This window comes from Hemicordylus capensis, chromosome 1 (assembly GCF_027244095.1).
Source record: "Hemicordylus capensis ecotype Gifberg chromosome 1, rHemCap1.1.pri, whole genome shotgun sequence".
NCBI lineage: Eukaryota > Metazoa > Chordata > Lepidosauria > Squamata > Cordylidae > Hemicordylus > Hemicordylus capensis.
This window is the reverse complement of record NC_069657.1, coordinates 70405372-70510854: the sequence shown is the minus strand read 5'-3', so window position 1 is coordinate 70510854 and position 105483 is coordinate 70405372. Positions and strand designations below refer to the sequence as shown.

The window sequence follows — 105483 nt, the reverse complement described above, 5'->3', positions numbered from 1 at the left end:
ACCACTGCTGCTCCTGTGGGGAGGAGCAGGAGTGGGGCTTGGGTGAGGGTGGGAAGGTCTCTGGGGATGGGGACTACAGCTTGGCCAATAGGCGCCAGCAATGCTGCAGCTGCAACCAAAAGGGGTGAGGAGTGAAGTAAAGGGATGGAGGAGTGACGGGGATGGAAGCAATGGGATGGAGGAGGAGCAGCAGGAGTGCAGCTCAGGTGAGGGTGGGGAGATCTCTGAGGTGAGGGGGGCTGTGGCAGGGGGTAAGGGGAGCAATCAAGTACTAGCTGGCAGATACTCTGTGCAGGTTAAGCTAGTAATATCTATTTCATTTTATTTATTTATTTATTTATTTATTTCTATACCACCCTTCCAAAAATGGCTCAGGGCGGTTTACATGGAGAAATAACAAACAAATAAGATGGAACCCTGTCCCCGAAGGGCTCACAATCTAAAAAAAATTGTTTCATTTGTTTTTAATGTGTTCTTTTATTGTAAACTGCCCAGAAACATGAGTTTTGGGTGGTATACAAATATGCTAAATAAATAAATTTAAAATGTTATATGGATTGCTAAAGCTCTACACCCACATTAGCTCTTGATGAACATCTCCTGAACCAGGTCAAGTGACCAGCCAGCTACCAGCTGAGCTCTGTAATTCTTGGCTTGGATTGATCCCTCATCCATGTGCTTTGACTTGTATGTCATCTGTTATTCTGTTACATTTTGTACATGGAATGCCATCCCCAGAGAAACTCACCTGGCCATGCCATCAGTGACACCTTCATGGTGCCAGGCAAAGACTTTTTAAATTTGCTTCAGCATTCCAGCACATCCTGTGGCAGGTTTTAATCCTGCTACTTGCTTTTATTAATAACGTGGCCACTGCTTCTGCGACTGCCTTTTATTGGGTTTTTAAAAAGTATTTTATTGTCATATATATACCAGGTATGGAGCCTTGTCCTGGAGGTTGGCTTATAAGTCCACTAAATAGATAAATGTGGCTGTTTGAAATGTGTATGTCGTGTGTGTGTATGATAAAAAAGGATATATATATATATATATATATATATATATATATATATATATATAATCATACACATTATTCGTACATTCTGTATTTTTGGCTTGTTATCTCTAGTGGTTCACTCCTTCTGTTTCATTTGGTGTAACCTCCTTTTGTGTTTGTCCAGACTTTCAAGTTTGGCAGTTTTATGGGATCTGAATTTATTATTACAAGACAAAAAGTCTAGCAGTGTGCTGAGGCATCAGTGAAGTCATGTGCAAGTATGTGTATAATCAGCCCCTGCCACATAAAAGCGATAGTTATTTCAAAACATCAAATTTTATTAAAACTTTGTGCACATCAAAAGTAATTACATTTCCTTCTAGTATTCTTCTTAATTATTTAAGATGACCTTAGTCTGGAACACTACCTTGTCACAGCTTACCTCCTTTGATCCTGCTCCATGGAATGAAGTCATGGATTTGTTTTTATGGTTGAACAATGGTTTTCATTTTGATGTCATGAGAAAAGAATTAAGGATCTTTCCTGTTAGCATGAAGAAATAAAACCTAAAATAAGTAACGTCTGGGATCTAAGTAGAATATTGGGTGAAAGTACTGAAAATTCTAATGTATCATTATATATTAATCCAATTACTAACATCAGATTAAATGCTGACAATTCTGCCCACACCAGGAGTTTTTAATCTCTAACAGTTATTACTTTGGCTTAACTACCAAGGGAAGACTGGATACAATTTTCCAGTCATAATACTGGGTATTTGGTTCTATCTTCTTCCATATGAATCTGCCCAAATCTTGAGATCTGCAGTGAGGGCGGGCGGCAGCGGCTTTGGGTCCCACGGCTGTCAAAGGCACATTTACCTGGTCCTGAGGCAGGGTCTTCTCCATGCTGGCAACTAGATTACGGAACTCCCTCCCCCTGGAGGCTTGACAGGTTCGCACTATTGTTTATTTCTATTCTCAAGTAAAAATCTTTCTCTTTGGCAGCTGTGAATTATTGTTCCTTGGGATCTCATTGGATCTTGACTGTATTTTTGGTTTGCTGTTTGCATGTTTTGCTGTGTGATGTTTTTCTGCATTAATATGACAAATATTTATATACCACTTTTCAACAAAAGTTCCCAAAGCGGTTTACATAGATATAAATGAATGAATGAATGAATGAATGAAATGGCTCCCCCAAAGGGCTCACAGTGTAAAAAAAGAAACATAAGATAGGCACCAGCAACAGCCACTGGAGGAATGCTATGCTGGGGATGGGAAACATTTAAGTTGTTTTTTAAATGTTTTGCACATTGCTTTTATGCTGGCCTTGGGCCGAAATAAACAACAACAACAACAACAACACATTGATTTAAATACTTTTAGTACTTTTTTTTTACTAGCTCTTGATTGGTTCTTCTGTCATGGAGCTCTCACGCAATGACTGCCCTGATTGGCAGTCTCTCCAGGATTTGTAGCAGAAGTCTTTCCCTGCCCCCTGCTCGCTGAGCTCTTTTCCATCAAAGATGTCAGGAACTGAGTGGAGGCCTGTTCGTCTCCTGAGCTGTTAGATATCCCTTAGAGGTCATAGTTCTTTAGCTGGTGCCCACCCTTTTCTTTTCTTAGTACTTATTTGCCAATATTGAGGGGCATGGTGATGGGGGAGAGGCCAGCTCTACGGCTGGTTTGGATCCCTCTTTTCAGAGGCTCTTGAATGAATGAAGGTTGACTCAGCCTTCCATCCTTCCGAGGTCGGTAAAATGAGTACCCAGAATGTTGGGGGCAATATGCTACATCATTGTAAACCGCTTAGAGAGCTCCGGCTATAGAGCGATATATAAATGTAAGTGCTATTGACACTGAGGGGACTTCTCGAGGGATTCCAGTCCCAGGGCTTCCTCAGCTGTCGAGTCAGTGGTGCAGCCTAAGGCCAGTGCTCGACACACAATGGCCCCACCCACTCAGTATCTGAATTGGAGTCACTACTGGGAGAAGGGGTGGCAACAGGCCAAGCCATGTCATTGGCTTAAGGAGAAGAGGCTGCTCGCTGGCAGGTGCCTCTCATCCCCATGCCATGGCTCCCTTGTACACCTTGGATGGTATCCAAAGGGACAAGAAGAGGTTACCAGGAAGCAGCCTCCTTACCTCAACCCATTTAAATGGTTAAGGAGATGGGGCTGAGGCGGCGGGGGCGGGGAGTTGAGGCAGCATTGTCCTCCCCTCACCAGGCACCCAAATGCCTCGGCTGCCCCTGCTCACTTTCCTTAGGAATGTTCACCCATGAAACAAATAACAAAAGAGAGGCTCAGATATAATGTCAGGAGAAGCCAAGGTTAAACATTGGCTGAGGTTCCAAGGTTGGCAAGCAGCCCACCCCGCTAACATTCTGAGAGCCAAACTAGATGAGATGCAGGGAATCTGTGAACAGTCTTGTTTACTGAAATCCAGCCACAGAAGTTGCACATGTGATTAGAACAGCGGGAAGGGAATGAGATGCTTAACACTTTCTCTAAAGTTTGCTTTTAATCAAATCTTTCTCACCCACTAGGGTGGGGTGGGGTGGGGTGGGGTGGGCAAAAGTTGAAACACCATTCACCCTGACACGCCAATAAAATTCACAGCTGTCCATGCCTGCATTTCAGGATTTTTTAAAAAAAGCCTTTAGATGTTTATGCACCTTCTGAGTCTCATCTAGTTTGCCCTTAATTTACACACACCACTCAAAAATATCAGAGGCAGTAAAAGAGGGTTCTCAGTTTGCATGCCCCGAATCGTCCAGGTAAAGGGGATCCATTGTGGGTATCCTGTCCAAAAAGCTGCAACATCCTGGATCCAGAACTTGACTGCAGTCCTATGCATTCACAGTTATTTAATTTTATTTATTTATCCTGTTTTTTATTTTATTTTATTTATCCTTTATTTAATTTTATTTATTTATCCTTTATTTATTTTATTTATTTATCCTAAATAATTTTATTTATTTATCCTGTCCAAAAAGCTGCAACATCCTGGATCCAGAACTTGACTGCAGTCCTATGCATTCACAGTTATTTTATTTTATTTATTTATTGACTTAAACATTTATTTGTTTGCTTGCTTTTACATATATTCCACTCTTCTTCTACAGAGGCCAGAGCAGTGTACATAGTTATGTTTACCCAGTGAGTATCGTGGCTGAATGGGGATTTGAACGTGGGTCTCCCAGTCATATTCCAACACTCTAATCACTGCACCATGTTAGTGTGACTTATGTGTAAATATGGATAAGAACAGGTTTCATGTGTCTTGTGTGACAATGCTGAGGATGTTGATAATGAATGTGGCAGAGTTACTTTAGGGGGATTACTCTGAAATAAACAATCTGGATATGGTGGTCATGGTGGGTTTATTTTAAGGAGAACGCTTTGATAGTGCATCCATAAAGCCTGATGTTCCAAAGGCCCAGTCCAAGCTATGATTCGCAATATTGTACAGATAGGATCTTTAATATCCGTAAAGACCTAATTTCAAACTCCCACTGCCTTCAGCCTCTATTATTCTTTCACTGACAACAAAAGGACAGCAAATAATAACTTGAAGCCTTGCAGCAACACAGTTTCCTCTTTCCATGCAGCCTTGGAGATTTATCAAATGCAATCTCTTCCATGTTTCCCCCCATCAGATGTTCCTACGTCAGCAAGGCAGCCTGACAGGCCAAGAGCAGATTTCTAACAGCGTTAGAGAGCTGGAACAGTCAGAGCCACAAGGAACTGTCTTACCTCATGATCTGATATTATCTAAGTGAGATGCAAAGCCAAATATTGTTTTCTGGAAGGAGCAGAAGTTCAGTGACTAGCAAGTGTAACACCTAGAAGTTTACATATATACCAATGGGTGTAGATAGGCTGAGTAATCTTGCTTCAGGGTGCTTAATACTGTGCAGAACATAAAAACTATGCATGGTAATCCCTTCCTATCCAAAGGCATTGCAATCGTTAGATGAGACAGGAATGGAGACTTTATGATGGCTTCTGCAAGGGTAAGTTCTGCCTTAACAACCTTAATGTCAACAAGTATGGAGATAGGCATGGAATAGACATTCCAATCAGAACAAAGACAGGATGCCTCTGAGAACCAGTTGCGGGGAGTAACAGCAGGAGAGAGGGCATGCCCTCAACTCCTGCTGTAGGCTTCCAGCGGCATCTGGTGGGCCACTGTGTGAAACAGGATGCTGGACTAGATGAGCCTTGGGCCCGATCCAGCAGGGATGTTCTTATGTTCTTAATTAGGTAGCCATTCTGTTATGGGAGACTGGGATAAAGGTCTAACAGTGGTCCTTTGCACAGTTTTGTTTGGAATTATTTGGCTTAGGAAGCTGGAAAGCAACCAACATGTTTAATGCATGAAATGTCACTTTCAGGCATGTTTTAGATGGACAATATGTTTGTACACATATAGTGAAACAATTATTCTTATGCAGATCACTTCTAAAAAAGAAAGGTATATTGCCATAAAGGATGGAAAATTGTCATACATAATTGTGATCTGGACAGGGTGACACACTACCCCTGGGAGACCTCATCAAATCCCATCACTTTCAGTTCCACCTATAGGTTGATGGCACACCTAGTTCTACTTTCTTAACCCAGAACATTCTCCCTCCATCCAATCCTGTCTGACATTCAGCCGCCTGACATCTCAGCTTGGATACTTCATTGACATCTCAAGCTCAATATGTCCAATATCTAATTTCTAATCTTTTCCTCCAAGCTCCCTTCTCCTCATACTCTCTTTTTATCCACTGGCAGTGTCACTAGCCACGTTGTTGGAAAAACAACATGAAGGCTTGGCTTTAAGGGGCTTAGACAAATTCATGGAGGACAGGCCTATCCTACTAGTCTGGTGGCTGTGAGCCACCTCAAGTCTCAGAGGCATGATGGGTCTTAATACTAGCTGTAGGGGAGAAACAGCAGGAGAGAGGGCATGCCCTCACCTCTTGCCTGTAGACTTCCCAGAGGCATCTGGTGGGCCACGGTGTGAAACAGGATGCTGGACTAGATACGCCTTGGGCCTGATCCAGAAGGGCTGTTTTTATCTTTGACTCCTCTCTCTCTCCTTTATTCCCCATATTCAGTCAGTCGCTAAATCACGTCACTTCCCCCATGCAAGAATATGGCCCTTTCTCTCTGCCCCCTTGGAAAAATCTATAGTTCCTGCCCATCTCCTGCCTTGACTACTGAAACCTTCTTCTCTCTGGTCTACCACTGGCTCGCATCAGTCCCTTCATCTCTATCCAGGACTCTGCTACCAAAATCACTTACCTCTCTTGACATACTGACATGTCATAAAGTAAAGTGTGCTGTCAAGTCTATTTTGACTCCTGGCACCCACAGAGCCCTGTGGTTTTCTTTGGTAGAATATAGGAGGGGTTTACCATTGCCTCCTCCTGTGCAGTATGAGATGATGCCTTTCAGCATCTCCTATATCGCTGCTGCCCGATATAATAGCAGCCGGTATTCGAATTGGCAACCTACTGCTTGTTAGTTAAGCATTTCCCCACTGTGCCACTTGACTATCATAACCCTCCTTAAATTCCTTCACTGCTTTCCTGTCTGCTCCTGAGTCTAGCCCAAGCTCCTTGTTTTTACCTTCAAAGCCTTCCATTGCTTTGCCCCTCCCTATCTCATTACACTTCTGCTCCTCCAGCTCCCAACATCCTCAAGTGTTCAAATGTATCCTGTTCCATCAAACAACCTCACCATTTCTCCCTTACTGCCCCTTGTCCTTGGAACTGCCTCGCAGAACACTTGTGTGATTCCTCCTCTCTTATGTCTTTCAAATTCCATCTTAAAACTGACCTTTTCTGTGAAGCCTTTGGCACAAATCCTTAGTCCCCCATACATACTATCCTTCTTGTGTTAACCTTGCCTCTGTGCTCTTTCCCTTTGTCTCCCTTGTGTCAAGATCTAGATGGTAAGCCCCTTAGGGCAAGGACCTGTCCTCTCCTTCTATGAACATGGATGGTGCTAATAAATAAAATAAAATAATATTCCTCATACAAAGCTCAGAAGTCCTTAGAGGAAGCTCCTGATGGTCTCCTATTCAAGCCCTGACTCAGCTCATGCCCAGTTAGTTTCAAGAACGCCCCACAGCATGCTCCCAGACCAACCACCAGGCCCTTCAATGCTTGCTCAGTTCAGAGTTAAAATGTATTTCCCACAGCTTTTCTGTCCATAGGCTATGGAGCATTCAAAGAGCACATCTGTGGTGCAGCCACATTTGGAATACTGTGAACAGTTTTGATCACATCATCTCAAAGAAGATATGATAGAAAAGGTCAACTACATCAATGTGTGTGGGGGGGGAGAGCTGGAACATCTTCCCTATTAGGAAAGGCAAAAGTGTTAGGGTCCTTTTAGTTTTGGAAAAAAAATTAGTTTAGTAAAAAGGAGACTGGTGTTACAGACCAGGCCTGATTTATATACTAAATATGCTCATTGGCTAGTATACAAAATAGGTCTGGCTCAAGTTCTTTTATATTAGTGACCATGTATGATCTGGACGCATGGAAGAAGGAGATCAAACCAGTTCTCAAAGAGGTTCAATGGGCTTTATTGAGTATAAAAAGAACAACAACATAATCTAGCAAAGCAGAAAGCAGAGCACTCTATCAATATTAGCAACAGTATTTCCTAACCAGCACCAATATTCATCCTACAGTTAATTGCTATCTGGAAATAATCAGTTACAAAATGGATGGAGAAGCTGGGAGAGAGAGAGAGAGGAGAGCCACAGCACCTTACTGTGAAGGGACACCTCTCTGAAGCACTAAAATACAAATAGCTGGGCCAGACGCAGAGCATCTATGCCTCTAGTTTGGCCCAGCCATTTTCTCCTGCTCGCTGCCTCCGTTTTCTCGCTGGCCGCCCGCTGGCACCTAACTTCCCACCCACCTGCCTGCCAGCCACCTCCAGCTGGCCCTCCACCACCTCCTCCAGTCAGCCGGCTGCCTCCTCTGCTCCTCCCGCTGATGTGGCTCCAGTGACCGGCCTCCTCCTCCTGCCAGCGTGGCTCCAACGGCCGGCTGCCTCCTCCCACCGGTGCAGCTCCACCAGCAGGTGTGGCTCCACCAGCCACCATGGTTGTTTTCTCCCCCCGTTGCTTATCCCCTGGCAGCTGCACTTTCACTGTAGGACAGCTTACAACATAAGAACAGCCCTGCTGGATCAGGCCCAAGGCCCATCTAGTTCAGCATCATGTTCCACATACTGGCCCAAGCCTGAAACCAGCCTCAAAAATTTTTTGGGCGGGATTGCAGAAGTCAGGGGAGGCAAGTTACAAAATATTCAGTAAAAACAGTCAGTGAGGCTGGGGAGGAAAGAGAATTTTTTGGTGTGGCAGGTACACATGATGCCACCAGCTGGCTATGGGCCTGCAGTGGCCCACCAGATGCTGCTGGAAGGAAGCCTACAGGCAGGAGCTGAGGGCATGCCCTCTCTCCTGCTCAGAGGCGTAACTATAGGGGGGGCAGGGGGGGCACGTGCCCCGGGCGCCATCTTTTCTGGTCACGTGAGGGGCGCCGCCATGACAAAAAATATTTATTTTTTTATTTTTATTTTTTGTTAATACAAATGTTTCCTGCTCAGTGCAGCAGCGCTGCAGCAGTCAAGGGAGCGCGTCGGTGCCCCCTCCCCCATGAGCGGTCCCTTCCGCGCCTCCCACGCCCCCCCCCCCATTGCTTTGCTGGCGCCTGGCGGCCAGTCAGTGGCCTGGCTTGGCGGCGGGCGCTTGTGAGGAAAAACCTAAGTATAATGTAGTATGTTGGGGGGCGGGGGGGGGCATGGGGGGCGCCATTTCAGTGCTTGCCCCGGGCGCCGTTTTCCCTAGTTACGCCTCTGCTCCTGCTGTTACTCCCCTGAAACTGGTACTCAGAGGCATCCTGTCTCTGAGGCTGGAGAAGGCCTATAGTCCTCCAACTAGTAGACCTCTCCTCCATGAGGTTATCCAAATCCCTCTTAAAGCCATCCAGGTTTTGACTGTCACACATCTTGTGGAATAGAATTCTACAAGTTGATTACGCATTGTGTGAAAAAGTACTTCTGTTTTTTGGCCCTAAATTTCCTGGCAATCAATTTCATAGGATGATCCCCGGTTCTAGTGTTATGTGTGAGAGAGAAAAATTTAACTCTGTCCACTTTCTCCGCACCATGCATGATTTTATAGACCTCTATCATGTCTCCCTGCAGTCATCTTTTTTCTAAACTAAATAGCCCCAGTTGTTGTAGCTTTGCCTCATAAGAAAGGTACTCTAGGCCCCTGGTCATCTTGGTTGCCCTCTTCTGCACCTTTTCCAGTTCTACAATGTCCTTATTTAGATGTGGTGACCAGAACTGTACAGCATACTCCAGGAGTGGCCACACCATCGTTTTGTATAAGGGCATTAGAATATTAGCAATTTTATTTTCAGTCCCTGATGATCCCTAGCATGGAATTGGCCTTTTTCACAGCTGCCACACATTGAGTCAACACTTTCAACGACCTGTCCACCACAACCCCAAGATCCCTCTTCTGGCCAGTCACCCAGGTCTCAGCATACATGTGAAGCTGGGGTTTCCCATCCCAATGTGCATCACTTTACACTTGCCAACATTGAACCACATTTGCCATTTTGTTGCCCACTCACCCAGTTTGGAGAGATCCTTTTGGAGCTCCTCACAATCTGTTTTGGATTTCCCTACTGCTTATCCCAGCTTCTAAACCATTTATGAATAAATTAAAAAGCCCCAGCCCCAGTATAGAGCCCTGGGGAACCCCACTTCTTAATTTCCTCCATTGCAAAAACTCTCCATTTGTTCCTACCCTCTGTTTCCTGTCCTTCAACCAGCTACTAATCCACACATGTACTTGTCCCATTATCCTATGATTGCTAAGTTTCCTCAAATGTCTTTGATGAGGAACTCTGTCTAAAGCTTTTTGGAAGTCCAAGTATACTATGTCAACCAGATCACCTTTATCCACACACCTGCTGACACTCTCAAAGAACGCCAAAAGGTTTTTGAGGCAAGATTTACCTTTGCAGAAGCCATGCTGCAAACCAATAAATTGCTGCAAAACAATATAAAACAAACAGGATTCTGGAAATAATGGGCCCAGGGTCTAATCCAGTAGTGCTCTTCCGAGATCCTTAACAGGCAGAAGTTATTCTACACTCCTTTATTCCAATCAAAAACCCCGCCCCCCTCCCCAAGTCCCTCGTCTCCTCCTTGCTCAATGCTCATTGGCCCCTTAAGAGAGAACTAAGCTAAGGCGTGGTTTCCCTCTCTTGCGTCAATTTCTTGCGTCATTTTTCAGGGGCGGGGGGGAGCAAGAGCGGTGCAGCTGGTGAACGAAGAGAGGAGCAAAAGGGCGGGGCCAGCGCGGCATCCATCATCTCTATGCGCTCACGGGAGGCCCCCTCTGCTGCAGGGTAAGGCTAATAAGCGGGTGGACGGTGGCCGCACGAGGACAGACCTGACGGGGTGCGTGCCACTGAATTAACAGGTGGAAGTGTAGTAAATAGTCGCGGGCCCTTTTTCTCCGTAGAGGCGCTTTCAGGTTTCTTCCGGTCTTCGGCAGCGGCTTGTATAGAGACCAGCCAGCCGCTGAGTGAAGGGAGTCGGCGCTCGGCTTTCGTGCCGCTACCACCACCGCCACTTGCCTTCAGTTTCCTCTTCTCTCGGAAGCGTGCCCACTCCTGGTTTTGAGCAGGGAAGGGGGCAGCCTTATCTCGCTTTTCTCTTAGGGATATTTGCGAACGATCAGCCTGCCCGCACAGACACACAGTCTTGCGACTCTATAAGGGCTCGGAGTCGGAGGTGTATTGGAGCATAAGCAAAATCGGTTCGACTTCTAGGTGCCACAGGTCTCCTTTTTTGTGTGCCATTGCTTTAATAGACTAACGCGCCCCGCCCCCATCGCCGCAGACAGACTTTAGAACTCGTTTGCCCCACGCGTGCGCGTAGAGTGGCTGTGGGACACCCCGCCGACACACACACACACACACACACAAGGGGGCGTGCCTCCATGCTGTGGTTCGTCCGTCCCTGTTTTCTCCGAGCGCTCCCTGAGGGCGGCTCTGCTCCAGTCCTGGGTGGCCTCTTCCCTCCCGCTTAAGGGGTGTGGTGGCATTGCAGGTCAGCCTCTTTGCAAGTGACTTGGCCCGGTTTTCGAATCCGCTGAGGTGGTGTGAGGGGCAGGATTGAAACTTTCTTTCAAACTTGCTTGGTGACGTTGGACAGGTCACAGTCTCCCAGGCTTGAGTGAGTCCTCTCCTCTCCCCTGAGGGTGGTGGTAATGGTGCTGCTGTGTCACACAGGGTTGCATTCAGGACAAACCGTAATAAAGGCTAACTGAGATAATTTACATGTAAATGGATCTAGGCACTTTGATTGCAGTATAAGTGATCCTTGTCATAGTTGAAGTTTTCAATAGCTGCTGTTGCTGATAAGAGTCTGCATCCTGTTTTGAAATTGGACTGTCAGGGAATCTGCTTGGCTGGTTATCGCTGGCATCCTAACCTTTGTCTAAGGATCTTGGAAGTGGCATATGTATATGACTTCTATAAGACTTGCATCACCCAGCCTAAACTTATGTTTCTTCAGACTATTCTGTGGGCTAAGATTTCATTTTTAACACTTACATGGTGGTGATAATGGTTGATAATTTCTCAGAATGCAATCCTGATTCAAAGTGCCTACTACATGGTGGTGATAATGGTTGATAATTTCTCAGAATGCAATCCTGATTCTACTGAAATGGAGCAAGACTTTGCCATTGAGATCAACAAAACCAGGATTCTTTCCTATATGGACAGTGTGTCATTGTTTAGTTTTACATATTTCTAGAACCAATTTGCTGTCCATCAGTCATGGTGAGAAGTGAAAACGTGTTGCTGTGTGCTACTTCCAAAAATATTTGGGACACTTGTCAGTGCTTTAGAGTCACATGTTGTTTATAAAATATGACTTGGTTCTCCTTCATGTGGTGCTTGTTCAGTAAATGAAAATGGCCTATTGGATTTCTTCCAGATGCGTTATGTCCAAACTGGAGGCTACCCGTGTGGGACTTGGAGTGGTCTTGGGAGCAGCTGCAGGAATAGGTCTCTTCTACCACTTCTACAAACGAAGCAGGAAAAAACCCTGGTGGTTAGAGAGTTCCAGACCCCAAAACATACCAGTTCTGCAGAATGCTCTGAACCCTCAGGAACACACAGAAACCCTACAGCCTTATAATCAGGGTATGGTGATAATTTCTTTCTGTGTGTGCATGTATGCTGTTTTTTCTCCAAGACCATAGTTACCCTGACATGCAAGAGGTGATGAGATTTGTTGTCTTTCCTCATTGAACTTGGAATTCTCATGCTTGGAATAGGTAGCTAGCTTGGAGAACCCAGAGGCTTCCCAGGAGAAGGGCTCAAATCCCACTTGTAGGAACAATGCCTCTGTGCAGATGGTTCCCATAACACTGCACACAGCATGTTTGTATTGCTGCCTTGCTAAGTACAAGCAGCATTTTGCAAATAAGAGGAGTGATGACCTCCATAAAGGTAAAGTGTGCCGTCGAGTCGGTGTCAACTCATAGCGACCACAGAGCCCTGCTGTTGTCTTTGGTAGAATCCTGGAGGGGTTTACCTTTGCCATCTCCCATACAGTATAAGATGATGCCTTTCAGCATCTTTCCTATATCACAGCTGCCCAGTATAGGTGTCTCCCATAGTCTGAGAAACATACCAGCGTAGATTCGAACTGGCAACCTTTGGCTTGCTAATTAAGTCATTTCCCCGCTGCACAATTAGGTGGCTACAGGGACCTCCAGCTTAATATGCTCCTAGATCCTGCATATGTACAATTACTTTTCTATGATAGTTCCCAAGCATACAAAAAAGCCTATACATAAACAGTTGTATTCGTGTAGGATTTATGTACATGTTAAGCATGGAGTTCAGGAACAGCAGTGGCACATGTGATACCACTTCCTCTTCCATATAATATGCAAAAGGTGTTGTAAAGTAGTGAGGCGGGTGAGGTCAGGTCTATAAATCAATAGTGTTGATAATTGTGATTTATTCCAATATTCTGCACATCGATATGTTCTTATTTGATAAAGTTGAGAACAGGATTGTTTTTCTGTGTACAAGTGTGCCCATTATCTAAGCAGCATACTTAAAATAATTTATGTATTCCATGTACAGAGACATAATGCACAGTTATTTCATCTCAATTCCAGGTACAGAGACATAATTTGCAGTTGCTTCAGACCACAAATTAAGTAAACAAGAAGAATACGGGACTGTTTTATGTAGTGGAGCTTAACAGAGCAGAAACGGAGGCTTGTTAAGTTTATTGAACAGTGTTACGAAGGTTTATTGCTTAACTGTTACCAAATTATAAATAACAAGATCATCCTAACAGAAAAATAAGTCTCAAACATTCAGTAAGAACTACAGACTGACAAATCAGTGTACAGAACTGAGGATTGACACAAACATTCTAAATTTGACCACAAGCCTATACACAGATATACATATATCAGTGGCAAGAACAAAGACAATGTATACACACATAACCCAATCTTTTATGTATGTTGTGTCAACATAGCTGACTTCCAGAAATGAATATCTAGCAACAAACTTGTGCAGGGAAGATGAAGCCAACTTGTTCTAACAGTTCCATTCCTCCCCAACCCTTAGGTCCATGGATGAGACAAGGACCGGTGGAGGGAGGTGACAGTATAACACACTCAACTTTTCTAACACATGAAGAACAGACTGAAGTACTGAACCGTTTGGATTTTGTGCTCAAAAGCATTATAGAGCTGCGAAGTGAAGTAGAAGAGTTGCGGAACAGCCTGCAGGGTTTAGCTGGAGAGATTGCTGTAGAAATTAGGTTGGTACAAAACTGCTTTCTGTGAACTGCAGGCTGCTGAAAAAAATTCACCTCTTATTTTATATTATTATAAAAGAGCCCCTGGTGGCGCAGTGGTAAAACTGCCGCCCTGTAACCAGAAGGTTACAAGTTCAACCCTGACCAGGGGCTCAAGGTTGACTCAGCCTTCCATCCTTCCGAGGTCGGTAAAATGAGTACCCAGAATGTTGGGGGCAATATGCTAAATCATTGTAAACCGCTTAGAGAGCTCCGGCTATAGAGCGGTATATAAATGTAAGTGCTATTGCTATTGCTATATTAGCAAAGACTATGGATCAAGTCTGGGTGAATTGACATTTGTGCTTTCTACTTTTACTGCTATCTGCAAAACAGTAATTCTTACAGAGTAATTTTGCCGAAGCCTGACTCAAATATGTAGTATTGTCTTTTTAGGACAAGGCAGTCTTTATCTAGCAAAATGATTTACTGGTGACCTTCTGAATGTTGAGGCGTGTGTATGTGTGCCAAATATGTAGCCATCATCAAGTTCCATAGCTGTTTAATAAATGGCAGGTGATTTTATCTGAAATTGGAGGAGGAAATGGGGGGGTGTCTTCTGTTCAGACAGTTTTATTTTAAAGTTGGGTATAACTTTTTGATCTTAAGCCTTATTTTCTCAAATGCTTGCTTTGTCTTAATAAGCACTTGACTTGCTGTCATGCATGTTTATTTCATTATGATAAAAAAAATTACAGTGAACAAGAAATAAGAGTATGATGGTATATTTCAAAGAAGAAAATGTATTGGTCTTCCTGAATTGTTTGTTTAATAGGATGTTGATGAACTAGACCCTTTTCTATTTCTTCTCATATTTCCTGTTTCTTATAAAGAAGGCGACAGAAGCAACATTCTGGAGTGGTTGTTTGCAGTGTGTGAAAATAATACAGTTAGTGAGGGCAAAGTTTTTTGTTTTAGTTCAGCAGAGGAGAATTCTGAGATAAATCAAATGACTATTTTGAACTCTGCCTTCATTACTGAAGGAAGGGTGAGAGATGGGGTGCATACTTTCATACCTACATACATCATCAAAATTAAATCCTCCTGAAAAAGCCTGTATGGAAGTATCTAACTTGGGTTGTCAGCAGCATACATTTTATTTGTAGTTGACAACACGGCCTGCCTCATGGTATACTGGTTTTTGTAAATGCAAAAAGGCATTCAGCTCATAACAGGTGTGCTCCTTTAAAGAAGTAGGCTGGTGAATTCTTCCTTCATGTATTGAAACAATGAAAGGTGTGGAAATGTTCCATACCCTTTCTGCACAAAGGAGGCATGGACTGTAAGTACTTTCATACCTTCTTGCTGAATATTGTTTCTGTGATTGAGAAATAGTTGATTTTTTAACCTTTTTTTCCCCTGGGGTAGAAGATATGCAGTGTAGTAAAGACACATTCTCAGTTCAGGCAAAATTGCCAAACCATGATGATTTGGCCTTGATGATTTGGTTTGCATGTTGCCTCCTCTGCTTCCTGGTTTGCAGTCACCCATAGCTTGCTGTAACATCCAAACTGGGCAAAACTGTGGTTATGGTGTAAAACAAAAAAGTTGTAACTAACTACAGTTTCTCCAGTATCCCTCCAAACCAGAATCCAGAGCTACAGGTTGAAATACATTTTGGATTTTGGTTTGGAGGCAAACTGTGGTTAGTGCAACTATAGCTTTGTTCAGTTTGGGCATTGTGGCAAATTCTAACTATGAACTAGGGAGATCATAGCCCTGTTCAGTCATTCTTTAAACAGACCTGCTGTACACACTTACAGCTAGCTGAGCAAGTTGGAAATCCCACCCTGTTACATTCGTCTGAAGAGGCGAATGCCCTAAATGTGATTGCTGTCATTTCCGTGATCAGCAAGCTGGGGTGTCCCTTGGGGCATTTGCCTTTTCAAACAAATATTCTCATTGTTGAATTGAATTGTCAGTCTCTCTACTTAGTTTTTGACTTTTCGTAGTACAGCAAAATAAAAGGTTGCAAATATCTGTTCTATAACTTTTGTGTATCAATGACTAAATAAGGTCTGATTTATTTTTTTAGTAGATTCATTTCTGAATTATATTGAGCATAATGGAATGACTATTTTGGTGGTTCATAGGTGTACTGGGAGTAGCAGAGAGGAGGAGGAAACAAAGGATAAAATGGTATCTCATCACATTAATCTTTTATCTCTTAGGTCCCAACTAGAAGAAAGCCAGAAAGCTACTCGGCGAAGGCGTTTTGTCTTTTCTAGAGAGAGGAGTGATTCCACAGGATCCAGCTCCATATATTTCACAACAAGCTCAGGAACAGTCAATGCTGATGATGGTGAAAGTGAGGGAGGGTAAGCGAGCAGCTCAGAGTTGTTTGTTAAAGTTATTTTACTTAAAATAATTCATTTAGTATGTTTGGATAGAGCTCATCCATAGGTTTCCTTAACTTGTGGCCAAAGCGGTCTGTTCAGGAGAACTGACCAGCAGTAAAACATACAGGTGGACCCCGCTATCTGTGGGGGTTCCGATCCCACAGATATCCACAGGTGACGAAATCATGGATAACGGGGCATTAAGACTATGGCTTAGTAGCGGCTGGTGTGGGCATTGGCAAGCAGCAGTGAGAGGCACCTTTTAAGCATCAATTAGAAGTTACTTACCTCCACTTTGGCAGCACCCGCAAGCTGCTCTGAGCTGCAGCGTGCCGCCCAGCACTCCCTGTGGCGGGGTATCAGCTCCGCCACTCACCTGGCTTCTGTGGTGCTGATCCCCTGCTGGTGGCCATGTGCATAGTGGAACTGATCCCCGCCACAGGGAGTGGTGGGCTGCACACTGCAGCTCAGAGCAGCTTGCGGGTGCTGCCGAAGTGGAGGTAAGTAACTTCTAATTAATGCTTAAAGGTGCCTCTCGCCGCCCTCTGGTGGCACCTGCACCAGCTGCTGCTGCTATGGCAATTAGGGGGTTAGGTTCCTGCAGGGCAAAAACTGGTAAGAAAACTAACAAAAGGTGGAAGTAAGTTCAGTAAAGTCCCATACCATGCTCTGCAGGTCTTCTGCTGTCCAGCAGTGCCCCCCAGAAGCCACAATTCCACCATTTCCCGACCGAGAATTACGATGGTAAAATTTTATTTTTTAAGGAAATGAGCCACAAAATGGCTCTTTTTTCCATCCACCAAAATGGTGGATGGAAATGATCTCCAAAGTCATTTAACCTGCAGAATTTAACTCTCTCCCCACCACCCGCATATTCCAAGGTCGGGTGTCAATTAACTGACTGCAGATACGCAGAACCGCGGATGTTGAGTGTGTGAATGGTGAGGTTTGCCTGTAGAATTTACAGTAAGCCTTCAAAGAGAAAAAATTAGAGAAAAATTATGTTTGCCTTTCAAGACAATGATGCCACATTTTTTAATATGCTTATTCTGTAACTTCTGGTATTTTTCTTATAGGATCATATTGTGTAAATTATGGTGGAGCTGCAAATTGTAATATAATAATGTTCTGGTGGTGGGTGTATCGAAACCTGGCAGCTGTTTCTTATAACTGTTGTTGTGGGGGGGAAGCAAAAGCTAGGGGATGCCTTTGTTTTGAAGTTTTTGCCCAACATCTTCCAACCTCTTCAGTGGGGTCCCACTCAGCAGCAGGATCCCAGAATCTGTGAGAGTGTTTATCATTCTTCATTTGAAAGATGCACTCCTTTTGGCCCAAGGAAATATCATCCTAAAGTTAAATCTGCAGAATGACACTCCCACAAAAATCCATTGAAATTTAATTCGCTAGATTGTGGCTTAAGATTCAGTCCTTGATCTTATGTTCTCTGTAAAGCAGCCAATCTTTTAAAAGGTTAAAGTGACCTTGTATAGAGCGGAAATTCTGATGCTGTCTTTTCCTTACCAACATTTATTCCTGTGCTAACAGCTGTGTTTGTATTTTCAGTATATGTATCCAAATAAAATGCTAAAAAAAGTTAAGATTTCTGCAAATATAAGTATGTTTAATATAGTAATCTGTTACTTGTTTGCTTAATACAGCAAACATCCTTAAAATATAAAACAGAAATGACAAATAGCTACTTAAGAAGTAAAACAGTTTTTCTTCTGCAGACCATTGTCCCAGTCTGACTCTGCAGGCTGTCAGATAAGGGGCCATCTTCCCAATTGGCATTTGGGCGAGGAGGAGCAGCTGGTGGTAGTGATAAAATCCAGCTTCTCTCCCAGAAGGCACTTTAACTGATTAGCTGAAAGGGGCTGTGTACCCAGCCCTGGCGAGTAGAGTAGATTAGGCTGAGACATGCCACATCTAGGATCCAGTTGCACATGCAGAAATTCAGCTGTGGATGTGTGTGTAGAAGCCAAAAATGGCTCAGAGCGGTTTACACAGAGAAATAATAAATGAATAAGAAGGATCCCTGTCCTCAAAGGGCTCACAATCTAAAAAGAAACATAAGATAGACGTCAGCAACAGTCACTGGAGACTGTGCTGGGGGTGGATAGGGCCAGTTAGAGGTGTGTGTGTATTGTAATTGGTAAAGTTATTTTTCTCTTGATGCCTTGTAGAGAGGATAGTTCCATGCATGCATTCCAGTGCAGCCAGGGCCCGTGTGAACATGAATGCAGGCTATGAATGTGCATTCATATACACTAGCCAAATGAACATATGAACAAGGGTTGCATGTGCATAGTAGGGATGTGCACGAAACCCCGGAGCTGCGGTCCGGCACTGGTGTGTGGGGCTCTTTAAGGGCGGGGGAGGGTGTACTTACCCCGCCCCCCCCGCTGCGTTTCCCTGCTGGTGTGTTCGTTTGGTAAAGCTTTTGGGGTGGCAGGATACCTCCCTGCTGCCCCTTCCCCCAGTCGTTGGCAAAAGGCTTCAAAAAGCCTTTTGCGCGTGTGCACGTCGCGTCTCTGTGACGCGCACATGACACGGAGACGCGACGTGCGCACGCGCAAAAGGCTTTTTGAAGCCTTTTGCCTACGACTGGGGGAAGGGGCAGCAGGGAGGTAACCTGCCGCCCCCAAAGCTTTACCAAACGAACGCGCTGGCGGGGGAAACGCGGCTAGGGGGGGTAAGTACACCCTCCCCCGCCCTTAAAGAGCCCCGCACACCAGTGCCGGACCGCCCTCATGTCCGGACCGGTTCGGAGGCCTTCAGAATGGCCTCCGGACTGGTCCGGGCTCACCCCTAGTGCATAGTACTTAATTCCCACCCACCCCAGAAATTAAAGGAACTAAAAGGAAGCAGGGCATTTCTAGGAAGCAGGGGATTGGATTCATTGGGCAGCATCCAGACTGAGATAATCATGACGAATTTATTTCATTCATTTCAGTGGTTGTAGTCGTGACTGACTTAGTTTAGTTTCTGTCCATTGTCCCTGTACTCCATATTCCCTGCTAAATAGCTGACTTGCTGAGATTTCAGTTCCTTTTAAAGGGCTGTGTGCACACAGATGTAATAAATTGGTGTACAATGTTTTATACTTTGGCTGAGGGGTATATTCTGTCTTGAAGAAAGATTTTGCACCAGTAGTGTCTCCCCTGACTAAAAAGTAAGCAGTTGCAGCCCTTGAAATTTCATTCAGTTGTCAGCTGTTGTCTCTCTTGATAACTACACACTGTTCAATGGCAGGATGTTTTCAACAAACCTGAATTGTAGACTTCAGTGCTTAAACGTTTTTCTCAGAACACAGAGCATGTTAATACTAATTATTAAAGGTCATGCTGATTATATTGATGGAAGCCTTTCAAGGAAGCTTTCCATCAGTTCTCCTAGAAAGCAGCACTTACTTAGAAAACTCAAGCTCTGAAACTCCTTTTTGAAGGGCTGTAGTGTTTCCTGAAAAATAAGGAAGGAAAGCTTCTTGGTGGAGCCTCAAGGTCAGAGGACCCTCAGGGAAGAGGTTTGCTCCCTGCCATGTTTCCCAGGCTGCACCCCTTTAAAAGAAACCCCTTTGCGAAGCAGTGGAGAATTGCTGCTTAACTCCAAAGTCTCTTTGAAGAATTTCCTCCTATAAAATGGGAGGGAAAAGAAAGCCAGCCCCCCTGGTGGTGACCCTTATGACTGGCCTTTGCCCTCCTTCCTCTGTCTTCTAAAAGAATACAGCTATGTTTATAAAGGCTTGTTTATGTGCAGTGAATCTATCTACTTGTTATAGAAGAGGTATGAGAAAACAAAAGCCTCTAGCAGAGGAGACTAGTATTGGATGCATTTATTCTCTCTCTAGTTTATATTGGCACTTTTCCACAGTATCTGTCCTAATGCTGATGTATTAAGTCTCAGTTGATTCTTCTTAGAGAAAAATGCTGCTGCTCTAATAAGAAAAGAAAAGGATTCTGTACTTAATGTTTAACTTTGTCTTATGAGTGGAAAAAGAAAAACTTGTTCAGGTAGCAGCAGTAGGAATTCCTTGTACAGGAAGGCTACAGGAAGGACAAACCTCTCATTGTTACACTTGAAATGCAGTCTGTTATCATAATGATCTTTCATCCTCTTGGGGATGTTTTCAATTCTTTTAAAATTTGTTTTAGTTTGATTTCAATTATCTCATTTAATTCCATGTTTTAAAAGTCATCAGGTGGATTGGGCACGTGCAACTCAAGCCTTATCTATGTTCCCTTGAAATAAGAGGGGGACATTCTTGGATACAAATGTCCAAGGGATTGCAACCCTGATTATTCAGGGAGCTAATGAAGATATTACATATGGAAGGGGTAGGCTGGGCAAGGGAATTGTTGCAGTGTTGAATGCTAACTGAGCATTAACCCCTGCTAATTAAAGTGGCGGTTCTCTTTATTTAGCAGGGGGAGTGCAACTGGCCCTATCCAACCCCAGCACAGCATCCCTCCAGTGGCTGTTGCTGGTGTCAACTTTGTTTCTTTTTTGATTGTGAGCTCTTTGGGGACAGGGGACCATCTTATTTATGTATTTTCTATGTAAACTGCTTTGAGAACTGTAGTTGAAGGGTGGTATATAAATATCCATATCTTATTTATGTATTTTTCTATGTAAACCGCTTTGAGAACTGTGGTTGAAGGACAGTATATAAATATCCATATCTTATTTATATATTTTTCTATGTAAACCACTTTGAGAACTGTGGTTGAAGGACAGTATATAAACATCCGTAGTAGTAGAATGAAGGGCTGCCTCCTGTGCAAACCCATGGAGTAGTCTTACAGCCAGCTGCTCTTTTTTGCTTTCCTTGGGGGGGGGGCATTTTTGAGAGAGAGAGAGATCTAGGGTTCCTAGTAGACTCTCATTCAGATAGCCAGATGGGTTAATATTTGCTGCAACATCTCATGTTCCCAGACCATTAACTTGAGCTTTTTCCTGCATAGGTTCTGCCCTGATTGCTTGCCTTTATTTGGACTGCTATGGAGTGTAAATGACTCACTTGCAATATGCATTAAGCAAAAGGCTCAGTGGAATACAAGTACCTTTTTATAGTTGGTGTGTACAGTCACCTGGTAGCTTCATGAATCATGCACGATGTTCTCCAACATTCAGCCCATACATTCACCCAAAACTTACTTTATTTAGATAGACAGGTAGAAAGCTGTTTTGCAGAAAGGTATGCTAGAGATGTCGGAGTGGAGAGAGAGAGAGAAAGATACTTCGCAAAAACATTTGTGTACTGGGAATGTTTGTTTAATGTTGTCATCTCTTTCATGTAACTTAAGGCAGCAGGCCCAATCCAGAGAACTGTGAACTCAGCAAAAGGCATACACCCACTTCTGCACTCTAGATCTCCCTCTCTTCTCCCCCTTGCCCCAATATAAGAGTGGCCCCCTTTTTGTTTCTAGACACAATTCAAACTGCTGGTGTAGACCTTTCTAAAGTCCTAAATGGGTTGGGACCTTGAAGATTGCCTCTTTAGAGTGGGACTCTTTAGTGTGGACTTTGTCTTGTGTGGCATCATTAGCACCATAGCTATAATATCTTAGGATGGGCAGGTGGTCTAAAAGTATGACTGGTGTTTTACAATGTAGCTTTATACATACGTTTTGTTTTAAACAAGTGGAATGACTAAAATCACTTGGCTGCTATTTTTCCACCTCTTTCCAGCCTTGACAACAAATGTTTCACATTTAGTGCCTCGACACTCGGGGAAGTGGGGGGTGGGAGGGAGAAAACCTAGTCACCTTTTGCTAAGGAAACTATTGTGCGTCTGGAATCGATTTTGGAAATCTAATATGTATCCTGTCCAGATGAATCTTTTAAACTCCATAGTGATGTCTACTGTATGCTGGCCAGGCAATCTTTGTCTGCTCGTTCTGTTGCATTGTGTGCTTCTCTTGAGTACCATAAATTACTCTTGTGCTATGGCTAAAGTAGGTGTGGGTTGGAAATCCATTGTTCTGAACCTCATGCATTTGTGAATTTTGAATGTATAGAACAGCGGGGAGCCTCTGTGATGATCCTGAGTTTGTTTGACGTGGTTATTGCCACTTCACACTGCCCAAAACTCCACTGCCTGCAAAGCTTGTAAAGCAGCCAGTCCTAACTGGAATGTACATATGTTTAATTTCCTTTGTTTAGTCCTGTCTGTCACATACAGGGAAGAAGTTTATGTATTGTCTATCTGCTTGCTCTCCTGGGATTTCCAATTGTATATGTAAATAAAATGTGTTACTATCCAGAGGTGTGGCTAATTAGCTCTGTTGCATGATTTTGTCCATGCTTTGCTTCCCTTAGTCTGATTAATCAAGGGACCAGGAGGTGGCAAGGAATGACTTTTAGGCAGGACTGGTAGCATGGACTTGCACTAGGATCAGATAAAGGGCAAGGGATGTGTGGCTTGGCTGGTTCTGCTTCATGTTGGGGGTGTCCTTGAAGCCACATGGTCAGTCCCATATGGGACTTCATAAAATCACACCACAAAGGGTTTTTGAAATGTGTGTGTTTGGGCTCTCTTTCGTACTCCCATCTCAGCCAAGCGGTGAAGAAAGCTTTCTACCCAAGTAATCTTTTGTATTGTCATTGTTTGCTGATTTTCTATAATAAGCTACTGTTATTTGAATAGCCATCATGAGCTTTTCTCAGAAATGGAAAGGCAAGATATAAATTTGCAAAGAGGTGCCCAAAGAGTATTAAGGCTGCACTTATATTTTATGCAAGGAACTCCCTAGCCTGCTTGATTACTCCCTTTCTTGAAAGAGACTTCATGGGAAAACGTACAAGCAAATGCAATTTTTCTGATGGTTTGTATTTGTTTTGGGGAGTCTAGATTGCCTTTAGTCCTTGGAGAGAGATCACTTGCTAATAGAACTGATTGCTGAACAAGCCTGGAATTGAGTTTTTATACCTGTGCAGACAGGAGTTTAAAGTTGGTAGCAAAGTGAAACAAAACACCATAACGCAGGGGTGGCCAATCAGAGGCACCCCAGTCGTTGATGGACTACAACACTCATCATCCCCACCCACAATAAATTATGGCTGGGGGTTATGGGAATTCTAAACCACCAGCAGCTGGAGAGCCTCAGGCTGACCACCCTTGCAACCTAGCATCTATTCTGGAGCCTCTTCACAAGATGGAAATAATACATGCTCTCTTATCACTAAGAGATTAGGACATGAAATAAAGATATGAATTTGTGAACTAGCCATCATAGGTAGTCAGAACCTTCATATAGCCTGATGCTTTTTCTAATGCATATTATGTTGCCAGCAAATATGCAACATTAGACAGTGTGTGTGCTCTTGAGGCACTGCAAGTAATTTAACATATTCCAGGGGACACACTTTGTCCTACTCTGCAGGTAGTAGTCTAAAATGACTTGAAAAACTTTGTGCAAAAAGGAAATAGAAAAGTAACATGTAGAAGCAACATATAGAAGCAACTGGCCCTAGCCATCCCCAGCACAGCATCTCTCCAGTGGCTGTTGCTGGTGTCTATCTTGTGTTTCTTTTTTAGACTGTGAGCCCTTTGGGGACAGGGAGCTATTTTGTTTGTTATATCTATGTAAACTGTTCTGGGAACTTTAGTTGAAAAGTGGTAAGTAAATATTCATTGTATTCATAGAATGATTATGGCAAAGAGTTTTTCTGTGCACTTGCAGTTGTCTGTGGAGGAGTGATGTAGAAGAATGTTATGGTTATGCATACACACATTTTTTCCCCAAGACAAAAAAATCTGTATGCATTATTGCCATGACTTTAAAAAAAAAGATTTGGAGTGGGTGGGGAGATCTGATACTAAAATGGGACGCATCTGCTATAAGCATAACAATATTGTCAAGTGTTGTGAAGTGCAAGCACAACAGGATTTATCTAAACTTTATACATTGTTAGTTTTTTATTATTTAAAATTACTTAGATTGGCTTAAAAATTCCTTACTTCCTGATGGAATCGGGTCACACCTTCAGCTAGGAATCACTGAGTAGTGACAGCACGTTTGCCATGGCTGTAACGAATAGGTCAAAGCAATTTGTCTTCTGGGAATTCCAGTCCAGACTTGGAAGCAAAACCCCTCTAGCCCTTGTGCTGCATCATCAGCTGTACCTTCTGCTCATAGGAAGTTATTTATTTATTTATTTATTTTAGGATGTGCATGCTGTGACTTCTTAAAATTCATTCTTGGCATCATGTTAATGTAAATGATGTTTGTTTTTGTATCTATGCTTAAAGCTATACTACAGCAAATGCTGAATCTGATTATGATCGTGAGTCTGAGAAAGAAAGTGAAGAAGGGGAAGATGAAATCAGTTGCGAGACAGTGAGGACTGCGAGGAGGGACTCCCTGGACCTTGTCAATGAGGACGAAACTACATTGACCTTTGACTCTGCTGTGGACGAAGAACTTGCTCAGTTGCTGCAGCAAGCAGATCACTTGCACAGGGGGAGTGACCAGGAGAAGAAAGAAGGATTCCAACTGTTGCTGAACAATAAGCTAATGGTAAAGTTCATTGTAGCTATTTCCCAGGGGAAGACTGTGAGTTGATCTAACCAGCTGGGGAGAGCAGAGTACAGGATATTGTGCAAGGCCCTGTCTACACCACAATTATAAGTGAAACCAGGCATCTAACTGCAATATTATGCTCCCTCTTAGAAAGTTTAAAACCCTCAAAGCTCATGAGGCTTGGCCAATTGTAAAAGGATTCAATTATGTGTTGTTGTTTTTGTTTGGAACATGGAAAAGCACAGCAACCCAATCACCTACTGTGGTTAAAAAGTGAAATTGCAGCTTCTCTAAAGTTGATAGCTTTCTTCAGACTTATTACAGTGGTTGTTTAAGCAGAATTGTTGAATGAAATGCATGTACAAACATGTTTTATATTAATGGGTGGGATCCAGAGTTGCATGAGCTGGCCTCTGCTTGTGCAGCAGAATTTCCCACTCCCTTCAGCAGCATCCTGCTCCCCCTACAAAGGGCAGAGGACCCTCTGGGTGGGGTTGGGTAGTAGGGGGAGGGCTGAAGGAGGGGGAATTGTCAAAAATTGCAGAGAAGAATTGGATGGGAAAGCCCTATTAGGTGGGTGCAGCAATCAAATGTTTACAACATTGATTCCCAAGCCTGTTGCAGAGCAGGAGGGGGCATCACCACCTAATTTTTGTCTCTGCATTTACAATTCATCTTTCCTTTCACTGATAAGAAATTTCTTCCTTAGCCCTTGTGGTCCTATACTATCTCAACAGCCTCCCTGTGCAATTCAACTGCTGAAATCTACTGGAATCAGATCCACTAATTATTGAATATCAGTTATAATCATTCTAAATATTCAAAATTCAAGAGTCAAATTTTCCCCGTCCCACCCCCATGGCAAAATTAGGTTAGAAAGCACTATATTAAAGTATGCTTTGTGTCAGCAGCTTGATTTTCATTTGTATGATTCTTTTATGGTCCACCTACGTTAATTTTGCAGCCAATCTCTTCCAGGTGGTTGATTCTAGGTAACCCCTTTTGGAGCAAAAGAAAGCAGAATCTTTAAATATAAGGTTAATAAGGATCTACAATATGGGACTTAGACCCATCTATACTATGTTTGATGTCCATTGTGCAAATTTACATGACTCTGTGGTGACTGAGATGCCTTTATTTTATTTGTTTGTTTTTTATATTTGTACACTGCCCCAACCCTCCGTCTCTGGGCAATTTACAGCAATTAAAACAGAAATCAAAACCTTAAAACAATTTAAAACCACAAGTCTAGTTAAAAAGGTTAGGTGACTAAATGTGTCTTTAGAGACTTTTAAAAAGTTGTCAGAGATGAGGAGCCTCTTATTTCAGCAGGGAGTGCACTCCAGAGTCTCAGTGCAGCAAGAGAGAAGGCCTGTCCCTGTGTAGCCACTAGACAGGCAACTGCAGGCACACTTCTCTGGAGGGGAATCATAGTGAAGGGGCTCATAGTGAAGAAAAATACCCTGGGCCTAAGCTGTTTAGGCCAGCACTTTCTATTTTGCCTGGAAACTTATTGGTAGCCAATGTAGTTCTTTTAATATAGGAGTAATATGAGCCCTTTGAGATGACCCAGAGATCAACCTGGCTGCCACATTCTGTACCAACTGCAGTTTCCGGAGTACGTACAAAGGCAGCCTCAGATTGCAGTAGTCAAGTCTGGAGGTCACCAGCATACGTGCTACTGTTCTGAGGTCATTTATCTCAAGGAACGGATGCAACTGGCATATCAGCCAAAGTTGATAGAAAGCACATCTGGCCACCGCCTCAACCTGAGGCACTAGGGAGAGGTTTGGGTCCAGAAGCACTCCCAGACTGCATACCATAATTTCTGGGGAAGTGTGACCCATCCTGAACAGACAGGTCAAAATTGTCTCCTGAGTTCCAACTCCACAAATTAGTATCTCCGTCTTATTTGGATTCTGTTTGTTATCTTTCATCCAGCCCATCACTGCTTCTAGGCAGGCATTTAGGGAAGTTATGCCTTCAGCTGATGTGGTGAAATAGATTTGGGTGCCATCAGCATACTGATAACACCCTGCATCACTGATATATACTGTGACGCAGCATAGATAAGTAGTCTCCTTCTGGGGACTCTATCCATTTTGTGTATTCACAGTGTCGATATATCAGAGCAGGCAGAGCTGGCTGTTGCTGGCATAACCTCTACAACTAGTGCTATTTAAACAAGACGTCTGGATCTGCTTTTCAGGCAAACATGGTGCTTGACAGATGTGACATGACAATGATGCAATAATTGTTGCACCCAGTCTGAAATGTGCATTTGCTGCTGTAGACACTCCTGGGATTGGTTCACATGATTACCAGCAAGAGAGTATGTAACTAAGCCTTGTTGTAGAAAACAGCAATACTTCACATAAACATTTGACTGTTTGCCCTGATTCCTACAATTCCCTTATTAGAATCTAAAGTGGTAGTTTCCAATCTTGGGTCCCCAAATGTTCAATAACTACAACTCCTATCATCCCCATCCACAGTGGCCTTTGCTGGGAATGATGGGGAGTTGTAGGCCAACAACATATGGGGACCAAAGGTGGGAATCTCTGATCTAAAGTATGAATACATTCTGATACTTCAGACAAATTAAGAGACTTAAGGGAGCTATTGACTTGCGAATTTAGTCAAGGGCATTTGTACACTGCTTATATGACCACCTGTCAACACAGGTGTTCTCATAGTGATTTAATATAAAATTAAAACAGTGCAGTTTTGTACTTGGAAATCTGCTTGCCTCTAACCTGAATGAGTAGAAAGCAAAGAGGTGAACTAACATTCCTTCAATCCACAGTATGGCAGTAAGCAGGATTTTCTTTGGCGTCTGGCCCGAGCACATAGTGACATGTGTGAAATCACAGAAGATGCAGATGAGAAAAAGGCTTGTGCATCTGATGGTAAGGAGACATTTTAAGATGAGGGTGGTTCATTGAGTTGAATTATACATTCATTTGCCTGGTGTTGGGGAAATGTTCTATAGCATTTTAATGTTATTTATACTACTGCAAAAACTGATGTAAATCATGTTTTTAAAAACCATGCAAACAAAATGATTTTGAAAGGACTGTTCAGGTATCAGCAGTTGTATTTGCTGGTTTTACCAGGATGCACTAGGTTTTCACAGCACGGAATAGTACAGTAAATATGAATAACTACACTTATGTTGAGTCACACTTCTGAGTCATGCCCCTACTACTGGTTGTTTTACTACCACTTAAATTCATGAGCTTATGTTTATTCCCAAATTGTCCCTTTTCCTTTGTCTCCTGAGTGGTTGTCACCTTTCCCTTAGCACTAAGTTGCCACCTTTCCCTTAGCACCTTTCCCTTAGCACCTCCTTGATAGGGAGATCATGTCCACTGTGGTACTGGAATCCTCTGGTCAAGTTCTTCTATAGGCCATAAGGTAGCCACACACTGCTGAGGAAGTTAGGAGGCTGACGGGTCTCAAGCTATACTTTGCTCATCTTATTATGCTGCCTCACATACAGTGTGTATCTTATTTAGTACACCTACAGGCTTGTTGATTCCTGCCTTCTCTCTCCTTAATATAGAACATCTCTGTACTTGCTGCAGGTAAAGCTTGATGCTGAGGACTCTGGCCAACATTCAGACTAAGCTTGCATTTGTCAGGGTCCCACCCTGATGCCCCTCTCAATTCTAGGGAGGTGATTTGTTTTTATTATTCTATGACAGTTTAGTCTCCAGGTTCTAGGAATTCATTCAGCATTTACTTTCCCTCGCTGCCACCATATTAAATTCTTGTTACCCTGCTCTCAGTACTCAACACCTTTGGCCGCATAGCCTCGCAGGCGCAGGATAGGCGTATGTGTTCAGGATATAAAATGAAACAAAACTTGAGATATAAAATGAAAAACAAGAATAAGTTTATTTACAGATTAGAATAAAGATCTCTGCAAAGCAGGGCACACAAGCTTCTTTACCAAATTACTAGGTACGTTAGCTGTTCTGGATAAAATGTAACATATAGGGAGGTTAGATAATTGGGGCAGAGGTAATTAAACTTGGGCTGGTAAACTTAGTGAATTCCTCCAGACCTTCTTGTCTGTTACTAGCTGCTGCCCAGAACACTGCTAGTTCTCCAGCCTCCACACATTCACGCTTCATGTTCCACACAACCCCCTTGAACAATCTTTCCTGTTCAGAATATACCAACCAATCTCTCAGCCCTCAGCCCAGCACACCACCTACTCCCACGCAACTAAATCCAACTTCCTCTCCGTCTCCACTGCCTTTTTAAAAAATCCCTCCCCGCTAAACCACCTGTGCCTGGTTACTAGGGTAACCCTCACACACTCACTCACCAGCTCCTATATACGTTCCACCACACATTCAATGACTTTGCAGGTGCAGTGGAGAAAGTACAACTTTAGTTGACCTTCTCTTCCTTCTGCACCTGACTGATTCCTGAAAATATGTTCCTGAAGGTTGTGCAGCCGTTTGTACATATTTTTGGGAGTCTCAATCAGCTACAGAGGTAAGGGGAAATTGCCAAAGATCACCCCTCCTCCCCAGCATGTTCTGCATGTTTGCTGTACATGCACTTCATCAGTCTGGATTTCAGCCACTAAATTACTTATGGACTCTACTTGCAGGACTGGCAGATTATAGGTCAGCTCTTTTGTCCCTCGCATGTAATCCCAGCATTAGGTGGCTGTTCTCTGAAGAGTATTAGCTTTAATGAATGTGTGAAATTTCTTCATGCACTGCAGAAACCTCAGCTTGGCAAGTATTTGCAGGGTTAAATGTATAAATTGTGGTGCACAACTATGCATTTGTTCATTTTTCAGGGAAAGAAGAGGCAGAAACAGCTCTGCAGATGGGAGATCAAAGTGCTGAGTGTCACCAGTGGTATGTAATAATTTGCTTTGTAAAGAAGAGGGTCACTTATGACATTTGGAGAGATAAATCCTCAAGACCAGCCCACATAAGAACACAAGTTTTCTTAAATGTACAACTTCTGAATTATTATTCTTTCACTACTACTTCAGTTGGCAGAAGAACTTATGGTTTCATAGGCAGTACTGGATACAACTTATTGAAAGGGCTTCTCCCCCCGCCCCGCTCTTGTCAAGTAATTATTGACTCAGAGCAATTGCCCTAGAGAATCTCTTTTAGCAATTAAAATGCTGCATTTCTTTTGACTAGGATTGACACACTCTCTTATGAGCCCTTGTAATGTACTATTTCCCCAAGTTTCTTTTAGTTTAGATCTGTGTCCTATAAAATTCTGTATTGGCTAGAAAACTACTATGACTATATATCAGTAAAAATAACTCTGATGTTTCTTTTGCTTATTCCAAACCTCTGTTATTCCAGCAATTTAGCTGGTTCAATTTAGCTGTGATTTTTAAACATTTACAAATATTGGCCAACATCCAGACTGGGTTGTGCATGAAGAGCACCATTGCTCTTGCACAGACAGGAGGAACAACTTTTATCAATTCTCATTTTTCCTCAGCAGCTTCCTGAAAGTATGTCCCTGAGGGTCCCCCAACCCTTACTGACATAGTCTATGTCAATAAGCTTGTTTACCATTTTCACACAGTGGAATATTTAAATACAGTATGACTTCTTCATGAATTCAGTGTTTATAACAGAACTATAATTATATTGTATGTGGGGATAATTCTTGTATAGGAAGTTTTAAAGTGTGTGTTAAATCTGAATAAATGTAATGAAGATGTAAGCTGAAAGATATTTAATCTTCAGACAAGTTATGCTGACTAAATATGGCTTCTAGAACCATTGTTTCATGATTCCGTACCTCTTCCAGTATAATAATAATAATAATAATAATAATAATAATAATAGCCCCCAGTGAGGCACTACCTTGGCGTGGTTGTGGGGCTTGTGTGCTCTGAGGAAGGTGAGAGCTATGCCAGAGGTCTAACCATACTGGACAGGTCTCACCAGAGGAGCCAGACAAAGAGTGCCTCTCCCATAAACAATATGGTGAGATGTAACTTTAATAAATCTATACCGGATCGGTCGTTGCCCGGGTCAACAAGGACCGCGCCAGGTGCTATAGTCCCTGGACATCTGGTGGCAAGTGGGCAACAGGACGGAGGATCTTCAGTTGAGCAACCAGGGCTGGAGACTGCAAGGTTACTGGAAGAAACGTCGCTTAACCGAAAAAAATATACAAAAAATGCCAACAAGGAAATAATGATCTGCTATTACAAGTCTAGTCCAACTAGAAGAGGTTATTTAAAAAGAATGTACCACATTTGGAAAGAGAAGCATCCAGATACAGAAATAACAGAACAAAGGCTAGCAGACCAGAGAAGATACATAATAAGAAATAAAGTATTCACAGGAGTTGAGCTGGAAGAACTGCAAAGAGCAACAGAGGCTCAAGATATGGAAGAAGAATTACCACCAACTGAAGCAGTTGCTCAGGCACAGGTGGAGGAGCTGTTGGAAATCGAGGATGCCACTGTTACTGAACTGTTTCAAAATCAAAACCAGGCAACCACCCTTTGCCTTCACCTCAAAAACCCAAATGCCGTTTAACAGAAAAGCAACAAGAACTAAAGCAAAAAATAACTGAGCACATGAACCAAACAACCACCAGGGTTCGACTTCCAGCTCTAAAAACAGTTGCCAAAAAACAACTTGCTCAGGCATTAAAAGATGTCAATGCTGCACTTGCAGAAATAACAAGCAATAATTTGCAAGAAACAAACCAACTAATGTACAGTGCAGCAACAATAACAACACAAGAGCTCGGATATAAGATCAGTGGACCTGTAAAAAAAGAAAGCAGTAGATCACCTAAATGGAAGATTAGATTAGAAAATAAAATCTCCAGGCTTAGATCAGATGCTAGTAAATTGAAAGATATGAAAGACAAGAAGCTGAAGAATGAAAACACCAAACAGGACCTGATCCAAAAATACCACCTAGATTCAAGGAAAATTAGAGAAGTCCTGGAAATAATAAAGCAGCAGATAACAGCAGTGTCAAAGAAGATTAGCAGGTATGAAGCCAGAATTACACAACACAGGCAGAATCTCCAATTCCAGTCGAATCAGAGACGTTTCTACCAAAGCATAGAAGGAGAAACTGCAAGAAATGTAGAAACACCAAATAAAGAAGAAACAGTGCAATTCTGGGGGAACTTATGGGACAATCCAATAGATTATAATAAAAAAGCAGGCTGGATGAAAGAGGTCAAAAAATGTAACCAACAAATGCAAGATCTAATAATAACACCAGAATTAATAAGTGAAAGAGCAAAGAAAATTAAAAATTGGACTGCTCCAGGCGACGATGAACTGCAAGGCTTTTGGCTTAAACACCTAACAAGCCTTCATAAACAACTATCAAAACAGTTCAATCACATTTTGCAAGGAGGTGATATTGAACAATGGCTAACAACTGGGAAAACTCATCTCATCATGAAAGACCCAGCCAAAGGTGCAGTTCCAAGTAATTATAGACCGATAACCTGCCTGCCAACCATGTTCAAATTATTAACTGGAATAATAGCAGATGAAGTGATGCAACACTTATTAACTAACAAACAGCTCCCAGTTGAACAGAAAGGAAATTGCCCGAACACCAGAGGGACAAAAGACCAGCTGCTGATTGACAAAATGATTTTTAAAAACTTCAGGAGAAGAAAAACCAATCTAAGTGTTGCATGGATTGACTACAAGAAAGCCTTCGATTCATTGCCTCACACGTGGATACTAAAATGTTTAGAAACAACTGGTGTCAGCAAAAACATTCAGATATTTATTAAAGCAATGAGCATGTGGAGTACACAGTTAACAATCAGTGGCGAGGCACTTGGACAGGTTTGCATTAGAAGAGGCATTTTCCAAGGGGACTCACTATCCCCTCTATTGTTTGTAATCACCATGACCCCACTTTCACAAATACTAAACAAAACAGGCCTCAGATACCAAACATCTAAAACATCAAGTAAAATAAACCATCTGCTGTACATGGACGATCTAACTGGGCAAAGAGGCACCTTTTACCATGGTGATTCTCTTTATTTAGCAGGGGGAGAGTAACTGGCCCTATCCACCCCCAGCACAGTACTTCCAGTGACTGTTGCTGGTGTGTGTCTTATGTTTCTTTTTAGAATGTTTGCCCTTTAGGGACAGGGAGCCATCTTATTTATTATTTCTCTTTGTAAACCGCCCTGAGCCATTTTTGGAAGGGCGGTATAGAAATCTAATAATAATAATAATAATAATAATAGTTGTTGTTGTTGTTGTTGTTATTAGAAGTTGTATGGAAAGTTCCAGTCAGAAATCGAATCACTGCTAAACACTGTCCGTATATTCAGTAGCGATATAGCAATGGAGTTTGGACTAGACAAGTGTGCTGCATTAATAATGAACAGAGGGAAAATAACAAAAACAGAAGAAATAGAACTGCCCAATGGAAGCAACATCAAGAACCTGAAGAGAAAGAACATTACAAATACCTGGGCATTCTCCAGGCTGATAACATCGCACACACTGAAGTTAAAAGAAAAATTGGAAGTGAATACATCAGGAGAGTTAGAAAAATCCTCAAGTCCAAACTCAATGGCGGGAACACCATACAAGCCATAAACACCTGGGCTATACCTGTTATCAGATACACTGCAGGAATAATAGACTGGACCCAGGCAGAGCTAGAGATGCTAGATTGTAAGACCAGGAAAATCATGACCATCAATCATGCTCTGCACCCCCACAATGATGTAGATAGGCTATACCTCCCTCGCAGCTCAGGTGGAAGAGGAATGCTGCAAGTCCATCAAACAGTAGAGGAGGAGAAAAGAGGCCTTGAAGAATATATCAAGGACAGTGAAGAAGATGCACTTAAAATGGTCAAGAACGAGAAACTATTCAACACCAATGAAACAAAGCAGGCCTACAAGAAAGAACAAATCAAGAACCGAGCAGAAAAATGGAAAAATAAGCCTCTGCATGGTCAGTATTTGCACAATATAAGTGGAAAATCAGACATCACCAGGACCGGGCTATGGCTTAAGAATGGCAACTTGAAGAAAGAAACAGAGGCTGCACAAGAACAGGCACTAAGAACAAATGCAATAAGAGCAAAAGTCGAAAAATCAACCACAAACAGCAAGTGCTGCCTTTGTAAAGAAGCAGATGAAACAGTGGACCACCTCATCAGCTGTTGTAAGAAGATCGCACAGACTGACTACAAACAAAGGCATGACAAAGTAGCAGGGATGATACACTGGAACATCTGCAAAAAATACAAGCTACCTGTAGCCAAAAATTGGTAGGACCATAAAATTGAAAAAGTTGAAGAAAATGAAGATGTAAAAATATTATGGGACTTCCGACTACAAACAGACAAACATCTGCCACACAATACACCAGATATAACTGTAGTGGAGAAGAAAGAAAAACAAGTCAAAATAATCGACATAGCAATATCGGGATAGCAGAATAGAAGAAAAAGAAATAGAAAAAATCACCAAACACAAAGATCTACAAATTGAAATTGAAAGGCTGTGGCAGAAAAAGACCCAAATAATCCCAGTGGTAATTGGTGCCCTGGGTGCAGTTCCAAAAGACCTTGAAGAGCACCTCAACACCATAGGGGCCACAGAAATCACCATCAGCCAATTACAAAAAGCAGCTTTACTGGGAACAGCCTATATTCTGCGATGATATCTATAACAACAGCAACAACATTGACAATAAAATTCTGGCATCCCAGGTCCTTGGGAAGGACTCGATGTCTGGATAAAACAAACCAGTCAATAACACCTGTCTGACTGTGTAAAATAATAATAATAATAATAATAATAATAATAATAATAATTTGATTTCTATACCGCCCTTCCAAAAATGGCTCAGGGCGGTTTACACAGAGAAATAACAAACATGTTTCCCCCATTGGAACATGTAAATACAGGCAACCTTCGTTACTCATGGGGGTTTACTTCTTTGCCTACTACCACGAGTAACAAAACCACGAGAAATGAGACACTAAAGCTATTGTCATGATCAGTGAGAAGAGCTGCTTGGTGGTCTTTGGGGAGAACAGGTTTTCCTGACCCTCCCTGCAGATGAGCACTCACCCACCGCTGGGCAGATCAGCTGCCCAGATGAGTGGAGGCTCTCCCGTGGGCCGCCCGCACCTCGCCTTGCAGCTCCAGGGGTTAGGCGCAGGGAAGCGCTGCTCTGCGGCACTCCACCCCTGGAGCCCCAATAATGCACCACACAAGCCAACAACCTGGATGGCTTTAAGAGGGGTTTGGATGACTTCATGGAGGAGAGGTCTATCAATGGCTACTAGTTGGAGGGCTGTGGGCCACCTCCAGCCTCAAAGGCAGGCTGCCTCTGAGTACCAGTTGCAGGGGAGTAATGGCAGGAGAGAGGGCACGCCCTCAACTCCTGTCTGTGGCTTCCAGCGGCATCTGGTGGGCCACTGTGCAAAACAGGATGCTGGACTAGGTGGGCCTTGGGCCTGATCCAGCAGGGCTGTTCTTATGTATGTTCTTAAGTGTTGGTCCATTACTGGGAGCCCCCCGAGTGTGTCCAGGCTGTGAGTTTCTGCTGTTCATGTGAATAGCATCATTGTGTCTGTGGAAAACAGGGGGTTAGTTTCCTGGATGGAAAAAAAGGGCAAAAAAGTCAAACAATGGAAAACGGGGGGGGGGGTTTACTTCACCATGTTTTGCGGAATCTCCTTGTGCCCAGCAATGCCCCCCAAAATCACTAAAGAGGAAAAAATGAGAGGGGAAGAACATGTACCATGCTCTGTGCGTTCCCGTGCCCTCTTTGTGCTAGCAGTGTCCCCAAGAATTGTGGGGGAAATGTCTTTAAAAAAAAAAAAAAAAAAAGAGCCACAAAATGGCTCCTGCTTATATCCTGCTTACAAATGCTAACAAAATGGCAGCCAGGAGTGAACTCCAGTCACTTAACTATTATTTGGTATCTGTGTAACTCTCCTTTGTGTAGCTCCCACCCTTTGTGGCCCTCTAGGAACCGTGGATACGTGGGTTTTAACCCTTTAGTATCTGTGGATAATGAAATCGGGTGTGAATTAGACACCGGCAGATACATAAAATAGCAAGGTTTCCCTGTAGTCAATTTATTTATTCATCACAACATTTTATGTTGCCATGTGGTAGCTTATGAATGCTACTATTGTAAAACCTTCGTTAAAAGGAAAACTGAACTGATGCTTTGTTTGCAGGAGGGAAAACCCACTTCCTCTGGTTAATCTGATGGCTGAAGACTTGAGTTATAAGGTGCAACTGTTTCTTTGTCACATCAATTAGCCCTGATGGCTATCTAGAATCACCAGGTTCAGGGCAAAACAGGATCCCAGTTGCAGCGCAGGAGCAAAGGGGCTGTTGCCTTCATGGCTGGCTTGTGGGCTTCCCAGAAGCATCTGGTTAGCTGTATGAAGCAGGATGCTGGAATAGACTGACTTTGGGTGTGAACCAGTAAGGTTCTGAAGGCTTGCTCAGATGCAAATAAAATCTCATATATTTTATTTGTTCCTCTTTCTATTGGCTCCTCTTTAGCACATTTTATAGCTATCCTAACTGGACAGCTGCACAATGGCTGCAGGATATAACTGGATAATATTTGCATTACATTCTTTTGTCTCATTACCCCTCTTTATTTCCCAGTATTCTTATGGCTGCAGAGCCAAGAAAAGTGAAGTTCTATATTTAAATAGGATAGCTAATTAGCTGGAGCAAAAGTGGATCATTATTTCAGCTGTCACTGAAATATTGGACAACTCTTCCTTTGTATGTTGGGAACAAAATGTACTTGCACTATGAGACGTCTTCTTTCGTTAAGACAGTTGCATAGACTCGAAGTATTTTTTGTTTACATCTTGTAACTGACATACCCCAAATATTTTCCTCAACTAGTATATTTTCACATCAATAGAAAAGTGTGTGTTTAAAGATGGGCAAGCTTCCCCCCCTTTGCAACTTCAATGGTAAATAGACCCTCTGGTGTATAGAGAACAAACGTTTTAAAAGCACAAAGTTTCTATTGATTTTGTTTTAAAACTGATTTTAGCCTTGTAATTGAGATGAATACAAAAATCAGGTTGCCTAATCACCTTCCGTTATTTGGATGACCCAAGCAGTGTTCCCTCTAACAGAGATTCTCAGATGTTGTTGACTACAACTCCCATAATCCTCAAGCAAAAGCCACTGCAGCTGGGGATTCTGGGAGTTCCTTTTAGAGGGAATACTGGACCCAAGATACTTGGGGGTGGGGGAGCTTTAAAAAAATGTTTCTAGTCCTCATTATTGCAGCAAGATGTGCCTCAAGCGCTGTTCCTAGATCTTTTCTAGTAGCATACAGCCATCATGAGATGGGCAAACAATTATGGTTAGACACTTTAAAATCAATCTAAACTACTTTAAAATATCTAAACTACTTGCAGATTAGTTGTCTAGAGATAAGGGCCTGAACTGTCCAGTCAGTGATGTGTCTGCCTGCAGGGGTGGGTGGGCGGAGTACGAAAGGATCAATGGATCTGAGGCTGGGAGCAAAATGGTTACCAAAGGCTCAGAGGAGAGTTCTTTCTCACAGATGCTCATCCTGAAAAAAACCAAATATGGTGAGCAGTACTCAACCCCTTATCTTCTGGGCCACCTAAGAATTAGGAATGATAGACTGTGTGAGGAATGAGGAACTGCTGTAGTTTTTCTGCCCACATGTGCACATATTTCTGACTTCCCGTTGAGTTATGAAGTATTCGTCCTAGCTACAGGGAAAGAATTGAACTCATTCTTTCTTGACTCCCCATCAGTCAGCTTCTCAGTATCTTGTGGTCAAGAATGGTGAGTGTGAGGGAGAAACTCCCTTCCACACAGCACTGCCATCTGCACTTGGCCTTGCCCTGCCATATGAGAAAAGTTTGATTGTGCAGTCCTTTCCCTGCTCCCCAGCAGTAAAAGTGAGACTCTCATTGGTGCTCAGTTTGCTGTTGGAGGAAGATAACAGAGCTCCCTTACCTAGAAGTAATAAGAGGCTGAGCTTGTGGTCTATACCAGCACCAGGCATTACTCCTGAAATAGGAACATTCTGGTGGAGTGATACAACACCGTGACACATATTATCTTCAACAAAACTAGGCGGATGACTGACATGGCCTATGTAAGTGTGGCTGTCTCAAAAGCCATCCCATAACTTCCAGAACTAGTTTCTAATATCTAATCATGTCACAGAAGGAGAGGAACATGCACACAAGTCAAGACCTAGGGCAACTCTATGTTCTGTTCTGTTCTGTATGGGAATTGTCTAATGTGCTAAGGCACTGAGATTTGAATTCCCCTAGACCTAGTGGAAGGAAAACAGTTGAATTCCCTTTCCACTTCAGAATGTCTGTGGCCTCTGCATTCCTTAGGAACTTGCTCTGTGAATTAAGAATCTAGAGGGGGAGTTGCATGTTTGCCTTGGCGTCAGCCTTTGGTATTGAAAGAAATGTTGGAAGTACAGCAAGAGCAGTAGGGGATTTCAGAGACCTCTCCAGGGAGGAAAATGTGCAGGTGCAACATTATCAGCCCTTTATGTAGTTGGAGAAGTTCTGGAAATATTTGCTGACTACTTATGAAGTCAAAGTTTGTTGTTTGTCTCTTGAGACTGAACATACAGAGTCAATTACAAGATGTGAAGATGGCTGCAGAGTCCAGACCTAAATGAGTTCTGGCACACGAAGTGCCTCACTTGAACAAAAGAAACTCTTCATGTTCAGGAAAAACTGCAGCACCATGAAATGTTCATAACCAAACTAATTTCTAAATTCTGTCCCTGTATTTTAGCAAACTGAATAAGTAGCTAATTTTTTTTTAGTATAATATAGGGATGTGCACGAACCACGGTTCAGCATCGCATCAGTTCAATGCCGCAGAGAAGGGAGCAGGATCTTTAAAAAAAAAAAAAAGCAGGTAAAAATCCTGCTCTCCCCTTGTCCGAACTAGTTTGGCGCTACACCTGTGCATGGACCTCAGTTTGTGCACATCTCTAGTATAATATGCCTGAGCGGCTGATGCACTCTGCCACGATCTGCAGCATTTGGCGGTAACCCATTGATCATTGAAACTTATTAAAAGAAAAGAGTTAATATCAGAGGCGTATTTAGGGAAAATGGCGCCTAGGGCAAGCACTGAAATTGCTCCCCCTGTCCAAACATCTGACACTCATCTTTCAGATAACTTTACCATAATATCAGCTCTAAAATACAAGTCAAGCTCATTAATCTTTTAATATTTCAAAAACTATTCAGCAGTGGACGTAGCCAGACCAAAAAATGCTGGAAAACTACAAATTTCAGTATGCTGGGGCTCATGAAATACCCAAATACTGTGTGGAGGTGTACTTGGAAAACTAAACAGAAGTGCTTGTCTAATTCTCTACTATGCATTGTAGTATCACTATTACATAAGTTTTAAAATTAAATGGAGAATTGGACTTTTCCAAAAACTCTGAAAATAATTAAAGGATATGCAGAGTAAACTGTGTCACTGCTTGGAATATATTCTAGTCTTTCAGAAAGACAGTTAAAATGAGAGAAAGAGAGCAAGAAACTCCCAGTGGGCCTTAATACTATGGATTTCACACTGATTCAAAGACAAACTCACCATTAATAGCCATATTATTAAGACATCACATTTAACTCACTTATCATAAGAGCAAATGAATACAATCCTAACTCATAAGCTTCAGCTCAGTATTCACAAGCCCTGATTTGCTGTACATAGTGCCAATCTGAATATGTGTACAGTGTCTTATATCATACAATTTAAAAAAAAATTTTTTTTTACCTGTAGCCCCTTCAGGGGGCTTTCTAAAGGCCGTGGGGGCATGGGGGGTCTGCAAAGGTTTTCCCTCCCCCCGCTGGCCTCTAGGGCCTCACAGGGACAATTTGATCATGTGCGGTGGCCATTTTTTAAAATAATATTTTTTTAAAAAATGGCCGCTGAAAACAAAATGGCCACCGTGCATGCTCAAATGGCCTCTGCAAGGCCTGGCCTGGCCTAGGGCCTCACAGAGGCCCTTTGAGCATGTGTGGTGGCCATTTTGTTTTCAGCAGCCATTTAAAAAAAATTTTTTTTTAACAAAATGGCGCCCCCCCTTAAAGTGGCACCCGTGGCACGTGCCCTGCCTGCCCCATCCTAGATACGCCCCTGGTTAATATACATTCAGAGATGCATAGAGAATTTAGAGCTTAGATCTATAGCCCTAATTATCTCTGTTAACCAAACTCCTTTGGCAGGAAGATGCTGGTTTTCTCTAGCAGTCGCAGTACTTTTGCAGATGATTGGTTTGCTGATATGCTGCTACACTGAAGGCCTGCAGACCTAATGTCAATTGTGCTGATCCCCATAACAATAAAGACTAGTCCAGACATGCTAGCAGGATCAGTATTGGTCGCTTCAGACCCCCATGGTACCATGTCGATCTGGGAGATGTTCCACGTCCAAGTGGCTATGCTTGACAAAGATGCTGATGTTTAGAAGTGTCCTAAAAACGGCTTGAACTTTGGCAGAATTCTTGGAGAAGAGAGATTCACAGTTGCAGCCACTGAAAACTCCTCAACACTTCTGTTTGAAATACAGCACATAGCTATAAAGAGATTGCTCTTGGTTGTTCTTAAATCATGATGGAATATAAGAGAGAAGGCACTCTTAAGTATGCTTGTTTAAGGGGCTTTTCAGCTGCTCCATCCTCCTCCTTCTCCCCAGTGCCTGATAAGATTGAGCCTTGGGCATAAAAGCTGCTTCTGCCATACTTGGAGGTGGACACATGATCTGAGGACTATTGTGTTTATTTGAATGTTGGCTCTCCCTTGGCTCTGTGAACTCTTGTTTTTGGTAAAATCCCCATGGAGTACTGTGGTTCTTTAAAGTCTGACAAACGGATTTCAGGAGACACTTTCATAACCTAGAATCACTTAATGCATCTGGTGACATGGACTCTTATTTCAGGAGAAGTTTTTCCTGAAGTAAATTTGTTAGACTTTCAAGTGCCACAGGACTCTTTGATGTGTTTGCTGCAAGTAACACAGCTACCCCTCTGGAACTTGTTTTTGATGGGAATAGAAAGGTAGCATATGACCAAGAGACCTGCTCCCAATCTTGCTGTGCATAGAGGCGAAGGGGTAAGCCTTTCTTCTGCACCCATGCTGTTCTTCAGTGTTAAACCAGTCATTGCTGAATTCGCCAGCTACTTCATAAAACTCTAAATGGCTCACTAATCCAACATGTTTAAATTATCACCTTATCTATTTTTCATGGTTTCCTTTGGACTTTCATCAAAGGGAGAAAAGTGCTTTCTCCTATGCTCAGAGCTGTTTTTCTATGCTCGAAGCACTGTTGCTCAAATAACTTCTGAAGTTGTATTTAAGCAAGCAGTTGTAAAACTTTAGCAAACTCGCAAACAGTAAACACATGAACCTAGCTAACTCTGATTTATAGCTCGAAGTAACTGCTGACATTTCCCACATCACCTAAATTGTTCTCTTTGCTCACCATTTTGAAAAAAAGTGTTTTTGAGAAATAGAAATATAACAGAAGTGACAGTACCATGGGAGGGGATGGGGAGAGAGAAAATATGACCATATCCATATTAAGAGCTGTATTGCTCTGGTTTCTGACTCTGGATAGTAATAGGTTCCAGCAAATCTTTAATGTGGTCTGTGAATGACTGGTCTTCATGAAACTGAATGTGCAGAACGGGTGGCGGGGGGGGGTAACTCGATGGCTGAGTGAATTTAATCTTCTTAGATCTTGATTAAATGAAACTCTTTCAAAGTTTATCTTGGTATAGATGAGAGTTTTCAGGGAAGTGGTTGCTTTTATCCAGCAGGTTTGCTTTGTGTCTGCCTTCAGGAAAAGGTTATAAGCAGTGTTCCCTCTAATTTTTATCATCAATGAGCAGAAAGCATTTTGTTTTGGGTGGTAGTATCAAGGCAGTGTGCACACATAACACACTCACTCTCTCTTTTCTTATCTCCCCTGACCCCCCAGGTCTCCATCTCGACATTCTGCCAGCACCCTGTTTCCCGCTCTGCCCAGCCAGGAAGCATTGCCCCATCCCCCCCAGCCAAGCCACCACTGCCTCCTTCCTCCCCGGACAGGCACAGTGGGCTTTGCCCCCCACTTTACCTCTGAAAGCCCGCTGTGCAGTGTGGCGTGCTGGGGGACAGCCGCGAGTTCCTTCCACCTCCCCATCCCCACATCCCACCGTACTGCATAGCGGGCTTTCAGAGGTAAAGGGGGGGCAAAGCCCGCTGTGCCTGGCTGGGGGCAGGAGGGAGTCAGTAGCAGCCTGGCTGGGGAGAGGGGGAAATCCGGTGTTGGGTGGCAGGCACAGCTGAGACTGTGTGCCTGCCAGAAACTGCTGCGTGGGGGGTCTGGGGCTTGTGCACATGTGCACACACGCACCTTAGAGTAGGGATCCTCAACGTTGGGCTCCCAGATGTTCTTGGACTTCAACTCCCATAATCCCCAGGCCCAGTGGCCTTTGGCTGGAGGTTATGGGAGTTGAAGTCCAAGAACATCTGGGGGCCCAACGTTGAGGATCCCTGCCTTAGAGGGAACAGTGGTTATAAGTCAGTTTAAATTCCTTCCTTCACTGATTGACCTTGTAGACAGAATGGGGAGAGCAAGCCTGCTTTTTTGCTAGAGCAAAAACTCGTATGCAATAAAAGATGTGCTAATATTTTAAATCTTCTTCAGTAATTGGCAGAAAGGGGAATATAGTAGAAACCAAACCATGTGTCTAAATGCTTCTTATTTCAATACCACCTTCACTACTTCTGTCTTTCACTAAAGGGCTTTGCAAGGGGTAGGATTAGACCAGGGGAAAGAGAGCTTACACATACATGTATGCACATGCCATGCGGCTGCTCTTATCAAGCTTGGGGGTGGGGGCGGTGCCATGGCTGCTTTAAAGGGCTGGAAGTGAATGAGTTGAGAAGATTTAGTATGGATCTTGTGTCCTATGTAGCTTGGCCCTAAAATGGCTTGTATCACCTTGATTTCAATTTTCCTAAAGCTACCAGCTCTTATACGGGTCTGCCACAAACAACACTTTCCTCTGGGTCATTCAGATGTTCTTGAAAGTTTCCAAAATGTGAGATGCTACTGTTTTGCCATTTTGTAATGCCCCCTGCCCCATAAATTCAAGCCTTTTGCAAAGAGCCATACTTCTCGTTAAGGGATCACTCATTATAAATTTTGTTCCCTTTTCACCATTATGAGATTTTGATCTTTCTGTTCAGTCTCTAATAGAGGATAATACAAGCTTAGAAAAGGTTCTTTTATCTCTATTTGCAGGAGGGGCAGTTATTTTTTAAGCAGTTGCCATAGGCACAAGATCTTTTTTTTTTTAAAGAGAGATTCCACTTAATTCATAGTCCCTTTCAAATAACCACTGCTTTCAAAATGGAATCCCTTAGGTGAAGTTGTCAAGAACAAAATAATGAATGTGGAATTTCCAGATGGAGTGGAATTTAAAACCCCAATCAGTCTTGAAAATGAATATTGCAGGGTTGGTTCACCACACCCCCTGCTCTCATCACAACTGAGGGTATGATTTCTCTCTCCCCTGACCCCCTGCAGCGAACAATCTCACATGCTGTGATGGTGGGTGGCAATTTTTTACTTTCTACAGGCAATCAGTTGAGTGCTGAATGCTGGGATAGTCTGAATGAATAGTGGCTTCACGATGACTGTTTAGCTTTTAAAACATCTGTACACCATGGTACAGTTGTGAATGCTTCTCATTCTAGGAAATTCAACTCCTGATTATTAAAAACAGGAGACCTTATGTACTTAATGATGTACAGAATGTAGGTTTTGTTCATTGCTCCTTTTCATATTCCTAGTTGGATTTCAATAATGTTCTGATCTGTTGATTCTCTCATAGTCTAAGTGGGTGATGGAAGACTGATTAACCTGCATGCAGTATTTTGTTATTCTACTGCAATCTCTTGGTGAAGTGCAACTAGAAATGCTATCAACAATATCTTAAAGGAAGATGTGGGGGATAGATGTCCTTGCTTCCCTTATAGGAATCAGAGTGAATAAAGACAACTATAAGTTGTCCCATGACTGCTTAAAAGTTTACTAATGGCCCCTGTAACTAAGCCAACTGTCTGCCTGTCACCTCTTGATTACAATGTAATGATCTGTGTCAGACCTGAACTGGGGAAACACAGGTTCAAATCTCCACTCAGCTGCGAAGTTCACTGAGTGACCATAGTGCAATTGGCCAATTCTGGCTTAATCCACCTCACAGGATTGTTGGGGGTGGAAGCGGGTGGGTGGTAAAAGAGCCGTGTATGCACCTTCAGCTTCCTGGAGGAAGGCCAGGATAAAAACACCATGAATTAAAAACATAAATCTCTCCCAACTGCAGGATGTACAGTATGTGTTGGTGGGAGTGATAAATCGGGCAATCTCTTTGCCATAGATCGAGGTTTTAAGTGCCTACCATGTGACTGCTGGTGGTCTCAATCTATCATGGAGTCAGCGTTTCCTTGACCATAAATGTGCTCAACTTCTTGCTGGAAATGACTGCAAGTAAGGCATATGGTTGTGCTGTGGGTTGTGAGGTAGACATGTATGTGTATCGCCTTTCATTCCTAGGTGGCTGGTTCTGTTTTCTCAGCTGGCCAAGGTCATGAGAATCTGCTCAGCTCTGAGATGTGTGGCAGTGCTCCAAGTTCTGAGACATCGACATTGACAGTCTTTGAATTGTGGGATAGCAGCAGGGGAGATGGATGACAAATGGAACTGTGAAAATTGCCCTATTTATTTTCCAAGGAGACTAACTCCATTGGAACTAGTGGGAGAAGTGTGATGTATCCAGTTCCTTAACCCTGACCAGATTGACTCATTTTCTTGTCTCTGACACTCCTCACTGTTAATAAGCAAAGTGAGTTTCTGCACAGCTTGACACTTCCTGATTACCCCATGCAGTAACTGGGGAGAGGAAGGAACAGGAAAGTTATTTGCTGATTCTTTGCATACTTACTTGAAAGTAAACCCAGCTGAGTTCAGTGGGACTTACTCCCAAGTAAGAGCACCTAGAACTGTAGCCCAAATGTTCTTTGGTGCTCATTCCAGATTCCCCAAAGTTACTACTGCTGACAAGTTCTTGTTAAACTGCTAATATTGCTGCCACTAGCACTAGAAATTGAAAGTGTCTTCTGAGAACCATTAGATTTACAAGCAGTTATAGTGAATGCTATTATTGGGAATCTAGTTTCCTAGTGCCTGCCTTCAGGATAAGTGTGGATGTAATTAACTGTGTTTATATGAAGGTTTGTGAGTTTACCTGGGGTTTATGTTTAAACATTTTCTTGATTAAACAACCTTGTAAAACTTTGTTTTTAAGATCAAGCTAATCTTAGTACTATTCTAATAACCTTCATTATAACCGCCTAATGTTTTTTATAGAATTCCTGACTACGATGACTTAGAATCTGACATGAACCCATGAACTTACACTTTCTTTTTTGAAAATACTTATTAGCCTGTTGCCCATGTGCTTAAAAAGCAGGTTTATACAAAGGAACTTACAAAAATAGCAATACATCTAAAACACAGACTTGATTTAACATTAAAATATAGGAAAGACATAAAATGCCATTAATAACATCAATAAACAGCAACAGTTAAAGCCAACTATTCAAGTTAAAAGCCATCTGAATAAGAGGATGTTTGCAGCGTTCTTGAAAAATCTCCAGGAACTTGTGATGCCACCACAGAAAACATCCTGACTTAAGAACATAACAGCCCTACTGGATCAGGCCCAAGGCCTATCTAGTCCAGCATCCTGTTTCACACAGTGGCCCACCAGATGCCTCTGGGGATCGCACAGGCAAGAGGTATGTGCATGCCCTCTCTCCTGCTGTTGCTCCCCTGCAACTGGTATTGAGAAGCATCGTGCCTCTGAGGCTGGAAGTAGCCATTGATAGACTCGCCCTCCATAAATCTGTTTAAGCCCCTTTTAAAGCCATCCAAGCTGGTGGCCATCCCATGGCAAAGAATTCCAGAGATTAATTATGCACTGTGTGAAAAAGTACGTCTTCTTGTAGGTCCTAAATTTCCCAACCTTCAGTTTCATGGGGTGACCCCTGGTTCTAGTGTTGTGAGAGAGAGAGAGAAATTTCTCTCTGTCCACCCTCTCCACTCCTTGCATAATTTTAAACATCTCGATCAGATCTCTCCTTCGTTGCCTCTTTTCCAAGGTAAAGTGCACCAGATGCTGTAGCCTAGCTTCTTAAGGAAGGTGCTCCAAGCCACTGATCATCTTGGTTGCCCTCTTCTGCACCTTTTCCAGTTCTACAATATCCTTCTTAAAATACGGTTACCAAAACTGTACGCAGTATTCCAGATATGGTTGTACCATAGATTTATATAAGGAGATTATAATATTAGCATTTTTATTTTCAGTCCCCTTTTTCACAACTGCCGCACACTGAGTCAACACTTTCAATGAGCTGTCCATCACCAACAGCTCAGATCCCATCAGCGTATATGTTGGGATTTTTTGCCCCAATATGTATTACTTTACATTTGCTTACATTGAACCGCATATGCCATTTTGTCACCCACTCCCCCATTTTCTTGCTCTCAGGCTTGTAGCTATCAGCACACTTTTATTTAGTATTGCAATGTTTGTGGAGCCTTACGGTATTAATTCATTTAGAACACCCATGATGGTAGGTAGAATACAGGAGGAATTTACCATTGCTGCCTCCTGCACAGTATGAGATGATGCCTTTCAACATCTTCCTATATCGCTGCTGCCCCGATATAGGTGTTTCCCATAATCTGGGAAACATACCAGTGGGGATTCGAACTGGCAACCTTCTGCTTGTTAGTCAAGCATTTCCCCGCTGTGCCACTTAAGGTGATTTTTGTAGGTAGGTGCACACAAACAAGACACACATCATATCAAAGCATGCAGAGGCCCAAAATTTCCTTTATTTTTCAATCCCAGAACTCCGCACCCACTCCTCCTTCCCCAGATTATTTCTGGAATAGCTACCAAATGTTGAGTGTATTATTTTTTTGTCCATCTAAACTAGTCCTGTTGACTTGGATTAGCAGCAGCTCTCACAAGCCTCAGGCAGGGATCTTTCTCAGCGCTGCTGCCTGAGCTCCTTTAATTGGAGGTGTTGGGGATTGAGTCTGGAGCCAGTAAAGCATGTGTTTAAAGGTAAAGTTTGCCGTCAAGTCTATTTCGACTCCTGACGCCCACAGAGCCCTGTGGTTTTCTTTGGTGGAATACAGTGCGGGGTGGTGGTGGGAGGTTACCGTTGCCTCCTGCCGCGCAGTATGAGATTATGCTTTTCAGCATCTTCCTATATCGCTGCTGCCTGATATAGTGCCAGCAGGGATTCGAACCGGCAACCTTCTGCTTGTTAGTCAAGCATTTCACCGCTGCACCACTTAAGGTGACAAAGCATGTGCTTAGTACTGCCTTATGGCCCTTCCCCTTGGACATGTGCTCTTCTACTTAGCGGTTAACTCATTCCAACATAGGTCTTTCACAACTCTGCTACTTGAGATCCTTTTGGACTGGAGACTAAGTCTGGCATCTTTGAGATGGATAGCGTGTGCTCTGCCTGTGAACCATTGACCCTTGCAAAAGATGGGATCTGTCTTGTGAAGGCCACAATTGCATCTCTACAGAATGGGGCTCTAACCCATTTCTTCTGTTCACATTGCATTGTTCTTTCCCATTGCCATCAGCAAGTGCTCAGAAGCTCAACAGGCAGGATAGTTTTGAGGGATGAAGTTCCCCTAATGATATTTGTTGATAGCATGTCACCCATAGGTGGTACACTCTGGCCTGATAATTGTTCATAGAGTCCCCAGTCACGGAATCTGTTAAACCAGAAGCTCTATCTTTATGTATCCTGTTCAGAGTAAGGACTAATCGAACACAGTAGTTCAGCCTGAATTATACAAAGCTGTAGATGACTGTGCTTAAAAGAATTTGCTGAGCAACCAAATATGCCAGAGCTCAAAACAGTTAATTAGCAGGATATCTATCCCACTGTGTTTTGAAGTCTGGGGGCAAATGTCACTAGATTTAATCCCAGCAACAAAGTAATCCTCTAAAAATATTAGTGTAGAACCCACTGAAATGGAACAAATCCCAAACACAAACTAACCCTCCATTCCTATACTTGGGCTGGGTTAATTTCACAGAGTGTATTTGAGATAGAATGCAGCATACTGATAATATTCGTTTTCAGGAGTTGTCTGTTTTCCTGTTCCACTTCTTTGTAATGGACCACTTCCTAGGTTCTGTCGCTCTGCAGGTAGGTTTGACAACATGTAGACCATTCCAGGTGACCTGTCTGTGCCAGAAGCGGGCTGAGCACAGTGGGGTGCTGTTGCACTGCTGTGCCTTGCTGCTTCTTCCTCTTGGTGGCTAGCAAATGGTAGAATACATTTTGCAAAAGAAGCAAGTTGAAAATGCCAGAGGGAAACTATATACTTGTAAGGCAGTAAGTTGCCTGCAAATGCTATTCACTACATCGTCACAGATATACTTATTTCACAAACGGTTACCTCAGAGTAGCTTACGTATGGTCCCCACTGGTCTCCCATCCAGGCAGGTTATAAGACCAGGCCTGCTTAGCTTCAGTAATATAACTGCCTTATATTCCTTCAGCCCATTCTCTGGGCCTTAATAGGAAAGCTACCCTATTTTGTCTCACCCACACTTTTAGAGATGTGGTCGAATTCTTTTCTCCATGGAACCTTCATATCTTATTGTGCCTCCCCTTTTATGACCTCTCTTGCATTTTTTAAAAAGATGCAAAATCTGCATGAATTTGGGGGCTTAAATGTGTCTGCTGTTAACATTTAAAGTGATTATTGATGTCTAACTTACTTCTAATTCTTGTGGGAAGAGATTGGAAGCTGTCTTTTGTGCCAAACTAAAGTTCCTTGTTTGTGTTATTGACTGTTCCTCCTCCTCCAGACTTCCATCTTACAGTATAGAGAACAGACACTCTTATCAGAACTTGATCCAGATTTTATCCCCCTAGGAGTTGTCCTCGTTTATTAAACAGTATTGCATCTTTGGTAAAAATGTCAAGAGCAGAGTTTTCTCTTCCATATTGCATTGCAGAATTTGCACTGCAAAGTCTCTTATTGGCTAGTTTATTACTCCCAAGTCAATCTTCTTGCTATTCTGCGGTGCCTTTCAGATCATGGCTGGGGACTCAAGGGTTACATCAACGGTTCCAAGTATATAGTGAGGCTTTTCTGGTCCCCACTGCAGAGTTTTACACTTCTGAGAGTCAGGGATCTGATGTGGTGCAGAGGGATGCAGCCAGGGAGAAGAATTGGTGACCCCATCCCATGAGCATGCAGAGATGCTTCCTGCTCACCCAAGCCCTTTTGGGCCCTGGCCAGTGTATTTCAGAAGCCCAAACCTGCTTCCCCTGCCCTCTGCTGGGACATAAAAACATTGGTCAGTGTTGAAGATCTTCACTGGCTTACAGTCATTCAAAGTGCTGGTTTTAAGCTTCTGCAGTGGTCTGTGGCCAGAGTGTCTCAAGGCTCAGAGCCGGGTCACATGATCAGTGAGACCCGGTTTCTAAGGGTGAGCGGGGAGAGCGGGCTTAGCCCGCTCTCCCCACACACAAGCAGACAGTCTGTTTTGGGAGGCCAAATTGGCCGCCCACATGACTGCCAGCTCTGTAACGGAGCCAGCGGGTGCTGGGGGGAGCAGGGGCCGATCGGCCCCCCAAAACTCCAGCATGCCCTGCGCGAGCGCTCAGGGCATGCTGGAGAGACCCCCGGAGCCGGGAGGTGGCTTTCCGCCTTTCCGCCAGGGGTCTACTCATGAGTAGGTGCGGAGCTGCGCCACAGCTACTCACTATTTTTTTAAAAAATGGGTTTGCAGAGCGCTCACTCCCAAACCCGGTTTAAGGGGAGGCGTACTTAGGTGGGTTAACCACCGGGAGGCAACCGGGCTCGCCTGTGAGCCTGGCGGCTCCCACGATCAGCCGAAATCGGGCTAGGTTCCCTTAGCCCAATTTCAGCTGATTGTGGGAATACCCTCCCTGTCTGGGATCTGCCTGTTTGTTGAAGCCCTGCTTTGGGTGATCTGATCCCACCTTTTGGAAGTTATGTAGATGACTACCAGGCACAGGGTCTCTTCTGTGTCAGTTACAGAATGCCTCACCCAGACATGTTTATCTGGAGGACTCATGTAAAATCTGTTCTGCTTTTTTCAAGCTTTTGCAGTATAACTGTGGGACTATTTTTGATCCATTTTATTGCCCCTTTATGTGGCTACTGCCCTGTTGCTTATCTTAGCTGATTTTGTTGGCTTCAGCTCTAGTTTTGTAAGCCACCTTGAAGATAATTTTGTTTGGACAGCAGGAGTATAGAACTTCTTAAATAAAATTGTAAGCATCCATTTAAACTGAAAGAAATGGCCACGACCATGTGCAGTGATATGCTCAATATCTCTGTCATCTGCTGCTGTTGGTATGTGTCTTCCCAGGAAAAGAAGCCCCCAGGAAGACAGTGGGACTTCTGCTGCTGCCAAAACAGAGCTGCAAGTACTGAAAGAGTGCACTCCTTCCAGCTCTGGCTTTAGCACAGAGTTGAGAGCTATGCTCATTACTGGCATCCAAATATTGCATAAATGTACATGCTCAGACACAAGCAGTTTTGTATTCTGTATAAGAACATTTTCAGAAATCTCCTAACCAAATAAACTCTTTCCCAGCTCCAGTTGCTTGACACTGAGTGCTTATAACATGACTGATCCACAGGAGAACGGTTTCTAAAAATGTGTAGTGTCTGTATCTTATTAAACATGGTTAGGATTTAGTTGGTAAATTCTTTCATTACCAAGTGAACAGCAAACCTGTAAGAGAATGGTTTTCATGATTTTTCTAACCAGGATCATTCCCCAATCCTCTCTTCTTCTGAGGTTAGCCTCAGAAGTCGCATGTTTCTGACTTTGCCGAGAATAGTACATTTCTTCTGTGGACCTTTTTCTTTGACATTCTTAATAAGACCAAGTCAAATAATCTTAAGCTGAATGTGTCAACATATCTGCTAGAACTAAGTGATGGACTGTGTTTAGACTTCTACAGACATCATCAAATTGGTTTGTTTGGTTAATATTGGCCAAATCTATTTCTGTTTGTTGGAAGATCTATAAGAAAACCTCAATTCCCTTTTCATTTTTTAAAAAGTGGTAAAATAAAGGACAGTAGTAGTCCATCTTGAACTTATTTGTTACCTTTGTGGTGTTCCTGTTCCCTTTTCTGCAATGCTTTTATTACTATATGAGGAAATTGCTGCAATTCTATGCTTTAGCTTCCCCATCCATAAAATGCATCTGTTTCCTTGGAGAAGATATTGTGTTTATATTATTTTACTTTTAGAAATCTAAAATAAATACCACTGAAAAGCCAGGAATGACAGCAAGTGTGCTAACATTTAGACTTGTGGTAACTTCCAGGTATGCTGTTCTTTGTGGCCAGTTCTCAGAACACGAAAGCATACAGAAACGCATTCAAGCAGGGCACATCTTTAAGGTGAGTGGAACTTCACGTACGTGTGCATTTCAAATTATTTATTATTTTACTCTTTCGCATATATGAATACTTTGACCAAGAAAGTTCTCACAGCTGTTCGCACAGCAAAAGGACTAGGGAAATAGTTTCCTGTCCCAAAGAAAGAAACACGAGGAGACTCCAGCAGCAACCACTGGGAATGACACTGTGGTGGGTTGAATAGGGATGGCTAAATATAAGAGAGCCATCGCTTTAAAAGGTGCCTCCTTGCCCCATTGCAAGGGGGAAAGGCAGGATATTGTGTTGACAAGGCTTGGGAGCACGGTAGGAAGGACCAAGAGTGGCAGGATAATATTTGAATTGCAAAGTGGATTTGCAGTTGGTTATCATGGTGGCTTGCCTAAGGCTATCCAATAAAACTTTGGCTGAGGTGATTGTGGCTCACTCTCCTTGCCACTCCTGCACTCCTGGAGCATATGTGTGAGAGAAGCAACTGTATAGGCAGGACAGTCACATGGGACTCCACCCACCCACCCACCCACCCACCACCACCACCACCACCACCACTGACCCACACAGTGGGATCTCCCATGTAACAGCTGGTTTAACACATGTTCTCTGGTGATGTGGGATTCCCCAGTAGGGAAGAAGCACCCAGACACTGCATGTGTGCACATGTAAAAGTATTAAAGGGAAGGAGGCATTTCTAAAAAGCTGAAGTGGGAAAACACCTTCTTTGTTTCTTAAGAGATTTTAAGACACAACTTAAGGAGGTTGCAGTGTAATGGGAAGGGGTCTTTTATGCTTCAGTAGACTGTGGTATTAGCAAGTGCTGCTGTATTAGTCTTTGATAGGTTTACTGCTTCTGCCTGGATAAGCAGGCTGCTTACATATAAGATGTATGCACTATAGTACAAGATGTATCACAGGTTTGCCTCAAACTGCAGCCTTCTGAGTTTAATTTACTGATTGTGGTTTGTGCTTGAATGAATGAATGAATGAACTCTGTTATACTTCTCTTTAGCAACATATAGACAAAGCAATTGCTCTGAAACCAGATGACCCCAAATCTTTCTATCTCCTGGGCCGGTGGTGTTACCAGGTAAATTCTTTTCTTCAGTATGTATTTCTGGAATCCACAGGACATTTATGCTAAATTATTCCCCATCTAGACACAATAAACTATGCCTCTTGAATGCCTTAGGGTTGTTCTGTGTTTAACTCTCCGGATTCCTTTATGCAACATCCAACCCTTGATAAAATCTTCACAGAAATGGTCTGCTTCACTGGTTGGTTTGTGCAGGGACTTGAAGTATTGCACTTGCCTTGTTGCAGATGGATGCATTTGCAGTGTTTGTGTGCCACGTTCTTCCTGATTAAAAGAAAGAATCTGGCCTGCACCCCTTCTTCTTACTACTTTCTATATCGTGGTGACTCATATTGCAGAGGCAGCATTGATCTGTGGCAACATAACTTGTGGGTTAAGAATAAGGTAAATTAGCACCTAGGAACCTTTGTAATGAGAATCTTTGTGGAAATGCAGAGTTGCCTACACACTCTTGATATTGGAGGCCGGTGGCATCTGACACTATTCAGTGGTCCAAAGATATTGACACCATTCTAGGATTCTAAGCACCAGCGAGTACATTAACTAGGATCCAGGGTCCTAGTTAGTGGCAAAACAGGGTCCCCCTAGGTAATGTGGGATGCTGATTTGGAGAATCAGTGGGGAGGATTCAGTCAGCCCTCCAGCTGTGTTTAGACTACAACTCCCACCATCCCCAGCCACAGTGGCCAGTAGTCAGGAATAATAGGAATTGGAGTCCAACCGAAGCTGTGCAGCCCTGATCCAGACCAGCTTAATTAGTGACATTAATGGGGCTTAAGTTAGTCATGTCTCATTTATTTCAATGATACTTAATAAAAATTTAATCTGGATTTTGCACAAGAGAAATACTTTAAAATGTGTATATACTGACATCTGGAACAAGTCCAACACTAATGAGGAAAAGGTACTTGTGCATTGTAGGACTTTGCTCCCAAAGCTGCCCAAAATGGATTTTGTTCCATATGGCAGATGGTTGAGGGTAGCTGATGACTACAGGCATTTATAGTGTGATTGCTTTCTGCTGATCATGCCAATTGCTGCCTTGACCTGTGTTTTGCTCTGCTGTGGCTATAATTATGTTGTAAGAAATTACCCACATTGTGTTTCTGTATGACTGACCTAGTCCTGATTTTGGCCACATGCAGTTAAGACAAAATGTTTGTGTATAAAATTGTGAGCCATTATTTGCAAAATTTAAGAGACTGCCTTTAATCGAACACATTAGAATTGTAATGCTTGTACCGTCTGTTGAAGCATAACTGCCGTTTTGCATCAGTAGATGGCTTTAAAATAACTTATTATCCCTCTGTATTTTGTATTTCCCTCCTGAATCAGTAATATGCTCTTCATGATCTGTAACTTTTTGCCCTCTCTTCTTTCTTTTCTCCTCCAAGCTGGGGAAAATGTTATTTTGCTAAAAGCAGGTCTTCCAGGTTGTGAGAAACCCAAGAGAATGGATAGTCTGAAACTCTTGATTTAGTGTTTTGGTCACTGTGGGGGGCAAGGGAAGTTGGACACAAAGGGATCGTGAAAGAAAAGCACCAGTTGCAGGCAATCTCATGCTTTCACTTTCCCCCTATTTCTGCTCCAGTAAAAACAATTGTGCTCTGTTCTTTTGAACACACATGGATGTGATTAAGGATACTTTGGAGCACTCCAGGGCTTCTGCACGCAGTGTAACTGTATAATCCCTTGCATGTGTGTGTTTTTTTCTTCTGCTCCTTTATCACAAACTGTTGCAGGTATTAGAAGAAGTGTGCCATATGCTTCACATTTCTCAGTGGAGTAAACAGCGGAAGCAAAGGGAGTGTTATGGTAAAGCCTTTAGCATGCTGAAGGGTGGATTGTGGCCTTCACCCTGATGATCCATGTGTGCACAAATCAGTCGGTTCCATGTGGATCAGTGGCAGCTGCTGGTCACTGGAGCAGGGGGCGGGCAGAGGGTAGGAGAGAAGAGATACCAGACATAATCTTAGTTATACAATAACTGATGGCTCTCTCTTGTGCTGCCCTTGATTCTTCCTGTTTTATGTACCTTACTTTGCTGCTTTTATATCTTATTGTTATGAAAAGATGTACTAAAAATTAATGCATTTATTCCTATAGAGGCCAGGCATGTTGCTTGGTATTCATGGCTGCCAGTATTTCCAGTGGACCTTCAGGAAGCACCCACTGCTTTCAGCTGGCATTCTTGTCATTCATTTTAGTACATTCCAGCTAATAATCCCTTTGGGGGCTCCCCCCCTCTGCTTTCTGGGGACATAAAGCGCCCCATTCAGTGCCAGTGCAAAACACCCTCCCACTGCAGGCTGACCTGCGCAACTGCTTGTAGCTGGACAGGCTGCCAAGCCTGAGTCTGAGGTTTTTTTTTTTTCTTTCTTATAGCAAGCACATGGCAAAAACTCCACACAGAAATACTACCAGTCAGGCGAGAGAAGGGCAAAGGGGTGATGTGGGGGGGAATGCAAGAAAGAAAGAAACCCCCAGTGGGCACAAGAAAGGAGAAGGAGTAGTTGAGAGGTAGGGGATGAAAGGAATAAAAAAGAAAACTGCTCTGGGCAAGAGAAGGGGAAATGGTGGGTGGGGGGCAGGAAGAAAACCCCACTGGGCAACAGAAGGGGAAAGGGGTAACTAGAATGGGGGAGGAATGCAGGAAAAAAGGGACACCCCTCCCCACTGGGAAACATAATGGAAAAGGGGTAGCTCAAGTGGGAGGTGTGGTACAAAGAAAGCCCCACTGAGCAGGAACAGTCAGTCAGTAAGGGCAAGGGGGCAGCAACCGAGCAAACAAATGTACTTGTCAAGAAGGAAAGCTTACAGCTTAATCAGAAGAGAGAGCCATTTTCTCTGAAGTGAAGGGAGCTTACTTCAACCCCTCCTCACTGCTGCTGTCCTCTTCACTGCTGCTCTTATGATTGGCCACAAAATGTTCCAGTTAGGCTATCCTGTTTTCTGATTGTTTGGGGGCTCCTCTAAGCATTGCCCACCCTCCCAAGAGGAAAAAAAAGTTTAAAAATAATAATACAGAGGCTGTGGCAATCAGCCTTTGTATTTATTCTTACATTTTTTTTCGGGTGGGGGTGGGGGGGGCGGGGGTTTGAAAAAAAATTCAGACTGTTGCAGTCAGCCTGTGTATATATATTTTCCCTTCAGGGTGGTGGTCAATGTTTAGAGGTGCCCCCAAACAATCAGAAGACAGGATAGCTTAACTGGCATATCTTCTGGCCAATCATAGGAGTGAGGAGGCTCCAGTAACAGTGAGGAGAGGTTGAAGCAAGCTCCCTTCTCTTCAGAGAAAATTGCGTTCGCTCACTCGCTCGCTCTCGCACATGCTCTCTCTCTCGCTCTCCACACATACACACACCCCACGGATTAGGCTTTAAGTTTCCCTTCTTAACATGTGCATTTGTATGCTTGGGGGAGGGGGGCACAGCCCCCTGCCCTTAATGACTAGACCCCAATGGTGTGGATACAAATGAAATTCTGTGTCAAAAGCACATGGACCAAACTGATTAGGACCATCTCATTATATTAAAGCTAAGCCTGATAGCCCCACCATCAACTGCCAGAGACCAGAAGAGTCTGCAAAGGATCAGCAGAGGGGCTGCTTCTGTGGGTTCTCGCCTTTACCATCAGCATGTCCTCGGGAAGTGCCTCTGTAACTCAGTAAGCCCTCTTCCCTCTAGGGCAGCGGGTTCCCAGCCTTGGGTCTCCAGCCACAACATCTGAAGGCTAATGGGAGTTGTAGTCCAACAACGTCTGGGAACCTCTGCTCTAGAAGGAAGAGGCGGGAACCTGAACTATATCAGCAATTGACAGGGACCAAAGGACTCTGCCATACATACTCTCTCATATTCTGTTTATGATTGTATCTCTGTGTGTGTGTTAGTTGTGTAAGTAAGCCATTTGGGAAGCCAATCTTGTCAGGGAAAGTAGAGTATAAATATAATAAATCAAACTTTGAGCAGTTGTCGGATTAGGTTGTCATGACTTAGCTACCATTGAAATAAATGACACACATTAGTGATGGCTAACTTAAGTTCCTTTGTGTACAGTGGGACTGAGTCATGACTAACTTGGTCTGTATATTTCCCCTGGTTTCTCCCACCACCACCACCCCAGTCAATGCCAGTGACTTCCCAAAGTCTATTTAGAATACAGCAAGAGGCTTGCAGCCACCGAGCCAGTCAGTCAGGTTTCACATTTTAATGAAATGTTACCTTAATCAACAGTTCTTTTGACCAGAAGTTGATTTTTACCCACTGGAAGCATATAGTTGATACTATTGAAGGAAATTAATATTATTGTACAAAGAGGGTGATCCAGGCAATAGAACAGCACCTTCAGTTTACACTCTCTCTCTCTCTCTCTCTCTTTTAGTGGAACCAAACATGCTGACAGTTTAATTTAGCAGTATTTTTTTGTTGTTGTTGTTTTTAAACTGAACATCAAATAGTATAATTATAAGCACAGATTTGTGACACCATTGCTTTATGGGGTGGTAGTAGAAGAACAGCAGCCTCTAACTCTCCATGCTGTAGAAAGGGTCACTGGGCCAGTTATTGTACACAGAAGCTCGCAATTCTCTTTGATAGTTGGAAAATGAGTGCTGTTATGCCCCGAAGTCACTTTTGCACTCTGCATATGCTCAGGAGCTATGCCAGAGTGAAAAGCAGCTTGGCTGCACTGCCACCCATTCATATTCTAAAACAATCCTAGTATATGAATGATAGCTCTCTTATGTGTTGAATGTGTGTACTCAGTGTTACAGCTAGCAACCAATCACATTCTAAACAAGCTAGAGGAGGGAAGGGACACAGAGGACACTTGACGAGGTAGGGAGGGGGAGATTGGCATTTTAGGCAGGCTAGACTGCTGGGAAAGAGGGTGAAGGCGAGCGGACTGGATGGAGATTAAATAACTTGGAGAGGTTGCAAAGATCATCTTTACCTATTCTAGGTGATGGTCAGCAAGTGAGCGTTGCTAGGACACATAGCTTGTGAGCGATGAAACAGCAGTTAGGCAGGCAGGTGGTGCGTCTCAGAGATCCTCTCCCAGAGCTGGGTACAGATCACAACTTGCTTCAATTCCCTGCTACTCAGAGGAAATTGCCAGCAAGTCCCATTCAGCCGGATAGGTTTACAGAGTCAGAGAGTTGAGCAAGTGATTGCTGAATGCATGCCTGCTGCTACCTTGTCTTTATACTTGTTTGATCCTTTGATCTTAACATAAAGTCTTTGGTGCAGTGCAACATCCATCACAAATCTCTGCGTATGTCAATAGCTAAGCTACAAACACCCAGTTCTCATGACAAAGCACATCTTCATGTTAAAGGAAATCTTATCAGAAAGGAACTGCCTCTCTCTTTACCTATCATGTTGCAAACTAAGCACAATGAAGAAAGTAGTTTCAATAACATATGTAAGGGACCAAATTCAATCTAGGAATGTAATCTATTGCAAGTCAGCCAGAATGTATATGTTAATACAATAACAGGATACACTTCCTTAGGGGAAAGCCAGCTAAACTTTTCCTATTCTAACAAGGCACCTCACTTCCCTGAGTTAAGCAGTTCACTAAGAGTTCAGCATGCCTCTGTCCAGAGAGTCTCTGGCAGGGACACGTGAAATGGACACTGGCCTAATCCTTGGTTCTGACATAGAGGATATGTTATGGGTCATAACAGTGCCCACTCACCAAAATGCTCCTAAGGTAACATGACATGAGCACCCCATATGGGGGCCCATACACTGTAAGCCTGATTTCGCACAGTCTTTCCCCATACAAACATACATACAGGTGCACATGCACACAACCTCAACACCTTTTTTGTGGCTCAGCAGTCATGCAAATCAGACCTCCAGTGTGTTGGAACCTCGATGTGCAGTGCCTGTTTCACACATTATCTAAGGTGCGTGATGGAAGGAGAAGTGTGTGTCTGCTCCTCCACCATGCGAAGAGAATTGCTGACTCTGAAAGTGTAGGAACCAGGTCTTTATGTTTTGGCTCTTTTACTTGTTGGCTGCTGATTTTTCTTTTTTTATTTGCATTGCTATTCCTGTGCAGGTCTCTCATCTGGGATGGCTGGAAAGGAAAACTGCTTCGGCTTTGTATGAAGAACCCCCTACAGCCAGTGTCCAAGATGCACTGACGAACTTCTTAAAGGTACTAACAACTGAACAAAGCACTTGTTGTTTACTCTTTAGTAAAGAAACATTAACCACATCAGAAACAGTTTTATGCACTTTAATACAATGGGTGACTTGGCCCTCAGATATTGCTTGTAGCTTCTAGTTTACTAGATGGCTTTTTCTTACTGTGTGTTAGGTCATCTGCTCTGGTCAGATGCATTAATAGGCAAGGAAGAAGGGAAACAGGACTGTAAAGGTTGCATGGGAAAGTATTTAAAAGCCCTACTTCTTAGAACAGATGTGAGTGTGACAAATGTATTTCTACTTAAAGCTTTTCTCTAGTTTTCATTTTACAGAATGTGGACCACTTCTTGCTATATGTATTGTATCTTGTATCAGCTGAGCTAAACTATTCAGCCTGGGTTTCTTGAATTCTTATATGTTTGCCTGTCTTCATAGGCTGAAGAACTGAGCTCCGGTTTTTCAAAAATGGGAAGGGTATACATTGCCAAGGTAGGTGTATTTACTAGGCCACTAGCAGTACATGTTTGTTTACATCGTTCTACGTGGAGTCTTTGGTCTAATAGTAGGCTGGACAACTGGGCCATCTTAACTCCAGCATGCATTACTCTGACTACCAGTAGCTTTCCAAGGTTGCAGACAAAGGTGTTTTTCCAACCTTGCAACCCAAGATAAGTTTAATTGTGAGATGCCAGGGACTGAATGTGGGACCTTCTGGGTGCAAAGCATATGCTGTACCACTGACTTGTGTTCCCTATTCACATGCTATAGAAGATTACTATCAAATGCAAACTGCTCAAACAAAAGCTTAACTATTACTTCAGAGCTACTTTGCAAATTAATAATACTGTTACCATCTCTAGAGGAAAAGTTGGCTTTTAACTTGCATATGCCAATTTATATATATGCAGATTACGTTTCCCCGCATTGATTAACATGGAGGATGAATTGAGGGAGGGAGTGTCTAAAGAGCCAAGCTGGTGTAAAAATGATTGGGTAGCAACGGAATCTGATAATAATTTACATTGGGGTTTTCCCTCCCTTGCAAACAAATACTAGACACTTCCTCTTGAACTCCTCCCTGTATTTCCAGTAAAATTAGAAACATAAATGCGATTGGTTGCACTTTTTAATTGGATACCTTTCTGTGCACCTATACCTAGCTGCTTGGACCAGTGCATTTCCCAATTCATATACATATAAGAAATGGAACCAGAGAACATGGAAGAACAATGCAACATGTCTGGTTTGTCTTCTACCTTCACATATGGTGGTGCAAAGCTAGGTTATTCTCTCCACAAACTAGTTGACTTGCACAAAGGGTTTGGAGAATGTTCTTGTTTACACAAATTGAATAATGATTTTCAAGAGCTCAAACTTCTGTGTGTATTGTTCCTGTGACTTCCAGTTGGCGTCTATATACATTTTACAGCCAAATGGCTTTTGCTACAACAGCCAGAGGAGAGGCCAAGCAGACTGTAGCTGGATTTTCTCCTTGTGAAATTAGTTTATACCCAAAATCCCAAGAATCAAATTTTTATTTTGAGTAATGTAAAAGTTTCAAAATTTTGTTCCTAGCCTGGAATTTGACCCCAAGTGATACATTTACTTGCAGTGACAGTTTGTTGTAAATATTGGAATGGGATAAACCTAGAAAATATCAACAAAATGCAGAGATCTTTGCACCCAACAATTATTTGTATTATCATAGTGTTGGCAGTTTGCATCTTGAACACGAACAATATTGCTTTAATATTGGCTAGAAGTCCTCCTGGCATGTACTACAAGGTGATGCTTTTTTTGTTCCTGTGGAGTAGTTTTCTGTATACTGGCAAGAAGCCTCTGTATGCATTTATTCCAATGCTCCTGTTTCCATCTTTCTTCCATTTCAGGGAAGAGGTGCAGCACAGTAGGGAAGCAAGTATTGCATACTTCTTCCAGCTAACAGTATGGCATATGCTATAGTTGATCTCCAGATTCTGATGTAATTAAACCATTAATGGCAACACACATTGTTCTTAAATTAAAATACTAGTTGTTTTTTAGCCAGTTTGCTTGGGGTTTTAGAAAGCTATTTCATAAGCAAGCCTGTGTCTCTTAACAAAATCATATTTTGAGCTTCTTGAAAATCTAAAACTACCCAAAGGTGTCAGTAAGAGTAGAATCTATATATCTGATTAGTATTTTAAAGGCTTTTAGACAAATTATTTATTTATAAAGGGAATCTTTGTGATTGTATTGCAAACTATAGCCCAGAGGCTCTGTCACTGCTGAAAGCAAATAGTATGAACATGTTCCCAAGGGGATTCAGCAAACTGACCTATTGATGTCTATGAGCAGTCTGAGAGAAAGAAAGGAAGCACCTAGTTGGAAAAGAAAGTGCTTGCCCTCACTTTCTGGGAAAGTGTGATGAACCGTGCGTCTATACCCAGCACTACCTGACACAGGCAGAAGGGGTGTGGTCAGCACAGAGTAGTGCTCTTGGCAGTGAGGGGGTGCCCAAGACGGCGAGGGGGTACTCTGGTGGCTCATGACCCAGAGGCACACACACACACACACACACACACACACACACCCCAACTCAGTGTTGACTTTGCCACTGGGACATTCTAATTATCTGGTCCTTTTTCCAGAATGGTGGGAATGGATGACCTTAGTACAACTCTTCAGTTCCTTAAAGACTACTCTGAACTTTACAGTACAGCATGCTTTTCACTATCTGGTTCAGATTACTGAGTTGTCCATCAAGCATTGGAGTAATTCCTTATAGGGATGTGCACTCATACATTTTCAAGGGAAAGTTTAGAGGATGGACTGAGGACGTTCGGAACTGCAGCAGAGGATGTTCTGGGGTTTTAGAATAGAGCATTGACTATAAGGCTTCAACAATGAAATGCATGTTTGAATGGTGACAAAATACTAGAAGAGACTTCCAAGTGCACATGCACAACACAGGTCAATTACAGGACCACCACTGGGTTTTCATGTCTTCATATGTGGGTCAATTCCATCATGCCCATATCTTGTAAAAGTAATGTGAGAAAAGCATAATCTAATGCCTTGTTTCATAATACTTCACTTAGAATTTATTTCCAAGCCTAAGGAATTGGGGTTGTGCGTGGAACCGGTTCGGAGGCCCTTTATGGGCCTCTGAACTGGTTCGAACGGCAGTCGGTTCTGCCAGTTTGATGGCTGGAGGGGGTGCTGCTTTAATAGCAGGGAAGGGTGCATTTACCCCTCCCTCCGCTCTTCCCCTTCTGGTGCTCCTTTCTTCCAAAGTTAATCAGGGCAGCAGCATACCTCCATGCCGCCCCATTGACCGGGTACAGCTGGAAGTATCTGGCGTGCCTGCACGCACAGGCACATGCACGCAGGCACGTTGGATACTTCCAGTTGTATCCAGTCAACAGGGGGGTACACTGCCACCCTGATTAACTTTGGAAGCAAGGAGTGCTGGTGGGGGAAGAGCAGAGGGAGCGGTAAGTGCACTCTCCCCCGCTCTTTAAAGCAGCCCCCCCCCATCAAATTGGTGGAACCGACTGCCTTTCGAACCAGCTCAGAGGCCCATAAAGGGTCTCTGAACCGGTTCCGTGCACATCCCCAATTCCTTAGGCTTCGAATTAAATTCTAAGTGAAGTATTATGAAACGAAGCATGAGATTATGCTTTTCTCACATTACTTTTACAAGATATGGGCATGATGGAATTGACCCACATATGAAGACATGAAAACCCAGTGGTGGTCCTGTAATTGACCTGTGTTGTGCATGTGCACTTGGAAGTCTCTTCTAGTATTTTGTCACCATTCAAACATGCATTTCATTGTTGAAGCCTTATAGTCAATGCTCTATTCTAAAACCCCAGAACATCCTCTGCTGCAGTTCTGAACGTCTTCAGTCCATCCTCTAAACTCTCCCCTGAAAATGTATGCTGAAGTAACTGTATCTCTTCAGCTCTGCAAATTATATGAATCCATAGTTGTTATAAGAGGGAGATGTGGTGCCCTAAAAAGAAGGAAAGCAGCTCAAACTTGCTTGTGCCAAAAACAAACTCTTAGTGCTGTCCTATCTACATTTGTTCAGGCAGAAGTAAGTCTTGCTATGTTCAGTGGGGCTTACTCATGGGTAAATGTGCCTAGGATTGCAGCCTCTGCTGGGTATCCAATGTTAGTGTCACATGTATTCTTGCCATGGAAGAACTCTTCAGTCGATATTACAAAACCTTAGCTTATACCTTTTATTGCTGGGATGATGATAGCTCCACCAGATACCCATGAAAGTGTTCCCTGTCTTCATCTTTTAATAATTGCCTTTCTCCTCTCTTTCAGTGCTACAGAGAACTGGGAGATAACTCTACAGCTGATCACTGGCTGAGTTTGGCTTCAGAGCTGCCAGTTATCACAAAAGAGGTAGTGTGTTTGCCTGACTGGCATCCATGTGTGGATATAATATTTTTGCCCAGTCTTTCAAGTGATAGGTCTGAATGTTATGCCAAGTTCCAGTTAACAAGATTTCTATGCAGATAGACAACCTATTGAATCTTCACTCAGTCTTTATTTATTTATTTATTTATTTATTTTTGCATTTATATACCGCCTTTCATTAAAAAGATAACCCCAAGGCGGTTTACAAAAGTTAAAAACATACAATAAAAACACAATAAAAACATCATGTTAAAAGTACAAAAACATATAAAAACAGGCATAAAAACAACGCAACAAATACAACAAATAGAAACACAGAGAAGCCGCAGTAGAAAACAATCATGTAAAAGCCTGGGTAAAAAGCCAAGTCTTTAAAAGCTTTCTAAAAGCCGTGATGGAGTCCGAGGAACGAATGGCCACTGGGAGAGCATTCCAGAGTCTGGGGGCAGCAACAGAGAAGGCCCTGTCCCGAGTGCACGACAACCGGGCCTCCCTCATTGTCGGCACCCGGAGCAGGGCCCCCTCAGATGTCCTCGTCCAGCGGGCAGCAACCCTTGGGAGCAGGCGGTCCCTCAAATACCCTGGGCCCAAACCGTTTAGGGCTTTAAAGGTCAAAACCAGCACCTTGAATTGGACCCAGAAACGAACCGGCAGCCAGTGCAGCTCTTTCAAAATGGGAGTGATATGTTCCCAACGGGCAGCTCTGGATAAAACCCTCACTGCCGCGTTTTGCACTAGCTGCAGTTTCCGGATATTCTTCAAGGGCAGCCCCACGTAGAGCGCGTTACAGTAATCCAGCCGCAACGTGACTAAGGCGTGGGTAACCGTGGCCAGATCTGCCTTCTCGAGAAAGGGACGCAGCTGGCGCACCAGCCGAAGCCGTGCAAAGGCACCCCTGGCCACCGCCTCCACCTGAGCCTCCAAAAGCAGAGCCGGGTCCAGTAGTACCCCCAAGCTGCATACTTGCTCCTTCAAGGGGAGTGCAACCCCATCCAGAACCGGTAAAATCTCCTCATCCCGATTGGCTCTCCTACTGACCAACAGTACCTCCATCTTATCCGGATTCAGTTTCAGTTTGTTAGCCCACATCCAACCCATCACGGCCTCCAACCCCCTATTCAGGACATCCACCGCCTCCCTAGGATCAGATGACAAGGAGAGATAGAGCTGAGTGTCATCCGCATATTGCTGACAACTCAGTCCAAATCTCCGGATGACCTCTCCCAGCGGCTTCATGTAGATGTTAAACAGCATGGGGGACAAGACCGATCCCTGCGGGACCCCACAGGCCAACGGCCATGGGGCCGAGCAGTAGTCCCCCAGCACCACCTTCTGGACCCTCCCCTCAAGAAAGGACCGGAACCACTGCAACGCAGTGCCTCCGATTCCCATACTCGAGAGGCGGCCCAGAAGGATACCATGGTCGATGGTATCGAACGCCGCCGAGAGGTCCAGCAGAACCAACAGGGACGCACTCCCCCTGTCTAGTTCCCGGCGTAGGTCATCCACTAGAGCGACCAAGGCAGTCTCAGTCCCATACCCAGGGCGGAAGCCAGATTGAAAAGGGTCCAGATAATCCGTATCATCCAAGACCCTCTGCAGCTGGGACGCCACCACACGCTCCATCACCTTGCCCAAAAAGGGGAGGTTAGACACAGGTCTATAGTTGTCCAGGTTGGAGGGATCAAGGGAGGGCTTTTCTAATAGAGGTCTTACCACCGCCTCCTTGAGGCACGATGGCATCCTGCCCTCCCTTAACGAAGCATTAACGATCACCTCCAACCATCTACCTGTCCCCTCCCTGGCAGCTTTTATTAGCCATGAAGGGCAAGGGTCAAGAGCGCACGAAGTCGCCCGCACACTGCCCAGGATCTTGTCCACATCCTCAGGCCGCACCAACTGAAAAGAATCCAACACAACGGGACCAGATGGTACCAGAGGCACGTCTGCCGGAACTGCCAAAACTCTGGAGTCCAGGTCAGCACGGATCCAAGCGACTTTATCTGCAAAGCGACAGGCAAACCGATCACAAAGAGCCGTAGATGACTCCTCCCCCATTGTCCGGGGGGATGTGTGGAGCAATGTTTTCACCACACGAAACAGCTCTGTTTGGCTGCACTGAGCAGACGCAATGGAGGCGGAGAAAAAACATTTCTTCGCCGCCCCCACCGCCACGGCATAGTCCCTAAAATGGGCTCTAGCCCGTGTTCGATCGGATTCGTGACGACTCTTCCTCCAGCGTTGCTCCAGCCGTCGTCCGAGTTGCTTCATCGCCCTAAGCTCCGAGGAAAACCAAGGAGCAGAACGGGCTCCACCAAGCCGGAGAGGGCGCTTGGGGGCAACCGTGTCAACAGCCCTGGCCATCTCTCCATTCCAGAGATCAACCAAGGCCTCGACAGGGTCACCAGCTCTGGACACTGGAAACTCCCCGAGGGCCGTCTGAAATCCAAGCGGATCCATAAGCCTCCGGGGGCGGACCATCTTAATCGGCCCACCACCCCTGCAGAGGGCAGACGGAGCAGTCAAACTAAACCCCACCAGGTGATGATCTGTCCATGACAAGGGAGTGATCTCAAATTCCCCCACCTCCAGATCATTTATTTCCCGATCGGCAAAAACCAGATCCAGAGTGTGTCCCGCCACGTGGGTAGGGCCCGATACCAACTGAGACAGGCCCATGGTTGCCATGGAGGCCATGAAATCCTGAGCCGCACCCACTAAGGGGACCTCAGCGTGGACATTGAAGTCCCCCAAGACAATAAGCCTGGGGGAACCCAAGGCCACCTCCGAGACCACCCCCGCCAGCTCAGGTAGGGAGACTGAAGTGCAGCGGGGTGGTCGGTACACCAGCAGAATCCCCAGCCTATCTCGGAGGCCCACCCTCAAGGACAAACACTCGAAATTCTGAGATTGCCTGACCGGACACCTGGAAACGGGGAGGGTCTCTTGAAAGATGACCGCAACGCCTCCTCCCCGACCCTCGAGGCGGGGCTGCTGCACGATCTGGAAACCTGGAGGACAAAGCTGAGAGAGACCAACCCCGCCCAGCGCATCCAACCAGGTCTCCGTCACGCATACCAGGTCAGCACACTCATCCACAATCAAATCATGGATGAGAGATGTTTTTGCGTTAACTGACCTGGCATTTAGCAGCAGCACCCTAATCCTCGAAGGAGTGTTCTCAGAGCTCCCTAGGGTCAGAGGGTTGGGGGAAGGGCCGGAAAAAGGAACAGGCCTCAATTGCCTGGACCGTTTTCCCCTGTAACGGCCTGCCCAACTCCCACCGCCATACCTCCCTCTGCCCGCTACCCATGATATTGCCGCCCCCACTCCAGACCCACTTTTTTGCTCTTCCAGACACATCTCCCCAGACTATTCCACCACGGCTACTTGGCTTAATTTAAAACCAAGACCAGACTCATACAGTCCCTGCTGACTTCTTGCTTGGTGGAAGATGGATCGTCAAGGCAGGAGGAGAAGATCTTCAGGGCTCCAGGCAGCTCGCCCCACGGCTGAGAGCCACAAGGACAAGAGCCCTTGTGCTCTCGCCCTTCGGCTCACGCCAAGAGGCTCACGCCCCTGGCCCAGCCCCAGCTTTAAAGCCACAGAGGCTGAGGGTAGATGGCACACACCTGGAGAAAGAGGTGGGGCAGAAGCCCAAACACAGTCACTGCCCTGCCAAGATGTTCCCTCTTCCCTTCCTCAGTCCCTGGCCCAGCCCCAGCTTTAAAGCCACAGAGGCTGAGGGTAGATGGCACACACCTGGAGAAAGAGGTGGGGCAGAAGCCCAAACACAGTCACTGCCCTGCCAAGATGTTCCCTCTTCCCTTCCTCAGTCCCTGGCCCAGCCCCAGCTTTAAAGCCACAGAGGCTGAGGGTAGATGGCACACACCTGGAGAAAGAGGTGGGGCAGAAGCCCAAACACAGTCACTGCCCTGCCAAGATGTTCCCTCTTCCCTTTAGGCCCCGCCCTCCATTTTCATTAATATCCCAACTGCTACATCCTTATGTGAATAGTAATTAATATAGCAGTTAAATAACATGAAGCTGGCTACATCGATACAGAAATAAGAACTTCTTTGCAAGCCGTATCAGGTTTTTACAAATTGAGGTGTTATTTTTGGGCTTCAGTTTCTCAGCTCAGTTCTGAGATTTTCATTATTATTTTTTCTTTAAAAGAATGCTCTAGTCCCCTCTTTAAATGATTGGTTTTTGACATTATGGGATTACGCCTCAATTTCTAAAGTTTCAGCTTATATGAATGAAGTCTCAACTGAGTCATTTATGTCAACTTGGGATCCCTTCATAAACTTTAATATTCGACAAGGACATCATTTGTTCCCATTGTCTGGATTTGATTTGTGAAGCTTTATGTACCCAGCTTTATGCAACCAAGTGTTGATCAGATGTAATCAAACGTTGATCATTGCTGCCGAATTTTCTTAGAACTGTTAATATATTCAGAATGTTTTCTTTCTAGTACTTGCTTAAAGAAATATCATGACACTGTTTTTATTTTCTTTTGCTTATGTTTCAATAAAATTGAAAAAAATGTTAAAAAATAAAATAAAAGAATGCTCTTTTGCTTCCTTAACATCTTCAAGATTCTATTCTTTACATTTTAAAGATTCACTTATCTGACCCCTGCTTTGTCTCTCTGCCTTCATCCCACACCACACAAACTCACCTTGTTGGTCTCCTTGATGTTCCTCTCTCCTCTAACTCTGTATATTCTGCCATGCTGCTCCACTTGGAAGTGCCCCCTTTATTCATTATTAAACCATTCCTCTCTCAAAACTGGCTTCTTTGATCAAGTCAGCCACCGCTTGCTCCACCAGTTAACTGAATCAGGCAGTGAACCACGAGAGTGGGTATTACAGAGCCATACATCTCTTTTGGTTTAAAACTAGACTATTTTAAGATCTTAATAATCTTACGAGTTGTAATAGAGCTATTTAACTGGACTTCAGACTACAGATATCCAGGAGTCTTGACTCACTGTCTGGTATTGTGCAGACCTGACACTTCTGCCACCTCCAGAGTGATATTCAGTACTGCACTAGGAACCCTGCTGCTTCATGCTGCCAACTCTAACTTAGGAAACCAGATGTCAAAGTAAAGGATTCCAGTCTTCTGAGAAGGAAATTTCAGAGATCAAGTACAAGTTAGTTTCATCAGTTCAGGCAGCTCTGAAAAAACCTGCCAAACTTGGTGAGAAGGAGACGTTGTTAACAAGGCATTTTGAGGAAATCGGTCACACACTTGGAGGAATAATTTGCATAAGAGGAAAGTAGAATGTGGATGCTGAAGTGGAGTCTGGATATCTAATGGGGAAGCTGCTGTTTTGCATTTTGAAATGTGTGTAATACAATCTGTTTCTGCAAATGGGAGAAATAAAATAGTGTTTTGTTGTGCAGATGGAAAAACAAGCAGATTTGGTGAGGAAACAGAAGCAGTTACTATGGGATCAGTGTTAATATACCAGAGTTAACATGTTCAAGGACTGTTTTGTTTTTTTAATGGATCTGAGCACTATGCTTAGTATAGAAATGGAAGGAATCGAAGGAAATAAATGCATGGAGGTTTTCTCCTCCGTGTTGAGGACTTCTGTACAGTATACAAGAGTTTTTGGTAAGACAAGTAAAAGACTTGTGGAGGGATTCTTGTTTGGAATCCTTCCTCTGAAGAAGAATATATGAACAGCCCTGCTGGATCAGGCCAAGGCCTATTTAGTCCAGCATCCTGTTTCCAACAGTGGCCCATCAGATGCTTCTGAGAAGCCCACAGGCAAGAGGTGAGGGCGTGCCCTGTGTCCTGCTTTTGCTTCCCTGCAATTGGTACTACCAGTAAAGAAGAGAGTGTTGTTGATCATATAATTTTGCAAATGAGAATATTTCAAACCAAGCTAGTCATCAACTTAACATTGTTTTTCTTTGTTTCTCCAGGATGAAGAAAGCAACAGAGAAATAGAAGCATTGCATTCAATTTCAGAAGACTGAGCAAGTTTAAAGTTCACATCTACATAATAATGAGTGAGCTCTGAAAGCTCCAGTGTAAAAAGTTTCACAATCATGGCTATCCTGACTTGGCGTAATGCCACAGAATACAAACCACAGAACACATACACTCAAAAAACCCCAACCTACGGTTTCAGCAGCTCTTCCTCAGAGATTTAGACTGGCAAGAACATCCCAGTCAAGGGCACTTAACAACAAGAGAAAGGAGCTGAATTGCATTAGATGGTCTGGTCAGAACTTCCATACATAACTGCAGACACTACCAAACTGCGTGCTTATGCTGTTTGCTGTTTTCGTGCTTATGCTGTTTGGTTTTTGTCTTCACCAAACAGACATTTCCAAGACCCATTTATTGTATGCTTTCTAAATGGAGATGGGATCAACATGCCACTTCATATGTTAATCCTCCTTTTTGTAAAACCTTGCAGATTGTTGTTTAAAAAAAAAAAAAAAAAGGACCCAATGAAACTGACATGAACAGGATCATCCATAATTTTTCTTTTAGATCAAAGCATCTTGGGTGGGGTTTTCCTGATTTAAATCTTCACCATTAAACCCCTAACTGGGAACAGTAGGGCTACTATTTGCTCCATGGATTAAAATCTACAGAGCTTGTATGGCTTCCCCTGTGGCAAATAGCAATTTTTGGGTGCAGGGAAGGTTGTTAATCGGGGGAAGTGGCACAGGGGAGCTTTAAATCTTCCACCCTGGCCCTGATACAAATCTCCCTCTACAACTTCTAAAAAGGTACCACAGGGTATTCTGTTCACAGATATCCTATTCACACCTAAGTTAGCTCTAACTCATAAGTTTGTGGCGATTCTGGCAAATAGTGTGTCTTGTTTTGTGTTTTACTGCTTAATCAGTGCGCACATGGCACCCTGTTTTCTGATTTGATTTCACTGTGTTGACTCCACGTACATAACTGGTAAATACGACTTGGCTAAAAGTTGTGTGAAAAGTCTGTTGAAGGAAATGGTAAAATATTGTTCACTGCTTGCCTATTTGTGTTCAGAAGAGTGAGGTAGTGTCACTTAGCACTATGCTTATGATGAATATCCAGGTGGAGAGTTATAATACAGTGTTATGGATGTGAATACGAATTCTACAAACTAGGCTTCTCCTTGACGCCTTACAAATCACTCCAGAAATGTTCCTCATGCTCAAAGCACAAGCCTGTTAATCAGTTTGTTTCCCTATAACTGCTTGTGGGATTTGTTTTCCTTGCGGCTCTCCGTTTCTTGAGCATTGTTCACTCTTGGCATATGTTTGCACAAGCAGAGCATACTCTTGCTGCCCTGCCCATTGCCAAAGCAACAAGGAGCACCCACCAGCAAAACTTTTTAAAAACCACATATCTTTATTTTGCGGGACCAAATCACCTGCCTTAAGTCTCTACATTTGTTTCAAAGAAAGCATATCGCTTCCAGAAGAAGGTGTTTAAAATCCATTAAACTTAAGGAACAAAGAGGAGGGATCTGCCAGAGTTCTCATTCTGTGTCTGTGTGCGTACACACTGACACTTTAAAATAAATGTCTTCTGCAAACTTGAGCTTCATCTGTCTATGACAGAGTACAGTGTGGTAGTGGCAGAATACAAAAAAGGATGCTTGCTTTTTAGAAAGAAGGGAAGTGCATGTATTTTCCGAAGCTGTCATGGCTTAGTAAATTGAGTTGTACCACAATATGTAATGCAAATAACATCAATGAGTGGAATGTGGAATTAAATTACCATTCGGTTTCAGCCTGTTGAAGACTCAACAATCTTTTTACTTCCAGAGTGTAGTACGATCCCATTTTCTGTGTGCACAGGAACCCTAGTAAGCTTTTTCAGTATTTTTTAAACCTGCATTTTACAGGTCATTGTGATGGAATTACTCCAATGAATTTTAAATAATAAGAGTGTGATAAATTATCCTAAAGATAGATAGATAGATCACACTAGGATTGCTTTTTTAACATTATGAAAACCAAATTGGAGGGGAAGACACTTCTGTCCCAAAATTCCCTAATTCACTTTTCTATCCAAAACCTGAGATTGGGATAGTCTTCACACACCTCGGTCTTAAACAGACACCCCAAGTCAATAGGCTTAGGATTAATTCCTCTTACTGAGGTCACAAGGGAGCACAACTCCCTTAAGGCTTCAGAATAAAAACTTTGAGTAGGCAGGGTTTTTTTTTTTTTTAATATGGCCATGTTCTGATAGCTTCTAAATGGGGATATTTCCTTCCATTCCAAAATAATTGGCCATAAATACTCAGTAGTGGCTCCTTTGAGTTAATTTAACCTAAACTGAAAGTTGACTTGTATTTAAAGGCTTTTATAAAAAATATTGATGCCTGAAATAATAGTGTATGTCTGTTGAATTTAAAAAACAAACAAACCCAGTGACCCTCATAATGTTTTAAAGTAATAGGTCACATTCCCAAGGTTCATGCCCTGTGCAAGCCTTGTCTAGGGGTCTCATGCTGCAGCCTTTCTGCAGATGTTGGCCTAAAATTCCCAGCATCCCTGCTACTGGCCATTGTGACAGGATAGTGGGAGTTGTCGCTGGAGGGATGCAGTTTCAGATGCCTGCTCTAGTCCATACCATTGAATGTTAACTGTTTGCTTCATCAGGTCTGATACAGAATAAATTCCTGGTGGATTGCGTACCCTGTTTTACAAACATCAATTTGCACTCTGCTAGGCTTGGAGGATCTTTAGTTTTGATTCTCAGAAAACAAATATGTGACCAGTTTCAAGAGGAAATATATTGATGTGACCACTTATTGTTGCCCTTTGTGATCTATATTCTAGTACCAATGGAAAAGTACTCTATGCAAAGTATTTTAATATTTGTATTTTGAATAACTTGCAAGGGGGGGGGGAAACCCTGAATAAGACTCCTCCCTGCCTTACCAAACTCCCTATCAGCATGAATTGAGGGCCACTTCTGGATGGCAATAAAAAGCTCTGGAACAGTGCTTTTCCAAGAATGTCACTTTCTGTTAGCAGACTTCAGCAGACTTTTGGCATCTTGGGCAGCGGGAATCCATGCTTTGTTCAGATGCAGAGGAGGATCTGAGTGCGATTTTTCTCAGCGTCACCTGCTAGCCAGCTCTTGTTCTTCATGAAGAACTGATTTCTACTTTTCTTGCAAATGGTGGTTCTTTATGAAAACCAGAACTGGACAGCAGGTGGCACTGCAAAAATGGCACGCGCTAGAACCCTGCTCTACAACCAGTGTGGATTCCCGTGGTCTAAAACTCAGGAAGTCTACTGAAGTGTGAGGAGAAAGTGAAATTGTGCTTGGAAAAGTGCTGTTCGAGCACTTATTGCCATCTAGAAGTGGCCTAGCACTATATGAATCTTTCCCTAAAGAGGTCACAGTGAAACCTGTGTGCCAGTTTGCAGAGTAGCTGGAAAAAAAGTTACTAGCATCCTTTTGTAGTTCTAAGTGCAAGTCTTCAATATTTTAAAAAATAAAAAAGGACTTTACAGTTCAGCTTCAGGGCATGATCTTGCCAATTTACTTATTCAGCATTTCCAAAAAAATATGTTTCTGTTGTAATCGTGTATGTGTTTGTGTGTTTAAGCTTTAAAATAGTAGAACTGACCATTTGCTGATTTAAATGAGATTGGTTGTTCCCATCTCTATTCTAATGCCTCTGACCAAAATTGTATGTGTAGATACATGAAGTTTGGTATGGGTAGAACTTGACTGAGTTCCAAGTGCACATGGCAGACATGCTTAAAGTTCCTGCTAAAGTTAGTGAAACCAGTCTTGAGGCTCTTGAGATTATGCCTTGAAAGGGACCAATTGATCTGGTCCCTCTCTTTCCATACAGAAATACTTGCATTTCTGGTAAAGTTAAATGCTTGTTCAAGTCCTCTGCAGTATCTGTATCAAATTTTGGCTCTTCATAGGACCAGGTATTGAAGCAGCATCACTTGTTACCAAATTCTTGAGTGAGTTCTTAAGTAATCAAGGAATGGGTGTGCTTCTGGATCTGCTCTAGTTCGTAGAAAGGAACCTTAATTTTACTGAAGTGTGAGGAATGTTTTACAAGACAGGCATTTACATTAAAGGCTTGGGAGAGCTGTGCAAATTAGGCCGTAGACCAAAGCATGTTCTGTGGCTAACTGCTTTTAAAAACCAAAATTCCTAAAAGCATTTACAAAAAAAGGTAGCTGAGTACAGGTGAAACTCGGAAAATTAGAATATTGTGCAAAAGTCCATTAATTTCAGTAATGCAAATTAAAAGGTGAAACTGATATATGAGACAGACGCATTACATGCAAAGCGAGATAAGTCAAGCCTTAATTTGTTATAATTGTGATGATCATGGTGTACAGCTCATGAAAACCCCAAATCCACAATCTCAGAAAATTAGAATATTACATGGAACCAAGAAGACAAGGATTGAAGAAAAGAACAATATCGGACCTCTGAAAAGTATACAGTATATTGTGCTTGATTGGCCAGCAGACTCGCCTGACCTGACCCCATAGAGAATCTATGGGGCATTGCCAAGAGAAGGATGAGAGACATGAGACCAAACAATGCAGAATTGCTGAAGGCCGCTAATGAAGCATCCTGGTCTTCCATAATACCTCATCAGTGCCACAGGCTGATAGCATCCATGCCACGCCGCATTGAGGCAGTAATTGCTGCAAAAGGGGCCCAAACCAAGTACTGAATACATATGCATGCTTATACTTTTCAGAGGTCCGATATTGTTCTATTCTTCAATCCTTGTCTTCTTGGTTCCATGTAATATTCTAATTTTCTGAGATTGTGGATTTGGGGTTTTCATGAGCTGTACGCCATGATCATCACAATTATAACAAATTAAGGCTTGACTTATCTCGCTTTGCATGTAATGCGTCTGTCTCATATATCAGTTTCACCTTTTAATTTGCATTACTGAAATTAATGGACTTTTGCACGATATTCTAATTTTCCGAGTTTCACCTGTATACTTTGCAATGTGTATACTTTGCACACACTTTGCAGTGTGTGCGTGCCTTTTTGACATTCCATATTAAGTTCTGTGGATCTTGAATAATTTATTACCCCTTTACTGGTGTGTTAACCTTACACATATGGTATTCTGAGATGGCATAGAGCACAACTTTGCATCACAAGGATGTTTTAGTGTGGGGTGTGGTGGATGTTTAATTAGGTAGGTAATCTAATCATGTTTTAGCAAACAAACCTGACTAAAATGGCACTGGGTATATTAAGGAAGTGATATCTTGGTGACCTCACAGAATATCAATCCTTGATTCAAGGGCAGATAACTTACCTTCTCCTTACAGAGTCACTGTGTAAAATTGTACTCTTGTCAGTTACAACCTAGAAAGCAGTGAGTGGTGGGGTGTCTCAGTATGACCAAAGTCACATCTTCAGTGTAACATGGTTCAAGGGGAAGGTATACCATTAAGGGCCCACAGCCGGTATTCTTTATCCTTCAAAGACTTTCATCTGGCAACATTTCCCCCCAGAATAACTGGCACATGAGTGATCCTCACTGTCATTGGGCTTTGCCAGGTGGGAAGAAGAGGCCTTGATAGGCTGCACATAGCCCTTGAACTATGTATTGCTTGCACAATTTAAGGAATTGGGGAGCAATAATTTTGCCTTGAGTCTCTTCCTCCACGTTCACGTTGTTCTGAATGCTTCTTACCTGGAAGATTACTGTTATTGCTCATGCTATATAATAATTATCTGATCCCAAAATAACTTTTTCTGAAATTTTTGTAAGTAATCAAGGCAGTATAATCTTGAGTATGTAAATGGTGAGCCTGAGATCAATATTATAGAGAAAGGTAATATTTGAGTAAGGATGATTCAAGGGAGTTGGTCTTTTGAATAGATGTGGGTGCACTTTAGTAACCGTAATTAGAAACAAGTGATGGTGATTCTCAATTGCACATGTTTTGCTTACTAACTGTGAATTTAAAGGTGAAAACCTTGATGAAATGCACTGTAACCCTCTCAGAGGGGCATTGAGCACCGAAGAGTTATATGGACAAGTGGTAGTTGAAAAGGGCAGGTTGCTTTACTGACATCAGAAGACTTTTTTCCAAGATAAGAAAAGAGCTAATTGTATATTCTTTCAACTGAACTCTTTGACCATATTTTTCCTGTTAAAAACCAAACTAATTGAAGAGTTAATTGTAAAATTGGATAAATGACTCTAATTTGTTTTGTTTGAAATAAAAATGCCAAAAGTAAAGCACCGTCTTTTGTCTGGTAGATGAGTTATGAAATGCAAATGTCTACATCTTTAATATACATCTTGAATTTACATGTTGAGATGTAGCACTTGAGTTACTCCTGTGAAGACAGCAATGTGAGTTACAGCTAGAGTAGATACCTGATCCTAGAACTGTAGGACAAGACTAAGAACATAGGAAGATGCATTATATTGAATAAGACCAATGGTCCACCTAGGCAAGTATTGTCTACATTGCCTGGCAGTGGCTCTTCAGAGTTTGAGGCAGGAGCCTGTTCCATCCCTACTGGAGATGCCAGCACTTGAACCTGGAACCTTCTGCATGCAAAGCAGATGCTGTTCCACTGAGCTATAACTCCATCCCTAAATACTTTAAAACAGGCCTGCACAACATAAGGCCTAGGGCCAAATCTGGCCCACCAGAACTCTTTTGCTGGTCCCCAGGAACGAATATCTTGTAGCAACATTAGGAGCCATGATGAGCTCTTGGACTGCCCTGCTGACAAACGGCAGTGACTCAATGCAGTTGGCCACTTGAGGCCAAATGTCCCCTATCCCTGGGCTAGAGTCTACTGATACCATCTGTTTTTTCTCTGGCCTCCCACCCCCGCCCAAACTCCAGCTCTCTGCCGCTTCACTTTCATTAAAATTATTAATGTAATATTTAACGCACTGAAAATTGACCTTGGCCCCTGCACACCAAGAAGTCATGGTTGGTTCTGGTCCATAGGGGGCACTTAAGTTGTGCATCCCTCCTTTAAAAGGTCATTTAGTCAAACCTCTTGTATTGAGAGTCCTTAATAAACAGCACTACTACTACAAAGTATGTCAGCAAAATGTTTAACCAGATTTTTTAAAAGGAGTACAACTCTTTCCAGAAGATGCTTTACATCTACTCCCAGATAGCTGATTTCCTCTTCACCCACAACCAGTCCATTAAGGACCTCTGGCACCCATTTGTCATCTCTATTGTGTCCCTAGGACCTAATGGAAAAAGAGCAAATTGGACATCATCAAGTTCAACACACTGATGGTGCCAAAGCCCAAAGCCCCAGATGTTTCATATAGATACTGTGCGGCATGTGAGAGAAGACAGATCCTTGTGGCAGCCCATAAATTATTGGCATGATATGGAGCAGCAAACTCCCAGCACTACTTTTGGGGACCTCCCCTCTAGGAATGCCACTTAAATCCAGAACCCACCACCGTTGCATGCTGGACAGTCTCCTCAGATGGATAGCCATGGCTGATAGTATCAAATGCTGCTGGAAGTTACAGGAGAACTGCAAAGGATGTAGGGCGGATGTCGATGCCTGGAACTTTTTTCCAGGAAAGGAGTCTGAAAAACCGAATCAAATGACAGTGACGAGATGGCTTATTACATATCACAGCATCCAGATGGCATGCATACAAGAGTTCTTAAGGAACTGAAATGTGAAAATGCTGATTAATAAAAATGCATTGGAAAACAGCCAGTGGAATACCAATGTATAAAAAAGGATCTAGGCAGAATCCAGAAAATACACAGGCTAAATAGCTTCACAAGAGTTCTAGGGAAATTGATGGAAAGCATTATTAAAGAGAGAAACATTCAGAAGGACAAGTCTTGCTGAAGAAGCATCAGCGTAGCTTCTGCAAATGGTAGTCCCTGCCTCACAACCTTCTACAGTTCTTTGAGTGTGTCAACAAACATGTGGATGGGGTGAGTTTCTGGATTTTCAAAATACTTCTGACAAAGTTCCTGAGTGCACTTGGCAGTCATGGAATAAGAGGATGGTTCCTCTTAAGGACTGGCAACTGAGTAAACAGGAAGCAAAGTCCTTACAGTGGAAAGGAGCAGTGCCCCCCTTCCCAAGGACCTGTATTGGTACAAGTGCTCTTAACTACCTGCAATGTTATGTCTGAAAATGATGCCATGCAAGTTTCCCAAAAGAAGTATTTATCTGTCTTTACTTATAGGACTGGATTTTTTGCTCCAAGTTACTTGGTTGTATTATGGCTTCCACACTGTAAATCCAAAGTATGTCAGTAAAACATCTTGGATTACAGCCTGCTTTCAATACAGTTTATCAAAATGGCTTCCAAAAAGTAGTCATTTAAAAAAATGAAACTCAAAAATAAAGCAACTCTTTAAACTGGTAAACCAGGTAAAGCTGGTAAAAGGCCAACACCCGAGCATCCTGGGATGGGCCCCCCAAAGCTGCATAGTTTATCCTTCCAAGGCAACGCAAGGCCATTCAGGACAGGCTGTACATATCAGCCCATAGCAGCTGAAGCCTCTAAAGAACGCCATTTGCTCACCAGCAGGTTAAACAGAAATTGCACATTCTCTCCACTGTGAAAAGGGCACAGATGCTCTCTCTAGAGTAGCTGTGAAAAGCTGGCTCATGGCTATTGTGCGTATAAGCACAAGGGCAGCTTAATGGCTAATCCTGTGTGTGGCAGCTCTCACGAGAGTTTGTGAGCAGAAGCACCGTGGTGATTGGGCAGTGGGCATTGTATATGCAGATAGGGAGGAGGAGCCTGTGAGACCAGAACCAGTACCTGGAATCTCCAAGCAGGGGTGATAGAGACTCCTGCCTAAAACCTTGGAGAGCTGCTGCCAGTCAGTGTAGACCAGAGGTTCCTAAGAGGGGGTACTTCAATGGCTTCCAGGGGGAACTCAGAGCCCTCCTGCCTCCCCATGCTGCAGTCATGCTTTGTTCCCCGTCTGAGGATGCTTGGCTTGAAACTAACCCATCCTCAGTGATGTGTCTACTGGAGAGGGAGGAAGCGAAGACCCTCCACCTCTCCTGATTGGCTGGCTACATATTGAAGCTCAACATACTCCCCTCTTCAGCCTGACAGACAGGCTTTGGTACATCAGCACTGAAAAAACCCACTTAAATTAATAGGACAAATAAATGGGTCCCTTAATTTCAATGGTAATATTCATGAATAACTTCATCTGGATGTAAGCCAGTTACTACAGTAGCCTTTTTCATAATTGTGAGTTAAAATTGTGAGTGTGTGTGTATACACACAACCAGACACAAAGTCTTTATGGTGTACCTGAGCTGAAGGTTTGTGATAGAGGGGGTACATTTCTTTCAAAAGGCTGGGCATCCCTGGTGTGTAGACAATATTGATGCAAATGAAGAGACAAAAGTCTCATGGTGCTGTAAACTTGTTTATTTGAGCCCAAAGCGTATTGGCTGAAGCTTTCTTCAGGGGCAAAATATTACAGCAGGAAGATAGCATCAAATGTGCTTCATTAGCTTTAGCTCTTCTAAAATATTATCTGTTTTTGAAGAAGTGTTTTTGTGACAGGATTACATTGGATAATATTTTGTCCCTGAAGAAGGCTTTGGCCGATATGTGTTGGGCTCAAATAAACAAGTTTACAGCACCGGGACTTTTGTCTCTTAATTTGCATCTGTATTTGGTGCTTCTAGTTTTTCTTCATCTGTAGACAATACTGAGTCAGATGGACAAAGGATATGGTAGCTTCCTATGTTGAAATCTCCATTTTGGGGATGGGATCATAGCTTGGTGGAAGAGGATCTGCTTGCATGAAGATTCCAGGTTCAATCCCTGACAGCTCCAGGTAGAGATGGGAAATACTACCTGAAACCTTGGAGAAGCCACTACCCATCAGCATAGACAATACTCAGCTAGATGGCCCAATGGTCCGACTTGGTATGGGGCAGCTTTCTGTGCATGTTTGGTTTTTCTGTGTAAAATTGTGTGCACTGGGGGAGGGGGGTTGTGATCCGGGACCATGGAAGTGAAAATGAGGGCTTAAAGCCTTTGCCCCTGCCATAGTCCCAATCCAGATTCCATGCCCTACCCCTGAGAGAAAAAGCTCCCATTGGCAGGAATAGGAACTTTTTTTCCTAAGGTCAAATAATGAATGGGGGGTTAAAGGGCTTTAAAAGTGTCACTGTTCTTCCTATTGCAGTCCCATCCATACACCCCCCCCTCCATTATTTTACACTGAAGAAACAAGCTGCATCGCCTAAGTTTAAAACAGTGTCTAGTCTGACCCCCAAGTGTGTGCATCTAAAAATGTTCTCAGGGAGAGTATCCTCTTGGAAAACTCTCCAGTTAATTACACCATTATAGCGCCATTGCACAGGATTGCACCGCTGGACTGCTTCCTCTGTCACTTGTATTCATATGAAAATTTTGCTCAGTCTGAGGTGCACCCCCTATTCTTCCCCCTCCCGCAAGAATCCAAACAATTGTGTGAAGATCTTTATTCAGAGAGGACAGCATCACATTTATTAAAACATTAAGTAATGCTCAAGTAATGCTTATTACAACATAATACAAAAGAAAGTGCTATCTATGGAAAAGAGATCTTCATTCAAATCTGAGAATAGAACAATGCCAAGTTTGGCCCTCAAATATATTATTCAGGCTTAAAAAAACTCACTTTCTCTGGATAGGTGACTTACTAGGCAAAGATATAAAGGCTGCTGGGAAGAAGAAATGGCTGCACAACACAACTCAATTTCTTCTGGGATACAGCATCTCAGCAAAGAGCAAGTATGCAGGTGCAGATTTGACTTGCACTCAAACAGACTATTGCTATGCAATGTAACGGTGCCATTTCATCAGTATCACTTTCTTCTGCTGAAAACTATTGTTCTACCCACCCCGACACACTGCAAAGTGCTAGTTCACATAGTACTCTTTCCCGCCATCTGCTGATCCTGTACGTGAGGTGGTGCTGGAGTGAATCAGCAGGTGCTTTTTTCCCTTCACCCCCATCTGTGTATGAAACATGCTATTACATGACAAGCCTTGACAGCCTACAAAGGTAGGGCTGCATGAACCAAAACATTTATATCTTATATGATGTCCAGGGGTGGATGGATGGATACCACAGAAGCCTCACTCTTATGTCCCACTATATTTAAATACTTTGTACCAGGTCAGGGACAGAGCTCTGTAACTGGCTGTACTCTGAGTAAAAAGCCAGGAAGCTCTTAGACTCCACACGCCAAACTCTACTCTGCAGGAGCTCCACTGTTGTCTGTAGTAACCCCTTTGGATTTTGAAGCTTTATTTTCTCCACCATAAAAACCATAATCCCTTTACAGCCTTTTATTGGGGTAGGAAACTCGTAAGAAATAAAAGCACCGAGTGAGGAGATTTAAGTGTCTCGATTTCATGTCAAAACGTAACAATCCTCTCCTCACTTGCTACTACTGGGTTGCATTTCAGGTAGGGATCACTAGTTCATAATAGAAGGAGGACAGCTCCTCACTACAAACCAATGCCAAGACACACAGCCAAAACATTCCCTACTCTCTGGCTAAGAGTAGCAAGCTTATAAAAAGCTGCCAAGTCTGTGCACTGAAAATATTTGCTTTTATATTTTGGCTTTAACTGAGAGTGACAAAGCTGCTAAAAACTGATAGTTGCTTCCATGCTTGAAGGAAGATGATTGCAGAATCAATCATTGCTTCTTGGGCAACCACATAAGGAACATTCTGAGACAGTCTTTCCAAGAACTTAGCGGGAGAGAGAAGGTTATGCATGACATACAAGTGTGTTAGCAACTCCCGCATGGCCACCTCTTCCAAGGAAAAGCGGCTTCAGCAGGGGCTGATTTGGAGCCGAGAAATGGCAAGCAAGGAGGGGACTTCAGCCTTCACTTTCCCACTAAAACGTCCCCCGCATCCGTCACTCCCTCTCACAAGCTCCCAGCCACAGGTTTGTTGTGCAAGTGTGTGTGTCTGAAACCCTGTAGGAGTAGGGCAGCAGCTGGGAGGAGTTTGAGCAGGAAAAAGGGGGAAAGCGGGAGGATACACACCCCTCCACAGCTGCTTCTCTGCTCCCAAAGCTGCTTTTCCTTAAACCAGGAGTTCTCCAACTTGGGTTCCCAGAGGTCGCTGGACTACAACTCCCATTAACCCCAGCCACAATGGCAAGAGGAAATTGTGGCTGAGGGTGATGGGAGCTGTAGTCCAATAACCTCCGGGGACCCCAATTTGAGAACCCCTGCCTTAAACCAAGTGACTGCCAGGGGTTTGCTATAAGTGTGGTTTGCCTGCTCCTTACCCTCATGGGTAGAGATTGCCACTTTTCTCTTCTTGGTTGGTGTAACTTAGGCCTGCTTCCAATACAATGCATTTCCAAAAGGGAAAGCTTGCAGTTACCTCATGCTCACAAGTTGGTTTTCCCACATGTGCACATGGGCCAGGAGGCAGCCTCCGGTTGTGGCCCATGAACATGAAGCTGAATGGATTCTTGTCACTGCGACTGTCTACACACTGGTGACATGAAGGCTTGGACTGGCCCACAGGGCATATTCCTGGTGCACCCCACCCGCAGGGCGCCCCTGCACCCCACCACACTCAGCAGCAGTCAATACTCCCACCCTTAAGTACCCATTCTCCTCAAAACCCGGCGCCCTCCCCACATACATCCCACTGCCCTCTCAGTGCCCCCAGTCCGGCCCTGGTGACATGTTACGGTGCTTTCCGGCAGTAATTTGTCACACCACCTGGCCCTAAAGCCCCTTTTGGAGCAGCAGTGCAGATCAATGGCAAACTGAAAAATTACTAGGCAAAAATTATTTGGAGAACAGGAGAGCCTGGGAGCATTTTTCTAGCAGCACACTAGGCTTGGAAGCTCTCTTTACAACACATGCCTGTTTTAAAGAAGCATTTGGTATTCCAACATATCACAGTCCCACAGAAGGTAACCCTTCCACAAAAGTCTCTTATTTCAGCCACAAGCGTTCCAAAGAATCCCTAATTTAGGAAAGCGTCTGTGTCTCATCTCATATGAACTCAGCAATCTGTTGAGTCAGACCTTTCACCTGTCTAGTCCAGTTCTATCTATTCTGATTGCCAGTAGTTCTTCAGTGCTTTGGATCCGACCTTGAAATGCCAGGGATTGAACCTGTGACCTTACTTTTGCATGAGCTCTATCAGTGGACTAAGGCTCCATTCCAACAGCCTGTTTTAGCAAGCGTATACTACCGTATGCTATGTTCTAAGACATTAAAAAATGGGACACCCCAGGTAAGCTGTTTGGGCAATAAAAGAGAAAGTGAGTGTGTGGCTTGCAGGCTGAGTACTTGAACAAAGGGAACTAGCCTGTCCCTGTGACTTCAACAAGTGCTCGATGGTGTGCAGAAACCCCAAGGTTAGCTTTGCAGATAAGCATTCTCGCCTGCTTGCTAGTGTCTGCAGAGCAAGCTGGTATTAAAGCCACAGTAGTAGGGCAGAAGGCTGCCGGTTCGAATCCCTGCTGGTACTATATTGGGCAGCAGCGATATAGGAAGATGCTGAAAGGCATCATCTCACACTGTGCGGGAGGAGGCCATGGTAAACCCCTCCTGTATTCTACCAAAGAAAACCACAGGGCTCTGTGGGCACCAGGAGTCGACATCGACTTGACGGCACACTTTACCTTTACCTAGTAGGACGCAGTAAGAGCGGGGGAAAGGGCTTTGGGAACCGGGGAAGACACCTGGAGAGCCGACTGCGGTCTCCTCTCGAGGCCACTAGAGCGCTTACCTAGAGAACTAGAGGAGCGCCTCGAGGGGAGAGGCATCGTCGCTCCGGCGTTAAGAGGCACAGGCGGCTGCTTCTCTAGTGGGGCTCCCTCCATCCGCGCTCGAAAGAGCGCCTCGCCTCGTCACAGACACGGTGTACGGCAGGGGCTTGAGAGCTAGCCCGTGCTCGCAGTCCATGGTCAGCTCCTCGGCAGGGTTGGCCTCCAGTTCGCACTGGTGCAAGAGGATAGCCGTGAAGAGGAAGAGCTGCAGTTTGGCGAGCTGGTCCCCGATGCAGCGCCTCTTGCCCACCGAAAAGAGCATGACTCGGCAGGTGAGATCGCGGTCGAGATTCTCCTGCGGGGCGTCCAGGAAGCGCGTCGGGTCAAACACATGCGGGTCCTTCCAGCGCAGGCGATCGTGGTTGACCGACCACTGGTTAACGAAGATCACCGTGCCCTCGGGGATGCTGAAGCCGTCCAGGAGCACGTCCGCAGTGGTGGCGTGCGGGATGGTGACAGGCACGAAGCTGCTGTAACGGAACGTCTCGTAGAGGAACGCTTCCAGGCGAGGCAGGGAGGCGCGGTCGTCCGCCGTCGGAAGCCGGCAGCGACCGACCACCCGGTCCAGGTCCGCCTGCAGCTGCCGCCGGAGCAGCGGGTGCTTGAGGAGCAGCAGCAGCACCCAGGCCAGGGCGGTGGAAGTGGTATCCTGGCCGGCGCCGAAGAGATCGGTCAGCGTGCCCTCCACGTAGTCGCCGACCAGGCCCTGCTGCTGCGCCCCGGGGCCCCGCTCCATGCGCTCCAGGATGGCGTCGCTGATGTGGCGCGGAGGCGCCCCGTCCTGGAAGGTGCGCCTGTGCTGCGCCACCTTGGCGCGCACAAAGTCGTGCAGCTCGCGGTTGAGCGCCTGGAAGTCGCGGAAGACGCTGCGCACCGGGTTGGGGAAGGCCTGCAGCCAAGGCAGCACGTCCACCAGGCTGCCCGCCGCCACCGTCTGCCCGAAGCGGTCGTTCCTGCTCAGCAGAGCGCGGAACTCGCCGTCGCTGTGGCTGTAGCGCTGCCCGAAGCAGAGGGCGCACATCACGTTGGCGTTGGCCACGGTCAGCAGCGGCGCGGGGTTGACATAGGCGCCGCCGGCGCTGAGCCGCACCAGCCCGTCGATCAGCTCCTGCGCCTCGGCCGCCACGTGCTGCTCGAAGAGCCGCTTGCTGGGCGTGTTGGCCGTCGAGAAGGCGCGCAGCGTGGCGTGCGCCACCCGCCGCTGGGCCCGCCAGCGCTCCGTGTAGCGCCCGAAGGCCATGCTCTTGCCGCCGGACACCAGGTGGAAGGACGGGAAGTCGGGCCTGCCGGCGAAGAGCCCCCCCTGCTGCACCAGCGCCTGCCGGATGGCCGCCTCGCCGTTCAGCACCACGATGGCGCGCATGCCCAGGCGCAGCTGGAAGACGTCGCCGTAGCGCCGCGCCAGCTCGCAGAAGGTGAGGTGCGGCAGGCGGCCCAGTTGCAGCACGTTGCCCAGCAGGGGCCACCCGACGGGGCCAGGGGGGCTCTTGCCCGGCGCCCGCCGGGGCCTCTTTCTGCCCCACAGGTACAGCAGGAAGGCGCAGGAGACCAGCAGCGCTGGCTGGACGGCGCTCTTGAGGAGCGCTGCGGGCTCCCACTCCGGGCTCCTGCGTTCCCCCATGGGTGGCACACGCCTGGGGGAGTCTTTTCTGTTTGTGCTGCGGGAGGGGGCGGGGAGAGGAGAAGGAGGCTGCTTTTCAACTCCTGAGGTGGCCCTTCCTCAAAAGGAGCCTCCTCTGTTGGAATTTGGGGGGGGCGGTATAATCGGGGACTGCTCTCCTCCTTTTTTGTCCCGTGTGAACCCCCTCCAGTATGCCTGCTGGCTGCGCTCTGAGGAGGTAAGAGAATGCGGGTCCCAGCTTTATAGCCGTCTGGAAAGGGGGCTGAACTTCCCTCCTCCCCTTGTGGTGGTCCCAGAGTCCCCCCGTGCACAGCCCTTCCGTGCTTTCCTCCTAGAGAGAATTGAAACAGCAGATTGATCCCTCACACCAGGAATGTGTGCAACTTTCCAAAGTTTTCCTTCTGCCAAAGACAGCCTGATCCCCACAGCGGGTGTGTGGGGGGGGGCGAGTGTGAGAGCTACTGGACTCTGCCAGGCACCTTTGGCTGCCTTGGAAATGCTGCTGCTTTCTTGACGGGAGGAAAACAGCTTCAGGACTGGCCTGTGACTGGGGAGGCTGGGGTAGAAGCCGATGCCCCCAGGCTGTAAGGGACATGAATACCCGTCGGGTTCCAGTCCAAAGTGAAGGAGTTTCAAAGTCATTTGGCTGCTCTGCTTTGTCACCAGCACACTTTATAAATCCTAAGACTCCCTTTGGGGAGATCGGCCCTTAAGAGCTGCTGTTACTTGACTGACCTTCAAAAGGGGGAGACCATGACTCATTCTTCATAACCCACAGCTTAGTAGTAAATGTTGGTTAGTACACAGAGGTGGCATAACCCTTACCCCCGAGGGATCACAGTTTTTTACAGTAAATAGGATAAAGATGAATAAATAAAGAAGTATTGTGAGGAGGGGTCATCCTGGAAATATTCTGTGGAAGAAATGGGTTTAGGAGAAGGATTTGGCTTGATGGAGAAGATGTGTGAAGTTCACACGTTCACGGCTGCTGCTTGGGCATAGAGTATGTGCCACATAGTTAGATAGCCTCCCAGGAGAGGATTACTGGATGTCTGAGAAAGGATTCCAGTGTAGGGATGAAGGAAACACAATAATTATAGCCTTGCAAAATAGATGCTGATATTGTTGTTTTTTCCCCATTTATAGGTATGGCATAGCATGTAGGGATTACAGTGTATATGGATCCCCCCTAGGTTATAGGGATTGCAAAGACATCTGGGCTCTGTGTTGTGCATTTATATGTAATGTGTAGCTTATCCCTTCCAAACATGCACACAGATGTGTTTTAAAAAGAGGAGTCACCACATTTCTTTTTCCAGCTAAGCAAGCCCAGCTTCTCCTTGTCTTTACAGTGCTTTTGACAGATGTGCTTATTAGCGATTCCACCACTGATTGAGTTGTCTGCCTTGCACCTCTTGCAGTGCACCAGATGGGTTGTCTGCCTTCTAAATATGTTTATAAGGGCTGCTTGCAAGTTTATCTCATTTAACATTTGCCTGGAACCTTATGAGGATTGAAAAACTACTCCCAAGAAGGAGGGTTTGTGGCATCACAAGCTGCCAACCAATCAGAGCAGTGCAGTCAGCTTCTACCCCAAACTGGTCCCCCCTGACCTGAGCAGTCCTGGAGGCAAGACTGTACATATGAACAAAATGCCACCAGTGCACTTCCAGAGTGGATCCACCACTCAAAGTCTGCACATTTAGACACACCCTGGAGCCCTATTTGCACATTATGTTCAACACGTGTACGAGTGTGTAGTGTAACACAGTTACAGTTATTCACACATGTTGAACATAGGACAGCAGTTCCCTTCCTATCCATACGGTCCATTTCAGGAACCTGTACACAGATTTTAAAATGAACACAGATAGCCATGCACAGAAAAACATGAATAAGTGCACAGACATCTATATACTCATACAATGTAATGCCTGAATAAGGTTTGACATTCTAACTCTATTTGGATGTTGTGTAAAAGAATTCTCTAGAAGCCACCTAATGGCTCAGTGGGGAAATCTTGACTAGCAAGTCAGAGGTTGCCGTTTCAAATCTCCGCTGATACGTTTCCCAGACTATGGGAAACACCTATATCAGACAGCAGCGATATGGGAAGATTCTGAAAGGTATCATCTCCTACTACATGGGAGATGACAATGGTAAATCCCTCCTGTATTCTACCACATTGCTCTGTAGTCACCAGGAGTCAACAATGACTCAACGGCACACTTTACCTTTACGAGCAGAGTTTTCCAAAGCACACCAGAAGTTCCACCCTGGCCTGTCACAGTTCCAGCAGCATTTGTCTAAAGAGGCAAATGTTATAACCGTGATGGCAGGCATTTCCATGATCGAGAGGCTGGGATGCAGAAGGGGAACTTCTGGGGCACTTTCAGATGCTCTACTCATGCAGAGGGGCTTTTACATAACATCCAAATAGGGCCTCTCTTGATGCTGAATTGGGTGCTGTGTATCAGATATCACCCTTATGTGGAAAAGAGCAAAGTGGGGTAAACATATTTTAAAAGAGATAAAGTGGGTAATACAGTTATTAGTGTATGCACTACATATATCTGTAGTGTTGTTTGTATTGCCTGCCTTGCTCCCAAACAAAGGCATACACTGCACACACATCAGTAGGGCTGCAAGATCAATTCATGCATAGCTCCTGCCTGTATAATCCTAACCTTGGGAATAAGCCATTATCCAGATTCTTCAACAGAGGCTCAGCAAAAAAGGACTTAAGCAAGTGAGACTGTGGGTGGCTGAGCTGATATTTGTCCCTGATGCTTCTAGATACAAATTAATCTTGCTGATCGCTGATCTCACGTATGCTTATCAATATTTGCAGAATACATTGAGTCTTGAACAAAAGCTACAGGTACCTTTGTGCCCAAGCAATACCTAGGAACAAAATTACAATTTTTTTGCACATAGAATCAAAGTAAAATGTAAGAGGGCAATAGATGCTGGGCTCATGTTTAAGCAATAAATGGATGCTGACCATTCAGTAATTAGATGCTGTCAGTGGCATGCCACTCAGATCACCTTGCTGTTGCTGTACAGCCTCAGAGTGTCTGGGAATGTCCCTAATGGGGTGGCTGTGAGTAACCATAGCTGTTGGCAGAGTCTATTGAAGAGGGAGCATCTGCAGGTCATGTTGTAATGGGGGGAAAAGCTGTCACTCTGGATAGCTTGATAGAGCCCAAATGTTTTGCAAAGCTTTGTTCTAAAATAAGATTATGCTTTATTGTCGCTGTCTGAGATGATGCGATATTTGGTGCTTTACAACTTCAAACATTATCCAGTGAATCCCCTTTACATTCCTGGGACTGGGAGGGAAGGAAATACAGTCATATAATAAACTGACAGTCTGTGCTATCAACATGTCACTCACAGCTGCCATTGCCAAACTGACCCCGTCTGTTGCTCAAGTTTTCTACTAGAGACATTTCCAATGTGGAATGGTCATGGCCAAAATGCTTCCGCTGCAGATGCAGGATTCAGTTCTCCTAATTTATTGCCATCTGCAAACTGTACCAACCAATTTTTGATTGATTGATTAAGTGCCCTCTAGTTGGTGTCATCTCTTAGAGACCACATAGATAGATTCTCTCCAGGAAGATCTGTCTTCAACTTGACCTTTAAAGTCTCTCAGTGGTGCATTCATTGCTGTCGTAATCGAGTCCATCCACCTTGCTGCTGGTCGTCCTCTTCTTCTCTTTCCTTCAACTTCCCACAGCATTATGGACTTCTCGAGGGAGCTGGGTTTTTGCATAATGTGTCAGAAGTATGATAGTCTGAGCCTGGTCATTTGTGCCTCGAGTGAAAATTCTGGATTGATTTGTTCTACGATCCATTTGTTTGTTTTCCTGGCTGTCCATGGTATCCTCAAAAGTCTTCTCCAGCACCAAAGTTCAAAAGCGTCAATACTTTTTCTATCTTGCTTCTTCAAAGTCCAGCTTTCACATCCACAGAGTGTCGTGGGAAAAACCATTGTCCATATGATTCTAATCTTTGTAGACACGTCACAGCATCTAAATATCCTTTCCAAGGCCTTCATTTCAACCCCACCAAGTGCTAGTCTGCGGCGTATTTCTTGACTGCTGGATCCTTACTGTTGATGGTTGATCCTAAAAGTCAGAAGCTATCCACCACTTCAGTGTCTTCATTTATCAATTCTGAGGCTGGTTGCTGTACCCCTTGTCATTAGTTTAGTTTTCTTTACATTTAGTCGTAGTCCAATTTTTTCACAGTGCTTCTTGAATTTCATTACTAGAACTTGCGGATCATCCGCATTCTCAGCTATCAGAGAGGTGTCATCAGCATAGTGCAGGTTATTGATGTTTCTTCCTCCAACTTTAAAACCATTCTCATCTTCTTTTAATCCAGCTTCTTTCTTTCTTTTTACTCACTGGGTAAAGGGAAGATGGGGGGAAAATTAGAGACTGAGACCTTTACAATTTCACAAGTGTGGAAAAAGGAAGGGTGCGCATATCAAACATTTTTTTTCATTTAAAAATGTTTAAATGCCGTACAAGAAAGTGCAGCGAAACGCGCACTTTCATATAAGATTTTCTTCCATCTTCCCTTTTGACAGACTGTATACTAGCTCAAAACACAACAAATTCTCCAAAATCCATACAGACATTCATTTTGGCCATGACTATTACATATTGGAAATGTCCCTAGTAGAAGGCTTGAGCAACAGATGGGCTCAATTTGGTGATGGCAGCTGTGAGTGACATGTTGATAGCACAGGCTGTCAGTTTATTACGTGACAGTATTTCCTTCCTTCCCAGGAATGTGAACTGAAGTTTAAGTATGTGTAACTGCACTTCCTCCCCTTCATCTCTCATTGCACTTGCCTAGTCTTTCCCCTTCTGCTGTCTCCTCCACTGTTGACATCTTAGATTGTAAGTTCCTTCAGACAGAGATCTGTCTTTTTGGTTATGTAACTTTGTAAAGCATTATACACTGATGGCGCTATCTAAAATAACCACCATAGATAAAACAGGACGAAACTGGAACGTTAAGCATGGTGAATTGATTGACCTCATGCCCTGGAGTGATTAGTACTACTCACTACTGGGTCAAATGGCAAGCATTCTTGCAGTTGGCTTAGTGCCCATCATCTGCGGCTAGTAAAGGGAGGACGCCATCCCATAACTTTAAGATACTGAATTATTATTATCCGTTATAACTGAATTTTATTGTCAGAATATAAATGGCTTCAAGAAGAAAAGAAGCAGAAAGCTTTATTTTATATTCCTTCCTCCCTTTTATATAAGAAGTTTCAGACTAGAAAGCTTTGATTGCATTATTTGGGAGAAAAGGGTAAAGGGAAAAATTGTTAGCCGTATTCAGCTATTATGCTTCATGAACATAGAAATGTCTGTTCACATGTACTTTTTGTGTGTGTGATTGACTATACATACATTTATTTTAAAAGTGAATCTCAGTACAGCTGCTCCTCAAAGGCAAGGTTACAGATAGAAAGTACCTTGAACATAATGTGCAAATAGGGCTGTTGTGAGAGACTGTATGACACCAAGTTTGTTTTGGTCAAACTACATGTGATGTTAAATGACTTAGACAAGGGCTGCACAACTTCAGCCCTCCTGCAGATGTTATCATCATTCTGGACTGTTGACCACTGTGTCTGGGGATTATGGGAGTTGTAGCCCCAAAACAGCTGGAAGGCTTAAGTTGTGCAGTCTTGGCATAGACTGACATTCAGAGCAAAGAAGTATTGGTCAGGGGCGTAGCGAGGACTTTGGTGCCCCATGGGCAGCCCTCCCACTGCTACCCTCCCTACTACAACAGCAGTGGTGACAATAATGGTAGTGGCAACCTCCCTCCAGTGGCAGTGTTGGGAGCACACTCCTACCACCTGTGCTCCCGCCAGCTCTGACCCTGTTGGGCTGGGAATGAAGAGCATGCAGGTGCATCAGTGTTCTCTTTAACTTTTTTCATTTGTGTGCGGAATGAGTTTTGTTCTGGGCGGCAGTATCAAGGCAGTGTGCGCGCACATGCATTCAGAGTGGGACCTTCCTGATTAAACATTAAAAACCGTGTGAGTACGCGCACATGCACACGCCTTAAAGGGAGCACTGGCCCTGATGACACAGGGTGCACATGCACTCTCATTCCCAGCTACCTCGGGGTCAGAACCCTGAATGGCTGGAACGCAGCGGCAGGCTGCAGGAGCGCAGCGGGCCATGCTGCTGGGGATAGGCAGCACAGCTGGAAGGAGTGTGGCAGTGGGCAGCAAGAGCAAAGGGGAGCACGGCAGCAAGAGTGGCTGGTCAGCGGTGGTGAGGGGAGGGCAGGGTGCAGGGGAAGCCAGCAAGATGGTCCCTGAGGCAGGGTGAGGTAGCTCCGGAGGCAGAGTGGTGCATGTTCTTGGGATGGGTCTACTCAGTTATATCTCTGCCCCCAGTGCTAATGCAGAGAGAGAGGAGCAGACTAAGAGCACTTCCAGACTAACTCCACTGGTGCAGCAGAGAAGCAGCAACTTTTCACACCCTCCCCTTCCCCAGAAAGCCCTCTGTGCCAGGAAAAAATATGTCCCTGAGGGCTGTACAGCCCTCGGGGACACATTTTCAACTGGTACAGAGGACGTCTTGGCAAAGGGGAACGGGTCAAAAATGTTGGGGGTAATTACTTATAGAGCACAGTATTTCAGGAGTTAACTCAGATCACTCACATTACAGCAGAAATTAACAGAGTCTCAGGGGCAACAGCTTGTAAATGATAAGCATGAAGATTCATGTAAGATTAAACTAATCTACTTTCTTCAGAAGTCCATGATGGTAGGAAAGACCTATATCTAACCACTGGCTACATGGTGGTCAGAGAGAGACCTACAGAAGCATGGTGCTCAGAGAAAGAGCTAGACCCATTCTGGGAAGAAGAAGAAGGAAGTTACTCCCAGGAAGTTCCTGAGTACATTCTATCTATCAATAGAGTGGTCATAGAGGCAGAGATAACAGGAAAGAGAAGGAGACGTTAACCATCTGTCTCTACTCCCAATGCCCTTAATAGTCATTAGGGTTACTGGTGCAAAAGGTTGATGCCATCAGGAGCTGGATCTTCAACGGAAAAATGCCACTTCCCTACTGTAGTTAGTCTGGTACAGTTAGTCTGGAAGTATTGTTAATCTGCTGCTTTCTCTGCACCAGCACTTCCTTGCTCTGAGTGTCACCCATAGTCGGAGTCGTGTGTGTGTGTGTGGGGGGGGTTGTGTGTGTGTTAAAATTCAGACATGGGGGCCTAATCCAGATCAAGACTGTGGTGGGAGTGGAGGAAGGATTTCACCCATTCCCTGCACTGCGGTCCCAATCTTGATCAAGGGCTCCTGCAGCCGCTCTTTCCCCGGGGAGCAAAGCTTCCATTGGTGCATGAGGGGAGGAAGGAGTGTGAGAACTCAAAGTTCCTGCCTGCTCATTCTGATTGTACCAACCTCTGATTTGCCAGTATGTCTGAATGGCTCCAGTTGCTTTCATAATGTGTACACAGTAATTGCAAGGATGTGGAAGCTGCTGCATTGCTTTTTCATAAGTCATACTTAGGAAACATCCTGACAGCCGATTCACACATTAACACAAAAATGGGAGCAGAACCAAGTCTGTAGTAAAAATGCTTTCCTGATTTGAAACTACAATGCAATTTATGCAGACAGCTGCTGCAATTGCCTGCCTGTGTCCATTTAGTGGTGTGTGCCATCAAGTCGATTTCAACTCCTGGCGCCCACAGAGCCCTGTGGTTTTCTTTTGGTAGAATACAGGAGGGGTTTACCATTGCCTTCTCCTGCACAGTATGAGATGATGCCTTTCAGCATCTTCCTATATTGCTGTTGCCCAATATAGATGTTTCCCATAGTCTGGGAAACATACCAGCGGGGATTTGAACCGGCAACCCTCTTGTTAGTCAAGCATTTCCCTGCTGCACCACTTAAGGTGGTATTTAGTGGTGTGGACTGCCAAAAATAGGAGGGAGAGCTGTTCGGTATCAGCAACCCCTATGTGCATGAATTACAGGGTTTGGCTAAGAGGTGTATCAAATGCACTTCTGAATCATTTCAAAATGACCATGCAGATTAGTATTTAGAAATGGGACACAAGCTATGCAGACGTTTTCCTGTGCAAGTCCCACTTAAATGAACAAACATCATCCTTCTATACAATGAGAACTTCACGCTAGAGAACTAGGGATGTGCATGGAACCAGTTCAGAGGCCCTTTATGTGCCAGCGCACACAGGTGCATCGGTGACTTCCGGTCATATCTGGAAGACGAGGACGGCAGGGAGGTATGCTGCCACCCTGATGGGCTTTTAAAAAAACTGACACCGGGGAGGGGAAAGCGGTGGGAGGGGTAAGTGCACCCTCCCCCGCTCTTAAAGGGAGACCCCCGCCGCCTTCAAACTACCCAGCTGCGGTTCTATGCACATCTCCATAGAGAACTTCACAGAGGATTGTGTCCTTAAGATCCAGAATGGGAAATCCTTTTTGCTTTGTTTTGTTTTGCTTAATAATGCCAGACTTCCAGGCCATGCAGAGGCCCATTGTGCAGGTACAGTGGCCTCCAAAATGGCCACTGTGCCGTGGGGGCGGGGGGAGGCTGAAGAACAGCCGAATGGGGACATTTTGGAAGGAAGGAAGGCCAGCGGGGGGAGGGGGAGCCTCTGCGGACCCCCCCCCCGCCACCTTGGAGAAGCCCCCAGAGGGGGTAAGTTTTAATAGCTATTTACTTACTTACTTACTTACTTATTTATAAAAGTGGGTTTCGAGGGGGTGCCAGACTGAATTGGCCTAGTCTGGTTCAGGTCCGATTCAGACTTGAACTGAACCATACCAGCTAGTTCCGTGCACACCCCTAATCTGAGCATGTTTACATGAGTGTGAAAAAATAAGCTGTTGGATTGAAAAGCATTTTTCTTCTATAAAGTCAGGGTTTGAGGGTTTTTCTTTTTCTTTTACAAACTTGCATGTGTTTGCACTGTAATGTCTTTTGATATTTATTTTAATTAAAACCATCCAAGCTGCTAACATTCGCAAGCTGCCTGTTGTACACATGTAACTTTCAGGGAGAATCGTGTTAATGACCCTGTTTACATTGCCATGTGGTCAGTTGTTTGATGGCAAATAAACCTGTATAAAATAAGCTGTTTGGGTAGTCAGAAAACAGTTTTCCAACCCTCTTCTCTTTTCTTGCAGCTTTTTGATGGCCTTACCCACTTCCTATGGGTGTATCTACACCACAGCCCTACAGTGTGCTTCTGTGTGTTTTAACTCAGAAGTAATTATTTATTTTTTTGCTGGCCAGTGTACACTAAAGAGATGCTGTGTACGACGAGGCAGGTTGAGGTGGTTCCTTCGGACATGGACACAAGGAGGAGTGCAGGAGGTGGCAAATGCCACCACCACCATGGGTGCCACCCTGACATCTACTGCCATTGCATCTACTTCAGGGGTGTAGCTAGAGGAGAGGGGGTCCGTGTTCATCCCTCTCTCTGGCAGCCCCCCCCCGAGTGAGGGAGATAATGAAGATAATAGGGAGGGATGGAGCTGGAGGGCCCTCAGGAGCTGGGGGCCCGTGTTCGCTCAATTATAGCTACGCCCCTGATCTACTTAAGCAACCTCCTTGCCCCACTAGGGCACACTGTTCATTTCCCTCTCCTTATTCCTCTGGGGTGCACCTCTTTTTCTCTCCCCGCTGATTTGAGCTAGAAAGAGCTAGAACTGATTTGGTGGCATAATCTGAGAATTGCCATGAGAATCATTTAGTGGCCCTGTTTACATTGCTGTATTTGATAGTGATAGAGGATAAGCAGTTTTTGTTGCTTGAAAATAAATCCCTCATCACAACCACTGCCTTGGCAGCATAGCCTAAGAATGCCGAGTACCTGCCACAGGAAATGGGGGTGCATCATATTTGCCTCAGGCAGCAAAATGGCACCACCCTGACCTTCCTACTAAGAAGTAATCAAGCTGATGACAGCTGAGGCACTTTTTTCTGAATTAAATTTAGAGCCACTCTTCACTCTTAAACCCCAAAAACTTTTGGAATGCACAAGAGTAAGAATCACACACACAGAGGAGCCCACCTTGTGTTTCATTGATGGGATGAGTCATTGATTGGGATGCATCTCCTGATTTGGAAGCCATCCAGCTCTGAGTAGTGATTCGCACAGTTGCAGCAGGGAATCCTCCTCTGAGGAGTAAATTTGCTTCACCTTTGCATGTAGTGTGATTGCACAATCCAATCATACCTAATGCAGAGATATGGCAGAATTTCCCACTCGCAGCAGAAGCCAATTGGAAGGAGGCATAGCCAGAGCTGTGTGTCATGCAGAGACATGATGGGCAGCCTTTTTCTGAAATCAACTGCTTTGAGATCACAGAAGCCTCTAGTAATTTAATTAATGTAATTTTTTCTAGCACATTAGCAATTTCTCTCACATGCAGTAGTTTGCCCCAGAACATTGTTTGGGAATTTCTGATATATAATAACAATCTATAATAGCAATAGCAATAGCACTTACATTTATATACCGCTCTATAGCTGGAAGCTCTCTAAGAGGTTTACAATGATTTAGCATATTGCCCCCAACGTTCGGGGTACTCATTTTACCGACCTCGGAAGGATGGAAGGCTGAGTCAACCTTGAGCCCCTGGTCAGGATCAAACTTGTAACCTTCTGGTTACAGGGCGGCAGTTTTACCACTGCGCCATCAGGGGCTCTAATAGTTGATCTTGTGTTGTGCCCATAATGATCCTCCTCCTTTCTCTAGCCTATTTGTTTTCAGCAACTGGAGGACAGTTGAAGAAAGTTGTTTATGTAATTGTAAACCCCACCATTACTACCAGTACTATTCGTAGTTCCCTTAGAAGAAAGAGACTGGGGTTTGGTTTGGGTTTTATTAAGTGACCCTATGATGATACTGCATTTATGTTTTATGATTTTCTACTAATTTGTAATTGGTTATTTTAAGTTTAACTCCATGCATGCTTGGCAAATTCGGTTCTACAAAGAAAAAATGTAAATGTTTATAAATCCTTGAGTTTGGCATAAGAAATGATTTTTTTGTTCTCTTTCTCTTTCTTGCAACCACTCGGAAATACTCTTGTTTCCAAATATACAGATACAGAGAGAGAGAAAGAGAAAAAGACAGAGACTTTTCCTGAGTAAGAGGGGTTACATCATGTCTCTTGAAACCCAATGATGACTGAGAGAGCTTGTTAAAGAATCCAGGATTGGCCATTGTGGGATAGGGATGTACAAACCAGCTTGACGTCGAACAGGTTCGACATTGAGCCAGTTCAGTTCGATGGTCCAGGGTCGAACCGAACCACCCCCTGTTCGGTCCGACCCCGGACCAAAGCCCCCCTGACTGTTTGGGGGTGGGTGGGTTGTGATTTTTTTTTTTTAAAAAAAATTTTTTTTACTCTATCCCCTTTGGGGGAGTTCCTTGGGGTGGTGGTCCGTGGAGGTTCCCCCTCACCCTGCCGGCCTCCGTTATCACTGCCAGTGTCCTGTTTGGCTGGTTTTTTGGATGCCACCATGCCTTCTCAATTGGCCTCTGAGAGGCCTGGAGGGGGAACCTCTGCAGACCCCTCCATCGCCCCAAGAAACTCCCCCAAAGGGGATACGGTAATTTTAAAAAAAAATTAAAAAATTGTGAACCCCCCAACCGAAGCCAGAGTTGCCAGAACCTAAGGGGTATACTCATGGGTCAAATGGGCCGTAAGCCAGAATTTGGCTGTTTTAAAGCCAAATCTGGCCACCTAGAACCGAACCAGGGGGATTTGAGGGGGTGCTGGACCGAACTGGCCCGGTCATGTTCAAGTCCGGTCCAGACTCGAACCGAACCGGGCCAGCCGGTTCCGTGCACATGGCTATTGTGAAATGCTTGCAGAATAAAGGTCTGGCACTCAGACTGCGAGACAGCAAGAGCCTGACAGCTTGCTTATAAGCTATCTTTATCCTCGACCATCCTTCATTTTTGTTATCCAGGGCTGTTCCTGTCTCAGGCAGTTTGCCACAACTGATCCACTAGGAATGTCCTCCAGTCCTTTATTGGTTCAGAGTGTTTGCATTCGGCTCATCCTTTGGCTGAAGACCGTCTTTTAGCTGAGCAGCAGTTTCATTCCGGTTCCAAAGTAAGAGACAAACTCTGATGTTGTAAACAAATTGCTCCTCTGTTCTACAGAAGCCCCTGTTCCAACCGAAAAATACCCATATTTACCCAAATAGATTACTTTGAACTTGACCCCCTTAAAAACAGAGGTTAACTTGAGGTTATACCTATATGTGCCCAAAAGAAAGAGGACTCTGAATTTAAGACGACCCCCCAATTTCTAACATCAATTTGAAGCCTACTCTGGGAAGAGAAGCAGACCTGAGAAGGTAGCAAACTTTTCTAAAAGACAAGTTTTCTCTCTCAAACAAACAGGAGGAGGGGGAGATTTTAAGGGGCTAGTATCTTTTTAGGGGAGAAATCCCAGGGTGTCTGTGTCTGTGTTTGGTTTTTGACAAGGCTTGTTATGGTGGCTGTGTGGCTTCAGTTTTAGTTTCTCTTTTGCCTGGAGAGAGACAGTGGGAGAAACCAGCTAGGGCTGAGGTGAGTCACACCTGGTGGGAGGGGCCACATTCCTGTTGAGCCTGGTTGCCACTGAAGCCTATTCTGGGAAGGTGGAAGCAGACCTGAGCAGGTAGCAAACATTTTTTTTAGAAACAACTTCTTTTCTTCAAGCAAACAAACAAAAAAACAGGCAGGGGGGAGATTTTGAGGGGCTGGTATCTTTTTAGGGGAGATGTCACACTGTGTGGTTTTTATTTTTATTTTATTTTGTTTGGCCAAGGCTTGCTTTTTTTGTCAGGGCTTGTTTTGGTGGCTGTGTTGCTTTCAGTTTTAGCCAGCTAGGGCTGAGGTGTGACTCACACCTGGAGGGAGGGGCCACATTCCTGTTGGGCCTGGATGCCTCAGTTTGAAGCCTACTGTCTGCATAATAGGCTTGTGGTCAGGGAGATTAGTGACCTGAGCTTAGTGTACAGGAATTAACAAACAGATATAATAGCAGTTTTGCATAGAGTTTAGTGGGGAAGTGTTCAGGAGAGCTTGAAAGGAGCCCCTCTTGATCACATGGAGCCCAGTGGGAAGAGAAGGTAAGTATTACTCCCTCTTTTATATTTTCAGGGAAGTAATTTTAAACTGTTGAATAGCTGACAACTTCAGCTAAGACAACTTTCAAACAATCTCCAAAAACTCTAATAGCCAACAAAATCAGTCATGAAAGTAGAAAGCTAGCCAGGAGAGGGGGCGCTTCCCAGTGTATTTCACAGAGTATTGTATGTATGACTATCTACTTGATGGGCAGAATTCGTGGGTAGGTGTTTGGTGCAAGGAGCTCCTGGCTCTCAGGGAACAAGTTTGGTTCCCCACAGCCAATGTAGCTGATCTGGAGAAGCTCAGAGAGTCAGAGAGGTATGTGAATGAGATCTTCAGGGATGTGATAGCTCCTCTGACTGACAGCTCCTCGGCAGTCATGGAGAATGGAGGTCTCGGCGAAAGAGGTAATCATTCTGAGGAAGAGGGAAATGCTCCCTTAGAAGGGACCCCTTCCATGGCCCACAGCCTCTTGCACAGGGGATGATCCTCTGGGGAGTGGGGGCCTCCTAGTAGTGGGTGGTTCAATCATTAGGGGTATAGAGAGATGGGTCTGTGTGTGAACCACGTGTAGACGGCACGGTGATTTGCCTGCCTGGTGCAAAGGTTATGGATGTCACATGGCATCTAGATAGGCTGTTAGGCAGTGCTAGGGAGCTGTCATGGTGCACGGCACCAACAATGTTGGGAAATGTAGTCGGGAGGTCCTGAAAGCCAAATTTAGGCTGCCAGGTAGCATATTAAAGTACAGGCTCAGAAATGTCATCTGTTTCATGTGCAGGGCTAGTGAGGCAGGCAGAACTGAGGGGTCTCAATGTGTGGATGAAACAGTGGTGCCAGGAGGAGAGGTTTAGATTTGTTAAGCACTGGGATACATTTTGGAGCAAGCAAAGCCTGTACAAAAGGGACAGGCTCCACTTCAACCAAGATGGAACCAGACTGCTAGTGCTTAAAATAAAAAAGGTTGCAGAGCAGCTTTTAAAATGATGCCTGGGGAATAACTGACAGGAACTGGGCAGTATCTGGTTTGGCAAATGCCACCGCTTAAGGTGTGAGTGTGTAGATGCTTCAGATAAGCCATAGGAAACAGAGTAGAAGCAAGTGGAACCAGTTAATGAGCAGATAAAAGGATGTGCTAGCTGGTCAAAGGGAGCAAATGTCCATCCATAAAGAAGATAGCACACATCAGGTAAGAGATTCAGCATATAGGTGCTTATATGCCAATGCCAGAAGCCTCTGAGCCAAGATGGGGGGGAGCTGGAGTGCTTGGTTGCTAATGAAAACATAGATATAGTAGGCATAATGGAAACATGGTGGAACAGTGAGAACCAATGGGACACTGTTATTTCTGGATATAAACTCTATAGAAAGGACAGGAAGGGGCTAATTAGGAGTGCATGATAAAGAAGGGATAGACCCTAACAAGCTAGAAAACCTAGGAAGACCGGAGTCCTCCACATAATAATTATGGGTGACAATATGAGGACTGAATGAAATGTGCTACTATGGATGTGCTATTGCCCTCTGGATCAAAATGCTGAGAGTGACCTAGAGTTGGAAAAGCAAATCAGATGTCAAAGAGAGACAGAGCTGTAATAATGGGTGACTTCAATTAGCCTCACACAGACTGGTCAAATTCATGAGCAGGTATTGACAGAGAAGCCAGATTTCTAGACATGCTAATTGACTGTGCCTTAGAAAAGTTGGTCATGGAACCAACCAGAGAGAAAGTGAGCTTGTATTCAATCCTGAGTGGTGCCCAGGACCTGGTGTGAGATGTCAGAGTTGTATAACCATTGGGGAACAGTAACCATAGTGTGATCAAATTCAGCATATATGGGAGGCGAGAATTGCCAAGGAACTCTAACACAGGCACTTTGAATTCCAGAAGAGGAAACTTCTCTAAAATAAGGAGTCTGGTGAAAAGAAAACTGAATGGGAAAAGTCACTTTGCTCCAGAATGCATAGAGTTTGTTTAAAACCACAATAATAGAAGCTCAGTTAGAATGTATACCAAAAAGGAGGAAAGGTACCACCAAGTCCAGAAGGATAAGAGCATGGCTAACAAGTAAAGTCAAGGAAGTTATAAAGGGTAAGAATACTTCCTTCAGAAATTGGAAGGCCTGCCCAAATGAAGAGAACAGAAAAGAATACAAACTCTGGCAAAAGAAATGTAAGGAGACAATAAGGGAGGCGAAAAGAGAGTTTAAGGAACATTTAGCTAAAAGCATCAAGGGGAATAACAAAAACTTCTTTAAATACATAAGAAGCAGGAAACCTACCAGGAAGGAGGTTGGTCTGTTAGATGATGGGGGAGTAAAAGTTATTATTAGGGAGGACTTGGAGATTGCAGAGAAGCTAAATATTTGCATCTGTCTTCATGGCAGAGGATACTGAGCATATACCTGTGCCTGAAACGGGCTTCTCAGGGACAGAGGCTCATCACTATCTGACAGAGTTGAGTCAGATAGAGGTGACGAGAGATGATGTTCTAAACTGTCTGGAAAGATTAAAAATTAACAAATTGCCAGGGCCAAATAGCATCCACCCAAGATTGCCAGTCTCCTTGCAAAAATATGTAACTTAGCCCTACAGTCAGGCTCTGTACCAGAGAACTGGTATGTACCTAATGTAACACCAATTCTCAAAAAGGGATGCAGGGGGGATACGGGAAATTACAAGACAGTTAGCTTAACGTCTGTGCTGGGCTAATTGATGGAAAGCATTCTCAAAGATAAAATTGTTAAGCATATAGAACAGGCCCTGTTGAAGGAGAACCAGCTTGGCTTCTGCAAAAGTAAATCTTGCCTCACCAAACTTTTGGAGTTCTTTGAGAATGTCAACAGGTGTGTGGGTAAAGGTGATCCAGTTGACATAGTATACTTGGACTTCCAAAAAGCTTTCAACAAGTTTCTTCATCAAAGATTTTGGAGAAAACTTAGCAATCATAGGATAAGGGGACAGGTTCATGAGTGGATTGGTATCTGGTTGAAGGACAGGAAACAGAGGGTAGGTAAAAATTGAGGTTCTCTCAATGAAGGGAAGTAAGAAGTGGGGTCCTGCAAGGATCTGTACTGGGACCAGTGCTTTTTAATTTATTCATAAATGATATAGAAGTTGGGGCAAGCAGTGAGGTGGCCAAATTTGCAGATGACACCAAACTATTTAGGGTAGTGAAATCCAAAACAGATTGTGAGTAGCTCCAAAAGGATATATCCAAATTGGGTGAGTGGGCAACCAAATGGCAGATGTGGGTCAGTGTTAGCAATTGTAAAGTGATGCATATTGGGACAAAAAAACCCAACTTCACATATACACTGAGCTGATTAGGAGAGAGATCTTAGGGTTGTGGTGGGCAGCTCATTGAAAGCAGAGGCTCTTATCCCTGGACTTCCGGGCTGAAGTCCAGGGCCTCACAGCCCCTGGGGTCCCCCAAATCCTCTATAGTCGGTCCCTGGTGGTGTGGTTGCCCAGCTGAGCATGATGATGCTGAGCATGATGATTTGCAGGGGAGGGGCAGGCCCTCCAAAGGCCTTTAGGTCCAGGCTCCAAAATTACCTAGGTGCACCTCTGATTGAAAGTATTGACAAAATGTGTGGCATCTGTGAAAAAGGCAATTCCATGTGTAGAAGAAACACCACCTTCACACTATGGTTATGATAATTCAAGTAATTGCTTTATTTATACAAAGACAGTTTCAGCTGGAAATGAGTCAGAAAGAGCCTGTGCAGGTCACAGACCTGACCAGATTCCAAAGACCACTTGCAAAGTACAGAACACAGTCTTATCTTGTCAAAAGAGGAAATTACATTATTTTTCTTAGTTTGCTCAAACATTTCCATCAGTTAGTTGGACGGTTACACGTGAATATTAAAACAAGGAAGTTACATCAACAGATGATCACAACTCTGCATGATAGAATACTCCAGCAAAGTGCAGCTGCCATCACTGTATGCTAAAGCATTATTCAGATCTCTGGGGACCTTTCCCCCAAATCTGATTCAAGCCAAACCCCAAGCTTGCCATTTCCTGCCTGCAGTACTAAGCTAGTTTCACCCTTTCAAAGCATTTCTGCTCATGCAGTTCTATCATCAAGCTAACAAAATGGCTTCAGTTTGGTCAAGCAAGCAAAGCAATTTCCACACATGCTTGGAATCAGGAAGGGGATTGAAAATAAAAACGTATCACAGTGTTCTTATACAAATCTATGGTGCAGCCACATTTGGAGTACTGTGTACTGTTCTGGTCACCATATCTCAAAAAGTCCATTATAGAACTAGAGAAGGTGCAGAAGAAGGCAACCAAGATGATCAGGGGCCTAGAGCACCTTCCTTATGAGTTAAGGCTGCAAGGGCTTTTTAGTTTAGAAAAAAGATGACTGAGGGGTGACATGATAGAGGTCTATAAAATTATGCATGGAGTGGAGAAAGTGAAATTTTTCTCCCTCTCGCATTACATTAGAACCAGGGTTTCTAGAACCATGAAACTGATTGTCAAAAAATGTAGGACCGACAAAAAGAAGTACTTTTTTGCACAACACATAATTAACCTATGGAATTCTCTGCTACAAGATGTGGTGACAGCCACCAGCCTGAATGGCTTTAGGAGGGGCTTAGATAAATTCTTGGAGGACAAATCTATCAGTAGCTACTAGTCTTAGGGTTCTAGTCCACCTCCAGCCTAAGAGGCAATGTTCCTTTTAATACCAGTTTCAGGGGAGCAACAGCAAGAGAGAGGCCATGTCCTCAGCTCTGTGGGCTTCCTAGAAGCATCTGATGGCCACTGTGTGAATCAGGATGCTGAACTAGAAGGGCCTTGGGCCTGATCCAGCAGGACTGTTTTTAAAGAACTTGGAGAAAACCTATTCTTGGATTCAAGTGAATATAGTATGTTCCTGAGAGTTGTGCAGCCCTTGGGGACATATTTTTGAGTGGCACAGGAAGCTTCTTGGGGAAGAGGAGGGCATCAAAACTGCCACTTCCTCACTGCACTGGTGCAGCTAGTTGTAAGGTTCTGTTAAGTGACTCTCCTACTTCATCGATGTTTCCTTGCTCTGAATATCAGCCACTGAGTCAGGCCATGGGTCTACATAACTCTGCACTGACTGGCAGCGGCTCCCCAGGATTTCAGGTGGGAGGCTTTTCCAGTCCTACCTGGAGATGCCCAGGATTGAACCTGGGGTCTTCTGCATTTAAAGCATGTGCTCAACAGCTGAGCTACAGCCCTCCCCAAGGATCACGGTTGGACTGGAACTAGGGGTGTGCATGGTTTTGGTCCGACGCCATTGTAATGACCTCCGGACCGGTCCAGATGGGCGGGGGACTGTAACTTTAAGCGGGGGGTGGTGGTAGTACTCCCCCCCCGCCACTCTTCCCCCTCCGGCGCTGGTCCTTTGAAAAATCTTCTTGGGGTGGCAGAGTTCCTCCCTGCCGCCCCCGCTGCCCCTGCCCCCGTCGTTGTTCCTTAAGGTGCAAAAGAGACGAGCGCTAGTGGCGTGCATGTGCCCTGTGCGGCGCATGCGCTCGTCTCTGACGCTGCTGCGCGCCGCATACATCACGTATGTGGCGCGTGCGTGGCAGCATCAGAGATGAGCGTGCGCAGGGTGCATGCGCGCCGCTAGCGCTCGTCTCTTTTGCACCTTAAGGAACAACGACGGGGGCAGGGGCAGCAGGGAGGAACTCTGCCACCCCAAGAAGATTTTTCAAAGGACCAACGCCGGAGGGGGAAGAGCAGTGGGGGGTGGTGGTCAGTACTACCACCACCACCCCCGCTTAAAGTTACAGTCCCCCCCGTGCCGGACCGGGGGGGGACTCCAGACCATGCACACCCCTAACTGGAACTAGGACTGGGGAGATCCAGGTTCAAAACTATGAGCTAGTCACACTCCCTCTCAGTCTAACCTTTCTCATAGGGTTGCTGTGAGGATGAAATGGGGTGGAGAGAGCCACATACACCACTCTGAGCTCCTTGGAGGCAGGGTAGGACAGACAGCCGATAAAGGAGGAGGAAAGAGGCCCACAGAGTTATGTGAAGAGCTCCAAAAGGGTCTCTCCAAACTGGGGGGTGTGGGTGACAAAATGGAAAATGTGGTTCAATGTAAGCAAGTGTAAAGTGATGTATACTGGGGCAAAAAAACGCAACCTCGCATAAACACTGATGGAGTCTGAGCTGTCAGTGACTGATCAGGAGTTCACACAGCATATAATTAAACTTTGCAATTCTCTGAAACAGTATGTGGTGTTGGCCACTAGCTTGAATGGCTTTAAAAGACAAAGTCATGGAGGACAGGTCTATGAATGGTGGCTAGTCTGTTGACTATAGGCCACCTCCAGCCTCAGAGGCAAGATTCCTCTGAATACCAGTTGCAGGGGATCAACAGCAGGAGAGAGGGCAAGCCCTCACCCCTTGCTTGTGGGCTTCTCAGAGGTATCTGGGGGGCCACTGTCTGAAACAGGATGCTGGACTAGATAGGCCTTGGGCCTGACCCAGCAGGGCTGTTCTTATGTTCTTATGACTTAAGGTAAACTGACCCCACAGTATTGACTGCTCTCTGTGAAGCTGCAGAATAGGGATGTGCACAGAACCACAGCGGGGCGGTTTGAAGGCGGCTGGGGTGCCGCTTTAAAAGCACTTTCCCCCTGCTAGCGTCCTTTGTTAAGAAAGCTGATCGGGGCGGCAGCGTACCTCCCTGCCGCCCTGTTGGCTGGATATGGTCAGAAGTCCCCGACGCACCTGCACATGCCGGCACATGCATGCCAGCGCGCACAGCCACATCGGGGACTTCCGGCCATATCCAGCCAACGGGGCGGCAGGGAGGTACGCTGCTGCCCCGATCAGCTTTCTTAACAAAGGATGCTGGCGGGGGGAAAGCAGTGGGAGGGGTAAGTGCACCCTCCCCTGCTCTAAAGGGCCAGCAAAAATAAACTGGAAAATGAAGGTGGGAGGTGAGGGGGGTTGGTGGAGCTGAGACCACTACCGACACTTGTTGTCTCTTGGCTTAGCATGTCTCTTCTCAAAACGGAAGAGTGAAACTGGGTTTCTGAGGGGGGGGGGGTTTCCAAGGAGAGAGAAAAACTGGCAGGAGAGACAACTGTATTTTTGAGCACACAATTGCTGGAAAAGTAGAAGTATTGCTTTCTTAAACGCACAGGTTTTCAACCTTGGGTCCCGAGATGTTGTTGTAGCCCAACAATATCTGGGGAGCCAAGGTTGAGAAACTCTGCTTTGGGGGAAAGTAGACTCGGGTCAGGTTGACTTACACATGCTGGGGAATGAGGTGGTAAAATGCTGAGGAGTTAGAATGGACTGCACCCCTTCAGACTGCAGGTAGGAGATACCAGCCCACATTCTGCGTAATACACCACCCATCCAAGATAGGCACGCACACTGCTTCCACAGCACTCTTCTCTGCAGCCTGCCCACATGGTTTCTGAAGGTGAAGTTGCTCTATGTTAACTACTAATTAATTAATTAATTACTACATTGATATCCTGCTTTTCTTCCAAGGAGGCCAGAGCGGTATACATGTTGATGCATATCCTCACAACCATCTTGTGAGGTAGGTTAAGCTGAAAAATAAGTGGCTGGTCCAGAGCCACCCAGTGAGTTTCATGGACAAACAGGGATTTGAACTCTGGTCTCCTCAGTCCAGGTCGAATACTCTAACCACTGCACCATGCTGGCTTTCTGTGTCATTGCAGTTGTGATGGTTCTCCCATCATTCCCAATGGGATTAGTGTCACAACTGCTGTGATGACGCAGTCCTTAGTAGGTCTGGAGGAGTCCTGCCACCACAAGCAGCGCGGGCAGGTTATAAAGTGCTGTGGAAGCTGTAGG

The 105483-nt window shown here is 44.3% G+C and overlaps 2 protein-coding genes across 8 annotated transcripts; one reads left to right on the top strand and one right to left on the bottom strand.

The window, feature by feature from the left end:
* The first annotated feature begins 10337 nt into the window (after positions 1-10337).
* RMDN3 (regulator of microtubule dynamics 3) lies at positions 10338-70814 on the top strand. 7 transcript variants are annotated; one of them, XM_053284014.1, is made up of 13 exons: positions 10338-10444; positions 12045-12253; positions 13706-13901; positions 16109-16255; positions 24528-24795; positions 27605-27707; positions 29621-29681; positions 51317-51392; positions 52396-52473; positions 58546-58644; positions 59070-59123; positions 62958-63038; positions 68999-70814. In XM_053284014.1, exons 1-13 carry the CDS (start codon positions 10413-10415, stop codon positions 69050-69052), a joined length of 1458 nt encoding a protein of 485 aa, XP_053139989.1. In that variant the 5' UTR covers positions 10338-10412; the 3' UTR covers positions 69053-70814. The 7 variants fall into 7 exon arrangements, with proteins under 7 accessions (XP_053139989.1, XP_053139992.1, XP_053139996.1 ...); XM_053284017.1 differs by having other exon boundaries at positions 10379-10496; XM_053284021.1 differs by lacking the exon at positions 10338-10444 and adding an exon at positions 10456-10518.
* Positions 70815-79520: 8706 nt separating this feature from the next.
* LOC128328075 (cytochrome P450 1B1-like) lies at positions 79521-84647 on the bottom strand. The gene has a single exon (XM_053257674.1). It carries the CDS (start codon positions 84473-84475, stop codon positions 82865-82867), a length of 1611 nt encoding a protein of 536 aa, XP_053113649.1. The 5' UTR covers positions 84476-84647; the 3' UTR covers positions 79521-82864.
* Positions 84648-105483: the final 20836 nt, after the last annotated feature.

Bases quoted from the DNA above. Each gene is read 5' to 3' on its own strand.
- LOC128328075 (XM_053257674.1), bottom strand. From the start codon at position 84,475: ATGGGGGAACGCAGGAGCCCGGAGTGGGAGCCCGCAGCGCTCCTCAAG.
- RMDN3 (XM_053284014.1), top strand. From the start codon at position 10,413: ATGCGCTCACGGGAGGCCCCCTCTGCTGCAGG. The intron at 29,682-51,316 runs GTATGTAATAAT...GGTAACTTCCAG, and splicing joins AGTGCTGAGTGTCACCAGTG to GTATGCTGTTCTTTGTGGCC. The intron at 52,474-58,545 runs GTAAATTCTTTT...ATTCCTGTGCAG, and splicing joins TGGGCCGGTGGTGTTACCAG to GTCTCTCATCTGGGATGGCT.